Source organism: Pelecanus crispus, chromosome 6 (genome assembly GCF_030463565.1).
Source record: "Pelecanus crispus isolate bPelCri1 chromosome 6, bPelCri1.pri, whole genome shotgun sequence".
Classification (NCBI taxonomy): domain Eukaryota; kingdom Metazoa; phylum Chordata; class Aves; order Pelecaniformes; family Pelecanidae; genus Pelecanus; species Pelecanus crispus.
In genome coordinates, this window is record NC_134648.1 from 29,277,849 (window position 1) to 29,422,027 (window position 144,179).

The 144,179-nt window shown below is 42.3% G+C and overlaps 4 protein-coding genes across 46 annotated transcripts in view; 1 reads left to right on the forward strand and 3 right to left on the reverse strand.

The window, feature by feature from the left end:
- Positions 1-13,961: 13,961 nt before the first annotated feature.
- MADD (MAP kinase activating death domain) lies at positions 13,962-74,907 on the reverse strand. Of its 35 annotated transcripts, none has more exons than XM_075711979.1 (36): positions 74,846-74,907; positions 71,469-72,083; positions 68,485-68,788; positions 68,018-68,149; positions 66,606-66,719; positions 65,802-65,882; positions 63,010-63,188; positions 62,180-62,415; positions 61,651-61,807; positions 60,545-60,648; positions 59,461-59,654; positions 58,681-58,810; positions 57,730-57,870; positions 56,372-56,473; positions 54,398-54,457; positions 53,836-53,938; positions 52,601-52,787; positions 52,276-52,426; positions 49,643-49,849; positions 44,640-44,693; positions 41,434-41,531; positions 41,016-41,087; positions 37,849-38,007; positions 36,290-36,398; positions 35,677-35,739; positions 35,172-35,292; positions 33,927-34,032; positions 31,329-31,439; positions 30,258-30,365; positions 30,011-30,175; positions 28,635-28,707; positions 26,638-26,744; positions 21,516-21,524; positions 21,192-21,261; positions 16,245-16,291; positions 13,962-14,497 (listed from the first exon to the last, which is right to left on the reverse strand). In XM_075711979.1, the coding sequence occupies exons 1-36, from the start codon at positions 74,905-74,907 to the stop codon at positions 14,390-14,392; spliced, it is 4,839 nt and encodes a 1,612-aa protein (XP_075568094.1). In that variant the 3' UTR covers positions 13,962-14,389. The 35 variants fall into 35 exon arrangements, with proteins under 35 accessions (XP_075568094.1, XP_075568079.1, XP_009478252.1 ...); XM_075711964.1 differs by having other exon boundaries at positions 57,730-57,869; positions 58,530-58,810; XM_009479977.2 differs by having other exon boundaries at positions 41,004-41,087; positions 57,730-57,869; positions 58,530-58,810.
- A 16,694-nt stretch (positions 74,908-91,601) lies between these two features.
- On the reverse strand, positions 91,602-123,171 carry NR1H3 (nuclear receptor subfamily 1 group H member 3). 7 transcript variants are annotated; one of them, XM_075711939.1, is made up of 10 exons: positions 123,148-123,166; positions 108,308-108,420; positions 103,741-103,988; positions 100,679-100,945; positions 97,612-97,820; positions 97,187-97,366; positions 96,667-96,766; positions 94,946-95,059; positions 93,963-94,057; positions 91,602-93,561 (listed from the first exon to the last, which is right to left on the reverse strand). In XM_075711939.1, the coding sequence occupies exons 3-10, from the start codon at positions 103,856-103,858 to the stop codon at positions 93,415-93,417; spliced, it is 1,230 nt and encodes a 409-aa protein (XP_075568054.1). In that variant the 5' UTR covers positions 103,859-103,988; positions 108,308-108,420; positions 123,148-123,166; the 3' UTR covers positions 91,602-93,414. The 7 variants fall into 7 exon arrangements, with proteins under 7 accessions (XP_075568054.1, XP_075568052.1, XP_075568053.1 ...); XM_075711937.1 differs by lacking the exon at positions 123,148-123,166 and adding an exon at positions 122,661-122,989; XM_075711938.1 differs by lacking the exon at positions 123,148-123,166 and adding an exon at positions 120,424-120,440.
- Positions 123,172-123,738: 567 nt separating this feature from the next.
- On the forward strand, positions 123,739-133,256 carry ACP2 (acid phosphatase 2, lysosomal). Of its 2 annotated transcripts, XM_075711949.1 has the most exons (11): positions 123,739-123,849; positions 123,929-124,024; positions 124,104-124,190; positions 126,607-126,759; positions 127,110-127,208; positions 127,371-127,460; positions 129,756-129,888; positions 129,963-130,051; positions 130,672-130,778; positions 131,000-131,175; positions 131,258-133,256. In XM_075711949.1, the coding sequence occupies exons 1-11, from the start codon at positions 123,739-123,741 to the stop codon at positions 131,392-131,394; spliced, it is 1,278 nt and encodes a 425-aa protein (XP_075568064.1). In that variant the 3' UTR covers positions 131,395-133,256. The 2 variants fall into 2 exon arrangements, with proteins under 2 accessions (XP_075568064.1, XP_075568065.1); XM_075711950.1 differs by lacking the exons at positions 123,739-123,849; positions 123,929-124,024; positions 124,104-124,190; positions 127,110-127,208 and having other exon boundaries at positions 126,606-126,759.
- Positions 133,257-134,084: 828 nt separating this feature from the next.
- Positions 134,085-144,179, reverse strand: part of DDB2 (damage specific DNA binding protein 2) — a 14,119-nt gene continuing 4,024 nt past the window's right edge. The window contains exons 3-11 of one of the 2 annotated variants that reach the window (XM_075711947.1): positions 144,036-144,160; positions 142,764-142,955; positions 139,820-139,986; positions 138,608-138,707; positions 137,031-137,208; positions 136,199-136,344; positions 135,756-135,920; positions 135,399-135,444; positions 134,085-134,725 (exon numbers count right to left, since the gene is read on the reverse strand). In XM_075711947.1, the coding sequence (XP_075568062.1) occupies positions 134,478-134,725; positions 135,399-135,444; positions 135,756-135,920; positions 136,199-136,344; positions 137,031-137,208; positions 138,608-138,707; positions 139,820-139,986; positions 142,764-142,955; positions 144,036-144,160 (1,367 nt within the window). In that variant the 3' untranslated portion in view covers positions 134,085-134,477. Of the gene's footprint in view, positions 134,726-135,398; positions 135,445-135,755; positions 135,921-136,198; positions 136,345-137,030; positions 137,209-138,607; positions 138,708-139,819; positions 139,987-141,757; positions 141,904-142,763; positions 142,956-144,035; positions 144,161-144,179 lie in introns of both variants that reach the window. The other variant, XM_075711948.1, reaches the window with a different exon arrangement.

Here is a 144,179-nt window from a genome sequence, read left to right on the forward strand (position 1 = left end):
AGACACACTACTTTCAGTTTGATGGCTAACTCAAGTATTTCTGTTCAATGCTATACTGTACAGTGTAGACATGGCTCAAAGCTTAATATTATTACCTTCTGAAGGTTGTATTAGGAACATTAAATCTCCTTGGACTCGTCAGATAAAAGCAACTACTACAAGGCTTCCATATTTCACCTTCAGCACCAAGTCTTAATTTAAATTTAGCATCCTTTAATGTCTGATAATTTCTTAAATTTTCTTTTCATTCTCCAGCACCTCAGTAAAACTCTGAATCTCACTTCATCTGCAAGTCAAGGTATGAATCAGAGTAATTCAGCTGGATAAAGGAGCAATGGCTGTTTTGTTAGCTATAAGATTAAACAGTTGTTAGATATTCATGTTGGAGACTTTATGGAATTTGTATAACATTGGAGGGGGAGGTGTGTGTGCTTGTTTTGATTTCTGTTTGTTTTTTCAATAAGCATATTAAGGTCACATTCCTGCAAGGTAATTTATTTGGTTTATTTTAAAGTCAGTATTTCATGGGTCTCAGCCTTTAATATACTGTGCCAGTGTAAAAATCTGGAAGAATAATGGAATACTTTGTTGACTTTTTTCTTTAACTCACTACAAGTTCTCCCTCTAGGAGACCATTATTTATTAATATAGAGCTAACTCATATCAATAATCCATGTACATTACTTTAACCAAGCAAGCAGAGTTAAAATTACAATGCATCTAGAAGTGTAATGTACATTTTAGACTTTAAAAAAATGAAATAGCTATAATAAACAATGAGGCAATGTATTTGACAATAAATCCTTCTCCGCATTCTCTGTCTCAGTGTTGGAATGGAACTTGAAAAGAAGAAAATTGAAGAAATTAATGAAGGATAATTTCAGTTACATTTAAGAGTCCTGCTCATCTTCAAAGTCATTTAATATATGTGTACTAGGAGGCAGCAGTGTCTTGTAGTGTCCTGCTTACTCAGCATATTTTCAGACAATATTTCCTCTTTTCATACATCTGTTGTAGTTACATTGCCCCCATCTCCACGTGAAGAAATTCAGGGAAATCAAGATAAAACTTTCCCCCCCATTACATACATATGTCTGAAAAAAACCCAAATACTACAATTATGTGCAAACCCAGGCCATTTCTAATGCCTGAAATGAACATAAATTCCCCACTACTACAGTTCACTCCATTTTCTCTTCTCAGAATTCTGACATTCTTCATAAGAAACAAGTAGCTCAGAATACTGAAACACTAACAAATTATTTGTAATATGTAATCACATTTAATCACCTTTCATTATACTGATCTCTGCACAATAGGAAGTAACTTTTATTCCTACTGCTTTTACTGTCAGTGCTTGAAATACCCACTTCTGTGCTCTTGAGCAGATCTTTGCAGAACCACATCCGAAACACACCATTTGGGAATCTCTGGCTAGAGCTACTGTTCTGCTTTATATAGAAAATAGTTTCTTTTATAATTACTCACTATTGGTTTTCTAGCTTTTAAAAAGACACCGGCACTGAATTCCAGTTATTAGTTGTTTCTGCAACCAATCATAGACGTCATACAGAGACAATTTTGTACATCAGATAAACAGTGAAAGATGTAGCGAGGAAGATTATTTGCACTTAAATAAAAAATTTCAATACAAAAAGCTGATGATGAATGCCATAAACTGTCATCAAATATTACTGAAGGCTTTTGAAAGTCTATAAATGGTATGTATGTAGTTTTGCAGATAATTTTGTCTAATTAAATGACACAACAGCATTTCTGGCTTCTCACCTACTAGTTTGAATAGTATTTGGGGTGGGGTTTTTTTGGACCTGCAGTAGTTGTTCGTAGTTTCTGGCTGGAAAGTACTTTTTCATGATCACAGTACAGGAGAAGGTGGGAAGATGAAATTAATCCAGGAAGCATTGCCTTTTGGAAGAATCAACACAAAGGAACTGAAGTAATACTACTCCCCTGCCTCTACCATGCCAGTTGAGATGGGAAAGCGTGTCAGACACAGCATGTTAGTTGTACTAAACAAGCAAGTATGTCTTCATAATAAAAACACTGATGATAATGAGATATGCATTTTGATTATTTTATTATGGCATCAGAACAAAAAACGGTACTCCTCTAAAACCAAAGTCAGCTTCTCCAAGGCTAACATTTGTCTGTTGCACATTGTTATTATTCAACAACTAAATAAAAAATGATAGAAAATATGCAAACAAGTTCACATTGTTTTGTACTTTGTTTTCTGAGCAACGTTATTATTTAAAAAATAAGGCACATACACACGTAAAAGTCAGAGACCTTCTGTATTATAAAAAATCTACAAACAGAACGCAGTGGACTGAGAGGATTGTCCCAGCATCTGTGGGACAATGTCTATTGAAAAGCAGAGACTGAATTGCAAGAGCTTAGATTACAAAGGACAGTTTACGCTAAGGAGAGTTAGGTGCTATTCAAAATACATTCTATTATCAGAGAGGTGGTTCATGAAGAGAGTCAACTTTCATGCTGTAACAGGGTACAGTACTGAAAGAGTACAAAAATAAATCAAGAGTCACTAAGAAAATGGCATTTTCTGCTCAATTCTTAGCTATTCAACATGAGTACAATGTTTTTGGGAAGAGCAGTGCTTTCACAAGTGAACATTTATTTCACCTCTCAGCTGTGAAAAGCAGTATACCGCAAACTGATGCTTTCACTAGATGTTAGTAATTTTTTAATGAAATTTCATTGTTCAAATGGTCTTCAAGTATTAAATTCTACCATATATATATAAAATAATATATTTCCAGTGCTCATAAATTTATTTTCTACTGTTTTGAAGTCCTCAAACTAATGACAATCAAAGAAATGCCTCCTCAAAAAGCTGGCTGAGATACTACTTTTGGAAGTACTTCATGCAGGGTAGTGCCAAATAGTGAGAATCTAATTCTATAGGGCCTTCTAAGATAATGCTGTGCTTCTACATGAAAAACACAAATTAGTTTTAATTTCCAAAAACTTTCAATGACAAGGAGTGAACCAAATCCAAATCTGAACAGTTACAAAAAAGAAGCACACTCTAGTTAGGTTCTAAAAATTATTCCTAAAAATGTGAATTCTGAAAACTCAAAATGCTAACCACTCCTCCCACACTGAAAAGAGGAAAAGGCGGAAGGTGCACCTGCAAGATCTGAACTTTCTGTGATTAGTTCTAGAAGGGTCTTTAGAAAATTGTAGATCTTTATTGATGTTTTGCAAGCATATAGCATTGTCAATCTGTTCCATAGCTGATATTGATCCTGAATGTATAGTTCACTAATTTTCCATTAATTCTGTGTTGTTAATAAACAAATAAATTACTTTCATCCCAATCTGATTAAAACTACATAAACTGAAAAGTTTCTCCCAAACCTAGCTGGCTAAGAACAACAAAGTATCTCACAATTTTTCCCCCTTACACCTGAAACACTACTTGACAAAAGATGGTACTCTTTTGTCAGAAAGAAAAGTACTGCTAGAAAGAAAGTACTGCTAGAAAGAAGCGTGCAAAGTAAGATCAATAGTAAAAAAAAAATTATTAACATAGGCCATAAAGTTAAAAAATTCTTATCTACTAGCATTCTCTTTTAGCATATTAAGTACCTTTCATAGCTGACAGTAACTCCTATCAAAAACAACAGTCATACTGAAGTCCTTTCAGGAGTTTTCCCGAGACAAAAAACTCAGTTATTGCTCAAGTAAAAGATCCTTCCATGTGAAAAGTATATATAACTTAGACAAATATAACCTCTTCAGGCCTATTATTTCTATCCAGTTGGATGTGAAATTGACTTTAACTTTTGATGCCACTGCAATTTCAATTTAAAACCTATCAATTCAGTCTGCTTGCTGCCAGTTCAGTGTACATGCCTCTCCTTCAAAGAAACTACTACTAACTATATACCAGGAATAGAGATACTTAGATGCTTTGAATTAATATACATAAGACTTCACTGAAGTGCAGGGATGTTGCAGAGCATTACTAAAGACACAGTATCATACAGCACAGAAATAGTCAAGCTAGCCCAGTGCTTCACTTGAGCTAAGATACCACTTACAAGAAACATCATCTAACCCAAAAATATTAAGACAACAAATAACACTTCTGGTACTCCTACTAGCTCAGTTGTCTCAGTGTAGCATTGCCTGCTAGCCAAATAAACCCTCAGCTAACACTTTAGCCCAGGATAACACACATTTAACACCACAGCATCAATACTTTTGTGTTTCATCCTGTATTTCAGCACTGTTGTATAAATATTATAAATAATGTTTACCTGCTCCTAGCAATGGGAAGCTTCACTTAATACTCTTTATAGAAGCCACAAGATAAAATTAACCTGTCAAATGCAAGCAAACCTTACCAGAACTCCTTATTTCCTTTAGTTACTTGAGATTGCCTCAGTGTTCAAATCCCGACCATTATTCTATGAGCAAAAAATAATGGCAACATTAGTTAATGGTTGACCAACACTTCATAAAATAAAAGAAAAAAACAGCACATGAAACTCAGGAGAAAAAAGTTCAAAAGCCAAAGCATAATATACATTATGAAAACCATCTTTTTATTCAAATGTAATGATAAAATTGAGTAAACTTCTCAAAGATGAAAGATTGGCTCTTTCAAAGCTCTATCAACCTTTTTCTGACTTACTAATCTCATTTTAAAGTACTACCCAAGTCTTTTTCTGACTTACTAATCTCATTTTAAAGTACTACCCAAGTCTTACTTAAAAGGCACAAAATCGAGCTTCTCTTCAGGATGCTCACAGACTGAAACTTCAGAGCGCGGGGGGGGGCGGTTTTTTTGCCTTAAATGCCAACACCTGAATTTTGGGTAGTGGCTGTAGCAGGATTTGAGGAGGATTTAAAATCCACCCCCCTGCAGGGCCACAGGTAGGAGCCGGTTAGGATACCTCAGCACTACGGGCCAGCTGGCACAGTACCCTCACCTCGTGTGGCAGCCTCCCCGCTCCCGGGGCTGCCTGGTTCTGCCCGCCTCAGGGCCCAGGGAGGCGCAGCTAGAGGTGTAACGGAGGAGCCCGTGACAGGCCCCGGGCCCTGAGGCGCGGCGCAGGCGGCGGTGCGCGATGGCGGCTGCCGCGCGACGGCGCTTCCCGCCCGAGGGGGATGCGGCTGCCGCGCGACGGCGCTTCCCGCCCGAGGGGGATGCGGCTGCCGCGCGACGGCGCTTCCCGCCCGAGGGGGATGCGGCTGCCGCGCGACGGCGCTTCCCGCCCGAGGGGGATGCGGCTGCCGCGCGACGGCGCTTCCCGCCCGAGGGGGATGCGGCTGCCGCGCGACGGCGCTTCCCGCCCGAGGGGGATGCGGCTGCCGCGCGACGGCGCTTCCCGCCCGAGGGGGACGCGGCTGCCGCGCGACGGCGCTTCCCGCCCGAGGGGGACGCGGCTGCCGCGCGACGGCGCTTCCCGCCCGAGGGGGACGCGGCTGCCGCGCGACGGCGCTTCCCGCCCGAGGGGGACGCGGCGCCACGGCGCGAGCCGGCCGTTCGGAGCGCCCCAACGGCCGCGGGGCCGGCGCGCGGCAGCCGCATCCCCTCAGCACCCGGAGCTCTTGGTCTGAGAGGTTATTGCCCAGGTCTGTCAAGCCTGAAGCAAACCGCCTCAAATTGTGGTGCGAGCGTAGAGGATTAAGGTAAAGCGTGCTGGATTTCATCCCATTCCTCTTCCAGTTTTAACTCAGCGGGCTTGTAGAGAAGCTGTCAAAGGCTGTGTGTGAATTAACTGATGGCCCCCCATGGAGATAATTGAATTCTTCCTATTGGCAAATGAGAAGTGGATCAGTTGGGCTAGAGAAGAGAGTAAGATACATGTCCACACTGAAGTCATGACAGTGCCTGCATTTGGTGGAGGATAGAATCATAGAATGCTTTGGGTTAGAAGGGACCTTTAGAGGTCATCTAGCCCAGCACCCCCTGCAGTGAGCAGGGACAGCTTTAACTAGATCAGGTTGCTCAGAGCCCTGTCCAACCTGACCTGGAATATTTCTAGGGATGGGGCCTCCACTGCCTCTCTGGGCAACCCCATTCCAGTGCTTCACCACCCTCATTGTAAAAAATTTCTTCCTTATATCCAGTCTAAAACTATCTTCCTTTAGTTTAAAACCATTAGTCCTCGTCCTGTCACAACAGGCCTTGCCAAAAAGATTCTCCCCATCTTTCCTATAGGCCCCCTTTAAGTACTGAAAGGCCACAGTAAGGTCTCCCCGCAGCCTTCTCTTCTCCAGGCTGAACAACCCCAACTCTCTCAGCCTGTCCTCATAGGAGAGGTGCTCCAGCCCTCGGATCATTTTGGTGGCCCTCCTCTGGACCCGCTCCAACAGGCCCATGTCCTTCTTGTGCTGAGGGCTCCAGAGCTGGACACAGCTTCTCAGGTTGCAGCCTATTTTCATAGAATCATTTAGGTTGGAAAAGACCTTTAAGATCAAGTCCAACGCTGACCGTTGATTTTGTATTCTGCTATCATAAATACATGACTACAAGTTTAAAACTAGCAGGCATATCCATGGTAACAGCTGCAGAATAAACATGCTCAATGTTTCTTTCCTGAGCATTAGATTTCTGACTGGTTAATAAAAATGCATGCAGTATTTCATCCCCAAGCCACTGTAAATCCAGGTATATGCTTTAGTAGAAGAGCTATTCTTGTAGAAAGGGTGTCGACTACTAAATATGTTTTTATAATATCCTCAATGTAGGTCGATCCTTGTGTGACCAAGGAAGGATAACCTGCATAATAAGAAGCTATGTTTCCATCCATATGTGATGTACTTTATTTGTAGCGGAGGCTCCATCCCTAGAAACATTGAAGGTCAGGTTGGATGGGGCTCTGAGCAACCTGATCTAAAAATGTCCCTGTTCACTGCAGAGGGGTTGGGCTAGATGACCTCTAAAGGACCCTTCCAGCCCAAAGCATTCTATGATTCTATTTAGCTACTCAAATTAGGATTAACTACACCAATGAATACTCATTGTTGTAACTGAAGGTGCACTAGCATAGTTATGCTGATACAAGTATCCTAAAATGAGAAAGTCCTAAATTTTCACACATTCATGTTTGCTAATAAATCATTGCTTGGAAGATCATTCTAATGTTAGGCAGAAATCAAAGTAACACAAAGAAAACTACTTAAATTCAGTAACATGTTTAGAAAAATCTCGCTTTCCTTAGTAGCTTGTAAACTCTAAACATGGTCCTTGATGGATTATTTCAGTTAAGATGATCACTTCAGTCAACACATGACCTGATTTTAGCACAAGCTGATGATCTGTGTCCCTGCTTTGCTGCTTAAGTTACAATACTTAAGTGATACAGTGGGGTGAAATGCAAATTAAATACATTGAGCTCAAATTGTCCCGACAGAATGTTTAAAATGAAGTGCCTTACCTGTCATATCTTCCTGTTCCCTCTACAAGAGGGAAGTTATCTTCATTGACTTTTTCAGATTTGTCTAAGCTTATTATATAAAATTATATAAACATAAAAATTAGATTCTACTTGTTGAAAATTACAGTGGGAGGTCAAGAGGTTCCCATATATTATTGTAACAAAGCTTTTCAATACAGGGCAAGACAGATATTTAAGATGGCTTCAGCACACATCACCAGCAGGTTTCATTCCCTCTAAGAAAGGATTATTGTGCTATCTATTCCAAGGGAGATCTACAATTGAGTAGAATGAATAAAACCACAAGAAAATACTAGTTGATAGCATTTTTTCCTTAGTTTAATCATACAGTGTCCATTCAAATGAGAGCAGCAAGGGAAAAGACTTTTCTGGAAATGAGAAAAGTCATTTATGTTGCTTTTATTACAGAATTCTTTGAAATAAAATCTGTATATGTGTTCAGCAGAGATTTGCCACTAACATACTCTCTTGGAGCAGGTTTAGAAATACAAGCCATTCCTGTCTCCTTACGAATGAATTTTGTAAGAACAGTCCGCTGAGATTAAAAATAGCCCCACTGATACCTTTCAAGTGCTTCCCAACCACAGAACTCTATTTTAGGGAAACAAAAGCTGTCAGTGAGATATCCTGTACTTGTCTTTGGGCAGGGTTCACACAGCAGTCTGCATAAGCAACACATCTTAAAACAGGTTGAACTGGTGAAAGTTTAAAAGAAATAGATAAGAACAGCTTCATTTATTAAGTCCTGATATGGAAAAAATAGTCTAGCATCTGCTTTCTGTGCCAGACAGAAATGTTGACAATAAGCAGCCCTAAAACTACAGATAACTGTCATAGTTATGTACACGTTTCAGTCATAATTCTTATTAGCATAGCTTTACAGAAGACAATCCAAAAAAGTGACTAATCTAATATGTATAAAATATCAGTGGATATGAAAATGTATGGAAATCGATATAAGGTGGAAAAAATAAGTGGTAAGTGTGCCCCCTTTTTCTTTTCCACCATGCATAATCATCTGGACTTTATTTTATATTCATTATCATGGTTTATTTAACAAACATAAAGAATATCATATATAGTTTTCATTGTTTTACTTGGAAGTACAAACTGTGGGACCCAAATATATTAACTCAGGATGTAGATGAAAGTAATTTAACCTTCAGTAAGGGTATCTGTCACAATGCTAGTAATTGCCCCAGTAATCCAGATCTACTCCAGGAAAGTATGATCACAAAAAGGCTAATTACTAATATAACTCTCAAATACAATTCTGTTGTTTACTGTTGGTTTTCATACACCAAGAAAAAAATGGCTGAAAAATCCAAGCTTTTCTTCTGCTTTGTAGGTCAGTTCATGTATATGTTGCCTTAAAAAGAACCAAGTATAGTAGATTTTGATCATTGGAAAGTCCTCAAAAATTTCTACCTGGAAACAGGACTTGTTCTTCCTCACTGGTATAAGGGGGGCTAACAGCACTACATATTTACAAAGCATGGTATTTCCTCTTATGCTTTTTTGCTTCCTACAGCACTGAAAAACTTTAAAAATTTAGACAACTTATTAGGTTACAGGTCTGTTTGAGACAAATTTATTTTTAATATAAAATTAAATGGTTGAGCCATTTTTAACAAGGAGTGAATAGCTGCTGCTGGGAGCTATCACAGAACAGCAGAATAAGACTGGAAATCTTTTCCGTTCCCTCTGTAGCACTCTTCAGCAGTCCACCAACATGATTTAAACGCAAACGGAGTAAAAGTGGAATGAGGCTGAGGGATGAAAGAAGGTGACAGAGAGCTTGGTTAAGAATAGAAGAGAGGATGATGACTATGACTGGAAGCTGGAAGGGGGCAGAGACTGGTTGAGCAGGAGACCGGAGAAGAGCATAGGTCTGAACTGTTTAGGCAAAGAGGCTGGAAGATGATGATGATGGTCAGAGAGGCGAGAAGAATGTATGAAAAAACACTAAGGGAAAGAGATGGAGACATCTGATAAGAAATTGAGGTGCAGAACTGAGCTTGACTGGCTGAAGAGAGTGTAGGCCAAGAAACTGTGAGGAAACAGTGAGGAATCCAAGCGGGGAGACAGGTAAAAAGGGAAGAAGAGAGCACTTTGACACCTAGAGCACTGTGGATAGACTGGCACTCACTAGAGTTAATAAGAGAAACTGAAAAGGCAAAAAAGAGTGGAAGGAATGGAAATATAGAACTAGAGTTTTCATGTACTTGAAGGAAGCAACTGTTTAGAGTTTTACTGGTGTTTTTCCTGCCACCGTTTGTTCCTTTTTACGTATAGCTATTTTGGGAGAAGGGGATTTCTATTTCTACGTAGGTTCCTAAACCACGTTTATCACTATAGTAACTGTTGCAAATAGAAGCAGGACTGTTTGCCCTTGGTCGTTGTGTATATGATTCTTTGTTGGGCAGATGCTATAAAACAAAATTAGTCAATGCTAGAACTACTATGCCACGGAAGTTTCAGAACATTGTACAAAAATAAACAGAAAATTAACTTATAACTTACAATTATACTAAGCACATATAAACAGAAAATTAACTTAGGATTTTACTAGCCTTGGTATAAATGTTGAGCTGATTTTTATCATATCTGAGCACAGAATCTGCCTGAAAGAGGTCCTGTCTAAGTCTGGTTTGTATTCAGCTGCACTCAAACCTCATCTGCCACCAACATCAAGCTTTTAAACCTTCAGATACAGTGCTGGAAAGAAGGGTCGCATATCCACTGTTATTTAACGCGTGGTCACATTTCTACTATTTTAGTGAAATAGCCACACTGGGAATGGCTGTAGGAACTCAAAGCTGTTGCTCACACTGAACATCTTACAAGAGTGTTACAGGGTAGGGCTGTATGTGAAGCTATTGCTGCTAGCAGAAGCAAAGTAATACCACTCAGCTGTTTGGAAATGTCTTTCCCTCATGAGAAGCAGACACCTCTGGCTGAATTGCGACCTCTGGAAGAGCAAGAGGCTCTTTCACATTGCCTTTTGTCTAGCAAAGTTCTTTGCACAAAGGTTCTGCTGCTTGGTCCTACTTCCCACTTCTTCAGGAGCTGGGAGATGTCTTTCACCAGAACCTGGCTTGTCTAAGAGCAGTGACTTGGAGTTCCTAAATACCACTGGAGTCAGATTTGAGCAGAAGCCATTTTTCTCACAGAAGGAAGATCTCACCTCAGAGGCAACATCTGCTGACTTTCATCTGTTTGGCAACCAAGGGGAACCAGGATGTAAATACTGCTCTTTGTGAGAAGCTTAGCTTCTATTTTCTGTTTAGTTCTGAATTCAGTGGTAACAGGAGCCTATGCCTGACACGGGGGCAAGCGACTTGGTTTGTTCCCATTCTAGGCAACTGCTTCCTTACTAACAGCACGCTCAGGGGGAACCAAAAGCCCTCCTCTGGCATAAGCAGCACGATTCTAGAAATAGCTTCAATATCTTTGCAACATAAATGTTCCCAAGAAGGCTTAGACTCATAGCCACATTTTTTCCGTCCACTTTGATCACTAAGAACTTTAGTTGGAATAAAAATTCTTCATGATTTACATTTACTAGCGATTTAACTTTTGAATGCCCAGATGAACATTTTATCTTAGAAACTCTCCTACCCTGAAAGTGTCAAAGTAGGAGGGTAGGGATTATCTGAAGCTAGTAATCAGGGTGTAGGAAATTTTTACAATGATTTTCTTAACATAATGAACTCTTTCCTTCAACAGACATCTTCAGAGTTTTTTCCGAGATATATCTTTAATAAATATTGGTTAATAAGTACCATTGTTGTGACACTCACTAATTTTAAAACCTTTAACCTTTAAAATGTGGACCCACTCATATCAGAAACTGACACTGCATTCACAAACAAAACAAGGGCATTTTTTTTTCGGAACATCACAATGAAGATGTGCAATCCAGAAGACAGATAAATTAGTAACCTTGCTTATCCTTTGAAAAATGCCAGGAAGACTAGTCACAAACCCCAGTATTTGCAGAGAATGCTTACTGGTCATTTTGAAAACCAGCTTCCACAAAAAAGGAATTGTAGCAGAAAAAGAAATTTGTTCAGGCTAAGCAAATACCTTAAGTTTTAAGGCAAGTTCATGAATCTTCGTCACATTTGTGTAAGTGCGTGCCTTGGAAATATCTCAAGAGTTAAAATAAAAAGGTTGTCATCTTGAAATACTTAAAAACTAAGACACAGGCTCCTCCTAGTGGTAAAACCGGAAGGATTATTCATTTTGTTCTAAGAATCTTCTAGCACCGTTTATTATTACCAGTTATTCTGAGTTAGTCTTCCATTTGGTTCTGGAAGCTTTAGAAGCCTCTAAGTTCTTACTGCTGCTAAGGAAGTCTTACCTAAAGATCAGAGTAAGTGGGACACAACAAAACAAATGCAAATCACTGTTAATTATTTTTTTCCTCAAAAGTAAAGTTTACATACCTATCAATGCTTAGGAGTGATGAAGTGAGGGTGGAAAGGATAGAAGACTGCATTCTAAAAGACTTACGCTCTTGTACCAATTTTAAATCCAACTTCTAGGCCTGCATTTGGTATCCAGAGAATAGCACTGTGTGTTCAGTAGTGGAAACACTACATGGCATGCTTTTGTCTCAGATGAATATGCTACATTCCCACAGTTAGCAGAACACCTGCCAAGTCACCATCATCAAGTACAAGAAAGATTTTGTACATTTCAAAAATTTCTTCGATTTTGAAGTGGTCAAGTTGTTCTCATCTAAAGAGCAGAAGCCCAGTGTTTGGGTTGTTAACTGATTCTTCCTCGCTATTGAACATCAAGCACTGTGACTATTTAGCCACTTGCCACATCTGTTCATTAAAAAAAATTCTGTTCAAAGGGACAGAGGGCCGTTTTTATTATCAGGCCTTTTAAAAGTCTTATTCTGGACTGAAGTTTCACAGCAATCTAGAGTGTACAGCACTTTATGTAATTTATGATTTTAAGTCACAGAAAAATATACTTGCAAGTAGACCGATATACTTGCAAGTAGACCAAACTGATTTCAGTCTTAACTGTACTTTTAATATAGTAGTATCAAGAATACTACAATTGCTAAAAATTCAGATATTGCTATAAGAAAATTCACAGTCTCAGAACAAAAAAGAAAATAAATTTAAAAAACCAGGCTAATTTCAGGGTTTGCCAATTTCAGTTTTGCCTTTATATTAGGAAAGGATGAAAAACCCTCTACTTTTTGCTTCTAGTTGCATATGTGCAAAAAAAATTTCAGTATTTCAGATGTGTCTGTTCTCCCTATTCATGTTATTCAGATTTTTTTTTTAAAGAAATTACACGGATGTTATGATGGAAAAACAAAAACACATTTCAACTGCTTATGTGGAAAGAAAAGTAGATTTTCCATCTATAGTCTTCTTCATTATTTCATGTACGTGTATGATGTATTTTGTATATAGTTACATGAATTTCAGAATAAGTTGCATCAATAGAAAGGCACAGGAGGATGAAAACCAGTTGCTGGTTGAATGACATTTTATTTTCACATTCAGACAGCTGTACAGTTTCTATAAATAGATGTGGTACTATAATATTTACATAATTTCCTCACCCATTACTAGTGTATTCCATTCAAAACAGTAGACACCCTGACCAAGCCAAAACAGGGTTATTTCTGGGTGCGTTTACTCAGAATTCTATGTCAAAACATACAATACATCAGTTTACATCAGAGCATTTTTTCCAGGTATTTTACATGTAACATTATTTTCTCTAGACAGTCTCTCCTCCCAGCATCCTAAGAGCTTTCCAGACAAGTGCAGTACAGTTCAAGAACAAAAACAGGATGCAAAAAACATTCATATTTGGCCTACTTAAAATAAGGAATGTGATGGATAATTTTGACTGCAGGTGTTTCGTTATACATTAACACAGTATTTGCAAGAATCTTTGATATACAGGTACGGATTGGAAAAAAGCAATAGCTTAAAAAATTTGGAGACAGCATAATCCTTTCGGCTTCTGAACATGTTCTACAGATCGCTATAGAAATATCTTGTGTAGAGTATAGATACAAACCCAAAAACACATGGGTCTGCCATGTGCTTCTGCCAATGTTTCCAAGTTTTACATTTCCTTATTAATTTTCTAATCCCTGTGATTAACTGCTTTAGGTAGTACTTATATGCATGTGTTAACTCTACTGCTGGGATATCTACAAATGTTACCTAAACTCCCATTTGGAAATCCACACAGTCCATGAGGTGTCAGGGTTTTTCACAATATACTGCCTTCAAAGTTTCTCTCTCCGCTTCTTTTCCCACTTGAGAAGAAGTCATCTCCACAGATGGACCAATTTCATAGCCAAACTTCAGTTGTCACATGATATTTTAAGTCTATGGTAGCTAAATTGTTCATCTCTACCAAAAGGATCCGAAGAACTATTGTGACAAGAACTCCACGGGTCGGTAGGTGAAAATGAACAACGCAGAAGGAAAACAACAAAAACACTACATTTAAGCAACATGCAGGACCAGACTGCTTCCACTGTGCGCATACCAGAGAATCTGAAAGCAGAAGCCTGCAGTTGTCAAGTGATTAATCTGTAACAAGTACCACCAGAAACAAAAAAACAACTGAACTCAAGCTATTAGTCCTCTTAAGAAAAAGGAATTCCAAAGGAATGGCCAGAGTAGGTTACTCACAGCTGGATGCTGACGCTCAAAACTGTCTGATTAACAGCTCATATAAAAACTCCATTAAGGATGAATTCAGGAGGAGACTGAGCAGTGAAGTCTTAGGTTTTTCTATGGGGAAAGACTTTGCAGGGTCATACATGAATAATCAAGTTCTCATAAAAGACAGTAAAGTAAGCTCCAGTAACTGCAGTAAAAATGGGAGTACTGCACGTCAACGTGCCAAAGGGTAGGTATTTCCCAATACTGTGATCAACTGGAAACTGGTCGAGGTGGTTTGCTTTTGTTTTCTGCCTCTTTTCCACGGATGGCAGCCACATAAGAGAAGAGACACAGCACGGAGTAGCAGATCTCATGAGCCTTCAAGAATTTAGAAAAGGAGATAATGAAATTCAGATGATTTAGTCTTTTACAAAATCCACTGCACATTTTGTATTTTGCTGCATGTCTTCCTTCATGGAGCAACTACTCTGGCTACAGACAAAAATCAGGAAAAAGTGTCCCATACTACCTTATAACTGAGATGGGCAGAGAAGAAAAGCCGTATAATAAATAAAAAACCTCCTTTGGTATAAAAACATTAGTTGCTTGGTAGTATGATTCTAATCATTTTTAAGAACAGTATGCTAAGCTAGAAAGTTGGCCAGCTGGTTTTAGAAAAAACATCCTACATATTTACTTTCGGTCTGCTGTATGAAGTTACAAGAAACTTTCTGGGAGGGGTTGAAAGAGCTAACTAAAACCACTAGAACTAAACATCCAATACTGTACCTTGACTCATGAGATGGCGGGATTCTTCCTTATTCACACTATCTTTTTATGCTCAAAAGTACAAGGACTGATAATCCTTGTAATTTTTAACCAACGCTAGTGAATCCATGGATACGCCAAGCTTTTTTTTTTTTTTTTAATTAAAAAACCTCCACAACCCAACATTGCATGTTTCATATGAAGAATACCAAGCAATTTTGTCACTACCTTAAAGCAGAGGGTTTCACATAGCATTAGCAAGATTTACAATTACTGCTTTTAACTGATTAAGTGTGTTATTATTTAACAGGAAATCTGCTTTTATCATGCGACTGGCAGCACAATTCAGTGAAGGTAAGACTTAGACTTAGTTTATATCCTAGTTCTAATACTGGCTATTCTGGTGGTCTTAAACGTTCTTGTCCTGTAAATTGACATTTATAGTCTTTATAAAGGTAGTAAGTATAACATAGTGTTTTGCTGTATTATAGTACAAGCTGAAACACTTATGTAAAATATAATTTTCATTAAACTGGCTTTTCTTATTAAAAGATACAGCTATCTGCTTCTTAAATTACATATATTCTAAGCATTTTGTTTCTAAAACATTTCTAGCTTCTTCAAGTAATTTTTCTCTCTCTCCTCTTGAAGGACTGTGAGTTTCCATGCAATCACCAAATGTACACACTGCACTTCAGACATAAAGTAACTGAAGAAATTTCAGTTCTGATGACAATCATTGACTTCTATTTCTTCCTCATAAGTGCATATAAGCCTGATCATTGAACTATTATTTGTAAAAGTGCTAAGTATCATTATGAACTGCTGATGTTCAAAAAATGTTATAAAAACTGAACACTAAACCACAGCAGTAACTCACCTATATGGCACGAATCAATACTTACACTGTTCTCTTGCATCTCACTGCTCACTTTCATGAGGGAATGGGAATTTTTCACAAACTCAGTTAGCAATCATTTTATGCCCGGGAACTAGTCTCCCTTTCCATCTGTTCTGTGGATTAAGGATTGTGTTCTGCACTGTCTTAAATTTAACAGTTCCACTCGCTCGTATTGTGCTAAAGGTCATGCCAAACCAGCCACCCTGCATCCTTACTTGTCTTAACAAAAGAGACCACGCTTTCTGCACTACCTGTGAGTTCCTGTAGTTTCACAGAAACAACAATCACCAAGTTTTGTTGTCTTCCCTTAAGGAAAACTATCATTAAGAGCAGCTGATGTTTCACTGCAGTATTAGCATTGCAAATCCTGCAATTTCAATGTAATTTTTTTCACCACATGAAAATGTAAAGATATATCCTCTAAAGAACTACCGGAAGGCATCACAGTTGACTCACCATTGGCGTCTTGTACTTGTGGCTCACCACTTCTTTAGTTTCAGGAACTAAAACCGGACGGGCAAGAGACAAAACAAAAAGTTCAAAAAACGAGAGGAAAAGGGGAAAGAAATAGCACAATGTTCCCATAGGAAAGGGAAGGGATGCACACAGACAGCAGGTGCAGGTACAGGGCACCTCACTATCCCTCACTTCTAGATATTCTTCCTTCACATTACGTATGTCCTTGAAGATACTGGTAATGTCATAATAAATTACTCAGGTTGGCAAAAATCCTTCACTGCCTCTGTTTGGAAAACCATAGTAGATATTTGATGGTTCTTAGAGACTGTTTTTTCTCATACTACTTATTCCTGCTAGACAGCAAAATTAATGACAAAATATGCCTAATGTCTACTACGATAAAATATAAACTAACAATTCCATAGGAATTTGTCAGTATGAGATTCCCAAAGATTTTCTCCTTTAGATGTTTGAATCCTTCTCTGCTGAAAAACAGATCTCAAAATAACGGTTGGACACTCTGTAGTAAGTTAGTGAAATCCAGAAAAAAAAGGAGCTGAGGAAGAAAGTTTTCTAAACTGGAAGACCGTTTCCCAGTTCTATTTCAAGAGTTTCTCAAGACATTCTTTCTCCTGTCTAGGATGTGTGTGATGGTATTTACTTGAGATACTCACTGAAAACGTTCATTGCTTTTGAACAAGTTGCCTTAAAATAAAAAACTAATTTCAGTTACATGTATTCTTAGAATACCAGGCTTGCTGATTTCTACAAGACTTTTTATATAGAGAGGATTAGGGCACTGATGAAAAAAAATCTATTATCCAGAAAACGTCATCTTGCTCCCTTGCACTGCCTCAAACTAACAGAAAGGAAACAGGTATAATATAGCTAGAGAAAATTTGCCTTTTTTTCTCCTTGTTGAATGGATGAAAAAGCAAGCCGTAAGCATCGCATTACTGTGCACTGCATCTGAACTGTGACTTAGACCCTTACTTGGTCTACAAATATTGTTGTGAACAGATACCATGGGAAGTCACCAGGAGAGACCAAAGACCACACTAAGAACATACAAACAGTAAATTTAAAATGTTAAGATCAGTGGAATACCAAGAGCAACTTTGAATACTTCCCTTCCAGAACTGCTGAAATTTGCCATGGAATTTGTTTGTCACAACAAAAAAATTTTCAAGAAGCAATACAGAAATTATGCAAAACCAAATCATACCAGGTTCACAGAGGAAGGGTAAATGTTTTATTACACATAGTATTAGTGACAAGAAAAGAAACAGAGGCAGATGAGTTCGGTATGAATAACTAGGAAAAGTCCACAACAAAACCTATCCATGCAGATGTCATCTTTTCAACTATGGTATGACATAGCTAAACGCTGGAGAGGGAGACGGATCACACTCTAAGGGGCCTAAAGTAGGCAGTGCAGACTGGGTTTGAGAAAGTACTCTAAACCAGTGCCTACTCGTATGTCATGGTATTGTCATTCTTGAAAAAATCTAGTGAAAAGTACAGAATATGATTGTAAAAAGTAATGTAATATTTTTGTTTAATTTTTCAGTTCTCTCTTTTCTTGGAATTGGCAGTTACATTAAGGACTGAGAAACAGGGGAAGTGCACACCCAGGCTGCACTGCCCCAGTGATACCGGTGACTGGAGTTAGGGAGATAAGGAGGTGCACATCCAAGCTACCTTACCCGTTGGCACCAGATGTTCCAAATTAACTCCGTATCACCAGGGGATAAAGGTGGGAGTGAGGCTGGTGCACAGCCAAATAGGGTAGGATTTTTACAGCTGTGTCAGTCTCACTGTCTACTGGATAACATACAACCATTCATATACTCTTCAAAAAGCAGGAAAGGAAAGCTGTAAGGACCTTGTTCCACAAGGGAAGGAGAGAAGGGAAGCTGTAAAGTCCTGTATCATAATTGAGAATAGGAAGAGAAGGAACAGGAGAGCACCTAGGCAAGGTACTGTCTCCCCACTTCACAGTCAGTAAGTTGCCTTGTCTTTAAGTAAAGTACTCCTTCACAGTCCTTCCAATGGGGAAAATCCTGAGTTAGGAAGTGTAAAAAGAGTGGATTTGGATTCACACTCAGAGAAGTCAAAGCACTACCGCTGCAGAACACCAAGAAAAAAGAAGAAAAAACAACAAAAAAGAAAAAAAGACCCAAGCCTCAAATTAAGAGATTAGCAGAAGCACTTTTCTTCTAACAGTAAAAGTTATTCCTGATGCTGTTGAACTAAGTGGATGAAGGGAGTAAATTATTAAGCACCATCCTGGAGCCTGTGGTCCTGTGAATGAAAATATGGCGCTAGCATAGAATGAGTTTAGGGGACATCACTTTACCTGCTGGAGAATGAAGGTTTTCATAGCAGCGGCGGTGAAGGGACCACAAGAAAGTAAAGCACAAGTACACAGCAGTAACTCAAATTCCAGAGGGAAGAGCCTTACATTTCCTCACTTACTTAAATCTCCACTTCCATTTGTGGGCAACAACTCCTGAACTTCTGCTTGCATCCTGCTCTGAAATCACAATTCCAACTTTCACGCTGCCATCTAAACCCAGCATTAACACAAGCGGACCTTTAATTTCCTGCTGCGATATCACTAAACTTGGAGTACTCATGCTTGGCAAAATCAAATAAACAAATCTTGCATTGAAGTATTTCCCATTAGACTAGAGTATGCATGCTTACCCCCCCCCCCCCCCCCCCCCCCCTCAGAGGAGATAGTCTATCTCTCTAAGAGAAGATAGTACTTCAGTATACTCCTAGTATAATGAATCTGATTGCAAGGTTCACAATGTTTAACACAGCTAAATAGCGTCATTCTTAAGAAGTCCACACAAATTTTTAGTGACTGCTGTTAGTTTACTATTAACAAACTAACGTGTTAATTTCTCTTGAACAGGACAGACTGGCGTATCTTCTCATCTTTATAACAATTAAAAAAGCAGCTCTGAGGCAGTCTCTCATCTCTGCACAAGAAGAAAGGTTAGCTCCCCTGCAAAATGTCTTCCTTTCTTCTTTCTCTTTATTAGCTGGATAGGCAAATTGTAAATCTCATTTGGTACATTTAAATAGGTTCTTGTCTGTGACCTCTGTTTTGGGAGGAGGGTATTTTTAATTTAATTGGTTTAATTCCTCTGTTTTTGCTTGTAATGTCCAACTCCCACTTTATTTTTAATTACCTCTTAAAATTACCCTTTTATGACTGCCATATCACAATTCTAGCTTTTGCAATAGACCCTTCATTACAAAATTTTCTGTAAAAAAAGAAGTTACTTTTCTTACAGTTATTACAGTCATTACTTAGGGGCTAAATGCTGTATTATAGAGTCATCAGTAGAAGTTGAGTGGAAAGAACTAAGTCAAACACTTTCGTCTTGTGCAATATAAACAAACTATTAAAGAAATACTTTGAGTTAAAAGTACTCTCAAAAATGATCCAAAACTCATTTCTGATCCAAGTAATTTCTTATAAGTTAAAGATTTCAGAAGCTGAAGCCATTCTTTAAGCTAATTTTATGGCTTCTGAACTCTCATCTTTGTAAAACTCATCAATAATCTTTTACAGCCTTAAGCAATTTCTGTAAGGAGTAAAATGAATCATGCCCGTCAGGGTGAAAACACGGTATCAAAGGAATATGTAACCATGAAGTGCAGACAAACTTCTGCACATCTAAACTATTAGAAATTTTTCAGAGTTTAAATACTCTGATCTGATCATTTGAACCATGAACAACATTTTCAGAAAATGGGAAAAAACTGTTCACAAATTCAAATCCCAAACTTCTGGGAGATTAATTTATGGCAAACAACAAGCAAACTGCAACAGTCAGAAAGGCTTTATCATTTGAATACGTTGTAACTTTGTATCACCAAAAGGAGACAATACATTATTATGGACAAAGACATTATTTTCAGCAATCTCATATTAACTGTCTTTTATATTCTAAGAGTGAATCCCTCTGTTACTGCCATATGAGTACATTCTATTCACAGCACCAAAGAACAATGAGAGTCTTGGTAAAGGGAGATGCTGATTTAGATTTTTATTAACGGCCAAAGTATGGATGCTGATCTACTATGGAAAGAATGTTGTAAATTTTATCTTCTTTTTAGATGTTTCATACATACAATTAAGATCTAGACAAATGTCTCACAGATGGATGGAAGAATAAACCAATACAGGTTTGGGGACCACTTCAAGAGAAGTATGTGGATCACTCTTCTGGAGAGCTGCATCTTAAGTCACTCATTTTTTTCAGACACTAGTTAAGTATATTGTGACTGACACTAACACTAAATAGTAACCCAGAATTTTCCCCAAACTAGACTGTAGGCAGAGTATATGTGATAGCAATAACTGACCAAAATAGCATAAATTCTCTATTCTCCTTAACCTTTACTTTTCCACTCTTTACCAGTCATGCTCTGAAATAAAAACCATAGGATAAATAAAGTGCAGCCTGACAAAACATCTTCTGCTTCATACAACAAAAATGAAATTCCACATAGAGCAAAGAGGAAACTTTGCAATTAACAGTAATTCTTTGTAATGAAAGCATCGTATGTTGAGAACGATCAACTTCAAGTCCTGCTTAAAAATGTGGTTTCTCAGATGAAAAAGGAACATACCAAAGAAAATTCCTACATACATCCAAGTTTAACTGTTGTTTTGTTTGCTTCAGAAGACTCAGAACATCATCTTCGTCTATTAACAAAAAGCACCTAGGCCACAAATCTTAATATGATGAAAATTAATGTGTAAATTTTTATGTTAAGTCACCCATCACTCAGGCAACTTCTCACGTGCGATCTACATTTCTCTGTCATCTTTGAAACTGCACTGCAACTCTGAATCTGAAGACTGGAAATTTGAGTTACTGCCATGTGAGTACAGACCTAATATCAAAATAATGTAATTACCAAATTCCTCCAGGACAAAGACTCCTCGCACAGTATTGCACTTTTTAATGTGATTCAGCTCTATGAAAACCTACAAAAACAGGAGGAAAAGTAACATAAAATTAGTCAGGTTTGTTTTTTTTAAACTAAAAACCAAAATTAAACATAAACATCATCACAGCAGATAGAACCTGAATTGTTGTAGCATTCACTACCAGTTCATTTACAGTTTAATATATAAATAAAGGGTGAAATAAATATTCAAAAGACAAACTTGCCACAATGCTAGAAATCAACAAATAACTTAAAAGTGCTAAGAAGCGAAGACAGCAGAAGATGAAGTACCTTCCGCTCCTTGCAGGAGGAGAAAGCATGGAAGAGAAACGAAGGAGTTAGTAACTCTGACATATCCAACATTGCTACCCCTTCAGGCACTCAAATGAGTTATTGCAAAAAGAATACCAACACACCTGAAATACAACAGAAGAGGGGGACGAGAAAAAAGCTGGCTCCCAAATTTGCCACGATTTGTAGGCTCTAATCCATCCCAGTTAGTTTCTGCCCCTCCATGCATCCTCCTCCAGCACAGAGGGCAGGTAAGGGGCACTATACTTCCCACCCTGACACTGATCCTCCTATCCTATCCAGTAGTTGAATTTAATCCAGTGAGGAACCACTAATCTTCCTTCTCCCCGAGAGCCTTGCCATTTAAGATTTTACTACAGTTTATGATATATAATCTGCATACTTACTCTTGGAACTGTCTCCTTTAACAGTCAGTACCAGTTTTCTGCTTTAAGCAGGATGGCAGAGTTTGGACCCTTCTCTATTGTTTGCTCACTTCACATATGGCTGCTGCCAGCTGAGCAGTCACTTAGAAAACAAACCTGCTTTAAACTCATGTTTTACATATGTGAACCCCAAAAGACAAAACAGTTGAACTACATGACTAGGTTTTTCAGTCCAGAACCAAGATGCCAAGATTGCATGAATAAACAAGTTCTCTGAGCATAAGGAGTTTGTTCAATATCCAATCCATTTCAAGATACAAAACAGTCCCTTCTTATATGCACATCTCCAAAAGAGTCAGTACACAGACATAAGAATCTGTAGAAAGTGCTATAAGGAATCAATTCCATATTCCAGTTTCTAATATACTTGGTTTTTCAAGGCAAGAGAAACACTAAGAGTAACATTGCCCTAACATTCTGAGTAAGCCTATGTCCAATACCTTATAGAGACCCTTGCAAGACTGTATTACAATAGTGCCTATACACTTATGACACCATGATCTCTGGACCCTTTTTTAAAAATGTTACTAGAGAAACTTCATTGTCTTGGAAAGAAGGGAAATGAAATCTCTGCAACCCTTTTGAATCCAATACTAGCAACACCCATGTAATTATAGATAATATGCTACCCAAGAAAGGCAAAGGAAGTCAACACCAGAAATCATTGTGTTTTTTTAAGAAAGAAGCTTATCTGTATCAATAGAGATCAGTAAATGCACCACACATCTGAGAGAAGTCGGGCTGATTTTCAAGTTAAAGGGGCTTTATTATTTTTTTTATTAGCAGAGAACTAACAAACAGACCCAGGATATTTTTTGGTCAATATAAAAAACTAAACTTCCACTTAATCAGAAAATCTGAAGCTTGCTTTCTGCTTACATTAAAGCACACAGGGAAAGGACACTTAATCACATCTTTTTTGTTTGCCTGTTTTCACCCATGTTCTATGTCAGTTTAGTTGGTCAAAAACATTTTATTTTTTGAGGAACAGTTACAGAGTAAACAAGTCAGTAACAGAAACACTTTATTGCACTTAAGTTTCCTTTTTCTGTAGCATTTTCTGTGAAAAGCTTTTGCTAGTAGTCTAAAGTACAAAATTCACAAAGTCAGCAGAATGGCTCAGGTGAAACATTGGTTGTTTTATCTGATAACAGTAAAGCTGCCTAAAAGACTTGACTGCCCCAGGTGCTCATGATCTGAGTATAAAGTTAAGGAGTGCTGCATTTCCACAGAGTTCCAAGAGTTACGAGTGAGATGAGAATTTATTGAGTTTGTCACAATTACAGTAAGTTATCAGTTTTCAGAAGACATATGAGTTGATGGGCAATTTCTTGTTATATTGTTTAAGGGACAAAGATGCTCTCCTCTCACTCAATCAGAAAACAAGTGTAAAGGAAATAACCGTTACTTACCCTAGGGAAACTCTGGTTCTTCAAGACAGAGCATTCAGTGTGGATCCTACTGTAGATGGGCATGTGCCTGCTGCATTTTATTAAACTTCCATCTATTTTTGACACAGATGAATTCATAATGGGGACAGAGTTACTGAGGCCCCATATTATAACATAATTTGTAGATGTAAACTCAGAATAGTCTGCCAATGCCACAGGTACACTTGATTCCTCCCTGTTCCAAAGGATTTTCTCTGATCTGCTAAGCACAGATAGACTTGAACGTTTCTTCTTCTTAAACTTATGTGCGCTGCTGGCACGGTGAGACAATTTGTGAACACTAAAGACAACTATCATGTGTCAATAATAGGTTGGCCCACCATGCATCTAAGACATTTTCTGAGGAATTCACAAGGCGGTAAGAAAGTACACACACTGCAAATCAAGAGCCTTCAAAAACAGTTTCATGAAAGCAAGCACCATACTAACACTGAAGCAGTATGTTCAGTCTTCTCAGGTAGGACAGAATAGACTCCATTTATCTTTTTTTTTTTTAAAGTAGAAACCCCTCTTCCTATGTTCTAAATTAATTATTTCTATGACATCCAACCAAGCAGAGCAACAGAAATCCCTTCTTTTAGTAAGCTACATTGCTGAAGAGAGTGCTTGGAAAGAGGGCCAAGAACAGGGCCTATATATGGAGTAAGGAAAGGAAGATGAAGAGAAAGCTGTGCCTGATGAGGTCCTGTAGGCATTTGTTGGTCAGTATCCCCATACAAACTCAACAGAAACAGAAAAAGACATTTTCAACACAGAGAAACGGCTGTAGGATCCTGGGTTTAATCAAGCTCATATACATATTCTGAAATCAACTGCCTTAGGGAGCAATTAATATCATTTATATGAAAATTGGAAAGGAGAATTCATCTAGAACAGCAGACTTTTTATTAAGAAAGCAGTCTGGTTGATGAGTGTTAGAGTAAGAATGCAAACATCCTTTAGCTCCACAGATTATGAAACTGGAGGGGATTTTTTTTGTATGGTGCAACTAGTAGGAGGAGTCCTTTACATAACTGCTACAGTTGTCCATTTTACACAGACCCTCAAATGGCAGACTTTTGTTATCTGTCTAGACACTTTGTTTTGAGAAGGAAAACAAGGGTATGTCTTAGGTCCACGAAATGGTACTGAATGCCCTTGTCAGCTGGCATGTAAATCTAACAGACCAAGAATTAAATATACTGAATAAATGAAGTATATTTTCCAGAACTGTACTTGTTTCAATATCCATCTTAAATAATGGAAACTCATCTAGCTACAGCCTCATTGGAAAGGTGATGAAGAGGAAGAATAATCTTTCAGGTGGGGGAGACAGCTGGCCTACTTTCTGGGTCTGACCTGCACAGACTGTCTTCCAGAAAAGATGTAGTCATTTTCACCACAGAGAGCAAATTAGAACACTGTTCTCTGTAAGGAAGGGTATGATAAAGCTAGTACTGTAGGAGTGCTGGTGGTAGCACAGGACTCAGTATCTGTGGTACAAAATTGAACTGGTAATGGTCCTGACAGTCCTATAACAATCAGTACTAGGTTTCCCTAAGGTTTCTTTCAGAATGTCATTCCAGTCTTTCAGAAAAAAAAAAAAAAACCCCACAAAACAACCAGCTTTGAATTTAAGGACAAGGGTATGTTCTAGGATTTGGAGTTTTTCTTTTGGACAGATGCATGTGTGCTCACTGTGTGTTTAACACTGAGTCTTTGTCTCGTGAAGGTGCCTGTTACACTTAAGAAATCATGATGATGATGTGGCTACCTTCTTATATACCTTTTCTCACTGCAAATGCATATATGCCTGGGTGTTCATTTATGGAATAGAGTCATCTCCATAGACTGTTCAAGAGATGAGCAGTTTGACTTCTGGCAGAAGAAGAAAAAGAAGCAGTAAACAGAACATGTCCTTACCTTAGGACAAAGTAATTTCTATTACGTCCATCTATAATGATATCAAACTGTTGCTTTGAAAGCAGATTTAATTTTCAAAGGCTTTAGACCTACCATTTCCAGTAACTATGAAAATTCATTCTGTACTACCAATGAATTCCTCTTGCAGTTCTTCATATTTCAGCATATCCAATAAAAAGTTAAAACCTATAACTAAGTCATACAGGTAGACTGTTCCATCACAGAGTAGGTTTGAAATACTACAGCAGGTCAGCTGTAGTCCAGGTTCTACCCTGGTAATAGACAGGAAGAAAACTGAAGGAGGTTCACAACTCTCCACTCCTTATATTGGCACACATGAACTCAAAGAGGCACATGGTGCTACTGTGACCTTGGGAGAAGTATTGAAGATTCTGAGCATGTGTGTTTGAGATGCACATGCACTTCCAGTGGGATCTACACTGATGTATCCTCAAAGAAGAACAAAGCTTGTGTGGGGAGAAAAGTCTAGTCAGGAGGAAAGAAAAAAACACTCCACAGAGGACTGACAGAAGCCTCTCTCTCTCTCTCTCTCTCGCACACACTTTCTCTCCTCCCCCGCCCCCCCAAATTGATTCTACTGTCTAGCATAGCATGCATTTAATATCATATGCAAAACAAAAAAACACAAAGCAAAATAAAAAACAAGTATCAAAGGAAGCAACAGAAACAACATCCAGAGAAAGGAAGAAATTACAATTCTAGTTGTGTTTCCTCTACGCCCACAAGATCTGCTATTCAGAAGGAAAAAAGAATCAGTAATTTTTTTCTTATTTTTGTGAATTACAGCAAGAGCCACTTTCCCATTTTATTTTCATACCAAACTCTACAGATGATTTCTCAAATTTTAAAACAAGAGAGATTAAATATGATGCAGAAGGTTGCCCTCTGTACCTGCAATATTAAAACACTGTATCTTTAAGGTTGATTGCTTATGCCATCAAGATATATTCACAGTGTGATACATTATGGCAGTTTATGACTATTGATCGCTTTTCCTGTTGCTTAATATGCTGGCTACCATTTGTTTTGTGCTTAGACAATTCAGACCGCCAGAAACAAGAAGCTGAAACCTGTATCAACACTTTTCTTCAGTTAGTTTTCCTGAGGATATTTAATTTCAGTGTATTTTTACATACATATATATATATATTTATGTGTGTTTGTGTGTAAATATACATATGCTTTTTTACCCCCATCATGCTATCCCTTGTCCTTGTTGATAATCTGGGAAGAGGAAACACATTTACAGGCGTGCTGCAAAAAGCTTCATGCTCACAGTCTTCTCGCAGATTTCCCTCATACCTGACTGTGCATAAATTTCAGGTTAATTCCTTCCAGTGTGACCTGAAGAAGACCTCCTTCACCAGTTTTCATATCTTGCACGGGGAACTCGCCACCCAACTCAGGGCCTGTGATATGTTAATTTAAAAAAAAAAAAAAAAAATCAAAGAAAAAGAAACAAACAAAAATATCCAGAGAGAGAAAGAGAGAGAGAGAGAAAGAACAGAAAGCAGTCAGCCAAGTCACAATATGTGGAAGGGAAATATAAAACAATAAAAACTAACTTCCATTTGATGTGCATAGCAAGAGGACACTACCAAGAATAGCAGGCAGGATTTCAGTAGAGTCCACTCACTAATGACAGCCTTCTAGAACCACAAGACTTTTAAGTATAAAAAATTTCATCCTGGTTACATGAAGGGACATAGATGTCAGCTCAGTCAGTATTTATTATAGTTCATACTGGGGTTTTGTTTGTTTTACATGCCAAGTTTCATTTCTGCATGGTTAAGACTGCAATTATGTAACGCCACAGACAGCATAGTCTTAAGTACAGACACATACACAAGTACAAACTAGGCTTGCATTTGTGAGCTTGATGATTTTGTATGGCATTGTTTTATGCTTTCAGCAATGAAAAAGTCAATGTAGTTACAACAATGACAATTTAATAGAGGACATTATTAGATGACAGTCTAGGCATTATCATCTAGTTTCTTTTACATCATTCAGTTCAGCTACAAAACGCTTTCTTATAATGATTTTTTAAAAATTATCATTTGTGCAGAACTACTGAACTCTGGAGAATGGCTTTCAAACACGTTTTTAATACTACATTATTGCCCAATTCTTAAAATAGCTTTCAAAGACACTTTTGCCACCTCTACCCTGAATGAAAGTCCAGTCCTTCCTCCCCCTCCTGAAATTAAATTGGACCAACGGTAGGAGGAAGAAAATGGTGGCTCTTCCAAGCTCCAACAGCTAGTTGAGGGTTGAACACTTAGGATGCTAGATTTAAACACAAATAATTTTCTCAGTCATGCTGATGCCAGTTATGAGTAAAAAATGTTGATCCCTTAGATTTTGCATTAAGACACACCTAAAATAGGCTTGTACCTCAAAGCAAGGCTCCCAGAGTCCTAGCATCCACTTGAAAAAAAACAAATAGTTGCAACAAAAATCAAACTTGAAAACACGAAACCACAGTGATGTTACCCTGAACCTGCAAACAGACTCCAGCAAGGGAGAAACAACCATCTTATGAAGGTATAAAATAAGCCACCTTCATGTTTGTTACCCAGGTACATACAGCACCTGCTGCTCTCTGGGGACTAAGAAAAATGGAAAATTGCCTTCCCAAGAACTCGATCTCCCACAACTGCAAATCCACTTTTCTAGGTTTTTTGACTCAACAGGAAAAGGAAAGGGGTTTCACCAGTATCATTATATTATCCTGTCCCAGATGATGATGCTAAACTAAGAAGAATGTCTACACTGGAGAAGTTATACAGAGATAAGGACATTGGGTTAACTGCACCTTTTGGCTTGCACCAGTACAAGACTTTCCAGTATAGAAAAGGTTTGTGCATTGAAAGTCTGCAGAAAGCTGCAGACTGATCACTGTAGATTCACAAAGACAAGCAAGCATATTAGCTAGCCTCCATTCTCAACACAAAGTGGACAACATAGTTCTGTGTCTCAATCAGGAATATAAGGAGTAGCTAGCCAACCATGAAGAGAAAGTGAAACTGAAGTCTCATAGTCTTTTCTTAGTTATCATTTTACTGGCAGCTAGTCCTCCTTACATTAACTCTTCTTTATACAGGTGTTTTGGTTTTGTTTGTATTTAGAGTGAGGTATACAGGGGCAAGCTAATGATAACACTAAGTCTGCTACGTACACACAAATCCTTAGATTTCCAAGTAAAAGGAGATTATGTCCAAAGAAGTTATTAATAAAAAAAAATTTGTTGATTGCAGATCAAACAACAAATGTTCCCAACAAGCAAAATCTTGTACCTGGTTTAATGCTTTGCTGTCTTGCTGCTGCTCGCTCCATACTGTCTTTTACACAGTAGTATAATTCCCGACACTAACATACAAAACAAGAGTAATACAAGGTTATTTTTCCAAATTACAAAGGGAAAAGAACAGCAAGGTTCTAAGATTCTACAAAAAGAACAAGCCCCATGTGGTGCATAACGACAAAAAGCCTATAAAAGTTCAATCACAGCCAATTACTAGATAGTATTTATTTTTTGAGTTGACAGAGAAACTATTTCCTATCATTTCATAGCACAAGCTAGTGAAGAGTTCATGGGTAAGTACATGCTCATGAGCAATCTAACCAAGTTTACTCAGTTTCCTAGTGTAGAAAAAGCCTCAGAACAGTATAACAACCCCTCCCATTCTTTCGACTTCCAGCAATCAATGTTACTGGTCATGCTCATATGATCTGTCTTTTCATTATTCATATCAATTTCCTTATGCCATATTCTTCTATTCATCTTCCCACAACTCCCCTCTCTAACATCAAATAATGTTAAGCCATAATCTCAGAGTAAAATTTAAGAAAATTTTCTATCCGAAGCCCAAGATACATGCAATTAGTTTTCCAAGTAACTTCTATAGCATACTGCTTTTGTCCTCCTTCCCATTGTATTCACACCTGCATTATGATGACCTGGTCTATGTAAAATGAATTTTTGGAAACGGAAATCTAATCCCTTTATATATCTCAAAGATAATAACCTTTCAATATATTACTTGCATTTACAAATCTTTACATATTGTCTCCTGGTCATCATGTAGGAGTTACTGGAGTTCTAAGAGTTACTGGAGTTCTCCTAGTTTAAGCTATTTCTTTACATGTGCAATTAATCATAAGGAGAAGAAAAGGACTTTCATATTAGTGGAGAATGTAGGCATATATGAAATAAAAATCAAACATGGGCCCATGGAGAAAAATGTTTATCTATTTTGTCAGCTTGGGTTTGCCATTAAAAATGATACAATTACCTCAGTTACTAAGACATAGTTTTATTTAGCTTTTTCCCCATGAATCTACCACAATATTTTTACTACCTTTATAAGCCTGCAAGGTAATGCAATATTTAGTAATACTGATGCTTTCCTTCATCTAAGCAAAAAAACAAGTAAAAGCTACACACGTAATTTCTTAAATTACATCCTGCTGTACTACAGTCTTCAGGTAAGTAACAAGGCATAATGCCAGCTTCAGATCTCAGCACTGTTTAAACAGCCATTGCAGTTCAGTAACCAGTGCTGGAGAGAGAGTGCTATTTTTTGATTACACATGGAATATGACACACCAAGGATTTGTTTGTTCCATGCATTTTTCCCTCAGTATTGTGTGTATTAAACAAGATGTTTACCTTCTTTGTGTAGAACTTGTTCAGTTGTGTCTCCTGACCATTCCTCCGCCAGAGGCACAGCACTTTTGTTTTGGGACAGTAAGTCATGTTGATGAGTTTCTCATACCACCAACGTTCATACACAGTTCCAATGTTGCTTCTCAGCACAATGCAATCATCACATACCTGGGAGCACAAAATATTACATAGATTTCTAATATTATTTATTGAATGTTACTAGGGGCATTAATATTATTCTTGTCTCTACCTCCATGAAAAATATGTCTCCTGTTGTGTCTGTCCCAGCATGTACTACAAAAGTCTGCTTCTTGATGTGGCGGCTGCCGCTGGGTCTCACAGGGAGTTCCCGTCCATTCTAGAGAAAAAAAATATGCAATCGTCAATGAACTTTGAAACCAGCTTCTCCTGATCTACTGAAAAAAGTCCATTAGGTGACACTAGAAGCATTTTCAACAAATGAAAGAAAAAAAGAAAAAAAATTAACACAACTGATTGGAGGCAATTTTGGGCAAAGCCTTAAGCAAGATGCTCCACTACGTTTAGTTTCAACAACTGTGACAAGTTTAGTTTCAACAAGTGTGACTATGAGAGTTATCACAGCATACGACATTCACACTGGTACCATACTCAGTATGGGATAGTGAGGTGTCTGGGTTCCAGTAACATTGCAGTAAACTGGTCTGCTTTTTCCCCAATTAATGGTAAGATAATTTTGTGTCCTTTCTGTGCATAAAACTAAGTTCCAAATGTAAAAATGCTTGGAAAAATTAGCTTTCAAAGGGCCTAACTTGCATCCACCCTAGTGATGGCTGTGTTAAAAGCTGACTAGTTTTATTAACTTAAGTGTTAGCCTATATTCTTAATGAGCATTACAGGATGTAAGGATTATTCTGCATGGCAGCTGACAGTGGAAACAGTTTTGCATAGAAACCAGTTGCCACGAGTCTTATAATGACCTGGAAACCGATGGAAAACTAAACACTTGTTACAGTCATAGTAAGAATAAAGGATCCCGCCTACAAAAGTGATATTAAGAAAACATTAGGGCTGCACAGAACTGTGGTACTGAAGTGTCATGTTTATATATATTTGTATTGCAGTTCTAATTGATAACTGCATAACATTACAATATTATAAACAGGGTCATACAGTCAAAGTCTTTATTCTGTACATTTGAAGGCAGTGTTTAATAATTCAATTTAATTATTTTTAATATTTTAAAATTAGTGTTGCAGAGCATTTATAGAAGAACTTTCAGATAATTTTTTTCCTCCACTGTAGCTCCCACAGGTACATCACTCATCACTGTGTTACTTACCAGATTGGCAAGTTTGTCTAGAATATCATTTAGTTGCTGGCTGTGCACCAATCCAATATGCGATTTTCCCATTAGACGACGCACTTTTTTCCTAATATCATTCTTGTTCACCTAGAAAGTACATACAAAGACAGTTACACACTCTTCTCTATTCACAGGCAGCAACTCCTATCTCCCAAAATCAACATACCTTGGTTTCCATTGCTAAGACAGCAAAAGAACTAATCTCCAGCTCACTCATGCTAGGGCCTCTTTAGCCTAGCAGTACAAGCAGAAGTTGCACGTACACCACTTTTCCCAGCTACTGGGCAAGTGATACTGTGCACAACAGATTTCCTGCCTACTCTTTCACAACACAGCAGCAATTCCACTACCCTCCACTTCCAACTACTGACACCAAAAGCCTCAGTTCTCCATGTTTCCACTTATGTGATGGGTCTCATCTGCCCGGCTAGCTTCTCCACCTCTTCCTCTGCAAAGAGTTGGTTCAGTTAACTGTGGAGCCCGTAACACAAGAAATATTAACACAAAGGCATAATACCTTTCAGCATTGTCACTTTTTCATAATCTGTTTCCTGGTCACTAGGCCAGGGGTCTAACAAACATTTCCAGATAGTCCTCAAACAGCAGCAGATTCTTCCTGAAGATAAACTACAGGGAAGCTCTGAGGCAAAACATTTCTGCCCCAGGTGCCATTTCAAAAGGCTTATGAATGCCAGCCATTGATACTAAAGGCTTCAAGATGGTACACTCATGCTTGAGCGCTGACTTCAAGCTAGATCAGACAGTCTTTTTAATCATATTGTGATTATGACCCTAGTGCTATGGAGCATACAAAACAAACTCAACCCGCTTCCTTTCTTTGGCAAGAATTCTTTGCACTTGAAAGAAAGCATTGCATTTTTCAAGAATTTTTTAGGTAAAAACTACTAGGCTCTGCTATCCCAAAACAAGAAAACAATTAAAATACCAATGTGTTGGGTTTGGAGGATTATGCTTCCCTTGACAGCTCAGAAGAATTCACTTCTCCAGTAACAAAAAGCCTTCCAACTTTGCAGTTTCTACTAGAAACTGCCCTAACATGAGATACCTTGGTACAGTCTTTAGTCTCTTAAAGCCTTCACTCTAACTGCTTGAAAAAAATCCTATATACATATAATACATACCAAATTCTAGATCCACCATCTTTTATCCCAAAACTGATAATCAGGGGGAAAAAAAAGTAAGTCCAGTAATAATGAAAAAACCCCAACACCCTACAGCCCTTTTTTTGCCCAGTTCTTCATCCCATCCTCACTCTTGAGCATTTCTGAAGATGCACTGAAAGAAACAGTATTTTTATCACAACTCTCAGATCCCCTGTATTCTGTTTTTATCTATAACCCATAGGCCCAGAGTGATATCATTTTCAAAGGCATAATATCCTGTTTGCCTCCTTATCCCTTTCCCCCAAGAAACTCTTTTCTTGGGGATCCGATTATTTTCACCACACCAAAAGACACTCTTCCCCTCTGGGACTAACTCTGTCAACATCTGTCAAGAGATAGCCTTTCGAAACCAATATTATTTGCTCTCCTCTTTTGCATCCTGTGATGAAAGTAACTGCACTGGTTATTATTACTTCTACTTTAAGTATTGCAGCAATGCATGTCCTATTGGCCAAATCCCACAGTTGTCTTCTGAAATAAACTCATTCCAAATATACTCAAATCCCATCTTAAAACTTACCTTCACATTCCATTTATTTTAGGAAAAATCAATACCTTCCTTCTCTCTCACCACTCTCCCCCACCCCCCCCCCCCCAAAAAAAAATTACATACAATAACTTCTTCCACTGGTTGGGTATCAGACATGCTTTATCTATGGAATGAGGTCTCGCCTCTGCATTTAAACAGTGAAAGTTATCAAACTATCATCTGTGTACAGCTATTCTTAATGTCAAGCTGTTGCACTGGACAGCACAATGCATCAAATCTGTTACAGGTAAAACCATACACCTAAGCTGATTCTAAACATGACCAAAATTTTAGAAGATTGATTTTCCAATGACTTTGAGAGAGGATTTGGACTATCTAAGAAATTATTCAGACTAAAAGGAAGATATTGCTAGTAGCCACCTACAGCACTAAGGTGCATTTAGACAACCCACTGAATGAGGAAAAAAAGGGTTGCTTACTAGTAAAGGCAAATTTCTTGTTAAGTTATTGATATGCATATTCACAATCTGCCAATGTTTGGAATTTGCAGCTATAAGGAAATCAGATTAGAAGATGCCCTCTACTTAATTTGTAACCCATACTCTTAAAAATAAGAATGCCCTCTAAAGATCCTAGTAGAAATAATAAATATCTATTTTAAATGGCAATGCATATGCATACCCATGGCATAGAACTGCATAAACTCAGACAACATATCTCAAAGAATCTCTAGGTACTGAAGCAATTTTTTCATTAAGATTAGGAGATGTTTTATAACATTCTTTTATACTTCACTATTCTGAGATCTGTGAACAGAGATGTATGGTTTCAAGACAACACCTACAAAATATACTGCTTAAATCTGAGCAGTGATCTGTTAAAAAGAAAAAGAAAAGTCACCTTTATCATAAGCATATAAGCAATCATATTATGCAGCAGTGTAGCCAACAAGCGGTCCTCATCATCCTCCAAACGCTTTCGATCATGTTCTCCCAGGGAAAGATACCTGCAAGAAGAGCTAGATCTGAAGCAGACTCACAGGCATTCTTCATCCAATTCACTAAAGCACTGGCAGAGGACAGATCGCTATTTGTAAAGTGTATGGCAAATAAAACCTCCAAAACCACTAAGCCAAATGGACGTTTTCTTGTAGAACACTGGGATCACTAATTAAACATTTCCATTAATTATTAACTAGCTGAAGTAAATAAAATCTGCTCAGTGGGAAAGTTCTCAGTGGTCCGCTGGGCTTATCCATTTCCTCCTTTCTGCAGTCGCAGCTCCATGACAATTACAGCTGCTAGAAGAGGAACATAGAACTCAGTACAAGAGCTACCCGCCTTTAGAGCTTAAATGTAGCTGCAAGGCAGAAACTAAACTGATGAAGGAAGCGTGCAGGCACTCTCTTTTTCTAGTAAGGTATGTAGTCTGTGGAAAAAGAAAGAGTTTTCAAATAAGCACCTCACAAACTAGTTCTTATTTTGGCTACCCGACCCCATGTTACATGATAGCATGGGTGTAGGTGGTACAGCTGCAGGTGGTAGACAGAGAATGATCAGATATTAACAGAGCTGGGGGGGAAGCAAGCAGGTAGTGAAGACTGGCATCTTAGAAGCAGTCTAGCTTTAAGCAACCATGCAGATATTTCTAGAGAGTGGTTCCTTCGTGGGTTTTTTTTTCTTTTAACTACAAACTGTAAAGTAAAAACACCTATAAGTGACTTTGCATTTTGAGAAGGCTCAAAATGCAGTTTCTGAAAACATTTAACTCTTTCACCTTATGTCAACACACGGATATCTTCCTTTATTCCAGAATACAGTCATCTTGCCACAGAAATCTCTTGCTTTAGTATTGATCTAGTCTATTCCATCTATTCATACTGTGATTATGCTTACATTACCCATTTCTCTGGAAATATCACCTCTCCACAAGAGTTACAAAAAATAGGTCACAAATGAAGACAGTATTTCAGTATCAGGAGATACTGGCCAGCACAGAGACAAAAGGCTCACTTTGGAACAGCCAGGTATAGTAACAAGGTTTACAAAGTGACAATAGCATGTCCAGCAGAATTAAAATATTGTTTTTTACTATTTCAGCCACAGGTGAAACAATGAGGAGGAAGAGGTCTGCTAAAAACTTTACCTGTCAATCATTTCCTGAGGTCCCTGGTCCATCCCCATTCCTTCTCTCTCTAACATCACAGCATCCAAAAAAGCATCTTCCCAGAACTGCATCTGGTCCCACAAAGTTGAACGCTCTTTGCCTATGCAATGTATACAAAAATTGAGCATTTATTCCATTTACTCCAGTCAAATACTTTAAGATTAATTCCTGTTCCTTCCCATTCCTTGAAAATGCCATAAGCCAACACACAATTAATCCATATTAAAAAAAAAAAGGTTACTTTTAAACAACAAGCAACATCACAACTGAAGAAAAGGGTAAAAGAGAAGACAAGATGTATCTCTCATTCTAATTCATGGCATAATCTTTTCAAACCTTTACACAAAAGTACCTCTCATCTCTATTCTTTAAGGAGCATATCTTCTTACATATGCTGTTAACACTGCCCGAAAGAGACAGGAGTATCTCACACAAACACATATCATGGCAAACACACAGAGAAGTGGAAAGATAAGATTATTACTCATAGAGAAGGTTTCCATTGCAGCATCCTCTAACTGGTCCCAGACAGATCCTTTATCCCTACCTGCACAATTCCAAGCAGGTAGGAACGATAAATGGAAAGGATGAAAAACACAGGAAGAGAAAGCTCTTGATTAACAGCAAGTCCAGATGAAATACATTTCAAACAAATCAATATACTCCTAATTCAAGGACACATTCAATGGCCATTAGTATTCTGAGTTTAGTAGCCCTCTGCTCAATGACTTCAGCTGAAGGATCTTTTTTTCAAGATCAGTGACAGATTTTAGCCTTCCATGCACAGCTGAGTTCCTTCTCTTTTTCCAACAGTTTAAAGAATTCATATTCAAGAACAGCAAGAGACTTGGACAAACTACATTTTAGGCAAACTACACCACTCACACCCATATCCTCTTATTCTTATTCAATCTCCCCAGCAAATCTTTGGCTTTACTCTGAATGGTCTGATGCGCCCCCCTATTCTACCAGTACGGACAACCGTAAGTGATTAAAAACAGTCTCTGGGAATGTAAAAATTCCAGTATGCCCCAAACATGACTCCAGCTGAACTTCAGTCTAAAAGATCCCCTCCCCGCCAAAAAAAAATAGTTTACCTAAAAGTCCTTCATAGAGGTAGACACGTTGGTTCCCATCCTCTGGACCTCTCCCTGGAGTACTGCCCTTGCTATCCTTCACACTCTGCTTCAGGTTGTGAGACTTGGCCTGAAAGTAACACAAGAGGTGTCAGACAATTTGACTTTGCACCCTGCAGGGCTGTTTCTTGCAGTCCACTCTTGTACTTAACAGATACAGTTTGCAAGCTATACTTCAGAGATGCTTCTCCCACAAATGTTCACAAGACCAATAAATTACTCTGTTCAAAGAACATGGTAATACATGTAAAAGTCCAGAGTCAGACAAAGGAAAAACAAAGAGAGACAGATAGACAAATAAGATTACCTGAGCTCTATCTCACATTCAGACTTTACAGGTTTTTCTTTCATTTACCATTCATAAAGGTATGATGTTAAGCAACTGATTACATATCATCTGGTCTGAAGAGCTGTGTGCTGGGACTATCAGCCAGCAAAAACTGTGATAATAAAGCTGGCCCATCTATTTCTCTACCACTAGGTAAACTATGGTGCAATACCTGACATTCATCACACATCATGTACACCCATCATCTTTGTTCTAAATCTGTCACAAGGGTTCTTAAAATTCCATTTAGTTTCATTAATCAAGCAGAAAAATACAGACAACTGTTTAAAAAAAAAGTCTAACTCTTTCATAACTGAGAAGATCCCCTCTTGCAGCTAAATAAGCAGACATGGTTACATCGTTTTCATGCTTTTATAAGAAATCTGCAATGAAGCACAATGATTTTGTTTGTTGCTTAAAATTAGAAGCCCTGTAAAGGCTTTTACAATCTTATCAGGATTAAAAAATAATTAACACAGTGAGACCAATCTTAAAGCATTGCAAGTTGTTTTCATATCTGGCTGACAGCTTGATTTAGCCAAATTGAATACAGAATTATTTTTGTCATAAGATGTACATTAGAGGTAATACCCAATAATCAAGCACTTTAAAAACCAAAATGAACAAGTGCTCTCAGATCATTTGAATTTTACTGCATACAGATCTTCCAACCAGGAAAATATATTTAAAAGTTATGATTACACTTCAAATAGGATTAAAGTAATGTTTTAAAGAAACAGAACAGCTGCTAGATCTACCATGGGTCATCCCTTTTCCTGTATCAAACAGCTGTTCCTAGGAAACAGGGGAATCTGTTCCTCTTAGTTAGGTAAGGTCAAACAATGCCCATCAATGTTGTTTTGCCTCTGAAGGACAATTAAATGTCCATTTGGTTGAGAGAAATATTGAATGAGAGGGAATTAAATATTGCTAGAGCCTTTAACATGGTGCGAGATGTGAATCTACTATCCTCAAAGAACCATGTATTGCTCAGGAAATTAAGAAAGGTACGTGGATCCATACAAAATTACATCTTTAATATTTTAATATTGTAAGTCATTGCTGATTAACCTTTAGAACAGAATCAGAGATCCTCTCCCACACATGCACACACACTGAAACTATTACTGTACAAGATTTAATTAAAAAAAAAGAGAGAAAAATAAAAAAGGGAAGTCTGCAATGCCCTTACAAAGATAGAGCTAGTAGCAGAGTTTGTCTCAATTTCACTGTCTGACACAGTGCCTCTGGATCCTGTCAAATTGCCACCATTTTCCACACTTGGGCCATCACCAGCATTGCTACTCAAATCACTGTCTGCTCCTAATGTCTCTCCGGAACTGTTACTAACCTGTGGAGAAAAATAAGGCTGTTACCTTCAATAGACAAAGACGCTGTGGAGAGAAAAGTTGTAAAATGTTTCTTCTTAAGGCACAAAGTAAGAAGCAGTACAACTGAAGGCCACATTTGCCTTTTCTCCTTCAGTAACTTTTCATCAAAACCTATTCTGCAGAAAAAGGTGAAGAGATTCAAAAAGCCCTTCAGAAAAATCACAGAACTATTTAGGTTGGAAGGGAGCTGTTACGATCATCTACAGACAAGCCCCCTGCTCAAGCAGGGTCAGCTAGAGTATGTTGCTGAGAACCATGTCCAGTCAGGTTTTTAAAATCTCCACAAATGGAGAATCCACAACCTCTCTGGGCAAACTGCTCCAGTGTTTGACCACGCTCAAACTAAAAAAGTGTTTTCTTGTGTTCAGATGGAATTTCCTGTGCTTTAATTTTTGTGTTGACTGCCTCTTGTCCTGCCAGTGGGTACTACTGAGAAGAATCTGGCTCCCTTGCCTTCATTCCCTCCCATCAGGTATTTATACCAATTGGAAAGATCCCCCCGAGCCTTCTTTTCTCCAGGCTGAAGAGTCCCAGCTCTCTCAGTCTCTCCTCTCATGAAAGATGCTCCAGTCCCTTAATAGTCTTCATGGCCCTAAGCTGGACTCACTCCAGTAAGTCCTTATCCTTCTTGTACTGCGGAGCCCAGAATTGGACATAATACTCCAGATGCAGCCTCACTGGTGCTGAGTAAAGCAGAAGGATCACCTCCCTCGACCTGCTGACAATGCTCTTCCTAATACAGCCTAGAATACTGTTGGCCTTTTCCTGCCACGAGGGTGCATTGCTGGCTCACAGTCAGCTTGTTGTCCACCAGGATCCCACGGTCCTACCCAACAAAGCTGCTTTCCAGCCAGTCAGCCCCCAGAGTCTACTGGTGCCTGGGGTTATTCCTCTCCACATGCAGGACTTGGCATTTTCCCCTTGTTGGACTTCATAGATTCCTCTCTGCCCAGTTCTCCAGCCTGTTGAGGCCCCTCTGAATGGTGGCACAACCATCTGGTGTGTCGGTCACTCCTCCCAGTTTTGCATCCTCTGTGAACTTGCTCTGCACCATCATCCATGTCATCAATGAAGTGTTGAACAGTACTGGCCCCAGTACTGACCCCAGGAGTATGCCACTAGTGACTTGTCTCCAGCTGGACATTGTGCCACTGATCAGAACCCTCCAGGCCCAGTCATTCAGCCAGTTTTCAGTCCACCTCACTGTCCACTTACCTAACCCATACTTTGTCAGCTTGTCTATGTCACAGGAGACAGTGTCAAAAGCTTTACAGAAGTTGAGGTAAACAACATCTGCTGCTCTCTCCTCATCCACCAAGCTAGTCATCTCACTGTAGAAGGCTATCAGGTTGGTTAAGCATGGCTACCCCTTTGTAAATCCGTGATGACTAGTGCCATTCACCCTCTTGTACTTTCTTCATGTGTTTGAAAACATTTCCCAGGAAGATTTTCTCCATCACCTTTCCCAAGGACTGAGGTGAGGCTGGTCAGCCTGTAGTTCCCCAGATCTTCCTTCTTGCCCATCCTGAAGATAAGAGTGGTATTTGCTGTCTTCAGGAACCTCTCCTAATTACCATGACTGTTCAGAGACAATCAAGAGTGGCCTTGCAATGGCATCAGCCAGCTCCCTCAGCGCTTGTGGCTGCAACCCCTCAGGAACCATAGATTTACATACATCCAGTTTGTTGAACTGCTCCATAGCCTGGTCATCCTCCATCAAAGGGTAAGTCTTTCTTGTTCCAGACCTTTCCTCTGGTCTCAGGGGCCTGGGATTCCTGAAGGACAGTTTTACTGGTAAAAACTGATGCAAACAATGTCCCAAGTACCTCAGTCTTTTCCATCTGTCACTAGTTCTTCTGCCCCATTCAGCAGCAGGCCCACGTTTTCCCTAGGCCTTTCTCTTGCTGCTTATGTACTTGTAGAATCTTTCCCTGTTTCCATCCACAATCCACATTCAGATTCAACTCCGGGTCCATATGGGCTTTCCTAAGCCTACCCCTGCAAGATGAGACAGCAAATGTATACTCTTCCTGGGTCACCTGCCCCTGCTTCCACCTCTTGCATACTTCCTTTTTATGTCTGAGTTCAGTTAGGAGCTCTTTGCTCATCCATGCAGGCATCCTGCTGCCTTTGCTTGGTCTCCTACTTGTCGGGATGGACCTTTCTTGAGCTTGGAGGAGGACATACTTGAGTATCAACCAGCTCTTCTAGACCCCTCTTCTATCTGGGGCAGTATCCCATAGAATACAATTTCTGGGTCCATTAGACAAAGACAATCAGAGATTATTCTTGTTACAGGCTGGGAAAAGCCAGATATTCACAGGTATGCAGCAGTTTAGAGAGAACAAAAAACAACAACAACAACAACAAAAGGAAAGTTCCTTGGGTTTTGTCCCTGGAATATGCCATATCAGATAACATGTAGTAGGCAGAAGGCTCGTTCTTTTTTTACTGAATGCATTCCTTCTACCTTTTCCCTCTAGGCCCTGTAGTTGACTGGAAAGCAAGCAGACATACTTTGATATGATTCAAGTGCTTTAAGGTAATACATCAGAAAGTTCACTTTTGTTTTTAATGCATCAAATGATCTGCCTTTTTCGCTCTCAGGTTACATTTTTAAACTTCTATTCTTTATAGATGGTTTATACACAACTAAGGCATATTTATAAAATTACTGCAATCCACCAGTTCCATAAATACACCAATACGTAGGAATATGTTAAAGCAACGAGCACCATATACGAAGGATGCAATCTGCTAATAACGTGCTAGGTATGTTCTGTCAGACACATATGCTTGCCACCCACTCACAGGCTCTGGAGAGAGAACTCATAGACATATATTATGCATGTGTTACAGTACGCAGCCATACCACACAAAATGCAGGCACCAAATGCCCTCCCCCACTTTAGCAAGCAGTGAATCACATCAAGATTTCACTTTGGGCATATCCTACCACTGTGCTAACTTCAGAATCCTGGCTTGTGCTTCGGACCATAACTGCTGGTCCTCCGCTGGGAATAGAGTCAAAATCACTCTTCTGCAATCAAAACATATAAAGGACAGGAAGAAAAGTCACATTAGTTTTTATCATAAGGAGAGAACATCACTTCCCATTCCTTTGGAGTCTTGAATCACACACCTTACACTTCCTTGGTTTATTTAGCCAGCCAAATACAAACTACTGCCTGCATGTCAAAAAGATCATGGGGTCATACAATTGAGTAGTTCACAAAGATCAGTCCCCTACAGGAAGGGGGGAAGAAATTTTACTGAATGAGCCTTTCAAGAATGCTCAAATCCTAGAATTCTTCCCACAATTAAGTAGTGAATAGAAGAATCCTCTCTCTTACCACATAAATGAAGCAAGCATAGGAGCCACTAACCTGAGAACCTGAAGCCAAACTGAGGCCACTGTCTGCACTGATTTGGGATTTTTTCTCATCTGTTTCTCCCAAATCAAAGTGTTTCACACCTTCTGGCCCTGAACAAAGGAAAGAGTAAATCATTACTGTACCAAGAAAAAACAGTATGGCAGAAAGCAGATGACAGACTGAAAGCAGGAACAGTACCAAGAAAACAAATTTGCCTTCTCATTCCTTTGGTTTTTTTTATTCCTTGGTACTATAAACAACAAGGCCAGCAGGACACATCTGCCATTCTTCAAACATTAGTTTGAATTTCAAATACTCCAAAGGCATAGTCCAGGAGTGACTATCACTAAACAGTACCTTTATTAGCCATTCAAGAGAGAAAAGAAGACAGACAAAGGTCAAGTAGCTTCCAGTTACAATAACACATGCAGAGCAGTTGCCATTCAACTCTAGGAAGCCACTTCCTTTATTCTTGGCAAAATAAAGGATACCTATTTACTTAAAGTGAGAATGCTTTTTTGAACAGCTAATTTGCTCAAAGTCTTGGACTGAGTTTGTTAGGTTGCCTGCAGCAACTATCTAGGCAAAAATCAGGCAACACATGACAAGAACATAAACAGCGACAATTGGTGTTACACGACTAAGAATTACAAGGAAGAAGCTTGTATGATGCTGTACTTCACAACAGTCCCCAATTACATTAATAAATGGCTCTCCAGAGTTGGCAATCATATAGGTCAGTAGTGAGAGAAGGGATCAGCAAGCCTTAAGTCATGCATTCATTAACCCGCCGATCCAAAAAAAAAAAAGGGGAAAAAAACTATAGAGAACTTTATGTTCAATTTCCCATGCAGTTCTAGAATTGTATCATCTATTGTCCTCTAATGGGATGGCAGAAGGGAAAGAGAATGATGGAGAGGTAGAGCCTGAAAAGAAATTTGGATAAGCACTGAATGAGGTAAATAACGAGGCAAGAAAAGGTTGTGTTATAGACTGTACACAGAATGTCACTACTCTCAGAAAGGGGAAGAGACTGAATGCAACGCTTCTGCCACATCCATATCTGCCAACTATTCAGTAACAGGAAGACATGATCAGCAGCTGGAATATTTGTATTATATACCCATGACCATATCCAGTATCTCTAAGCAGACAATGCCACTATCTCTTATAACCACTGATCACAACAACCTGGGAATTATGAACATGTTTGTATTATATGTAATATTAGAGACGGTAAGACAGCGAAAAGGAAAGAAAAAAGGAAGGGAGGAGAGAGAGAGAGAAGGATAATATACAAAGATTTGTGGGAGTGAGTTTGAGATGGTATGTAAACTCATGAATAGCAAAGCCATAAGCGGGCTGTGCAGACCATACTAGCTTACTACTCAACCACCAATTCTCCATGTGACGTGTTTTACAGAAAGTGTTCTTCACTTGTTTTAGTATTCTGCCTCTAAATCCATATGCCTTAGTTACTGTAAATCAAATCATCGAAGATTCTAACAAAGAGAAACAAAAATTTATAAAATTTATATTTCATAAACAAAATTTACAAAAAAGAAAAGTAACTAAAAATATCCTTTCTAAGAATTTTGAATCTTATTTTTCACTGAAATATACACTGCTCACTTCTAGGGGTCTATTCCCACTCATTCCAATGGCCACCACTTCTAGTTCTGAGCAACAATGCAGCAAAAAGTTTTATATCTCATTATTACAGCAAGAATACTACACTTCAGCTGTGTGTTTTAAGCAATTTAAGAGTTCCCTGTCCCAACACATAATTCAGATATATTTCTGGCAATTTGATTTTTAAAGCAAGTGAAACTGCCTGAAGCAGTTCAGGTATTTGACATTGACAGAGAATACTGGTTACTGAGTTTAAGGAGCACAATAACCGCAATCGCATTGTTGTCACTATGAATTTACAGGCACTTACAAACTTCCCCTTCCTTTCTTTACGGAGTTGTATATCTAAAACATATAAACCACTAAAACCTCAATTTATCCCTCCCAATGTAGGCACCTACCTGAAAGGCCCAGTTTGGGAGAGCAGGTGTGTGCATGTGCTATGTGTCTGTCTCACACACACTCCTACCTCAGCAGAAAGCAATTCAGATCTTACATGTAGTAAGCTGTACTGCAGCGGTGCCCCATTTGCCCCATTCTCTCTGAACTAACTCCAAATGCTCGCTTATACTTAACTGAAGTATTTAACTGAGGAGCCTAAAACTAATGCAGCAAACCCAGGCCAAGTCAAAATGTCAGGACTTTTCACCCATTCATCTTAGCTATTAATCCTCCCCAACCTTCAGTCTGTAAAATGGGCAGCAGCTCTGCAAAGTAGAAACTACAGTTATGGTTAGGACACACCTATCACATCATGGTTATTATAAACTAGCTGTTGTCCTTATATCATATGTCTCTATTTACAACAGTGATAACCAAAAGAGCAAAACCTTGTACTACACCTGCAGATAATATATATTCAATATTTTATTCAATATCATGTATCAATAGATGTTAAGATTTGTGTAGATTTAGACTACTATTTAGACTCTGCATCAGCCTCAGACTATTTCACTCCTCCTCTAACATGGGATATAAAAAACAAAATCAGGTTGATTCCTTATTATGAGGCTATTCTCTAACAGCCATCACTAAATACAATTCTTCACATACACCTTCTCTCTCCCCCTCAAAAGTATTTCTTGTTGCAGACTGACTGTGGTCATAAACTGCTCATGGTTGATGCCAGGTAACAAAATTTGCCATCCCACAGCTTGAAAGAACAGAGAATTCTTCATTCCAGTAACATTCAAACAATGAATCAATATATTCGCGTCAAAGACTTGTTAAGCAAAATTGGTCTTTAACTTTTAAGAAAGGAGATGGAATATCTTAAAATCCTTCCATACATATCTGATATGGTGAGGATGCAGAATATCTGCCTCCCCTTCTTTGAAGAATGCAACATTCAGGGGAGGAAAAAAGAAAGGAAAAAAAAAATAAAAAGAAGAGACATTTGAACGCAATTTCCCCAAGGCAAACTGATCTGTTTGGTCTCTTCTATAATGCAGGTTTTCTTGATAGACCTTTGTTTTTGTGGGCATAAAAACTGTGTGCCATAGATGCAAGCTCACCCTGCACCTGGGGAGTTGGCAGTTATGGGGAGGCTGGAGGTGTCAGTTTTCTACATTTTTTAATTTCCTTACTCGTTTTTTCCAAAGATTTTTGCTTTTTCACTTCCTGGTGCTTGTTCCACAATTCTACCCAAGATGCATTGAAAGCAGGAGAGAAAGAGAAAGAGTCAGCAACCGGTCAGACAGGTGAAAATGGGGAAAAAAATTTGAAACAAAACCCCCACCCCTTCATCTCAAAAAAAAAAAAAAAAAAAAAAAAAGCAGAAATTTACAACAACTGAGTGAAGGGTTAATTAACACCATTTTACAAGAAATCAGTGTTAGGAATCAAGCACTGCATCATCTCTCATTTACAGAATTCAAATGTTAGAGATGACTTCATATGGTGAACCAACTAAGGAAAAACAGCTATTATGAACACATATAATGCAATTAATCACCCTTCCTGAGAAAGGCCTTTAAGATTGTCAGATACTTATTCTTCCAAAATGTAGGCATCACAGAAGCTCTAATGAACAGAAATATTTTCATGTCTCTAGTTTATATTATTGAAAGGAAAAGACAAAAAAACAGCAGCAGCAATTCCAAGAAAATTAAAACCGTAGGTTAACACAGTATTTAATCAATATTGTATCTTAAAAATTATCACAAAGTTTACAAGTACAAGTTATTTTTGACCTGACAGCATTCTCAATAAATGCTTGGCTCTGCCTATCAACCAGTCCTACATGCAAAAAGCTGCAACTTCTCTGCATCCACTTGTTCCTATCAGGGTATAAAGAATGGAAAATAGGGAAGAAGAAGAAAAATGAGCAAGATATCAGTCATGCTTAATGCCAACTTCCAGAATTCAAATTAGGTCACAGCACTCCAAGCCAAGGAATTCCGTAAGAGGATACAATGCAGAGAAAAGGAAAAAAGTCTGAAGTTTGCATGTACTCTTTTCATTTGAAGCTTAACCCTGAGAAGAAATAGTAATGAGGCACTTGCACTTTTCTATCACTCACATTCCTCGACCCTCTGAAATGCAGTCATCTTTTCTGCTCAGAAACATCAGATCATTCCAGGTGCCAGCATGTTGGCCAAAGGAAACATTACAAGCTGACATGTGGAACTGACTCTGAATGCTGGGCACTGTCCTCTCTCACTAGCATGGTTAAAGCTGGGAATGCTACAGAGGAAGATACTCTAAGAAAAGCGGCAAAGGGAAGGAAAAAGAAGTACAATGTTCTGCTGCTGCTCTTCAAGGAAACTTGCTGAGCAGCTAAAAGGCCACTTGAAGTGTGTCAGAAACCCATCCCACTCTGCAAATGGCAGAAATTAGGGCAAGACAGGTCCTAAAAAAGTTCTATTTAGCAAAATGTCTACTGAAAAAAAGAAAACAAAAAAAGGACAGTGTCATGATTGTGGAGGAAGGCTCCAAAGTACTATCATTAATTGTATCAGGAGCAAGGCAAATGTAGCAAGGGAGAAAAAGCTAGAAAGACAGCTCCTAGCCAACTGATTTCTATATCTGCTTCATGATTGATGGATGTTCCTTCAACTTTCATAACTACCCAGATGGATAGGATAAAATTGCTTATGGATCCAAACAGCATCCTATAGGCTTATCTAGCTGAGCACACACTGACACAGATACCAGTCTCTTTAAGATGTACTGAATTTATTTGTTAAAGGGCTTTGAAAATATCTGGCCTCTTAAGTGCTCAGTCTATATGGCTTTACTTTAAAAACCACCAGGCTGAAAGCTACAATACCTGCCATTAAATTACTTTTAGCTGACTTGCCTGTTAATTCAGGGTAGAGTATATAATGGCACATTAAAAACAGCCTAGATTTTACTCTCAAATGCTTTGTCAAAGAAGAAAAGGAAAACCTCAAATAAACTCAAGGGGCATAAAATACCATGCCTATGACTTTGTTACATGAGCCTGAACTAAACAGGACAGCAGGTCCAGAAAGGATTTGATGCAGACAAAGTAGGTAGCACAATCTTTTCAGTTTCAAAAAACTGTCAAAATAAAGTGATCTGCCAGCATTAAACAATTATTTAAAAAGTAGTAACAGAAACTTCAGTAAGTACTGACATTTTCATTAACAATTACTGCAAGTATGGAATAAAACCAAACTAACCACTAATGTAAAGGGGGAAACTATTAACTACCAACTTTAAAGCCACCAATATCCTAACAAAAAGGCCAACACTGCAGGTGATGACCATGCGCCCTAGAAGACAAGAACCCCAGAAGTAAGCAAATAATTAGTGGTCTTTTAGGAAACAAAGTATCAGAAGCATCATCATCACAGTGAATTTCCTAGCAAAACAATCAGGCATTAAAGCACAGCAAAGATCAATCCTCAACAGATAAAAATCCACCACTCTTCACCTCCGAAATAAGAATTTTGAATACCAACAGCCTCCCCTTTACAAGGGAGCATCCTACATACTTCAGAGGTACACAAGAAACCATAATCTTTCTGAAAAGTGAACAAGAAAAGGGGGTCAAGCAGGAACACATCCACCCTGAACTTTGGAAAACTCTGTCAACCTCCTGGCCGTTGTTCCTGTAGTACAAGAAAATTGCACACATTCAGCTACCATACCTCTAGATCTGAGAGATGCAGTTTAATCGCCATGCTAACATACACTTTATGTACAGCTATTACAAACAGTGCCGTGCATGATTTTACTCCATCATGCTGATGACTTACTTTTCATTCTAGTATTTTCTCTTGTAACTAGATCAAAAGGTTAGCAACCCAATTTGTATTTTGTCCATACAATACCAACAGATTCACTGAGAGTTTTATTTACGTATCTGCAACCTGAGGCTGTAAGCACCTTCCAAACTTCATAGAATCAAGGAACTGCTGAGGTTCAAAGGAACCTCTGGACATGATCTAGTCAAATCTCCCTGCTCAAAGCAGGGTCAACCAGAGCAGCCTGCCCCAGTCAGGTGTTCACTATCTCTACAGATGGAGAACCCACAACCTTTCCAGGCAACCTGTTCCAGTGTTGGATCATGTTCACATAAAAACATTTTTTCTCATGTTTAAATGGAATTACTTACAAATTTTTTGTTATTTCAGCAACATGTAAATGTTTACCAAATGCTTCTTCCCTAAAGAAATTAGTTGGAATGAGAAAGTCTGCAGTTCACTACAGAAGGAATTTCAGCCTAGCCATGACTAACTGGTCCTCTGTATCCAAAGTACTGTCTTATACGGAAGCTTCCATAACAGAAAATAAAGGAAGTATAATAGCCAAACAGCTTTAAATTATCTTCCTGCAACAAAAGACAAATTCCCTTTACTTCTAGATCTTGAGAGTCAGATGAACATGGACACTACATTGTTTTTACAGCAATTTCTTAAAGACTGACTTGCATACTACTTCATGGTTCTTGGTGACAGACAAAACCAGTTAGAAAAAAAGACCTCAGAAAAAACATTAAAGTCTTTCAAACTTTGATCAGTTTTGGTGAAACCATATCCTTCTTGTAACTTAGTTCCATAGAAGACAAGTGGAAATCATTAGAGCATTAGAACCGCCAGTAAGAATTTACCTGTTGCCTGTCCTTGAACATTGTGAATTGTTTAAGGCTAATATTCTGGCAACAGTAGTTAAAAAAACATACTAACTAGCACTTCTTTTGAAAAGCACTTATGATGCTTCACAAACATGGACATGTGATCTCTGTGATTTCCATTTCTATGAGGCTTTAATTTCATCTGAGGGAAAGGAGCAGTCTCAGCAATCCAATCAAAAGATCTCTCTTCATTCTTTAATAGAATACTGGCCTAGCGTCTGTTTCTATTTTTAGTTGTGTCAGAAGCATACTTTCCTTTTTCTCTTTTCTACACAAAAGAAATTAAGTACCCAGAGCAAACAAAACCACTAAGCTGAAATGCTGGAAATCTGAATCTCTTTCAGCTCCCTGACAGATTTTCAAATAGAGTGCAAGACTAGTTTCTGAGCAACTGCCTCCATAGATTAACTCTTGAAAGAAGAAAGCAAATCATGTCAGAGGGGTTCAGTAACAGTTCAGAAGGACTCAACACCACTCAGCCTGCAGCTATTATGTGGGTATAAGAATGAATGTCTGCACTCCTGCCACATAACTGCCCAATACACACATTCCCCTGTCTTACGCCACATACTGCAGGTACAGCCTCACAGTAGTATGCTACTTTCAGAAGATTAATCTTTCATACAATGATTCCATTTAAAAGTTATTTTAAACAGGCTATAAGAAGCAATAGCTAAAATTTAACATGACGTGTTTTTGGAGTTGACAAAGAATTTCTGTCATATGCTGATGGTACTTTTCTCTTGTTTACAATCCACAGCAGGTTGGATCCAACCAAAATCTTTTTTTCTTCCCCTCCCCATCCCCCCCCCTCCAAAATCTGTAAAGCCCTTTTTAGGTAAAACAGTTTAAAGCCTACCTCTAACTTTTTCCCAGACATAGGGAAAAGCTATACCAGCTAAGAAATTAGACTGGGAAAAATACAGTGACCAGCCTAGCAGATGCTGTTTAGAAGGACACACACTCTATTTGCTATTGCACTGAAGGAAGATCCATCAGTCCTGCTAACTGAAACTGTTAACACTACAACTAAAATCCTTTTGGCAGTTTTCATTATTAACAATCAGCAGATCCTGGGTCCCACTTCTATCAGGATGCAATCTAGATAATCCACAGGTAGCCAGCAATGATTAGAAAACTTTTGTTTCATGTAGTCCCTTCCACAGTTGCCCTTTCCAAAGTCCTGCTGGCCCTGTTTCCCTTTCACCATTTCCTGTTGCTTGAAAATATCAATCACAGAGCAAAGAATAAAGCTGTCTAATGAAATTCAGAAACAATTAAGGTTAGAAAGCTTCTGGAAAAAACTGCCCTGGATAGTTTATCCAAGAGTAGAATGAAAACTCGTATGATTGTTCCTTGTGATCCAAAGTGTAAATGAAGCATGTTACAGCAGCAATGCAGTGTGTCAAAATGGAGAGAATGCAAATAGAAACTAATGCCAATATAGAAGTCCCTCCTGCACTTCACATGCACCTCAATACACACCAATGGAAGCAATAAAATTTTCTTCCTTTAGACTCCTTGTGTCAAACTCCCTTGGCCCTTTGCCTGCAGGGCTTGCTGCCTTTGGCATCAGCTGAGGTACTGGCAGCTGCATCGCAGGTTTTGGCTCCACTCTTGGGGATGATGCAGGATCCTTGCCAACTGGAGTGACAGATCCATCTGTTGGACTTCGTTTTCTCTTTTCTGGTTCTTTAAAGAAAAAAACCAAAGTGTTGGGGGAAAAAAAAAGAAGAAAAAAACATAAGGAAAAAGGAAATGAGAGCAGAAAAAGGAAGATTAGACAGACAGTCTCACCTAAATCATTAAGCCTGGCACTGAAACAGCTCAGTCCCACATTTGTTCCCATAGGTCACCATGGCTTGCAGATAGTCTGACACACGGGTGTGGAAACAGTAGAGGAGAAAGCCAGAGTGCTGTTATCTCCTTCCTGTATATTTGAAACCTAGGAATCTTCTTTGACACAGCAACTGTAGCATCTTCTATGCTGAGCTGTGTAAAATTGAACAACTCTGCCTAAACTACCAAGAATATCACTTCTAGAATATAAGCAAGCTTCTCTCACAGTGAAAAGATGACAAATACAATCATACTTGATGGGTAACACTAAATGAAACTTATTAGGGGGAAAAAATCTCCAAAACCTATCAGCTATAGCTCTTCCATCATTCTCTGAGACTTCCTATATTCAGATGTCCCCAAAGGCAGTTTGGATTATTTCTCTGTACCAAAATCCAGTCTGAACTACAGCAAAACTTTCAGAATAGACTAATTAAAATTACGTCTTCCATAAAGAACCTCCTGCAATCTTGCACAAACTATTCCAATAGCTGCTGAGGCTAATAGTCAAAATTTCATATCCTCGTATCTAAATTTGTCATACCACTAGACCTAGTGATACCTTTGTCTAGCAGATTGAAGATATTGCTATCAGCAACACCTTTCCATTTAGATAATAATTGAAAACAATCAACACCTAACATTCAACAGACTGAACATCTCCATCTTTCAGAGCAAAAGTGTTTTCCCAATTCCTTGTAGGTCTTTTCAGAAACCTCCTAAATTTTTCAAGATGCGACGATCAGAACTGGAAGCACTACCTCAGCTGTGGGTCTTGTTAGTGGCATATCCAGAGACAATACAATAGCTGCACCCCAAATCTATATTCCCAGATTTACACAATGCCTCCCTCTCCAGTTTTTACAGACACAGTAAACAGTGGGAAGTTCAGACATAGCTGCCATTTTCAGACACTCTGCTTCCTAGGACACAGTTCCCAACTGTCCTTGTTCCTAAACACAAGTCCTTAGTTTGGCCATATTAAAATAAATTAATCACAACCATGCTTTATTAAGATTCCGCTTCCTCTAGACAAGTAACGTATATCCATCATGTCCTGTTCAAATAGTATCCATCATATACAAACTGAACAATTTTAGGATTACTAGATCACTACTGTGTGTTAAATAACATTAAGATAAGCACTAATCTCTATAAAACATTTCTAGGAATATCTAGATCAACTCATTGAAAACAGGTAAAACATACAAAACAGCTAAAATCTGACTATAAATCAAGACGTCATGCAATAATGAGAGAAGTCCTGCAAAGATGTATCAAGGCTTTAAAAGTTTGTATCAAATTTTGTCTACTGTGACCACAATTAATTTACTGGGTAAACTCTACCTATCCTCAAATTATGGTATCTAGCATTACATTAGCAAGACTTCACTCTAAAACCATTGAGCCACTCTATAATTTTGCTTAGGATCAGTGTCAGACTGGCTTATAGTTACCAAGATCAGCCTATTCCCCACACTCAGGACTGTTACACTAGCACAGCCTTCCTTACCTTCCTCAGCATTCTAACAACGATTGGAAATGAACACCTGTAACCCACAGGGCATCTAAGCCAATTCATAAAATCCCTGATGCAAGCCACCCAGAACACCAACTATGAAGTGTTTAGTAGATGCTACTCCTCTGCTACAATAAAATAAATAGCTTTTCATCATTTGAGATCACAGCTGAGGCAGTTATTAAGCAGAGAGGTAGCTTTTTGTCATCTTTTGCTCTTTTTCCTTAACATGCATTTTCTTATTTTGCATTAAGAATCAGATTTTAAGAAAAAGCTGAAAAATAAAGAAGTGTTTTGAGGTTTTCCTCTCCAAGAGTACTTAGTGATATAAGAATCATCGTGTAATGTAAGGTGGTTGGTGAGATATGTGTCTCGTATGGTTCCACATTAGAAATATCTCCCTCCCTATTCAGGTGGTCTGCAGTAACTTTCCAAGACTGTGGTTGGGACAGCGCTATCTGAAGGTCCCCACTCTCAGAATTTCCACTTCATCTGTAAAAGTCCCAGGTTTTGTATCTTGCTGCATAGTTTCTATTTTCAATCAAGTATCAGTATGACCATTATTTGCTTTGGTCAGGTTACATGTGTGCAAGAGAATGGTTTCAAGTTTAGTAACGTTTCAGTAACAGTGGCACAGTTCTCATCTATTTTGAAAGTGTTGTAAAACCCCTGAAATATCAGAAGCCACAAAACAGCTCCCTTCACAATAAGGATCTTGTTTGGTTCATAAACACTGTATTCTCATAAACACTTTTCTTACCTTTGTTGTAATAGTGAGTATGTGCTATCTCTAGCAGGCCAAAAACACTGGCCATGCCTCCCAGACCAGCGTTTGCATATGACTGCTCCAGGCTCAGCACAGTGCACTTCAGCAAGTCCAGCATGCCTTTATAAACCTTGCGGCTGATCTCCTGCAATGAAAATCCCGTTAGTGTCACTATTTCAGAAGTGAGAAAGTAATTCAAGCACATAAATTCCAAAACTGCTGTAACATCAGCTTTTAGCAGGCATTTTAACAAAAACTTTCTAAGAATTGAGCCTCAGCAGACACTAGGTATGAGGACCCTTCTGAGTTCAGCACTGACCACATCCTGTATGACATCTTGTCGAGCATCTTCTTCTGACTGGATCGCACGATTCAGCTTGCTTAGTACAAAGACACGGAGCTGCTCACTCTCCAGCAGACGTCGGACTCTCTTCATGTTCAGCCAGCCAACACCTTGCCCATCGAGAACATTGTGTACCACCTCCTTCAGGAACTGCTGGTTCTCACTGATGGATTTAAGAGGAAGCAGGCAAAAGTTAGCCCTCTGCTTACCTTGGCTTGCATGGGAAGGGAGATATGGCCAGGACACACACAGAAATGCATTTCCTATCAAAGCTAAGTTTACAAGAAAAGAAGTTCAAATCCAGCTCTGCCTGCCACTAACATAACTGCACACAGCCCAAGCTCTGTTCTATAGGTGTAGTATCAAATATTTTACTTTGTCCGTTATTTCCTAAAATAAGCTGTAGTCAGATTTTCCTCTAGTCCCTCTAGCTACCGCTATACTTCTCACCTTCACAGCACTCCTCAGAATCCATAGGAATCCTCTATGCCACAACCTTCTCCCACAGCCACCTTGTCTGACCTGTAGGCTTTTCTTGAAAGAGGAAGTGCAGCACTACTTACAGCACTACTGCAGCAGCCTTGGCATGTCTGCTGCTTCAGCTTGTTTTGCCACAGGGGTGGTAAGAAGAAGGGAACTCCTGTGCAGCCTGCTGCATTCCCCAGTCTGAACTGCAGCTGTTGTTCTTGCTTGTCTCCCAACCCTAGTAGCTCAAAGTAAATTTCACTCTACCCATGACTGCTACATAAGAAAGGGAGGAGAAAACACAGGCACAGGTCAGGTAATGTTTACTCGCACCATTCTGAGTTCCTTCCCAAAGCTGAGAAAAACGTTTCACATGAATTCATGGAATCAAAATGCTTCATATGACTCAGCTGATCCCCTGCATGGTGCATTAAAACTCCACTGGCTAGACTACCTTGTTCAGAACAGACTCAATTACAAAGAATAAATACTGAGTTAAAGTAGGTACCTAGAATTTTTTTAGGTCTCAGGCAGAAAGATAATACATTTTGGAGCACAATAAAAATACATATGTGTGCTATTAACTGTAAGACCATCCATACTGAACCTTCTCGGACAATAATATGTGCAAGCTTAGGACCACAGGAAAGTACTATTTAGTTTTCAACAGCTAGACTTCTGAGGAAACATTGGCCATGTATGAGAACTCTAACACTTTATACTCAAAAAGCAATGAAAAATATTACCTGGAATTGCTGGTTCGTCCCTGAGGCGATGGAGATTCTCTCTTCACTGTTGGGCTGTGCTTAATGACTGAAGACTTTTGATCCACAAGGGCTCGTCTGTTTCCTAAACATGAGAGGAAACAGGATGAGAGGAAGGGGTGGGAGGGAAACAGTCTGATCCCAGGACAGTAACAAGCAATGCTAAGGTTGGCTAACGCACCTATTCGGATTACAGGTAACAGACTTTAAACAAAATGGAAACTCCAAAAAAGCAGCAGCATATATCATATTCTAGCATCACACATCGGCAGAAAACAGTAATGGGAGTAATGCAGAGAGAAAAAGAGAAGATGGTAATGGGAGCAGGAGGTGAAAGGCAGGAAAAGTTTGGTTGCTCGGCATGCAGTTCCACAACATGAACCATCTTCAAATTAGTCACTATATGTAAAAGCATAATGCATTGGGGGTGACTAGTATAGATCATGTGGTACTGGTTACCCAGTGAGAAAGGTAGCCCAAAGTCAGGCATAGGGAATGCTGGAAATTGTTATATCATGCACAGCTCATGCTGTAGGGAACCCACCTTCATTGCTTACTGGGCCAGCTTCAGTAATAATCTCCATTATAGTATTTAACCCAAATACTGGGACACAAAATATACAATTAGTAGTGTACTACAATATCTACACTCCCCACCATCAGCATCAAAAGAATCCAACTACCAGCTTCTTCCCAGCCCTCCCTCAAAACAAAACCCAAATGATGCTAGAGCAGGAAGGATGCTTGGAAGCCCAAGACAACAAGGGCCAGCATAATTAATCTTAGAGATAGTGCTTGACTTGAAATTTGGCATCGTGGAACCAATGTCTTGCATCTTCAAGGACATTATTGCACATATGGTATTTCAAGGGCACTATCAAAAACATCTGCATCACTGAGGAAAAAATATCAATGGATGTGCATGAAATAAAAATTAAAAAGGAAGATGGAAAGTGGTCAAACAGCAGCAATGAGATGGAGTCCCAGCATCATTTCCCATTACAGTGAGAAACACAGGGTACCACACACACTTGGTAAGAACAAGTTAATGCAGCAATTTTATACCTGTACAACAGAGACAAAAACATTTAAAAACCAGTGAGGTGCCCAGTGGGAATCCCAGTGAGCCAGCATGCACACGTAAATGAACACAAACACACACACACTCTTGCACATGCATAAAACAGACTGAGCTACTCCACGGAAATCCCATCCTCATACCTGCATAGTAACATTAAAGGCCCTACAGGATTATAATAGTCAAGAAAAGAACACCAAAGTGCAGAAGATGAGGTGCAAAGCATGAACGTGGAATAGCAAACCCCATCACTGTTTTCTTCCAATGCATGGAATCAGTCATTAAGTTTACCCATGGGAAATAACCCTGACATGAAGCATGTTTCTTATCCAGTACAACTGGACATGAAAATGTAACCAACTGGTAAAAGGTTGTCAAAAACAGCTGTGCAGAGTCTCTGCTAGTGTTTTCACCATACCAGTCCTCTTCCTCCTCATTTTACACACAGGGAATGATTACTTGTCTCAAAAACAAAGTCCAAAGCAGAAACACAAAAACCAGCTTTTGGTCTTTGTTTCTACAAGGTCAAAGGTCAGCAAAACATCATACCAACCTTCATCCAAATCCCTTCCCACTTCCAGATTAAAGTAATCTTTACCGATGAAAATGATGAGGAGGAAAACATAAATGAAAAAAAATCAACATATTAAAACAAAAGCAGTAAGTTCTAACCAGATAGAATAACTCAAAAGGTAAAATAAAACCCTTCTCCAGTTTAGCATTGAAAAAGGTCTCAACACTAAAACACCAACATGTACTCAGTCACCCTTCTGTTTTTACATCTGGTACAAGAACGACCAGGCTGCCTAACTCCCTACAGTAAGAGGGTCGTTTCTCTAGTGCCCATTCAGACATGTTATCTAATGATACTGTGGACAAACAGGAGATGTTCCAATGAAAAGATTGTGGACATAAGTTAGGGATTGATCTTCACTCTGAATGAGCTGAAGTATGGTTATAATTTGCTTTTGACAAGAAAGTTTCTATTTAGTGAACTGAAAAGACTATAAACACTTTTGAAACCCACGTAAACTGCAGTCTCCATGGAAGGTTGGCGTTATCCCCACTTACAAATGCAGCATCATTGCTCTAACAAGTTAACTGATCATGAAGATAGTGGCAGTACAAAAGTAGGACCTACCTCTTAGTTCCCATTCTTTACACTAAGTACTTAAAAATAAAACAAAATAAAATACAAAACAAAAGTGTATCCATTAACACAGGCTAGACTAGCCAGTCTCCCATCCCAACACAGTCCAATTGTTGGGAAGAAGTCTGACTGAGAAATATCAAGACAATTTACTGTCTTGATACTTAAGACAGGTACTACCCAAACTACCAAAACGTGTCACCCCCAGAATTCCTGTTAGGGGTAAGACCTCAGACTGCCAAGTCACAAGAACTGTAAAGGCTGTAGAAGACAAAGGAAAAAATGGTTACCTTTCAGGCTGGGAAAGGGAGTATTCTTGTCTCTCCCAACTTTGGTTGGTAGGGCCAAGTTGGACAGACTGAAACTTGTGCTGTGGTTTCTGTACAGGCTGCCTATGACAGAAGAAGAAAACAATTAAATGCCTAATGCTCACTGCACACACCTGAACTTCCTAAACTTCCTGTAATTCACCTTCTTATTCCAGATCCTTAATGATGAAGTTCTTCTTTATTACCCAAAAGTCCACAAGCATAACATCATCTCATTTACATGGCAACCACATCTGTAATCAGATTATTCTAAATTGTACAAAACCCTAATTCTTAGCTTTCATGTTACAATCATTGCTGTTGTATCTTTGACTCTTAAATGTAACAGCAATATCCACCTGTCTTCCTGCACTTAAACAGGTAACCTCACATCAGCTGTGTCTTCTAGTTTGATTCTCTTTTTAGGAGCAAAATGAATGGTAGGGGCCACATGAGAAAACAGGATGATGGAAGATCTCCAAAATATGTAATTCTGAAGTGAGGATTGTGCACTGTGCCTTATGAAACACTGTAAATCTGCCACAGAAGCATGTTTTAAAATAGAAACTTCCCATTTACTAGGAGAAAACAAAAGTTCTTCCTAGTACAGACAGATCTTAAGAACACAATAATGCATCATCATCTGGTTAAGCCTGTAGACAGCCTGAAAGCATCTCATGTAGATCAATGAGCCGATTAACACTTCAAGATGTTAATTTAAAATGTCAGTGTACTATTTCAATTTGATTTTGTTCTTTTTTTTTTTTGCAGCCTTATTTTAGTAACAATCATTTTACCAGAAACATCCTCACTGCTGCAAACTTCTTGCACTGCTCCCCACCATAGTGCAAGACTCAACTGGCCGTATCTTCTTTCACTCATTAAAAAACTCTAGATTAGTTTTCTACACCTGTGGATTTTGTGATTCAAATATAATTGAAAGTAGGTGAGCACAGTCAAGAAATTGAATTTATCACCTAAACACACAACATGGCAGTATGGAAGGCATACTACTGCCAAGATTTTTGTATCAACTTCATAAAATTGCACAATTTTTTGTTTAAAAGAAACAGAAAGAATTTCTGATCTGTGCCCTAAAGTGCCATATAACTAAAGGGCCTAACCACATAACCAAAGGCCTTCTTAATGAAAAATACATAAAGCAGTAGTTATCAGCAGTGTAAGTTAAATAGGTCCTGTGGCTCCCAACATGACTTCTGGAGAGCTGGTAACAATTTGCCAACCAAGTCATTCTCTTGACCAGCTATCCCTCTATTCCACCTCTCTGTAAACTCTAATATAATAAATAAAACCAGCTTACTGAATGCATTATTACATACTTGCAAAAGACATGATGCCCCCAAAACCTTCACTGCTGTTGTTGGAGACAGTAGAGTTTGGGGAGCTGGCCCTGGAATCTGAATCTGCATCAGAATCATTGGCCAGTTTTAAACTGTTTGGACGGAGTAACTTCTGAGACCTTTAAAGAAATTAAGTACAACTGTTATTATCTTTCCTCCTTCCCACCCCAAATCAACACATTGTATGATTGTGGGAGATCAATGCTGCTCTCGTTCCTCATGAGTTTTCACCACACTACCCTTACCTTGTGGGAAAGGAAAAAAAAAGAAAAAGAAAAAAAACCGAGAGAATTGAAGCACCTTTTCATTTAGGCTTTTATTACCTTTCAGGGCATGCTAAAAGCTTGTCTGCAAAAGGGCATTGGTGGATTTTGGGGTGAAAGGGTTCTGCTTTGAGAGCAATAACAAGAAAACTCAGTGTCATCAATCACTATAGTATCTTTCCCCCAAAAGACAAAGCTTCACAAGGAAAAAAAAAAAAAAAAAAGGTGTCATTCAAAGGTTTCCAGACATCAGTAGGTGATACACTAGAATGCTTCTAGGAAGAACTGATAATTCTGTTAGCTCCTACTGCTTACATAAAAGCAAGAAACTGAGGGAACTGAGCAAGCGTCTTTACTCAAACCAGAAGGGTTTACAGAATTGCGATATTAAATGGAAGTGATCCACAATACATTTCAGGTGCAAAAGACATTTGAACGAATGAACGTTAAACTACATGAAGCAGATGGAAACCCCAACAGTGCTGTACAGAAGGGCAGGAGACAAGAAGGACTCACCTGCTTCCGTTGAGATTCTGGTTAAATCTTGGGGTGTAGCTCTCTTCCTGCTCATCATCTTCATCCTCCGTAGGAAAACCATACTGTGGTTCAAAGTATGGATTGTCATACTCTCGTTTCCTCACCACCCCTTCTGAGGAGCTCATGCTGCCAGCTGCACTGTCACTCTCACGACGATCCAAGCTTATCTTGGGAAAGCTTGGTTGCAGTGGCAAGGAAGGGAGATGGTTTGAAAATCCAGCAACCAACTTGTCTTCCATTTCTGCTGAATCTGCTGACTCCTGTGGACCAGTCAAATCATTGATCTGTTCGCTAATTTGCGTTACATACAACTGAAGGGCAGGACAAGAACAATTATTTCAAACTGGGAAGTCTGCAGGGTCCTTGCTGTTTTTACTGGGCCCCGACCCCATCCCCAGTATCCGTGGCTCTAATCTAGGATTTTATATACACTGCAATATTTGTGCGTTGTTCTAGGGACTTACTCCCCTGTAAAACAGATCTTACTAGTGTTAGCTGAGGATAAGGACTCTCTGTTACTCTGGTTTGTGGTTATGCAAGCAACTCCCATTCTTCCTAAATGACCACAGATTCACGAGTTTCCCCACCCACTCCCTGTTCCTCTAATGCATCAGGTCCTTCCAGACTCTGTAAAAGCAATTCCTGCAGTCACAACCTGGACCACTGCTCTCTGTTAATGCTGCTTTTTCCAATGCATGGGAGCTTTTATGTACAGGAATGCTCTATCCCAGCACAAGAGGGTACCAGTAAACTCCACCTTGCTCAGAAAGTCCAGAGAGCATGCAATTTAATCTGTGCGTGGTTTCACAGTCCTATCAGCTTTTGCCCTTCTCAGAAAGAACCACGTGCATTCTCCCATTCTTTACATCCTAATATGCTGATCTTGGGCTGAACTCATCTCAGTACACACATGATTCACTCCATGGATGACAGTGCTGGGACTGCTACTGGCTGTAGTACTGGAACTTGAACGAGGCTGGTTGTTCTCTTGGGAGTTTTCACTGTCCATGGCCTGTTCATCCAGATCCCCTGAATATTCTTGAAAATCATCAAATTCCACTTCACTAGCATCACCAAGGGCTGCGTGAGTCAGGGGGTCAACATCTGCAAACACATCATTTTGCATTAAAGAACACTGCCTTCCAAAGCCTTTTGCCCATGTACCTAAAGATCCCTGGCAGATGAGGACTGCTCAGTAGAATAAAGTTACATAAAAATTTAGGTTGTAGAGGGCTTTTGAAGGTCATCTATTCCAACTCGCTGCTCAAAGCAGGGGTAACTTCAAAGTTAAAGCAGGTTGCTCGGGGCCTTGTCCCCTGAGTTTTGAAAGTCTCCAAAGCTTGATATTCTACTGTGATCCTGGGAACCTGTTTAACTACACTAACCATTAAGATCTTTCCCTTATGTCCAAGCAGAATTTCTTCTGTTGCAACTTATGATTATTAACTCTTGTCCTTGGGACACAGGAAAGTCTGTTGGCATTCCTAGATTTAGTTTATTGAAGAAAGTGAGAGTTTCCCACTATCACAAGAACAGCTATTGCCGCAGCTCCACATAAGCCACAAAGAATGCATTTTCCTGTCCCCACTAGGATAGAGTGACTCATTAAAGCCAGCACTGAGAACCAATATGCGGGGGCAGGAGAAAGCTCTTATTCTGCTGCCCATGTTGCACAGTATCTACTGGCAGCAGCAGGTTGTTTCCAGATCTAGTGAGTCAGTTTTGTTCAGCAGCACCTTTTTGTGTTCTTCCTCCTCCCAGTGTTCTTTGGAGAGCATTGTTTATAAGCAGGAGAAATGTCTTTTTTCAGCCGACCCCTGGACATTGAAGAAGGAGTAAGTATAGAAGACACTTTTACCGCAGAGCAAGACTACAATGAAACAATACTTTGCTCTGATTCAGGGACTTAGGGGAGGCATTTTTCCCACAGTGCAGATGAATGGGGAAGAGGAACCTATGTGGACCTTGTGAAAGTACAGCTCAAAGTTACTCACTTGGGGTATCGCCATTAATGTCACATTTCATCATCTCACTGACAAAGTCACCGAGGGAGGAGTAGGAGGAACTTGAGTCGTCATAGTCGACACTGTCACTGCCACTGCCACAACAGGTGAGAAAGAGAGATGAATGGCAGCATAACAGCAACAGCAGGGCCTGATGTTTCAAAGATGTGAATCAGCACTGTTTTCATGGGCCTCTTAAAAATCTCATGATATTACAGTCTCTACAAACAAATTTCTGGCAAGAGCCAGAAGCCAGCTTCATGAAAGGTCAGAGCAAATGAGATAACTCTGAGGTACATCAAGAGACATACGGGAAGACATTTAAAGGCTCCCAGCAAAGTTAATGAGGTCAAGCATAAGTGAGCAGGGAGTAGCATATTAATTCTCTGTGTGTCTGTGTCTGTGTGTAGGATGACTTCAAGGGAACTGGAAATCACAAGTAAAAGCATTCCCTTTTTATACTAATGATAAATCCCACTCTGTCAGGACCACTGGTGCTGTGTAGAATGTAAAAGATGTGCAAGCCCAAGCCTGAAAGATCTCACAGGCTAGCGGAGAATGAAGAATAATAAAACTAGATGCAAAACTCTGGGAAATATGGCCAAAACTACCGTAACAAAATGTTTACTCTCATTTTACTGGACACACAAGGAGGTCTCAGGTAGTGGTTAGTACTAACAAGCTTCGCATAACTACGTGCACCAAGGAGAGATTTGAAAGAGTGGTAGGATGGGTGGGAGTACTTGTAGTACTGCAATAGAAATAACCAGAGAAAGAACAGCATGGAAGAAAAAAGCGTTAGGGTGGGAGGAAATACCAAATGTCAAGCGGCATACCGGTAGCAAAAGAAAACAGGAAAATACAAATAGAGAATCACATTAAATGAAGGCTTGAGAAGACACTAGCAAAAGGTTAGGAAGTTGCTGTGATGACAGAGCAGTGAGACAATTTACTTCAGTGTCAGTATTCTGCCCAGACAGAAGAAATGAAACAGCAACCTGACAGGCTAGAGAAAAAGGCTGCAAACGAGAAGTAGGAGAGGCCCAGTGAGCTGAAGTAACTATCATGTTATGGTTAGGGTTATGCTCCCCACTAACCTGTCATCAGTGGGATCAGAGTCTGTTTCTTTCTCTACTGGGACATTCAGTGCTTCAGCCAGCTGTGAATTACTGTCATAGACACGATAGTGGATGGGCTGCAGCTGGTGAGCATACCACTTCGGTTTGTCACCAATCAGTGCTGGGTCAAACATGTCTGCACAACAAAACAAGGAGAGAGTTAATTGAACTCATTTATTGGTGTCAAAGGCTTCACTCACAGTGAGGCTACCACCTACTAAGTCTTGCACAAAGGAAGGGACAGTCTATTCTAAGAAGCCTACAAGACTTCTCCATAACCAAACAAGACAAGAGGTAAAATTAATTGGAGGAGCAAGTGGCTAATAGCAGGGCCAGCTTGGTAAAAACACATGAGGACATACACAAAAATAGAAAAATGTTCCTTGATTTGGATTTCCCTCCCCAGCAGGAATAATATGGTGTATAACTAAGTCCTTCCCTACAATTTCTTTGCTTTTTAAGTTCCTGCATTACATCCAAGTGCAGGAAAGGCAAGACCAAAACTTACTGTTATGAATTCTTTGGAAAGCATAGTTAGTAGGGTTGAGTGACCATTCTCCAAAGTATTCTACTGCCTGTGTCCTGGAAAGCTTATCTGCAAAAGGTGTTTGCTTGGGCCTAGAGGCAAGAAAAGAATTTGCCTGGAAGGCCACCACTGGTCGTGGGAAGAGACGAAGAGTGCGAGTATGCATCTGGAAACCTTGCAAAACATTTGGTGAGTTGAAGAATCTCACCATAGCAACCCTAAAAAGAAACAGAGAACAATATATCAGACAAAAACACAAAACACAGCAGAAAAGAAGGCAGAGAGCCTTTAAAAGGCATGCAGTCGGCAATCTTTCAAACCTTTGAAAAATGGTAACCCAGTACGAAAAACTGTCATCTTAGAAAACAGTTGTCTTTAAAAAAAGAAAACGAAAAAAACCCAAGAAATCACTTTGTTTTAATTCACCACCTCAACACCAAGACCCACCCAATGAGGGACATTGTTCTCATATCCACTAGCTGAGGTGACAACTAAGTCCCCAGCTTTTTTTGTAGTTCAAGTGATTTAAGATGAGGATACAATATTAGACTGACAAGTCCAGGTAAAGTGGATGATCTATAGGAAAATGCAAGAAACAAAACACCCTCAAGATACATAGTCATGTTCATGCAGTTAATAGATCTGAGATAAACACTGTAATTTCTGCTCTTTTTTTTCCCCATGATGTAAAGTAGAACCTGCAGTAGAACCTGGAAGATACTGCTTCCACCACAGGACCTACAGAAGCATCTGTGCTGCCTTCAAGTGCAAACTTTATGAAGACTCAACACTAGCTTCCTGTTCAGCCTCACCTGGTAGCCACATCCACAGAGTCCACATCATTTCCATAAATCAGAGGGTTGAATTCTGTGGAAGGAGTAGACTGCAAATCATTCTGCGGTCTTCCCAGCAGCAGTGGCACCTCCTGCCCCTCGTGGAACTTCTCTAGATTAAGAATGGGCTGCGTATTCAGACTCATGCTGGCCAGTGCCTAACGACGACAACATTATGCACACATTCAGCAAGAAAAGTTATTCAAGGAACTAGAGAGAGATAAGAGCTACCATGCCCTCTAGGCAACTGCAACAATTGTGCATGCTCCATTAGTGTGTCTTAAACGGTCTCCTATGCTGAGTCAACAAGTATCTCCAGACCCTCCTTTATGTGGATTGTCAAAACGATCTCCTCAATGTTGAAACAGTCCTGGAGCCAGCCAAGGGGTAGCACAGAAGTCCACTTTGCTAGATCATTCATGATATGACATGAAAACAGATAGTCCAAATTGGACCACTAGTAGTATGGCACTGTGTACAACTTATTGCAGAGTTACACCCATGTGTAATTTGAATACATCGTGGGACGTAGAGGCCTTGAAACTTGCCTTGCAACTTGGCCATTGAACCAGTGAGTTTGATATCCCAGGACAATGTGGAGACACCTTTACACGGGCATCTGCCTGTATCCCTACAAACCTCCACTTCCCATCTGAATGAGGTCTTCATCTCTCCATAAAGCTACCATCCTCTTCAACCCTCATAACATCTTCAAGGATATGCACTGGAGCAGCACAAGTGGTAAATCAGTCCTGGACACCCAGAACAATTCTAAATCTTCCTCATTTCTCCCATTTGCCCACTGAGTCTCCATCTTTTATTTTTAAAATAAATAAATATATAAACCAAAACAAAAACCAAAACTCTAAAGGAAAAGGGTAAAATGGAAAATCGAGGGGAAAAGAATAAAATAAAGAACCTTGTTGTCAGGAGTGAGCAGCTGTTTCTGAGTGATTGCAGTCATGCTAACCAGACACTGGAGGCAAGATGGAAGATCATATGATAACACCAGCAGCCCATCAGAGCCAAGACGAACACATGACCACAGAGAAACAGATGGAAGGAAAAAAAAAAAAAATCTATTACTACCAAATATCGCAAATGAGAGGAAATAAAAAGGACCACAAAATAGGCACATCTTGGGGAAGAGGTCTAACTGCCCCACCCCCAAACATTCACATCTGGCCACTCTGGAAAGTGGAAAGGCTGCTGTCCTTATTGATGCAGCTAAGAACTTTCTACTGCAGTTTAAAAGCAGATATCCTGAATTTTGTTCATTGATACTAAGACCCAAAGGTACACAAAAGTGTTAACCTTAGTGATGTGGGCCACAATTTAGACTTCTCTACTTCATACAGCAACAAGTAGCGCTACTTCTCCTTTGCCAATGGTCAACTCTTAACGATAATGCCTACAGGAATACATAGGGATGTAACCTGAATTTGGGTGAACACTCCGAGAATTTTAAATATGTCTTCAAGGAAATTGCAATTTGTTCTTCTGATATCCAACTTTGTCCTAGCGAGAGAGTTTTGATGAATAGTGCCTGAAATTGCAAGGGGGTGAGGCAGAAGTGGGGGGAAGGTGCATCTAACAAAACTCCAAGCAACACATCACTTTAATCTGTGCTGACAGCAGGTACTGGGGTATCATAAAGGTTACACACTTTGCTCTCCTGGTCTCTGAGGAGAGAGAAAGAGCAGGACTCATCACATTAGTAACACACTTTACCTTTAGATACTGCATGCAGCGTGCATAAGGAAAACAGAAATAAAGAGATAAAACCTGCTTGACACAATCAGCCAGGATGACCCAAGCTGATTAATGGCTTAGCAGGACCTGAGAGGAGAGACTGAGACCTCATACACAGATCTGTGAATGGAGGGGAAACAAAGATGATCATAGCTTGATGGATCAGGTCAGAGTTTAAAGCCCACATAGCAAATGTAAAGGAGGAATCTGGAATTTGCTGCACCAACTCGAAACAAGGTAGCCCCAAACAACAGTAAAAACCAGAAACCCTCTGTTGCATCCAGGAGCATTTCAAATTACCCCACACCTGGCTAAGAAATTAACTGCAGTTATAAGCCTCAGTGACCACTCACTTTTCCAAATTAACTCTCTCCATTAAGATAGAAAAGCAGCAACTGGATACCTACCACAACATCTGTATCAACTGATATTGCTTTTCAAGCTCAAAATGCTGTTGTTTTCTAACATGGGGGATGTTCTAACAGGCCAACTATATGAAAGAGGCATTGTAAACAGGTTGACAGAAAATTTCTAGTCCCGTGCTTCCCCTACAAATGACAAAGGTGGAAGCAGCAGAGACAGCAAAAGATGAAACAGCTAACAAAAATAACAACGAAGTCCTCTGGAGAAACTACAGGAGATCTGAAACAAGATGGAAGTCTCAGATTTAGCTTAGTCAGGAGAAGACAATGTTAGCAAGTCATACAGCTCAGGGAGCTCAAAAGAAGATACCCCTATAACGTTGTTTAATCAGCCATCCTATTGATTAGCCCACCTCCACATTCCGAGAAGTAGATCTCTCCATGACTGACCAACGGGCACTTTCTTGAACAAGAGAATTCTAATAGTCGGATACATTTTCACATCCATCTGATGTGCCAGGATACACACCTGCTTTTAATACATTTTGCTTTACATTTGCTGACTTGCATTTTTGTCCAGTATAGCAGAAGACCTGTGCAAGACTACATCTGCTAAGTTCTACTGAATCCAAGTCCTTTCCCCGAAGTGCTTATTACCTGTTTCAGATGCTTTTTCAGCTCTGAAGCTTCTGGTTCTGGCAGTGCTGGCAAAGATTCTGCATTTGTGGGAACGATCACCTGGAATTAAGCACAGCAACAGACTAAAAATTCCCCACCTGCAGTCATTTCCAAAACAGAATCTCCTGAATCTCTACCACTCCAGAGATCAAGGAATAAAAGCCGTGAAGTAAAATAATTAATAAAAAAACCCCACAACACAACCCCCACAGACAGACACCTGCATCAATACTTTGATTTTCACTTCTTTACTGTTGTTATTGTTTACAATATCAAAAACAATGGAGGAGTTACTTTATCATTTACCACAAAAAAAAAAGAGAAGTTTGAATGAACCCACACTCATCCTTTGGAATTTCCATCAAGTAGAAGACCTTATACACATTTCCCTTGAAATAGCCTTGCTCACGCCCCAGTGAAAGCAGGAGACATGGTCCCATCTGAATCATGACAACCAATGTGGCTGGAAGGCTCTTATTAGATTGGGTTTCTTAGGTAGGGCTATAAGAGACAGGGTCACAAATACTCAAGACGACAGTTTTATCATTTGTTTGAGGATTTATCTTCTAATGATATAGCCAGATGGATTAACTGAAAAAGAAAGCCTTAGGAGCAAAAAAAATGGGGACCTCAAGAGACAACAAGGAACGGTAACCTAAAGTTTAAGACAGGAGTGGCAAAGGTGGACTGAGGCCAGGCATTCTTAAATTCTCAGTGGGTAAATTGATGAAAGTGCATAGTTCCCTGGAAACAAAGCCACAAGTCCTTATGGGCACCACTTACCCTATTGGTATCCAGGTCAATAAGCCATACATCATCAGGCATTTTAAAATCCAGTTTGTAAAGGAAGAAACTTGCTGGAACACCAATGATATAAGGTGTAGGGGCTAGAAGCAACTGAGAGAAAGAGAGACTTTAATAAGGACAAGATCTGCATTTGATATCACCATGTTCTTCGCAAATATTTATTAACTACAGTATGTTTATAACAGAGGAGACAACACATAACAACACATAAGGCATTGATAAATAAGTAATTAATTCCATACAATAGGAACATTTCCAAAAAAGAAAAAAAAAAAAAAAAAAAAAGAAGAAGAATAAAAGCTCCTGCTCAGAGTGCTTTGATTTTCATCTAGAAGAAAATAAATTCCCACCTCCCGTGCCCCGCCCCACCCCAGGGATGTAATTTATATGGCTGCATGGCTCTTTGGAAAAAACTTAGCTAATCTAACAGCTTGCCACATCTACCATGGACCAAGAAAAAAGATGAGCAGAGTAAGAGCCTAACTAGAGAAGCAGCAAGTCACAGATGAATACACCCTCAGCTAAAACTGAGTCTGTGCCATTGTAAATATGGCTTTATCCTTGCAAGGGCTTTACCCTTGTAATAGTAATTTGGTTTCAAAACAGTAACATCTCTAGGAAGCAGAAGAAATAGACACATATTTTCAAATGTACATGGAAAACTTAAGAGAAATTCAGGTTGTTTCTGATGAGGGAATCAGCAGAGGGAAAAGGTTTAAATCAGTAAGGCATGTAGCAGCTTGAGACCAGTGGCTTGGGAGGCTAATTTATTCTTTAATCTAGAACAGCTGGTCACCTCCAAGGGGCAGTATAAGAACAAACCTGCAGCATCAGTTGCAGGACAGCACTGAAGTAGTAAGATGGCCTGAATTCTATCTTTCCAAGCAAAATCATGAGCTCCTGCAGAGAGCCAACTATTGGTAAAACCCAGGCTCCCAGCTGAAGTAGCTCAACACTTCATATTTCTGAGGAGAACAAATTGCAGTCAATAGTTTCTAAGTTCTGAATCAGTAGCCCTCGAGCGTCCTTAAGTATTATGCTGGACACTCCCCAACAAACCTTAATACTCAGTTGCTGGGGGGGGGGAGGTAAATATCGTAATACTGTGGATCTATGGCCTTTCAGGCCATTGCTTGTGAACTACTGCCTTGAATCGTACTATTCACTAAGCATACCTTGAAGATATCCTAAATAAGTGGTGATTAAACAGTGATAAATAGTGATATGATTTAAATAGTTACTGGTGCTCAAAGAATGTTCTTTGCAAGGCAGACTTTGCTACAATCCCTGAGAAAACAGCAGGGAAGGAGACAAGGACTACTCCTATATAAGTTTCAGACATCACAGAAACATCCTTTGCAAAAGACCAATAAAGGAAAAATATGCACCTGTTCTGCAGAGGCCATGCAGGTGGGAAGCAGAGGGATCACTGGGAACATGTACTCTAATGGGTAGATCATAGCCACAAAGGCCATCACAGACATTGAGAGCGCATTATAATCTCGGGACTGCAATACAACCTGCAACCAAAGAAACTCATATTAGCACTGCAGCAGTCATTCACTTCTAATACTCCCCCAGGGGTACACAAAGATCACAGCCTGCAGGCCTCTGATTTGACAGCTGTGAACTGGATGACACCCCATTAATCTGTCTGAAAACAAGCTTCAGGTGCTTTTCTGAGTGAGAGCAAAACTTTCCAAAACAGGAACCTCAGGAGCTATTCCTTCCCCCTGCAGACAAATTGATTCCAGGCAGTGCAGGAGACAGCTGTTCTACACATCCAGTCTACCCTGGTTTTGAGGGAGGCAGAGTTTCCTATATACCTATCAAAGATCAACTATTCCCTTCTCACCTTGTGCTCCAGAAGGATGCAGGTCAGCACCTGCAGACAGGCATCCACGCCCAACAACTCCAAAGGCAGATGTAATGGAAAATCCACCAAGGTGAAGCGGGATGGATCAGGAAGAGCAAAGGTCAAAGCCGGCTGCAACTCATGTGGCAAGACTTCCACATCCACCCGTTTCTGACCAGCAATGGGCATCGGTGACCGAAGCAGCCGGTATATCCAGGCCTCAATCTCCCGCAAGTCATGTAGCAATGCACTAGACTTTTCCTCCACCAACAGGGAGCCTGTGAAAATCCGCCACATTGTATCCCTGTACAGGGAGAACAACAAGGTTAATATTCCAAGAATTTCACCTGACCGCCATTCCACAAGGCTCTTCCAGGGAAAGGGTAGATCCACTGAGAATTAAAAGATGCAGCTAACAAACATTCAATCACACAGAGGAATGGAAGGTAGGGATTTAAGCTTACTGAAACAACCACTGTGGGGAAGTATAAATCTTTCTGTGGCAGGAATCAATACAAGTATGTCACTGGCAAGAATCAACACAAGTACGCCACTTCCGTCTGAGAGTTCATTCGTTGCCCTGGTGCTTGAAATGCAGCATGCACATAGGATACTCTCATATCTTGTCCAGAATTGTGGCAGACTGATTGATTGCAAGATTCTGCTTCCAGCAGTCCTCCAAACCTTTGCAAGAATAGGAACTAAACCTGAGGTAATAAAAATATGCCACACCAAGATCTCCCAGATATTTCAGCATGATAAAATACTCTTTTTCATCCTATCCTAAATTGCATTGTATCATTCTTAAGAGCTGCACAACCCATGGCAGAAGTGGATGCATTACAGCTGAGAATATAAATTTCTGAAAGCTGTCTAGAAAGCATTTAGGCACCTTAGCAAAATAAGCAGCAATTTTTCCATGCCCTAAGCTAGGAATCTGCAAGCTTGTAGCTCACAGACGGGCTGGCCTAAACGCAAGTAACAGCATTGCTCAGGGCCTTCGGAGCTTCAAAACTAGAAACTGGGTCTGACAAGGGAAGCAAAGTGGCTTGTCCACTTCAGCCCTTAGTGTTGTAGCACAGTGAAGGCTGCAAACCTGTTGTAGCCATTCTGCAAAAAATTTCAGCCTGATAAGTATCTTCAGTTATTGTAATAGATACCTTAGAACGGTATGGGTTCAAATTAGAGGTTACAGTTCACAACTTAAAATTAAAGAAAAAGAAAAAAGATTATGACACTGGAGGCTTCAGGAAGGAACAAAAATTAGAGAAATCTGGAGGGGTCAAAAGAAGGGCAAGTTGAGATTATACTGATATGCCTGATATAAGTGATACGCCTCTCAGGAACTGTGATGTTTCTCATCCTCTACTCTTCCTTCAGCCTCCTGTAGTGCACAGGACATGAGGCTGTTAACAGGCACACTCAAATTTTTGCAAGCTGTAAGGACTCAGTTTCACCTTTATTCTGCCACCACTTCAAAACTATTCTACTTTTCCAGGTCACGGCTTGCAAACCACATGATAATTCAAACATGCTGCTTTACTTTTCCCAGAGAGGCATGCTCAGCATTCCTTCTCTTGCCCTTCTCATCTGTCACTCAGTTCTTCTCTTTAAGAATTATGTCCAACAAGAGCAAATTTTTGCAAATACTACATGCCATTCAAACACTGCAATACTTTAGCACCCCTTTCAAAAATCAAATGAGCTCAGAGTTGAGGAAAATCATGGAATTTAGCTTTTTTCTGCTGCAGTAGTTATCAGACTAAACCCAGTGACAAAATAAGCTCCCTTAACACATACTTCCATTGGGGGGGGGAAGTTGTGTTCTGACAGAATCATTTTTTCCCCAACAGTCAGTGGATTCAGGTGATAAATCTGCTAATGCAGGAATCAGTCATAAGCCCGGGACACTCTCCTAGAACTATTTCAGGGCAGTAACCCAAGAAGTAAGCTACTGCTCTGTGAACGGGACAGATTTCCCCTTTCATGCAAAATGTAAAGAGCTTATAAAGATGAAAATTATCGATGTCCTGTCATTTTTTGCTTTTGACAAGATTAATTTGGACTGTACCAAGCTACTTAACTCACATTATGAGCTATCTCACAGCCCCATCCCTCCTACTGTTGAGATAATCCCCTCCTCCTCCAGAGATTAATTTTATGTTTTTACTTTTCAGTTAGCATATTGGAAAGGAAAATATCATCCTGGAATGTAGGTGTCAGGCACAATAGCACAGATATACATCCATGACTGATATACATAAAGACATTGTTCCTCCTGTACACTACAGTGCAACAGCTTTTGCTACATACCCAACATTGTAACAGCAGATAGTAAGATTGCTACATTACAATAAAAATAGACCCAGTTCCTGTTAATTTGCTGTTACCAACCCCTATTCCCATATGCTTCCTAGACAACTCCTTTGTCTTCTACCTCTCCTCCCTCTCCCCTTCAAATACCGTACTTTGATCTCTTTCAGACGTTCCTGCTTCTCTAGTCTTTTCTCTCCCACCCTGAAGCTCAGATCATTTCACAAGCTCATTAAGCACACTTTCATCATTTCCCTCTTGCCCCAAGTGGAAATTCTCTCTGTTATTTCTTGCCTGTTTCTAATTTGCCAGAGAATCAGTCCTGATGTACACTGCCACGGAGCTTATATGCCAAAGCAACAATACCAGCATCAGTGCTCAGCTTCAGAAAAGATCACGCTCAGTCAGTTGTTAGCAAGATAGCGCCTCCTTAGGTGTACCAAAAATGAAAATCATACCAGGTTACAGAATCAGACAGAGAAGTTTTAAAGAAATCATCACAAAAATTTCCTTTTCCTACTGTGATCCTGGGTTAAAACAGCAAAAAGGTCAACCACGGGTGTTTGGCTGCTTCTGCAACCACACCTGTAGCCACAATTTGCCATGCAGACAATTGCAGCCCAGGACACAAACGGTGGGACGAAAAAGTTCTTTCTTCCCCCTCAACATACCTCTGCACCCCACGAGGAATCCCCAACTTCTTGCCCAACAGTCTCTCACTACAGCAGTCCACAAGTCTCTTGAGGGTGTATAGACACTCACGAAAGGTGGAAAAGAAGGGATAATGACTAAGGATGCACAGAGAAGTCAGAGTGCTGTTCCGAGAGCGATGGCTGCCTTTGGCCAGACGCTTGCTGCGCGGTGATCGATTCACATCTGGGGTAGACTCTGTACTGGGAGCCTGCAGTGAAGAACCACTCTCCAAACTCTCAGTGCCCACTTCCTCTTGGGGTGCAGATGCATCCCCAGATTTGGGGATTTTCTGTCCCTCCCGAGCTCGATGCCCCCCTGTGCCTTCTCCCTTCTCCTTGGGTACTCGCTTCTGGAAGGAGCGGTAGAAGTTGACACAGATTCCATAGCGAATGACTCCTGTATCCTTGTCTGTGAGTGTGAAGACAAAGGAAGTGTCATCACGGAAGCTCATGCGTTTTTGCCGTACGCTCAGGCATCCTTCTGGCTGGCAGAAGAATACAACATCAGGCGGTAGAGGAAAGTCCACATGGTCTTCTAGAGGGTAACGTCGCAGCAGTTCAGGAGTCTGAGCAACACTATCACTACTTGGCTGCCTACAAAAAAAGCAAACAAAAAAAACATACATAGTTGACTAATGCCAATAAAAGTCTTTGGTATCTCCCTACTAACATGTCAGGAGCCTGCGGGCTCAGCTTCATATTTGTTTCTTCTCTCCCCTACTATCCAGGGAAACTGCACCTTCTCAGTCACTAGCCATGATTGCAGAAAGGTTAAATAATGGTCTGTACCATCATTATCAAGGCCCAACAAGGAGCCTGTTCAAATTCGACCAAGAAAAGGAGTTTCAGGCGTATGTTGTTCCCAGGAGAACATTGTATTGTCATGTTTCCCTGACTTTGATTTCCAAAATGAATTTAACTGCACAAGTTTCTGGGCAACACTTGAGTAGGAAATACACTGTCCCTCTCCAAATATACAGTAAGATGAAAACCCCCTGGATTTCAGCCATTTTTGAACAAGATGAAAAATTAAATGAGAAAATCCAGTATCAATTCCTAACTGGGAAAAAGAAGAATTTCCTAGGAAAGAACTCAGACAAATGGTAGAACAATACAGACCTCATCTGTAAAATTTTCATTAAAAAGCTCTAGCAACCATAGATATACATATTTCTGTGTTTGATTTTCAAGTTGGATTTGAAGTGTAAGTTACTATAAAAGCTGGGTAGTAATACGCAGAACTATTTAACACTGTGGCTCACCAACCTTTGTACCACAAATCACTAATGGAACACAAAGACTGAAAGGCAATACTGTTTATTCCTAATTTTCCACCAGAAGAACAGATTCTTTCAAGGTATTAATTATTTTCCTACCACTACTTTTCCATGAAAGTTACTGAATAACTGCCAGAGGAATAGTATGAGATCCACAGAGTGAAGGAAGAAAAATATATCCTCAGAACAACCTCTCTTTGGTTTGACCCCTTAGCTATAAAGTCTGATCTCTCACCATTTTCCAAAGTAATTAGCATTTAGTATCATGTTTACTAAATGGGATGTAGGAGACCTGGCTCCACCATCACTCTCCTATGGGATCTCACACAAGACATTTTCTCACTTTGATACTTTAGATTTGCCCATTTCAAAATAAATACGACACTTGCTTTTCTCTTATCTGAGAGGTGAGAAAACCCAAACAAGTAGTAATAGAATGTTTGTAATTTACAAAAGAAAATCACTGGTGTAAATACCTCTGCTGACTAATACTCCCAAACTAATACTTTATTAAAGAAAAAGTAAAAATGTTTTAGTAATGAAGCATAAATTGGTAACAAAATTCATACTGCCTGTACAGTAAAGTACCAAAATACTGTACGAAAAGAAAAAAAGAAACCCTAAAAAGCTTTTATACATTAGTGGATACAACTAATGCACCATCTGCTGAAGAAGAAATATCAAATAATGCTGGTACTGTTTAGAGAGTCTATCTGGCAGTAAATGGTTAAAAAAAAATGTAATCAACAAAGTACCAGTGAATGTATCATCAGTTCATGCCTTTGCAGTAATATTAGCTACAAAGACAGAGTCTTCTCAGACATTTAGAAAATTTGCATCTAAAAAAAGGGAATACTTCCAAAAGGCATTGCTATTTGTGCACAGTGGATAACAAGATATAATGGTAAAGGCCACATGGAGCTCCTAAGGACTTTGCAGTAGAAGCTACTTCAGTCAGCTCCATCTCTTATCATAAGCATTTGTTGAAGTGCCTAATGAGACAACAGACCTCTGAACATCAGCAATCTAGCTACCGCTGCCCAGCAAAAAGCAAGAGAATTGTAGGAGTCCAGAAGTGATGCTAGTAAATTTCTAAATGAGAACATCAGACACTATAAGCATCACTGGAGGAGGCAGTTAACATTTCTTCCTCCTCCTTTTCCCAGTCGGTGACACACATATGGAAAACTTGGTTATTTTTCTACTGACAATAAGAAGTAATCAAACTATTAAATTATACTGTCCATAAAATACAATAATAATTACTTAGGATTATGTAATTTCCTCCACTTAGCCTATTTAAATATTGCACTCAAAGTATTCTGAAAAGAAAGTGGAAGGTAAAGCAATAGGCTGATGCACATAAACCACTGATATTTAGAAATGAAAGTAAAATAGACTTTGGAATACACACATTAAATAGACTGGCAGAAAGTTACTGCATAAACTTTGAATAAAGAAAAATGACATTTACTGAGCACCTGTGTATTTGACAAACAGCACACATATCAACCCCACATTTCATATATGCTTTCAGTAAATAACATTTTATCTACTGATAGTTAATAAAACTTTAAAAAAAGAAAGCATTCATATCATTCCTATGAGAATAAATTAGTATTAGAGGGAGAAACAGCCAAGTAAGGCAAGTTCCAAATTATTTTTTTAAACTGAGTTTACAGACTACACTTCAAAAGCTAGAAAAGTAACCCCAAACTAGTATTTTACTTGCATGTGGCTTTCAGTATTTTCAATTTGTGAATCCCTCTATCCTGATGCCAGTTGAAGCAAAGTTCAGACACACAGGCTACCAGAGAGTCATATATAAATTGGCTTTTCTTAGTCACCCTTTGCAGACCCTTGAAAAGGAGTCTAAAGACTGCAAGTTGAAAAACTTTGGCTGCACTACGATCTTCCAAAAAGTGCCCTAGCCCAAGCAGATGCTCCCATTATGGTATTCTGCATGCACTCCAGACAGCACTTCCTCAGCACCAAGCAAGGTTTCATCAATGGATGCTAGGCTATTTATCTCCACTCTACTGCCCAAGCAAAAGCAGTGCTGAGACTCTTTTACATTACCTGGCTCCAATGATCACAAGATAGTCGAGTAACCGAGGGCAGATTTTCTTTTTCTGCACCATTGTCCTTGACACCCCTCCCTATGTCATCTCAGTGAATTTCTGTTCATCGATCCAGTAGTCAGCTATCCAGTCAGCCGTGATCGACTGCCTTGAGGAACAGAATCTACTTGGAATTGTCTGGCAAGTCCAACCTACGATCAAGAAAAGCAAGAGTGTCAAAGGCACAATCAGGAATACCAAATACATATAAGCAACTTCATGACCTTAATTACATTCCCCAAAAGCCTCTCAGTGTTCTGTGCAGTCATGGCGATCCACAGATCTCTCTCTTCATGAGTATTAAACCACAACCACATGCCCACAAAAGCAGAGAGCGCTGAAAACCACACAAAACGTACAAGAGGATCTCAAGAAAGACCACAGACAAACAAAGAAGCATATCGCTGGCAAAGAGTTATTCATGAAATTATTTGAGGCAAAAGTAGTTTAGGCAAATCCCTGGGATTCCTCCAGTGCTTGGCAAAGGAGTTTTAATTGGCAATTCTGGATAGTTGAACATGACTGAAGAAAAAAACGCAACCTGAACTTTAGCTGTCTGATAAACAGAATAACTAAAGAAGGGTAATATCAAGAGAAGTCCAATTTGATATAATGCACCTCACCCTCCCAAACCTGGATGTGGCCTAGAGCAAGAATGATCTCAACAATCCCCAAAGACTGCGATCTCTAACGCTCTTCTGCAAAGATATAGAACTGCAGTTCTATAGAATTGCAGTTTGCAATAGCAAAAGTGCTTCTTGTAATCATACTGTTTCTTTCACCTACTTTATTCAATTCCATTTATCTTGTGTATCTTCACCATTTACTCTTGACACCCATGCCTCCTACAGCTACTTTCTCTGCCCTTTTTAGAATGGAAAAATCCTCTTGGCACAACTGGTATTTTACTACGTCATTACTGTTTGTCAATAACTATGCTTAATAGACATCCAGAATTCCATAAGCACTGTTCTTTCCAGTGCTTACTTCCAGTACTTACTTCCAACCAAAAAATTGTTCTTTCCAATCCCACCATTCATACTTCATTGAATTCATCGTGGGGGCGGGGGGAAGTAATCAAGTTCCATAATACAATGTTCCCTACCTACATTTTAAAACAATCTGAAAAGATAATTTTTCTGAAGGTTCTCAGAAACACTAAAATCAGAGATGCTCAAATTGTACTACAAGTTTACTGAGCATCCCAATGAAAGCATTAACAAAGTTATTTTCTATTAAAAAATTGAACTGATTGCCCTCTGGGGCACATTCAGAGTAAGGTTTCTATTTCAGTTCATGTTTACATCCTAAGGCTATCAGAGAATTCAAAGAATTATTATTAGTGTACTAAAATCTTTGTTCTGCAGCATAAAGTTTAGATTTTATTTGTATAAAAGTATAACAGATTTACTAACAACCTGTAAATCTCAGCAAAATTAGGTAATTTTCTTGATGTTTCACTCATTACTTCACAACCAGAAGTTAATTAAAGGCACTGTAACTGTCAGCATATCACAATCACTTTCAAGGTCTAGCAACATACTTGCTTTTTTCCCCAGCCCTTCACATTCCAGGTACAGAGTTGGGGAATTTTATTCATTAGCCCTTCAAATACCAGTAAGAACACTGTCCTGGTTTCGGCTGGGATTGAGTTAATTTTCTTCCTAGTAGCTGGAGTAGTGCTGTGTTTTGGATTTAGTATGAGAATAAGTTTGATAACACACTGATGGTTTAGTTGTTGCTAAGTACTGCTTATGCTAGTCAAGGACTTTTCAGGTTCCCATGCTCTGCCAGGTGCACAAGAAACTGGGAGGGGGCACAGCCAGAACAGTTGATCCAAACTGACCAAAGGGCTATTCCATACCATATGACATCATGCTCAGTATAAGCGCCACAGGGAGTTGGCTGGGGGGCAGCGATCGCTGCTCGGGGACTGGCTGGGCATCAGTCAGCAGCTGGTGAGCAATTCCACTGTGCATCACTTACTTTGTATATTATTATTGTTGTTTTTATTATATTGTTATTATTATATTGTTATTATTATAATTACTATTTTACTTCATTCTGTTTCAATTATTAAACTGTTCTTATCTCAATCCATCACTCTTACTCCTCCGATTCTCTCCCCCATCCCACCGGGGCAGGGGGAGCGAGCGAGTGGCTGCGTGGTGCTTAGTTGCTGGCTGGGGATAAATCACAATAAACACAAACACACGAAAAAAGTATGTATATGATTTATCAAAAAAGGAAAATCATATTAGTCAGTAAGTATTAATTATGGAATATAAACTGAAAAAACCCTTAACCCTCACATACACAAAACCCCACATTTTTTAAGACTTTGTGGTATGGTTTTAGTAGATTCTCAGTTACTGACGCTGTAGGTTCCTAAGTAACAGCACTATGAATTACCTTCTCTGAGCAGCAATACTTTTATAAATTACCTTCTCTGAACAACAGAGAAAATACAGACACAGGAAGCAAAGCTCCTGTTTCTTTATTTTAATGATATTATTGAAAACGTTGTAGAATCTGTCCTCCAACAGCTCTTGATCTGACATATTCTGCAAATATCTTGGCATAGATAAACTTGAGAGGAGCAAGATGAAGTTGGGATGATCAAGCGGATCTTTTTGCCTTCAGTTTGAAGAACTACTTTATCTGTTTTCTTTCCAAATAGCTTTACTCAGAACTCTTTAAGGAACTTACTGTTCAGTTACAGATATGGGCACAGGAATAAGTTACCCTGAGGTAACCTGTAAGTATGACTTTGAGGAACTTCCACTACTCAGTGGTAACCAAACATATGTTCTTCCTCTATAACAGAGACTATCCTAGCCCTCAGTGAAGGTAGAGAAAGTAAACTGCATTTATGATGGAGTAAAAATACATGCAGTAACTAAAGAGTAACTGAGAGGCTACAAGACCACGACCTTAGCTTACCTTTCAGTAACTTGTCCATACCCTGTGGTTTTTCTCCTATTCTCTAGCCTGGAGAACATCTGTTTTGACTGCAGTTCATTACACATCTTTCCCACAGTTCTGCAAAGGGGCTAGCACAGTATGCAATATGAAGACCTCCATCAAAACCATAAAATTTTCAAAAGAGTATCCAAGCAGACCAGTACAAGGAACATATGCAGGGCTTCCAATGTCCCTGGAATGGCTGAAGCTGCATCCTAGTGATGCGATACATCAAAGTTTCTGTCAGTCTTTTAAAAAAAGATCTGAGCACTTTGCGAGATTTCTGATTTCTACTGCAACACAGGGAGACCAGACCGATGCAGATATTCTGCAGGGGCTTCTACAGTCTCCTTTACTTGCTTACTTATTCTTAACAAGGCCATAGTTACAGTGAGATGGGAGGACAAAGGCTTTCTTTTGGAAGATGAAGTTTTGTTGGACTGGAGCAAGAGGTTAGAAGAATTAGAACCAAGTTCAGTTTTTTTGCCTTCCCCTATTCAATCTCTTGCTTCTTCAGAGATCTAATAATGGCTGATGACAGTTATTAAAGGGCATTAGATCAATATTTGCTGGAACTCACCTTCCTACTCCTGACTGGAATCAGACACCACAGTTCATGATCTGTATAAACCAACTCAAACAGGCATTACAGTCCTGCCTCTCTCTCTCTCTCTCTCTCTGCCAAAAGCTTGTTTTCAGGCCTGTGTCATTCCCTCCTCTGCACTGGTAGAAGTGATCGGGCAGTTACATGGTGAACCAGATTGTGGCACTGATATGGACTAAAACTAACACCCTCCCTTCTGCTCCATTGCCACTTTTGTTTTTACTAGGTTATTTCTAGGACTTGGTTCAGGCCGCACAAATGCTTGTGCAGGCACAAAGAAAAGGTAGGAGCAAGCAGCTAAGGGAATCTGGAAAATTTGATTGACTATAATATGATCACAGAACTACAAATGACAGCTTCTCTACAGGCAATAAAGAGATAAAGTAGTTTCTTTCTCAGAGATTGGCTTTCATCCTTCCTCTAGCTCCTAGATTTTACAGACTAAGTACATTAGAACAGAAAGAGATCAAACAACCGAGAGATACTTCCATTTCTCCTCTTTCATGTTGGCATTTGGACCTGAACTGAGAGATTATCTTAACTCTGAGATGGTGCAGGTTTTGACATTGATAGCCTCTTCTCTCTCTCAGGCTGCTTTAACTCTAGTTTGCTTTTTCTGAATAGGTCTTCTACAGTGTGGTTTCTCTTTGCAAACATCTTGGAACCAGCCCTTTGAAGGCTGAATCCTCAAGCAGCAGCGCTTGAGAAGAAACTTCCTATAACTTCAACTCAAGAAAAGGAGAAAAATAAAGAAATGAAGGCCACCACAGAAACAGACTGCATAAACATATCACATATCAGAGAACACCATAATTTAAATAATCACTCATATGGGTGGTGAACAGGTTGGTGAGAACTAACACTACCCACGTACTATAACAGCTGTCAGCAATACTCACGAACTAGTAGAAATTGGCACAGTAGCCTAGACATGAAGACAAAGGCCAGAGCCAGCACTAACCCACGGCCTACCAGTAACTGCAGACAAAAAAGTGTTCAAAACAACACTTATATTACTGGCACTACTCTACATTTCAAAATTCCCCAAACACCCACGTTTTAGCTTGTAGCACAACTTCTTAGAGGACAATCTGCATGGTATTCTGCAATTTAAAGTCCTCCCAGCAATAAAAGTCTATATAAACACACACACACTCATGAAAAGCAGCACACCACAGAACAGATATGGTAGCATGGAAGAACTGCAGCAGACTTTTTATCAGTTTAGAGCTATCTGTGTCAGACCGATACCCAGCATTAGTCCCAGGAGACATGAATTGCACAGCACCTGTCTCATCTACCCCTGCGGAGTCTCCGGTCTTTTTAAAAGTGTCTTTTCTTTCTAGACACAAAGCTGGATGAACAAAGCCATTTAGTCAAAGAATAACTTGAACACAACAAACTGTTAACACAACTTAGCTCACTTACAGTCATTTTCCTCACACAGACGCTTCGAGCTTTGATAGGCCACCCTTACACTCAACTGTATGATAGTCAGCAGGTATTTAAGTCATTGCTTGAAAAAATGATACGAAGACAGCAGATTATTTTCCAACAGGCAGATGTTAAGCCCTCCTTTCCTTGCAACTCTTCCACAGTTTAGGATGGTACCAGAAAGGCCTCTCCTTCCATTATCTCCAGCTTTTATCTGGTACAAGGTTCATACTGCACAGCTCACCAGTGCACAGATACCTAAAGGTATCTAAAGAACATAAATCAGGGTCATATAATTCAATTTACTAACTGACTGAGTCAAAAGCATACAGTGGGACATTAATTTCTACAAGAAAAAAGAGGAAGTTGTGAAGGAGACAGCAAAAATTACAGGACAGAAGCCACATGAATTCTGGTTCCCTGAAATCTCACCTTGCAAAAGACCAGATTTCCAGCCATGTCCAAAAGGAACTAAATTTTCAGTTCTAAAATGTCCTTGGAACATCATGAATTTCTATTTATTCTCAGCCAAGACAGTCTGTACTCAGTTCAGATCTACAGCCACTATGCCTGACGTTAGTGCATTGTTTACTGTGAACTCAAGATCCATACCAATCAGACTAAACTGAAAGCTGAAACAAACATAAACAGAGCCAGGAGTTTCAATGCCCACTTTTTGGTTGATTTATGTTTCCTTTTCTCACATTATACACCTTGAGTACACCAAGACAGCTATCTGCTAAGCTATGAGAAACAGGTGGAAGTACCTCAGGACCAGCCAACCTCACCTGTGTGGCCAGGAACCCACTTAACTCACTGCAGAACTGGAATCAACACAGTTTGAAGCACAACATGAACTATTCGTGGTAGCTTTGACCTGTCTTTAGATATTTTAATAATCTTTATAAAATCTTTACCACTGAAATTTTGGTTACGTCTTCTTCCAAGTCCGTTTCAAGCGATTCCAGCCATTATCTCTGGTATAGCACATACTATTTTTACGTGTACTAACCTTTTAAAGAAGCAGACAAGCAGTCTCCACTTCACATGAGCCATTTTACACTTTCTCTGCTTAACAGCTATATTAACATTAAACACTGCTAGTAGTTTTATACTTAAAAATACACAACATTCTAGGAAGCCCATTAACCCTACTATCCAGATAATACAGTGGTTCTACTAACACAAGAAACACAAATGACAGCGCAGATGAGTTGAGAACACCTCCCCTTCTCCAGAGCTTGACAGAACACGGAATAATTTCTAAAGTCAGACCTGGATGGACTTGCTATACTGGTGCAGCTGCTTTGTGTGTTACCATCCACCTTGGCAAGGCAGCAGCACATGCCAATGCTGTGACTCCTAAAAAGATACTAGCACTTTGGCACAAAAAAAAAAAAAAAAAAGGGGGGGGGGGAAGGCATTTTCAAAGCATTGCAAGCATGCCTGAAACAGACAACGGCATATTTATCTAGTATGGTTAGTCTGTAATATAGGTGTGGTTCTGCAAAATGCCTAGGGATAGTTCCAAGCATAAGAAATTACCCAGTAGAGAACAGGACTGCAGGCAGATTCTAAAAGCATCCTCCCTGGAGCACACCTATCACTTGAGTCAGCAAGAGTTCCTTACGGATAAAACAGCAGATGCATCCCAACTGTTTCCACTTTCCATCTATCCATAAAGGGAAAGGACAGAATAAATCAGATCAAAGAAAATTAGAGAATGAATTGTGAAAACAGTTTTTGGTAATACAAAAAGACATCCTTGGAAGCCCTTCTGAAGAATGCTAATAATGTAAAGATTTCTTCCTTTCCTAGTACAGAATGAAATTATCTCTTTGCCTTCTGAAAACAGTGCTGACACAGCCAAACATCTTTAGCCTCCACATCAGTTTTCCAGAACAAAATGGAGGTAGCATGGACAGAGATGCCAACAAATAGACTGAACTTGACCAGAATTAGTTCACAAACAGAACTACCGTGCCACACAGACAGGAACCTTTTTGCAGCACCACAGAGTGAAGCTGGACTGATTCAGGTTCTTGGTTGCTATAGTGACAGATTTCCCTGTCCTTGCCATATGCTGGCCCTTCAGCATTGCCTCCTCTCTCCCCCCTGCTTCAGCCAAATGCTTGGCTAAGGCAGCCTGCTGTACATGCAAAACCACGCAGTCGCCACACATGTACATGCTGTGAAAACAGACCCGCAGGTAATCTGATTCAGATCAATCTCCATAGCAACCCAATCTTTAGTCCCTAGATCTTAGCCTGTCGGGTCTATTTATAGAGCAGCTGCAGCGCTCCACCCCCTCCGCTCCACCGCCAAAGCTCCCAGCACTGCCCACACTACAAACAAGCTTCACCCAGGCACAAGGACCGCCTGGAGCCAACGCTGAAACATAGCCCTCCTGGCACCTGCGGGCCCTGAGCTAGACGACAGCGTAGCATCTGCAACACGTTAAATGCCTCCCAGTCGGTGCGGTTTTCCCATATCCATGAATACTACAAATATCAGACGTCGTTACTGCTCACGGAGGGCTGAGTACCAACAGCAGCTGACAAAATCCACTTATCCAGGTACACACAGGATGCTTCCACAGACATCCACTGCAGCTGCTGCTTTAGCCTTGCACACAAAGGACGTGCAAAGCGTGCCAACACAAATGTGCAATCCTAACAGGAACTTGCAGGCAGCAGCAAACACAAAGGAGTGGTCCCAGCAATACCTGCCCCACAGAAGCACAACTGTACCCACCAGCAGACATTTGAAAGCCATGCGGCTGGGACATTTATCTACTAATTGTTTTAAAAAAAAAAAAAAAAAAAAGAAAAACCAAGACCAAGGCCTTGAATGAGCCATGAGAGATAAGCATGTGAGAAAGAATGGTATGCGAATACTGTTATCCATTTTATTCTACCACACTTGGGGAAAACCATCAACAAAAAACTAATGCAGTAGAAGCACACACTTCTACAGTACTCTACTTGCTAACAGGAAGGAGATGACAGATTTTAGCCTCAGTCCCAGTTCATTTCGCACACTTCAATTTAGGTTAAAGACCTTATTCTCCTCTCTTTACTGCCTGAAATACCTCTCTCATGATCCTCCCTGCAGCTTCTCACTGCAGAGCACCACACACCATCATCATCTTCTCACAGAACATAAATTCCGGCATAAAAATGCTCTGTCAACCCAGCCAGTTCTCCTGCTCTACAATGGTCAAATTTAAATTCATCTTTTATTTAAAAATATTCTCCAGAGATCTGCATGGGAGAACAGTAACACAGGAGCTTTGGCCCCCTGCCCTTCACTTTTTTCAAGCCTGTCTTTTTTTTTCCCTCCTTGTGCAGCGTCACCATCACAAAATACAAGAGCCTTGTCATCTACTTCATCAGCTTTTCATCAATCCTCAGAATTCCAGCAGCAGCCGCTCATACGCTTTGCAAGGGGTGGGGGAGGCAACCCAAAACCTTAAAACCTACACAACGTCCCCAAACTGAATTAGCCTCACCTTCTGCAACCACTACGGCAGTACATTCTTTTGCAAACCAGAACTGCTTTCAGCTCAAATTTTGAGCTGAGAAACTTTCTCGCTGCTTTGGAGCGCAGCCTAGACCCCAGCACCCATGAGATGCTTCCACTCCCAGCCCTCTGCCCAGTTCCCATTTAAGAAGTAGGCCACAGTTCCCATAACACAGGCACCAGCAGGTTTTTTTTCCGAAAGCCAAACAGTGCAAATGTACACCCATAAAAAATTAACAAGAAAACAAGAAAGCATGTGACATTTAAATTGAGAGAACTGCTGGATGCAGCTGCAACTGCTAAATTATTCAGTGCTCTGCCTTGCCACGGCACCTCCGCCAGCCACGGGAAGCAGCTCCGAGGCAGGAGCTCAGAGAAGAGACACGGACAAGAGGACAGCAGGTAGAAAAGACACACCGCCGGCAAACAGCGAGGAGCACGCCAGTGACTAGTGGCTTCTCCTCTCACACAGGTTTCAAGCTATTCACCTACCCATTTAACAGGTGACATCACTCATGGCACCACCACCACCAAATACAGGCACATTCCACTCCCTTTTCTGGAGGCGGGCCACACAGGGACAAACGACAGGCTCGCCGGGATCCCGACAATAAATTCCAGCCATTTATAAGGCCGAAAAGGGGGATACTCACAACCAGTGTGGAATCACTGAAACTTTGCTCAGGAAGATGAGAACAGGAAAATAAAGAGAAGTATTTGAAATAATCCAGTTATTTGGCTGCTGTTAGCACCACAGAACTTGTACTCAGAGCCTCACATCTGTTTTGCCTCGTCTTAGGAACACTCAGCCTGTCTCCCTGCGTGTGCCACCTGCCTTGTTATTCCTTCCCTCTGCACACCTTCCCCTTCTCTTCACCCACACTGTGGAAGATCAGAAATTCCGACTCTCAAACCAATCCTACTATTAATTTCGGTGATAAATCATAGTACCAGATGGTCAAAACTGAAGGGAAAGCAAACAGAAAAGCCCGTTTTCTCTCTGCTAGAGCTCTGGGATGTGGGAATCACGTGTTTGGCAGGCTCACCCACACACAAACATTGGAAGAAGCAAGCTGAGAGCAAAGTAGGGATAGGAGCCGCCTCAAGCGACTGGTAGGGCCAGTGAGTGACAGAGCAAGGGGTCCCGAGAGGAGCTTCTAGACATCTGCAGTCACCACGGCAAAGGAGGGAGGGAAAACACAGCACCTGCTGGATGTGTCTGAAGACTAATGAGAGAAAGAAGGGAGAAACGAGGTGGCCTGGAGGAAAGAGCAAGCATGGCCAGCTCGTAGCTCCAGCAGAGCGCAGTTTAACCGCTATCGAGCGGAAACAGACACCGACACGGCAGCAGAGTGGCTGACTGCTCTTGGGTGAAGCAATTTTGGTGAATACCAGTTTCAATTCTTAATCATCTTTATCACAAAAAACACTCCTCCTGCTATCTGATGGAGAGGCAGAACTCCCCATCTCCTGCCGCAAGGGCCTTTCCAGAGCAAGTACAATATACCCAGGCAAGCAGATCCAGGGAAGCTGGTGTCAGAGCTACAGGTAAGAAGATGATCAAATATTTGATACTGACAATGGGAAATTCAGTTAGAATATAAAGGGAAGCAGGACATAACTATGGCACTGAACTCGCAGATGTGACAAAGAAAAGGAACAGATTAAGAAAAAAAAAAATGCTGCTCTGCTCATAAGACAACACACAGTTCCTGGAGGTCATCAGATAACATTACTGTCAATCTGGGTATCTTTGTCCCCTGTGTAAAAAAACAACGTTAATTTCCTGATTCTCAGAAATACAGCTTAGAACAACTGTTTAGAAATTAGTTACAAACAAAACAAAAAGGAGACATCTGACAAACATTACAAGAGACATCAAAGGCAACATGACGAGGAGCCCCTTTTTTGAGGGCTGCCACTGCTGTGAAATATTGAAGGCTGTGGAAGAAACAGAAAACCATGAAACTTTGTTCCTTGCTGCTACACTCATGCTTCTCACAGGGATCTGGAAACGCCACAGTCTCTCATTTAACTGCAACGCCTAGGAACACAGCACAGGAACTTCCTCAGCATATGTAATTTAGGCATATGCAAGCAGCACTTCTTACTTTTAAATCACTGCAAAGGTCCTGCTAGTAGCAGTGATTAAAAGTAAACACAACCTCTCACAATTCAGTGGTTTCTGGGCACCAAAAGGTACGGCCTCCCTAGTTGGGAGTTCTCCAGTAAGAAGACATTTTAGAGCTCCTGGCAGCATGTGGGTCATTTCTTCAGAGTTTTGCTGGGTTTGGGGTTTCAGCTGGTTATTCTAGTTCCAAGAGACAAATCAGGACCATGTTTCTCAATCATCAACAGTAATTTTAATGTGGTTGTGACAGGTGTAAAGGCCTCCAGTGACAGAGAATCTAATTGCTCTAAAATTATTTTCTAGCTCGGACAACAGAGCAAAGACCAGCTGAATTCACAGGCTCAGTTACAGAAAGTGAACAGTAGATCGTCGTAACAGTTTTTCATAGCTCTCAAGATGAAGAAGGAAAAGCAGCAAACCCTTCTGTCATCAAAAGAAATATCACAGTTATTCCACAGATTAACAGATTATCCCACTAAAAAACATTCCCTTCTAATTGATGCCTCATGCTGCTCATTTTTATTTCACTTTGTGTCTCCTTAGGTCACTGACGATGCTTTTCCTTCATGAAAATGTATACTTTGAGATAAATGGAGATCGTTTAAACTGGGGAAGTGATATAATCTTGCATATCAAGCTCTTCCATTCTTATTTCTAAATCCTTTCCCCATAGCTGCAAATCCCCAATCAGTAGCTGCATTCTGTATTTTCTACTAGTGCGTTGAATAACTACGTCAAAGCCTTTCTGCTAAGGGGCTGCCCGGAAATTTAATGCAGTATATCTTAAATGCAGGCACAATAGGGCCAAAGGACATTTGCAGGAATTAATCTGGGTTGCAACATATGCATTGCCTGTCTCTGATTCCTTCCTAATGGAAAGTAAGTGAAATATTCAACTCTGTACTTGGTTTTAACAAAAAAGTATTAATTTCCATCTTGTGGTCATGATGGCACTACCCACCTAGTTAAAAAACTACAGTGTGAAATGACAGCCAAGTCACTAAATTTTACATCATTTGTTAGCCACTCTCGTGCACATTAACAGTATTTTTTCCCCCAAAAAAGAGAGTCATTTCTCTAATAAACGTATCTGGGAAGAAGTATCAGAGAAAATCTATTAGCTCAAGTGCTGTAAATTAAAAACTGTGAAGAGATTCATTCTCTTAGAATTCAGCAGTAACTCTGACTTGCTAATTTAATACCAGAGATCTTCATAAATACTTGGTTTTTCAACTGACTTATTGCAAAAGATATTAAATAGACCAGACTGAACATCTTTCCAGAGGTATGTCTAGTACATCCCACCTACACATAACTTGAGTATTTGATATGGCTTGAGGTGAGAGGGAAAAAGCTATAAATAATGAGCCTCTGTGCCCATCACCCCAAGCCAGACAAAATCAAAGCCAACATTAATTTAATTTAGGAAGAGCATATGAACAAGCACTTTAGTAAGACTTGAGATGGACTGATGCCTCTACCATTTCTACTGAATCATCAATGCTGATACTCTAAAAACTAAAAAGCTACTTTGGCTAGGTGGGCAAGGCTTACTGTTAAAAATCATAGAAACTTTTACTTGTCTCTCTCCAAAATCCTTCTGAAACAGACTGAAGTCGGACTTCATTACATACACACCCTGTCTGCTTTCAGAAGAGTTACAGAATGGTATCAAGGTTGAAGAAGAGGTTTGCCCTCTAGAATATTGCCTTTATGTTTTTCTATGAAAACTTGAAACTAGAAGACCTATTTTTTTGCCACTTGCTACACAGCCTTTGGTTCACCACCATTCATGGCTTTGGTACATAACACATACATCATAAAAAAGTATCTCGGCCATATTATGCATTTTGTATGGAAAACATTCTTTCAGTGCATTTTCCTTTTTGCCCATCCAGTAAAACCAGAACTGTCTTAAAAGTAGTAATGGTATGGAAAGCAATACAGTAGGACTCTGAAGCTTACAGCTTGAAAGTTGCTAATTTGGTAAAAACACAAAAGTCCAAACTTGCGATACAACTGCAGCCCCACTGGATACACATGTACAAGATCTTTTAGAGTGGACAAGGCTATATTATTATTCAAACAAAAGTGTTTTAGAGACTTGCTGATGATTTTGCATTTTATTAAACACACAGTGAGATGCTTAATGAGTGTATAATTAATTCCATGGTATATTAAATTGGGTCCAAGAGCTACATATTTTGTAACAATACAACAGTAAAGCAAAAGAACTATTTTATAGCTGGAATGATCGATCAGTTCAGTATTACATAACATGCTATGAGGGGATGGCAAGATCAGATCCTGCAAAAACTGCATTTTAGCTATGTTAGATGTCTCAGGTGCTCTCTCTGATATGTCAGGACTGCAGATTTTCATTAGCGCTGAAAACTGAAGCAAGTACTTCTTGTGCCCATCCAAAACAATTCCCAACGTTCAAGCAGTATAAAGTCCAAAAATGTATATACACTTTCCAAATAACCTATATTTGGATGACTGCGGTTTGGTTACGTGACCCTCAGGACACAACGATACATCTTCCCTCCCCTTGCTTCTGTCTACCAGTAACATCCTTTTTGCAGATAAGTGATGCTGCAAAGAGCACAGCAAGGACACTTGAGAGCATACCAACAGAAATGCTGACCCAGAGTTGCACTGAATGTAGAGAAAATGGCTGGCTTGCCTACGGAAAGCACAACGTGTTGCCAGATTCACAGTTCCACCCCATCACTGCGCGGCTGTCAATTTATAATGTATGTTACTCTGTGTACGTCAGAAAAGAGTGTGGTATATGGGTGAGTACAGGGAAAAAAGGGAGAGAAGCAAGCCAAGCAACAAATCAGTTTTCTCCAAGGCTTATCATTTCTCTAAGCACCTCTTTATCGTGACTGCACACAAACAATAACGCAGACCAAGCTTTCTTCCCCTCCTCCACCTGAAAATAAAAGTGAGCAACACAGCGAGGTGATGACACTCTTTCCTAAGGGGAGAATGCTCTTGATTTATAGGTTACTTCGTAAGAAATTGCCTAGTATCAAGTGGATTTCCTATTCTATTGTCCTAGGGAGTAACAGGATGTGCTGTTTGCAAACCAAGAAGCAAAAGCACCCTTCCAGCCACATTACTGCAGCAGTCCCTTCACAAAGCTGCACACCTAACCTCTTCCAAGGGGATCAGTCCGTCCTGCGTCTCCCTTGACCTGCCCCAACTGTCCCGCCCGCCTCCTCCGGCAGGGAGCGAGGAAAAGCCGGGGGGAGGCCGGGGCCCGGCCCTGCCCGCCGGGCGCCCCGCTCTGCGGGAGGGCGGCGGGCCCCGCGCCCTCGCACCCGCCGCCGCTCGCGCCCCCTCCCCGGCCGCCATTTCCAGGGCCGGCCAGCCCCGGCGCCCCGCGCTCCCCCGCTGGGCTGGAAAGCGGCAAGCCACCCCCCCCCCCCCCCCCCAGGGGCCGCTGCCTGTTCCCGCCGGGGGACCGCTCCGCCACCGGCCGGCTGCCGGCAGAGCCCCGCGGCGACAGCCTGGAGCGGGGCCAGCGAGGGGTTCCGGCGAGGCGAGCGGCCCCGCGCACCCCCGCAGCCAGAGAGCCCCGGCGAGGCTGGAGCAGCGCTCGGCCGGCCCCGCTCCCCGGAGCGGCGGGCCACCGCCTCTGCCCCCTCCCGCAGCGACCTTGCGGAAGGGCTCGCCGTCCCGAGCATCACCACGGCGCCCAGCCGGGCGGCTGCGGCAAAGCGCGGGGCGGGGGGGGGGGGGGAAGGCGGCCCTGCCGCCAGCTGTCCGGGTGCGGATCACCGCAGGCAGCGCCGGCCGGGCTCCGCGCTCCCCTGCCCGAGCCACGGGCAGCGGCGCTGGGGCAGGCTCCCCGCTTTTGACATGTGCGTGCACGCACAGGCACCCCGCCGCCCGCACGGGCGCCCGCCCCGGCTCACCTGCGCCGCCGCCGCCGCCGCCGCCCCCTGGCCGCTCTGCGCCGCCCGGCCAGTTCCGCATCGAGCGCCAGGAGCGGAACGCGCCACCACCACCCGCAGGGAGGAGCGGAGCGAACCACTCGCACCGACGGCGGGGGGGAGCCACCTCACCGCCGGCCTCCCGCGGCGGCGGGGCGGGCGGGGGGGGGGGCGGCGCTGCAGCTGGCTCGCGCCGCCTGGGCCCGGGCAGCGGGGGGCGAAGCCTCACGGCCGAGCCCGGCTCCGGGCAAGCGAGGCCAGCGAGAGCCCCGCGGGGACGGAAGCGCTGCCTTACAGCGAGGAGATCCAGCGCCGGGTACTTTCAGCCGGTGCGTATCAGGCCACTTGCTGCTTTGCGACTGGCTTCACAAGGCTACAAAAGAATTTGGTTATTATTAAAAGCTTGAGAGCTGCAGCTCTCTTAATTCCTTCCAAGCTCCTATAAACCAGTACACCGTGCAACCAAATCCGCTTATTAGCAAAACCAGAATTACTAAAATAATCCCAAAATGCAACCAAAACTACCACAACTATCCCAACGGGTTTAAAAAAAAAAAAAAAAAGAAATACACAATAAGGTACAAAATGGTGAAACACTCGATTTGATATTCCACATCTGCACTCTGCCCATCGTAGGGGAACTGGGATTTGCAGAAATACACCCATCTTTTCTTCCTCCCCCTATTGATCCGAATAGATCGTGAGCAAACACGGCTCTTGCGGAAGGCTAGAGCCGACAGGGAACACCTCCTGAGATTATCGTTCAAGCACGATTTCTCCAGTGGCCAAGTTAGCAAAACTAATTTGAAACAGATAGGATACAGAGACTTAGAGCGCCAGGACTGAGGCTCAAGCCTAGGTAGCATTTTGCAAATATAAAAGTACAAAAGGGCCACTGGTCTCCGAGAAGGTTCTTCCCCACACCTGCCTACTTGAGCTCGCTGGGCTAACCTGGGAAGCTGCTATGAAAAGAAAAACTAATTCCGTACCCATCTGCACTTTTTTTTTTTGGAAAAAAAAAAAAAAAAAGAACATGAATGTGTAAACAAGGAGCTTGTATTTGATTACATGATAATGAAAAGGGATGGAGAAGCAAGAGCCAAAGAAAATCACCATTTTCACCACTGCCATCAACAGCAACATTATGGGTTGTAGCTTGAAAATACCTCAAATTTACAGGCAGTTTTTCTCTTCAAATGAATAAAAATGAGATACAGCTCAAAATGAAGAAAACAAAGCTAAAAATGAAGCTACAGCTTCATTGCCCCTGCCTCTTCTCGCTGTTGACAGCCTTGTTGTTCAGCAAATCCTTGGAGTAGGGCCCAGCCACCCTCTAATCCACCCAGGGCTGGCTTGAGCTCTCGAGCTCTGCTCATTACTCCCCACCTCATACCCCGCTAGTCTCCTATAAGCCTGTTCCTATTGCTGCTTCCTCTGGTTTAGTAGTTTCTAATTTAAATTTTATACTCTGAAGTAATGCAGAGGCTTCAGCAGAACAGCCTGTGCTATAGAGCCTTGCTGACTTGACAATTGCTTTCCTTTCGCAGCGTGGCAGGGGATCAAGTGCTTAGGAAGCGACTAATGCTGGACAGCTCTCCGCTTCCCCAGTTCTACCAGTCCCTTCGAGGTAATGCACGTGAACAGCTATTCCTGTTGCTTCTCCTATGCTGATCATTTCTGATGTATTCATAGCAGACATCAGTGAGGATCCTGCTGAAATCCACTCGACAGCCAGGGGCACACTGGACTCCTATTTCAATTTTGCTGAGCCACGATATGCAGAAAATGCAGTATGGCACATCGAATAAAAGGGTTAAATTCTGAAAGTAGCTGTACAAATCAAGGTGAAGTATATATGGACAATTTGTGGTCTTCACGACATGCACTTAATCCATTTCACCTATTTGCCAGCTCTGGCATGCAGCAAGGTGCATAGCAAGCTAAAAATCTCCTAGTAGAAGCCCAAAGAAACTGCCTGGGGTTGCACTGCTATTTCTTTTTCACCGCTTCTTGCTTCTCCCTAACCTATATACTCACTTTTGTATCAGCTTTGAGCTTGTTACATCAAGAACTTATTCCACCCTCCTCCAGTCTAATGACAGCACATCAGAGAATGTCAAAATCCTGTATTAGGCTTTATTCTTTTATATAAACATTAACATTTCTCAAACAGATTAGTTAAAAATACAGATTTAAACAAGAATTTTTGCAATTGCAATGAGTTATAAAAAACAACAGATTATTTTACAGATTGTTACAAGTGCTTTACAAAGGTGCAGAGTGAAGGCCAGTGGCAGGGGACCAACCTCAAGTGCAAAATGGACACAATACCCTCACCACGGGCATAGCGCTCAGATACACAGCCAAAAAAAAAAAAAAAACCAAAAAAAAAACCAAAAAAAAAAAAAAAAACGAGCCATGTGAACCTAGGCTCTTGGGATGCTCACCGGGCAAGCAAACATAGACCCCTATGACAGAGAAGACTCATGAGACCAAGCTACCAGGATACTTAAGGTTACATCTCCGAGATCAGCCATAAGATGTTGTTTCTTGTAAAATAAGGAACATGTTTTACGACAGTATATTTCTCTTCTGTCAGACAAAATATTGCTGTAAATCCTAGAATACTTATGGATGTGGATAGTTAAGAACTTGGGGCATAAATCCAGGGTGGATCTCACAGTGCCCAAAGTGAAGAAAGGATACAAGACCCAAGTGTCCTTCTAAAGCACTTGGCACTCCTCATACAGGAGGGACCTCCATATCCCAGGACCATCACTAAAACCTTGAGCAAGTACCTTGGAAAGACTTTGGCAAAAGGAAGAAGACGCAAGTGGATCAGGTTACACCCAATATTCCTGCAGCCCATGATCTGAGAGTTGTGCAGCCCACAGTTTACGCAATGCCCACATATTTCACTAAATGCAGTGTGTCCCCTCTCCTTGGCCAATACATCTTCACACCCACCTTGGAACACATACCACATGCTCCAAATTCTTGGAAGTTTTTGAGATCCTTCCGCCACACCTACCTTGCCTAGGTACCAGTCCTTCCCACCTATCCTTCTTCTATTCCACCCCTAAAGATAAAAATCTATGCCCTGATTTGTTTTGAACTAAAGTTTTCCAGCTGTTAGCAAATCAAAGGTAAAGTGAACTGGCTGAGAACCACCATGAGATAAAACTGCGATGTATTACATTAAAAAAAAATCCACTACTTTATGCCTGACATCTTTCCGATGTACAAATGTTCCCTACCCAGAGGACCTCCCTGTTAGACAAAGGGCACTACATATTAGAGGAATCCTTTTTCCAAAGGAGGGCCAGAATGAAAGGGCAGCTCTAGAGATGAAGTCTCATAATAAAGAAATAACAGTTACTTCTCTTGGAATCGTTGTAAAGGGCAGCACATACAGAGATTTTATTTATAGGAAACCCAGTGAAACCCCTAGAACATCCACATTGACTTCCCTGAGCTCCTCAGATCCAGGTACACTGGGGACCCTGCAGAAGCCTTTTGAGCTGGGTTACTCTCAATAGAGAGGGTTTGGCAAGTTCCTGCAAATTCATTTTCATAATCAACAAGAGAGGAGAGGATCAATGGGCAAGCCCTTGGGACATGCTTAGAGAAGAGAAAGACTCTGAAGAAAGAGGTGTATGTGTGTGTGGGGAAGATCTTAATTTCTACCATTTTCAGATGTTTCACGTTATTCCTTTGGGGTATGGGCACTACATCAAAACCAACCCCCCCATCTGATCTACCCCAGCCGCCTCCTGCATAGTCTCATGACAACATTGAAACCCCAGGCTCATCGCTCCCTGCACTGCCTAGCCCAGAGTTCAGTGCTTTGGAGAGGGGAGGCTGGCTTCTCGTTAGCAAAGGCTGGGAGATGGCATTATGTCGGCATGTCAGTGCCCAGGAGCATGCAGTCACTCATGCACATCCCAGATTTCTGAAAGCAGGGGAGGGAGTTTCTTGTCCTGCAGCCGAAGGGCAAACACCTGTTCAGAGTGGACACTACTTAGTGTCCGAAGACTGACCAACTTCATTAACATCCGTGGAAACATCAGGCGGTCCTGCAGAGTCAGACAAATAGACAGCTCTTAGTAAATTCACACCAAAACTTTGTTTAAAAAAAAAAAATCCACAGCAGATGATACATTGTAACCACAATCCCGACTTCCTCTAAACCCAGCATTCTCCAGGAGGTGGCAGTGTGGAGGAACACAAATACTACCCATGTCCCAAAACTCCAGACTTTCCACACTGGCTAAACCATGGAACATGGTACAGGACAACAGGCTGTGACAGCTCACAAATCCTGCATTTACAGCTGCTACCAAACACCCAAAGAAGGGAAAAGCATGACAGCAGAGGCAGCAAGAGACCTGTTACAGACAGTACTGCCGGAACTATGCCTGCATAAGCACAAAATCAGGTTGCATCATCATTGGAGATGTTCCAGTCAGGCACTTACATTTGGTCTGTTGATGCAAATGTAAGAATGAAGGGCTTCCACATAGGTGTGCTGCAGCCTCTCCACCAGGGACTGGTCCTGCACATTCGGTCGGTCTGCCAAAAAGCAGGTTAGAAGTAAGCAGATTGCCACAGGCAGCTTCGCTGGACTTGACATCCCTGCCTAACCCCAGTCCCTCTGTATGGTCTCTTCCCAAAATCTCATGTAGCATTCACCTATCACAGCTGGGAGAGTCATCCATGACTGCAGCAGCTATGTCAGCTTTCTGTAATTGTTCTTTCTCAATGATGTCTATTGCACATGGGGAGTTTGATCTGACTCCTACAGAGGTGGAAGGTTAGAGAGACCAAACAGCACTATACCAAAACAGCACTATACCAAAACAGCACTATGTAAGTGTGTTTGGTTTCACATTCCTGTCCCAGTGAAGATGAGAAGCTGCCCATTCAGGAGCGAATGGGAAAGTCTCTCCAGCAGCTGAGCCAGTTAGAAATCAGGAACGAAGGGGGGGGTGGGGGGGGTGGGGGGGTGGAATCCTCTTTCAGGTCACAAGACAAAACAGAAGTAAAGAGTAGAGGTGTCTTCTGTGCAAAGCCCTGTCCTGGCCCAGAGCCATACTGGGCTCACATCCAGAGCATCGCTACTTGACCACTAGGTGTCACTCACGCCGCGTGACCTGCGTCACACCAGAGACGTGCCAAGTACATTAAGGGGACAGTAAAATAGCAATTTCTAAATGAGGAAGATAAATATTGGCTGAGTTTTCTATATGCTTTTCCAGCAGTGGGGAATCTGATTTCCTCTGGAGGTAGCACCATAAAATTCAGAATATAATGAATACCATAAGTAGAAGTAGTAACACGCTCCCTTTGTCACTAGACCCTACGCACCCTCTATTACTCCTCGTCAGCTTGTGACCTTCCTTAACTCTCTTTGCCCTCTGACTCACTGCTGCAGCTCTCCAGATCTCACTGACTTTTTACCTGCAGAGAAAATGTTGATGGCGATTAAAAGTGCATATTCAGCATCGTTGAGCTGTAGTTCATTCATTCCTTTTGAGAACTCAAAGATGGGGTTAATGAACTCAAACTGCAGACCTGCAACAGAAGAGAACAAGGTGAGGCAACAATAATCATCTCATCTCTCTCTCATGGAATAGACTGCCAGAAACCCCCCCACAGTATACCAGGGAGTGGGGAGGACAGGCAGGCAGGGAAAAACGTTTAGATTGTGTTCCAAGCATGGCTGAAACCTCCCTTTACATCCCACCACTACTGGTGAGCACCAACAACAGTGGCTGAGGAGTCAGGCTCTAACTGTAAAATGATGCTACTTCCATGTTTTCTTAGAGCCTTAAATGTCCCATGGCATATTACTAGGCAACAGCTAAAGGAACATGACATCAACTATCAGGTAAGTCCGTCAAAAAGTCGGAAGCCCAGAAGTACAACATCTACACGTTCCACTCTCACACAATCACCTCCTTCAAACCCAGCAGCCCTCTTGCTTTCAAAGAAACTTTTAATCTGATGTTCCAGATTCATCTGAAGTCCACCCGAGCTGAAAATATATAGTTCCAAGAAGTCTGAACTATGCCATTTCCTTCAGCTCAAAGAGCTGGGAGAGCTGAGGCAGAGCCTGACATAGGCTTCCAATCACCTCCTTTGATAAATGCAGTAAGGCAGAAATGCATTGGTATTTATTGTCATAACAGAGAGGCCACTGTCAGATCAGGTCTCTTTCTGCTACGTGCTATACAATCATGCTGAAAACTTTAGATCTTTTCCCCCAAAACAGTATCTAAGTTTCTAATTTCCTGCAGTACAACTGCATCAGAGAAGGATGAAAAATAGGAAGAGAATCTTTCTGGCTGCCTGCTTTTTGCCTTCCTAATCATCTGAAGAAAAGCCTACCAGGAAAAGCATCAAAGACAAAAGTCGTACATAAAAGCCACCTCAAGCATAAATAGTTAAATAGCTACCCAAGGACTCAAAAAAAACCCCAACCAACCAAACAAAAAACCCCAAACCAAAAACCACCACACACATGAAGGGCAGCCAAAGTCTCATTTTTAGAAATGCTGAAGATACAAACTTCCTGTTACTTCATCTGAAATTACAGACACTCATTGCTCCTGGAAAAAACAGACTTCAGAAATCACATCACCACAGACCATCATACACTGAGCTGATGACATGTCTAAAGCACTCTGTGGGGATCTTCAGTGCACAGTATAGACTTCATATCAACTGAAAATGTAATCACACTAATGTCATCACTCAAAGCATGCATCTAGATTATCAAGTGATATACTAGAAAAGGAGAAAAGACTGGGTTTTGATTTGTTGTGATCTGATACGGCTCTAAGACCACATGTCCACGTCGGATCTCTACCAGCAAGGAAGTTCACACCAGCTGCTAGCCCTAGGTACACTTTTACAAGCAAGATTTTCATGCTGTAAAAGCCCAAGTTTTCCAAAGCAAGTTCACACCTAAAAAAAAAAAAGACACGAACTGAGCTAGTATCACATGTTAAAAGCAAACAAAAAGGTTTGTGGGGCTCTTGGTCTAATCCTGTTCTAAATCTCTCACCTGACTTCAGCTTTAAGGCCCCGCATACTATTTCCAGCAGCCCACATTTAAAAGGAAAAGATGAAAGAGCACAAGACACGGGGAAGGAAGAAACACCTGTCTAATGCACCACCTGCTTTGGCGAAGTCATCCCGATTATAGCTCAGGTCCTTAAGAAAGGTGATGCTCTCAATCTCTGGATTGTAGCGCCGAGATGTCTCCAACAACATCACCTGGAACCAGAAATAGATATACTTTATTTGAAAACAGGAAAGAATGTTACAACATCAGTAATTTGCTGAGTGTTAGAGCATCTCGGGGAGCTTGGGGAGGGAAACACCACACCCAAACAAAATCCCTCCAAGCAGTTTCTTTCAGAGTGCTTAAAAATTCCAAGGTAAATTCCGCTGCATCCTTTGCAGTGTCTGCTTCTGGGAAGGGGGAAATACCTGCTTACCACTACCAAGGCTCTTGCCTCATTCTCCTCCATGGCCCTTTGCCAGTATAGCCTGGCACTGCAGTAATGAATGGTCCAACAGCTGAGGTCCTTCAGCCTGCCATCCCAAAATAAGGGATGGAACCAGCTCTCCAGGTGAGTACGCCAAATTCTTTCATCTCTGCTACTATGTATTGTGGTGGAGCCAAACTCTCACCTCTATGGTAGATGTCTTCAATAAAGCGATCTGATCTTCCCTGGTGAGCTCCAGGAAGCCAGGTAGTTGCTTGGCAAAGTCCACAATCTCTTGCACAGAGATAATTGCAAGTTCTGTAAAGTGAGCAAAACGCTGCTGCCTTGCTTCACGGTTATTAGGGTCAGGAACCTGTGGCCACGGCTGTGGGAATGGGAAAAGACAGCATATATATGTGAAAGATGGGGCCAGGGCAGAAAGATGAGAAGATTAAACAAACAGAGAAAGAAAATGAGACACACTGGAACATCATCCTTTGCTATAATTTACAGAACTTTAGCCCACAGATGCAATGCCTAAAGTATCTCTGTTCTCCCAAATAATTTACCCACAACCCCAACTCCCCAAACTTCACTTTTTCTTATTTTGGGTACGAGTAGAATTTTTACCGTCACTTTGAGCCTGTCTGTGAAGGAGCGCTGGTTGCACTGCTGCTGAGCGGCCACAAGCTTTTTTATCATGCTCAACTGTTCAGGCGTCAGTTTGTGGGAAGGACTTGGCGGATTTGGAGGGTTTGGACGCACCACAACTGTCCGAGCCTGATCATCTTCCTGCTTCTTCAGTTTCTTCAGTCGGATCTGTTCTTCAGACAGAACATCTAAAGCAGGAATAGCCAGAGATCAGTCATGACATATGAGCACACTGGAAACCACACTAAACACAGGGTAACATGCTGTGGATGGAGAGGCAGAGATCACAGCTGCCTGTGTCTGGTATACCCGAGTGTACACAACACAGACAGCAGACAGTGATGCTTATCATTTGTTTCTCTCTCTTTTCCCCACTAAGTTTTTCCATTGCCTTTCTTTTAATCATACTATCATGCAAAGTATTCACAAAGGACAGAAGCTCCTTCATGATGCCCTACAGATAGATCTCAGAAAGACAACAGGAACTTTCCCCATTGAGCAATTCCTCAAAATGTCATGTTATAACAGATTCCAACAGGTGCTCTCTTCACATGCCATGGTGTGTCCACTGTATTTTATATTATCCTGCAGTTGTGTCTTTTTCTGATATTGCTAAATTAACAGCTTGTGTCACTTCACCTTACTCTTGAGAAGTCAGAGTCAGTACTGGATGGAGTTTGAGAGCGAAAGGACAATTTTCTACATAGCCCATCTGCAGCAGACTGTAGAGCAGTAACATACCCCAAGATAAATAATGAAAGAATAGCTTTGCATAAAATGTACTGAGGACCCCAAGTCCTTCAGGAGTAGAGCTAGAAGTCTTCGTCAGTCTTGAAGTCAAAGGATATGCCACTTAGATATAACATCGTAAGGAATAAAACAACTCAGAGGCATGTGTTCTGAAGAATCTTATTGGACCAACTGCTCAATAGCTAATTTAAATACAAAAACCTGTTAACAGCCTGTAACTAAGTTAACTGAAGAATTCACTGATTTGAATGTAGAGGAGGTTTGTTATTTCTTAAAGTCAAAGCTGCAAAGACTATCTGCAAGCTGCATCCAAAAAAAAAGGAAACTACAAGACATACCTGGATTCAAGGATTACCTTCAAGAGAATCATCCTGTGAGTTAGTGACAAACAAATAAAAAGCAGGAAAAAGGGACTGATTGGAAAAAAAAGTATCTTCAGGAGCAAAGATTAAAAAATAAAGCTTGACCTTGCAAACAAGATTTAAAAAGTGCTGAAAGATTCTTTGGCCTTTTTTCATGTACAGGTAACAAGGAAACATGGCTGCTACACAGGAAGGCAGGCCCCAAAACTGAACAAGTATATACTTGTACTTCCCAAAAGAATCGTGTTAAACATGAAGACAAGAAATTAAGAACTACTGTGAGAGAACATTCCAAAATGGACAGTCCATGGGTCTGGAGGGAAAGACAAAGAACAGAGCACATTCAAGCTGAGAGTAACCTTTATCCCTGACTTCCAACAGGGAGGATGCGTGCATAGGTACACACAGGCACAAAAATTACAATTCTAACAGCAAAGACATTCAATACAAGTAACAAATTAAGGGGGATCTGTAAGATTAGAGAACGCTAGTCACAGTGTTAGTTTAAGAAGTAATTGATCCAACCTATTTAGACACCCTCATCTTGGGACTCAGATGCACAAAGAATTTGTAGCCAAGTAACAAGTTACCAGATATTACTGAATCTTGAAAACTGCCTATGTGCAAGCTCCTACACCATGCTAAATTCAAAGCAATCTAAGTTACTTGGTTTTCCATGAAGGAACTATTTAACCTCATGGTTCACACTGGCTTAAGAACAATAAACTGGCCGTGAATAACTTCAGTCCGGGAATTAGAAGAATGTTTCCAACAGCTTGTAGAGGGAAGTTCTGGAATGACCTTCCAAGTGAAACAGCTGGAGGAAAAAGCCTTCAGTTTCTGTCAAGATTAACAAGGTGAATTTGCAGTGGGGATTACAGTGTCGACAAGAATTGCCAAAGACTTGATAATAACAACCCAAAGATTCCTTTTGGCCTAATTTTCCTGAGCTGTCTTCAATATAAGACAATGAGTAAATACAGAAACACTTTGAGGCTCTCTAGTATCTACCTGCAACAAAAGAGCAGCAAGGTGGACAGGTAGCCTTGCTACATAGCTTTTGAAATACATCTGTTTTGTAGCTCTCAGGAGCAGGGGGAAATGGGGCAAAGACAGCATACATAGTGCTGATACAAACCAGTGTGACAAAGATACTGATTACATATGCTAGGTGTGCTGTGTTTCATGTTGAAAAAGCTGAACAGCATGCTTCCTTGGTGCAGCTCAGTGGGACTTACTTTTTGCAGAAGTATTTTTATAAGATGTTTCCAAAATACCCTCTGTTTCTCACTGTTCTGGGTGCTGGATGTCAGAAAAGGAGACTTCACACAGATTTATCATTAGCCAAACATCCATTCAGTCAGTCTTGGCCAGCAAAGAGATTCAGAAACAGCAGCCTTATGGCTCATGTGAGAAAAATTGTAGAGTTCACTAAAGGGAGCAACAAGATCGGGTGTGCACAAACACAGCTGCAATACTGTGGTGCTGCCCTTGACCTCTGTCACAAGCTCGCAGTACAAGGCAAAGGAAAGTGGCTGTTGTTCAAGGAGCACAGTGACCAACCTTGCAGTTCTGATCACAAGACAGACAGAAGCCCAAGTTTACCAATACAGTTGACAGCATACTGAAGAACATGTAAGTCTTAGTTACGAGTCTTTCCTCTGATGTCATATTCCACGAGTTCTTACTCGAGGAATACAGGAAGGCTGGGGCTCAGCACACTGGTGGTGTTCCACTAACAGCCTCACCTCTCCACATAACCCCTGCTAAGCTCTCAGTGACTTCCCACACACATTCCAACGTGCGGCTCACATGTGACCCCCAAACACTCACACTGCCCCCCTTCCTTACAACCCATCAGCCCCCAGACCGGCCCCACACACCTCCTGTCCCAGCACCACAGTGCTCCTGCCAGCACTATTTCCTGCACTTACACTGCTCCCGCATGCCCGCCTCCTGGCACTTGCGCAGCCGGCACTCCTGACACTTGCGACGCATGTACATGTCCATCTCACACTTGCCGCCGTTCTTGCAGACGTACTGTGCACCCTTGATGACGCTGCGGCGAAAGAAGCCCTTGCAGCCTTCACAGCTCAGCACGTTGTAGTGGAAGCCAGAGGCCTTGTCCCCACACACGCTGCACACTTCATTTCCCAGCATCTTAGGGGCTGGGCCCTTCTTCCGCTTCAGGGGGGGATTTTCTACCGAAACAAATAGTACCGAGGAAAAGGAAAAAAGAGAAGAAAACCCACACACATGAGGGAGGCATGGTGTTTGCAGCTGACTGCCCCACTCCTTACAATAACCGATAGCCTCACTCAAACCCACTATCTCCCAAACACACAGATGAAAAAATCAAGTCTCCCATTTCACAGACTCCCCTTCTGGGCAAGCACATCTTCTGCAACAAACCAACTATTGAGGTAATCCAAACAGTTTCACCTCAACTATATAAGAAGATATAGCTTCATGCTTGTTATCCTCCAAAATAGGGTGGAAGAGCTAAAACACGCTCATGCCAGATGTTCTTCTGCACTTTCCATCAGCAGGAATGACAGTTAAGTTACCAATGTGAGAAAGAGCTGCAAAAAAGTTGAGCTGAAATCCAAGAAGTAATTTTCTTCAGAATTCACCTTCAGTTCTCTTACTTCTATTCTCTGCCATACTCACACACAAGGATAAGCAAAAATGGTTCAGCCGACAAATAGTGACAGAAAACCAGTGCTGAAACTGTGAACCTACAAAAAGCAGACTGGGTTGGCAATCCCTGTAACTGGAACACTTGGGGAAACTGTCAAGACAGCAACTTCGTGGAGTTAGGGGCAATAAGCAGGCAAGCAGCACACTGCACAAGCACTGTGAACCTTTGGAACCCTGAAGCCATCATTTCTTCTTCAAGAAGAGTGCTCCCCACTCCTAAAATTGAAGGACTCTCATACCAACAATTCATTTACTAAACCTTGTTATTCCATCTGAAACACAGGGCCTTCACTACTCCCTCACATTTCAGATAGTCTTGTGCAGCAGCTCCCAGTTCTTCCTATGTCATTCTGAGAGATCTTAATCTTGTCACTGGCTGTGTGTTCTGAAAACATCTTTGGTCTACTCCAACACATCCCACCTTAAGCATTCCAGACAAATGCTTGCTGATGTTATTTGTGTATGCCCTCCCTATTACCCATCTCCCTTTTCATTCCGTTTAATTCTAGCCACGTTGACATCTGACATGTCCTTCTGCACAGCTCATAGTGCAAGTATCTTTCTGTATATCAGATATTATAGATTATTCTATGGCAGCTGTTCATAAAGATTACAAACAGCATGTTGTTAAGTCTCCAGATTATGTTTAGATATGCCTGGAAAGCCTTCACATTGGAGTTAATTCATAGGAATTGGTTTGCAACACAAGGCTGCTGCACTTCCTGCTCAGCATCAGGGTTACAATGGCATGTCTCATTTTCGTACGTATGGTTCTAATACTTTACTAATAATACTAATCTTTACTCTCAGTTACACTTCCTATTCTGCTCAAGTTCCTGAAATGGTAAACAGTTTTAGGTCAGTCTCAGAAATTATTATTAGTGTTCTTCACTACATATTGTTTTTCACAGTCTTAAGTTTCTTGGTGTTGATCTGCAGTCCCATTGACTTTACAGAGGTCTGGAAGTCACTCATTTTGGCCTGCACTTCTCATTGCAGACTGGACAGCAGGAAAATGTCATCAGAAAGGTTAAGCCTCTGGCATTCCCCTCTCTTGTTCTACTATATTTCTCTTCACAATATCTATTACAAAGAGGAAATTATGCAATACCTACAGTTATTTCAAATTACTTAGTCTGCCATTGCAAATATATATTAACTGGTATAATAACTTTGCAGAAGCCTCAAATGATGTTCATATGTTTCTAAGGGAGAGCAGAGTAATCCAATGGCTTCTTTAAGACATTACATAAATGGCTGATTACCATTCTTATGACTGTTATATTGAGACAGATAGGCTTATTCTTTGATCAATGCAAATCATTTTCCATCTCTGAACACTAACCATTTTAGTTCTATAACTTATTATTGTCATTTTCTGTAGTCAAAGATGACACAGAAATAATTTGAGATGTATCAAGCATGAATGCCATCTCTGCACCTGTAGCTCTCATTAGGGTCCTCCTTTGGGAGATGCCCTATTTAAATTTTTTTTTCCACATTTTGTGGCTTTTTTCTTGCATTTTTGTAATGTATTTATCAATTGTTTTCTTTTCCTGTCCTCAAATTGGTTTTAAGGCCTTTTATTGGATAATATCTCTTCACCTTTCAACTACTGTCTTTGTTTCTACTCTACCAATGAGTCCTCATTCAATGTTCAGATCACCTCTTCTTTTTACATCAGGGATTGCCCATTGCCTCACTGTTCAAATACATTTATTTGTCATATTTTCATTAAGTTGCTGATACTATGCCGGACACCTCACCTGTGCTTTCCTTTTTTTCCTGTTACCCATCCAGAGATGTTATACTATGTCTTCTTACAAGTTTGAAAGTGTAGTATTGTGTGTGTCAGCTGTAATTGTAACTGCAAAATCTCAATTCTATTTCCTGATACTCTTTTACCTCAGTTAGCCTCAGAAATGTGTAGAGGAAACTTCTGTCTTTCCATTATATGAATCTGCAAGAACCTATTATTTCTTTGCATCACTAATCCTTGTTGATTGTCACCTGTAGTAAAGCTTTATTGTTCAGCAGCTCTTGATAAGGCTAACCAATACAAATTCATTTTACTACCATGGACCTAGTCTCTAGAAGGTCAAATAAGCAAAATATTCAACACATTTATCACCTGGATAAACCCAGTCATCTTCAAATACAAATAACTGATTCTATTCTTAGACATTCTGAGTGCCTCAAGCACACCCTAAAATTTTACCTCAGTATCAATCCTGCTTGCAGCTGAAAGAATAGATAGCCTTTAGCTTGAATGGATTTAGTAAGGATTTTTCCATACCTGCATGCTCAGGGGGGTTCTCTGAGCCAGGGAAGAGCGAAAGCCCTTCCTCCTCCATCTCAAATACACTTGCCACCCTCTTCCCATGATCCTGTGTGCTGAGTTGAGTGGGACCCATGGAGGCCACACAGGAAGGGCTCACTATAATCTCATCGCTGCAGCATTGCTACTGCTGAGCAAGGGGGCACAGGCGTCTTTCTTCAAGGTCTTTAGTTTCTCTCTGCTACTGAAAGTCAGAAAGGAAGTACCTGTGGAAAAAAACACACCGCAGATGCAAGAGAGGCAAGAGTTCAACTACTGAGGCTATTGACTCCCAAAATCTATTACAAGCTGCATCACAAGCAAGTTTCAAGATTTTGTTTCCTTATTTATTAAAAGAGACAATTAACTTTATTTTATCAGTGTTTACGCTCTTGAAACACGGTATTTTAACAAACTGTGGTAAAAGGTACAAGCTTAGCACACCCAGACACAGAACATCTTTTTATTGCCAAAATAATTATCAAAGCACGACAAGTCTTCATTACTGCTAACACCACCAGGGGACTTCAGCCCTGACCTCTCCAAGTGTGTAAGAGGGAAATTCCAGACTTTACAACCAGTGGCCTTTGTTAAAGCTTCCAGTAACAAATAGCTCATTGCTTCCAGCTGCCCTGGATTTTGTGGCACGTACTGCAGAGCACACAGAAAATTGTAAAAGACAGTTTTGGTACAATTATTTAGCAAAGACTACAAAACACTGAATTTCCCTATTAATAGCAGTAGCCAAAGGCTGTACCAAAGATCAATGATGCATCAAAGATGAGGATGACAAACCCTCCCCTCACATACAGCAAGAAAGCCAGCAACATACCTACAGGAAATGACCATTACACCACCCTCAGGAAATAGAGTCACCACCAAACTTCTGAGGATACCCTTTTCTGGAACCTGGAAACCATACTGAAAAGCATCTTTATTATACAGCACTAAACTCCACTACAGAACCTGAACCTAGGAAGCAAATCGAATCACTTTTTGCAAAAAGCCCCACCTGCACAGAAAAAGGCCTTACTGGTTTGACTGCGCAGACCTAGGGAAACTGATGCAAACTGCTAGTGTAAACACCCGTAATCTGATTGAACATACATTTCATCAGTTGATCTTCACTCAGTGATTTACCAATGCAAGCTAAAGGGATTAACTGATTTAAAAAGCAAACTACATTAAAGGCCTGTACCAGTTTAACTTGAGTGACCGAGTTCAGGACTGGAAGACTGCCATTCTCTGAAAGACAGAAGGTGTCAGAAAGCTGTGTGGCAGCCCAGATACAAAAGCATCAGGTAAGCAGGGGCATGCCTCACATACTGCAGTGCTGACTGGGAAGAGGTAGAGTACCACAGTCCCAAGTCCCTTCTTCCCTCCTGGGTATTTGGACCAGACCATGCAACTTTTTTAGAATGCCAAAGGCAAAGACGATAGCAATACTTCCACAAACCACCCTGCTCCCTGTACTCTGAAACAGTCATCAAGTATAAAAGCAGTCATACTGTCAAGCCTGCTGAGCTGCTGCCATCTCCCATCACACTGTGGCAGTGCAGGTGTTAAAAACCACAGGGCATATTAATTCACATAACCTTTGTAAATACACCCTCAGACTGCATAAGGAATTCAGAGCTCCCTCCCCTTTGGTGCATGCAGCCACTGAATCACTGGAGAAACCAACTATCTAGGATGAAAGCAGTGACTGCAAATATGAAACTCAAAGCCATAGAAAGGAAGAAGTCCTGCTGTGTGAGACTACAACCTAACTGATGTGATTTCCAACCAATTCAAAGAGACTCACAGTCCTCAAAGGAACAATGTGGATATCACAATCAACTTTTCTAAAAAAAAAAAAAGGTCTCCACAATAAATCCTGCAGCAACTCCAAACCTTGTGGAAAGGCACAGAGCATCAGATAGAGGTAGGAACTTCACTGAAACAAACCCAAACCCAATTTGTAGTCCTAGTCCCATGTAGGCTCCTCACCGAAGCCGCTATCAGGTGTCTCTGCACATGTTTGGGCATAGAACAAGACAGCTAAGTGTACTGCCTTGGTGCATCTCCACATTCCTTTAAACCATGCAAAAGACTCACTCAAACATTAATTATTGTGCAGAATTAATCACCAGCAGCAGTACTGCGCTAATTTTTCAAATGAAGAGTTTGATCCCCCAGCTGAGGGACTGAGTGACAGTGCTCAGGCCCCACTGCCTTCAGTTCAGTGACCCAGTCTTGCTGCATCCTGGCCACAACTGCAATGTATTCTGGAAAGCAAAAGAGGAGGGTACAGCCTGATGGGATTTCAAAACTTTGTCATCCGCACAACCATGACTGACATCGCAAGAGCAAAACCTGCTGTCAGCAGGACACCTGGAGCCCAAAGGGGAGTTTCTAAGAGACTGCAGACCTCCTGGCAACATCCGAGAAGTTGCAGCTACCAACAGGGAGGGGAGTATAAATGCATGTGCACACCCAGGGCACAGCAAGGGGTAAAGCCTATCAGCCACCATCTTCATGCTGTAAAACCAATTCAGACGCCCCTACTTCGTGCACCAGCCTCTGGGCCACATAGGAGAGGCCTCTTGTCTTCTCTGCTCCTAAGACACAGCATTTTTTAGTTTTGTAGATGCAGTAACAGTTGCAGGCTGTGGAAAACTAACCTAACTACAGACAGCAGCACTCTGGTGCTAGGTAAAGAAACCTAAACTAGCATTTTCTCCACAGGCACACACGTGAGAGGCTGTATGACTAGGCCAGGGAGTTAGTTTTCACAGAAATACATGATGATTGTTTTCAAATGACTAAAAATCTTGTTGAGTTTTTTACTAATAATCATGTTCTCAGAGGTTGACATCTTCCAATTTGCACCACCACTTCAACTAAAAACATAGAAGGGTGATGCAAGCCATAACTGCAGGAGGGAACACTGTCTTCTTGACATAATCTGCTGTGCTGCCTCCCACTGTCTGTCTCAACTCTGTCAGTTTTAGAAACCAGGACTGGCCAAGTGACAAAAGATGAAGCAATCACTTCTCTCTAACACAGCGTCTAGAACAGAGGAACTTGATGAGCAGACATACTCCAGTGAGGAAGGACATACAGATGAAAGGCTAAGGGAAACAATTTTCTGCCAGCCCTTGCCACCCATGTCTCAAGTAAGACACTAAACACTTCTGAAATGTTTCACCACCAGCTACACCCTACTCCATTTCTTCCCTCTCCCTTTCTTTTCTGAGACAACAGAACAACTCAGATACCGATGGTCTCAAGATCAGTGCTCTTGCAACAGAAAGTACCGTTAACAGAGACTAGAGGTGGCCACCCTGGCTCTTGCACCTCATGCTAAGTGCCAGAAACTTTCATCGCTTCCTCCAGCAAGAGTCTCGTCTCATCTCATCTCATTCCCTCAGCTGAGTCCTCTTCCAAGCCCAGCTGAAGCACTTATGCACTCTTCTGGAAATCTTTGACCTGACCTGTCATCAACAGACACAGCGCTACAAAATATGCCTAATTTCTGTCCCACATTCATTGAGGACAAGTAAAGGCGATAGCACTGGGTAGCACAGCACATAAAGAAATTAAATGAGCCAGATGCGGTTACTGCAACACTTCTGCTAAACAGGTCTGTCCTTTCCCTGGTATTCCTTGTTTGGTGCTTTCTGTGAGAAGTTTAAGGATCAGGAACCAGACCAGATGCAAGCACATCTCTGAAGAAACGGTACTGTGGAGTGCAGGAATAATCAGAGGAATAGCATAACAAGCCCTTTACCTCCAAATACTGGATGCTTAGAAGAAACAGTAGCTTTTTAGGAAGTTTGCACAAGTTTCTGGGATCTTTCTAAACAGGATTTACTGGTCAGAGTTCTGGTCCTGTAAATTACAAAATCCTACAGCCTTCTGCCAAGGGAAAATATATGGTTATGTTTCAGTTCTGTAATGAATCACAAGCATGCACTCTGCAGCACGTCAGCATCAGCAGAAGAGACCTTAAATTTGTATACATATGTTAACATGACTGTGCTCACATGTCACACGGCTGTGTGTCTACAGGACTGTGCCTTCGTGCAGAGGCCTAACAGGCTGTTGGTGAACAAATGCATCTGATAGGACGGGCTATCTTTCAGAGGTACGTAAAGCAGTGATATAATTTGGCATTTTGGCTTCTAAATGTGTTCTGACATGCCATACAAGTGCCAGCACCCAATCTGAATCTACATCTGAAAGCTGGGCTCACAACACTGCATAAAGGTCTCTGCTGAAATCTAAATGCACAACTCACACAGTGGTGATGCTACCTCGGGTATCAAAAGCTGGCTGCAGATCTAAATGCCCAAGAAAAAAAAAAAAAAAAAAAAACTGTTCGACTGAGATTTCACAGGACCCTAACAGCACCAGCAGAGAACTAAGCCCCTTAGGAGACACCACTGTTCCAATCCTTTCATAAGGAGTAACCGGTATTTTGTGACCTAGTGCTCTTCCTATATCATCTCTTGTGTATCAGCCAGAGTATTTTCACAAACCTTCCCAAGGAACTTGATACTACCTTGTAGCTGTCTCAGAGGAAAAAAAGGTTATTCCCAGCTCACGTTGGCTCATTCGTCTTCCTTCCCTCTGCATCATCGCATTTCTCAAGAAATGCTGGAGCAGCTTGTAGGTCTGTAAACGGGGCAAAAGTACACATATAACAGGTTTCAATTAGGAAAAAGTTGAAAGAGACACTTGTATCTTTCAGGGCAGAAGAAGAATCCTATGCAAATTTGTCACTCTGAAAATGAAGTAATATTACACATGAAAACTGTTAAAACTCATCAGGAAAAATAATCAACTTCAGATTGCCAATGGGAGGGACAAACCATGAAAATGCAAGGTGTGCAAAGCAGTGCAACAGTATAGCATAAAGAATGATTTTGAATAGTATGTTTACAAAGAGTGGAAATAGCAGTTCTGTAACTCTCAGGGAACAGAGACTAGCTCTGTGCCCCCACCATAAATCCCTCTCTACAGAGAACTGCAAGGACACGGTTTGAAATTGCATTATCCATTTTGATCTCTAAGAAGCAAAAAGACAGCCACAAACTGAAAGGAGTTTGCAAGCCACCATCAGTCCCAAGCTGATAAAAAAAAAAAAAGCTACAGCCTCCTGATTGCTTTCATTTGCTGTTGAGCTAAGCTTCAGCTGACCATGAGAAGCTGCCCAAGTGTGCAGCACTGGCTTGTGAGCCTTGCAAGTTGTTGCCACCTCTGCCAACTATGCAAAAGAGTCCTACCAGTCACTCCTGGCTGCACAGCCTGCTCCTCAGGGATAGGCAGCTGATTCTCATCTCTTGCCCCCAAGTTAAGGGTCTTATTCCCACCTGTTGTGTCCAGAGAAGGGCAATGAAGCTGGTGAAGGGTCTAGAGAGCAAGTCTTATAAGGCACGGCTGAGGGAATTGGGATTGTTTAGCCTGGAGAAGAGGAGGCTGAGGGGAGACCTTATTGCTCTCTACAACTACCTGAAAGGAGGTTGTAGCGAGGTGGGTGTTGGTCTCTTCTCCCAGGTAGTTAGCGATAGGACAAGAGGAAATGGGCTCAAGCTGCGTCAGGGGAGGTTTAGATTGGATATTAGGAAAAATTTCTTCACTGAAAGGGTTATCAAGCATTGGAACAGGCTGCCCAGGGAAGGGGTTGAGTCACCATCCCTGGAAGTGTTCAAAAAATGGGTAGATGTGGCACTCTGGGACATGGTTTAGTGGGCATGGTGGTGTTAGGTTGATGGTTGGACTGATCATCTTAGAGATCCCTTCCAACCTTAATGATTCCTAGTTTTTACTTTCATTAAAAAATAATCCAGCCACCAAGCCAGAAAACATGAAATTATTATTCTACTCTTAATTGGTTTAGTGGTGGACTTGGTAGTGTTAGGTTAATGATTGGACTGGATGATCTTAAAGGTCTTTTCCAACCTAAACGATTCTATGATTCTATGATTCTCTGCCTCTCTAGCTCTGAGTTTTAGAGCTTCCCCCCCCCGCCTTTTACTTTGGCTTTTACTTCTGCTGCTGACCAACTCCTTTATTATCCATGACTTGCTAACTGCTGGCGTGGCCTTTGCCCATGCATTTGTCTCTTCCTTTGAGCTAGTGCATCCCTGAGCTTGATCGGGTTCTCACTGCAGCACCCAGCTCTCATTGTGAAGACTTCCTTTGGCTTTAGTTTGGTCTCAACACACAGCATGCCGTCTCCTCCCAGACCAGGTATGGGATGCCACGGCAGAGTTCAGAGAACAACAGCAGAAGTGACAAACAACTGAAGTGATTAAAATAAACAAACGTATGTCACTTGGTTGAAAGAGTACTGGGAAGAGAAGCAGGAAGGTGCAACAATGGTGTACAGCAGGATGAAAGACATTATTCTGAAAGATGGTATGCCTAAAATGAACAGAAGGAAACCGAGGAAGGAGAAGTCAGGCTACTACAGGAAAACACCCTAAAGGTGAGTTCTGGGAGACTGGAGGGCAGTCTCCATAGTTTTCCTTCCAAAATTAGACCTTGTATTACAACCAAAATGCAAAGAGGTCTACAGACATTTCTGTATCTGAACCTAATACAACATAGATGCTCCTGACCCACAGAATATGCTATTATAAACAAACAAAGGCAGCAACAGGAGTTCCAAGCCAGTTCCACCCTACCTCAGGTAAGAAGGAATATAGGACTGAAACAAAAAAGAAGCCTCTCTCCATTGAACAAATTGGTTAGCAAAGTGAATTAGGATCATAAGGCACAACTGTACTACCACCAGAATACAATAATTCAGAGCAGGATCAGCCCAAAGTACCTTTGCTTTGCTTCACATAAAAAAAACAACCAACCAGACTCACTCCTTGTCTATGATCTTCAGAGCACAGGATTTATGCCTTTCCTACACAGCCTGTGGATCCCTCTGTTTTGGGAACAGGGCTTCCCAAATTGTACATCAGACGAAGACAGAATGCACTGACTCCAGTCCTACGCAAGAACCTACAAGCTCTGCAAAGGAACTCCTCACCCCAACAGCAATTGTTTTGCAAAAAGTCAGCTCTCCTGTTCACATGCCTCATGCATCAAAAGATGCTCCCTGCCCTCTCACCTGCCTCTCATTATTCCTTGCCTGTCAAAGGCTGAGGTTTTGGGTTTGCCCTTGTCTTCACCTCTTGGTTGCTGCCTGATCAAAGAGTGCCATGTCAACACAAGGAGCAAGAGGAAAAAGGAGTATACGTGTGACTGCTTTCAGGGTGGGCAAGATCCTGAAATGGGCTATGCCTTTCTGTTTCCTCCTTCCCTCTCTCCCGACTGCCAGATGCCCTTGGTCCTGCAACTGAAAGAGGGAGAAAGGAGATGAGGTTACTGGAGTTCATTCACACTGTGCACAGGGCTGCTCCCGCCTCTCTTCCTGTTTGCATGGAAGTACCAGTCCCTCTGACAAAGGGAAAGAGAAAGAGGCAGAGAGGGGGAAAGAGAGGAGGTGATGGCAAGAGACGATAGACTCTTCCCTAGTTAACGAACTGGAAATGAATAACAAGTGATATCAGGAGTGATGTGGCCACCTTGCTCCCATGAAATTCCTTTAAAGGCCATTGACACAAGTTCCCTCGTACTCTGGAAAACGGTACAAGCCAGGTCTGGCTTGTAGAAACTGTCAAGTTTCAGTCCCTACCGTCACTTCAGCTTTCAAGCTTCTGGCTAATCTAGAGTACAACCACCTCAGGAACCGCAAAAACTACGGCATGCACTGGGTTATAGCAAGGAAGATGCTACAGTAGCAGCATCCCCCCACCTTCCCTTCCCCTCCAAGCCGTCTTGTAAAATGACAAATCATCCTTTCTCAGCTCTGTCTGGCCAGACGGGCAGCGAAGCCAGCGTCCTGACATGGGGAGCAGACAGAGCAAAGCCACTTTGGAGCGACAACAACTTCAGCAGCGCAGGGAAGAATGCAAGCAGAACCTGCCGTTTGTAGCTGAACTGCAATAATCCCCCGTGTCTGACTGAAAATCCACCTCATCAACAGCTCAACACTGCTATCAGCTCCGACCTTCAGATGGCAGGAAACACAACTGAGGCTTTGACAGGGGCTTCCAACAGGAAAAATCCCATCTGTGCTCCTCCCAGGAGGATGAAACACACAAAGCAGAGCAGCTGCCCCCTCTTGTTAGCAGAGGAGCAAAGGGCAGCTCTCTGACATCCCTTGGGAAGAAAGGGAAGGGAGGGGATTCAACCTGGAGCCTTGTATGCAGAATATGTTTGTCAGCATCAGCTATAATAGCAAACTCTCCCTATGGAAACTCACTTTAAAATGGCAACAGCATTCTTTTGCCAGTACCACTCACAATTTCCCCAAGCAAATTAAGCTGTCCTACCAGTAAGTCTTTTTTTCCCTTGCACATCTAAATGTATCTATGCAAAGGTGGTTTTGGTTTGCATATTTGTTTTTCTTCCTAGCACTAATAGTGTAATTCTTTCACACTTCTAACCACACCACCATACACACACACAAAAAAACCCAGAGTAAAATCAAACATGAAGAGTGTTCAAGCAACCTAGAAAACTTCATACTACAAAATAACCTGCTAACTAGCAAGACCCTGCTTTGGAAAATTAAAGTGGAAATGTTAGCAGCTCATCATTCCTGCTGCTGACTGTCTCTTACACATCTTATGTGCAGTGACAGCTCATCATGTCCTACTTGAAAATGAGATCTGACCCCACCACCTTAGTTTCCTTATAAATGCCACTGCATGGCACCATGTAAAACATGCCTACAGACTCTGTTTCTTTCTGGATTCCTTCTCTAGCTTTACTCAGCCATCAATACCTTGTTCTACATAATTACACATAGCTATCCAAAACATAACAGACAGCCATTCTTTGAAGCAACAGTTTTAAGACCCAGAGCTAGAGTTACTTAGTCTTCTCGGAGAACAGGGTTTAAAAGAGACAGGAAATACATGGTGTCATCCAGATCAGAGGTAATGGCAATAACCAGCTAGGTTCAAAAAGCTGGCGGTTTTTTGTTTGTTTGTTTTTAAAATGGGGCTTGCATGGAAGTGAAAAAAAAAAAAAAAAAGAAAAAAAGTTAGAGAAGCCTCTCTCTTCAATCATTGCAGACATCCACAGGGGTGCCACATTACATAATAAAAGAAAACTCTACCTTGGAGCCTACATTCCTCCTTTATGACCCTCAGTCCCACAGATGTTACAGCCCTGCTTCAGGGAACACAAGTCTGACTCATGGTGGATTTAAGATGTTATCCCAATGCCATCTCCAAACTGAAGTGAAAGATTGGAACTAAAAAAAAAAGGGGGGGGGGGGGGAAGAATGAATACCCAAAATAACATCCTGATAGCAGAGGTGCCAGGTAAAAGGGTTAAACCTAGTCTGTAAGCAGTAAGAGAACCAACTAGATTACGCCTAGAAAAGAGCACTGCAGGCCTTTTTTCTGCAAGTAGAAAATGATAATGATAAATAATCACACAACATGCCATCTACCTGATTGTTTCCTTAAGAATAAATTTCATCTCCACTAAACTATGCTGTAAGGGAATAACATTTCATGACCCATGCCTATTCTAGCCAAGTATCTTTACCAGCTAGCATCATGAAAGCATCATCTGCTCAGCTCCCCAGATTGTCTCGGCCCATCTCTTCAACATCAATATCCCAAACTGCCCCCCATTGATCCCTCTGAGCAGGAACATGACCCAATCCACTGTCAGCACTGAACTACTACTAAAACAGATAAAAGCAGCAAGAAGCAGCTGCAATATTTTACCAGGAAGACAAGACGACAAAGGACATGTAAAGCTGTAGGAGGTATCACAGCAAAGCCAGAAAGAGAACTTAGAAGAGCTCAACTCCTAGCCCTTGTCCAGACCACCTTCCCTCTCAAACTGGTCTTTGCCATCCTCTAGCAGCTATGAAATAAAAGAAGATGAAGAATAGAGGCAAAAGAGGCAAGAACAGAATAAAGGGGAGGGCTGTTTACAGTACAATTGTTTGTTCATTTTTCCGATTTCCTCCTTTCCTCCCACCTCAAGAGTACTTTCATCAGAATGCTGCATATCACCATATCTGAAACAAGGTTGTTTCTGGGAAACAGCCTTTTTATAATGTATCTATATAGCAACTAAGTATCCAAGCACCATCCCGCCTAAAAGCATCAATCAAAACAAGTACTACTGTTCACAGGCAAAACAGAAATACAGCAGCACTGAATTGCAAAATGGGCAGGAAACTCATTAAGATTCCCTTAAGGGCAGTAGGGGAAAAGTACTGATTCCCATTCATAAAAATATCATCCCTAGATGCAGCACAGAGGTCAGGAAGAAATGACAGTACTACAGAAATACGCATATAAAGAACACATTGGAGGGATACTGGAATGGAGTTTTAAATTGCTTCAAAGTAAGCTTGACTGTTAGCATATTCCCCACTCACCCATTACTGGGAATATATTTTGGCAGGTTTTGCTAACACTGCTCTTAGAAGAATGGGAGAAGAGAGGCAGTGGTTCCCACCCTGCAGCAGATGTACGAATCCAAACCTAGTCGGCCAGAAGACTGCAGTAGAGCAAGAAGAGAGATCAGAAGAGCTGCCAAGAAACACAGTGAAGACTGACATAGGGGTACAGGTCAGAATAAAGAACTATTAAAAGCTCTGTTGCGAAGTAAGTTTGCCCTGCTTTTGACTTTACTATTCTGGATCCTGGCCTGTATGGGGAGTCATTGCAACTAAGTACTTACAAGGTACAGTAACAGCAAAATAAGGAGAAAGGATTTTTTTGGTTTTTATAAACCCACAGGGTGGAACCTAGGAGGGAAGGGTTAAAGGTCTGAAAATGAGAGAAAAAGGATCTGTGTGACAGGAAGGGAACATGTGAGAGGGCGTGTGACAGGCTGTGTAACAGAATGTGTGTGTAGATCTCATTCCCTCCAAGGCTCTTGGCCAAATGTGGAGCTGAACTTTCTGCAGACTTTGTCCTGCCAAGTCATGTTCCCTTCTCACACTGCCTGACATCACCACAAATACTCAGCTGGAAAACAGTCCGGGGACGGACAGAGTCCGCTGCTCAAACACCAGCCAGTGAAATGGCTGCACTCACGGCACACCCACCAGCTGGGAAACCAGAGCCACCGACTCCCCTTGCAGGTTATCTCCAAGCGCCCAGGAGACTTCACCCTCATCCATCCAAAAAGAGCCCAAACAAGGCACAAAGAGATCGGAGGTGCTAACAGACAAATGCTCTTCTATTGACCAAATAACATAGCCCAGAACAGATCAAAAGTCTGCACAAAGGCTCTAATAGAAAAAATGCAAAAGAACGTAACCATCAGATTGTCATGGTTTGTCACAAGCAATGTGCTGCAAGGAGCCCACTCTGTTCCCAACTCAGGTGCAACCCTGCCATGAGGAGAAGGAAGCCATCATACACTACCCACAGACGAACCAGAAGCCAGTGGTTCTGCATTACTGGTGCTCCACCAGGGTCTGCATGAAGCAAGCAAACATTATACTGTCAGAGAGCTCGTATCACCTGACTTCTCAGAAATAACTGCAAACCCAAGATCAGTGCTAGAAAATGTGAGCATATATTCGAGCATGTGGGAGCAGGCAATGAGGCTAAGCCAACAGGTGGCTGGATTTCTTATTTTGATCCTTGTATCAAGGGAGAAGGGTGGGGATGGCCTGCCAATTCTGGGACACTGCTAAAGGCACCACCCAGAGCAAGTATCAGGGAGTAGCAGTTGAAGATGATACTGAAACAAGGGGAGGACAAAGTTTGCTGTCTCTTCTTGGTTTTTGCTGAGCCTTCACCCCCAGCCTGCCGCATAAAAGCAGCACGATAAAAAATGCCCCTCAAAGTACAGGTGATAGGGAAAAAAATCGTGTTGTCTTCAGGCAAAGGTTTCCACTGTCTCCACTCCTATTTCTAGGAAAATAAACAGCAACTTGGGAGCTTTCTAGAGACCAAGGGAAAATTTTTTCTTAGTCTTATATAATGCAGAAGGTTAAGTCCCCTCTTCTCAGACATGCCTAAATAACAGAAGCTACCTTTTATGTTCTACGCTTATGAGTATTTTACATTTTAAAACGCTCCTCGCAACAGAAGTTCCCTCTTCCTTTGCTAAGGGAGTCTGACACCTTCCTTAAAGGTCTAGCAGTGCAACCTTGCCTGTCCACATGCTATATGGAGCTTAAATCATATCCTTATGGCTTCCTGCCCAGACCAGCCGATGCCTGAGAATCTGTCCCCCTCACCAGTTATAAACACAGAAGCTATCTTTTGAACTTCTTCCTGGCCCTTTCACAGAAACCAGAATATTATTCCCTTCCTACAGACAACAGCCAAAGGTGGGAAGCAGTCAATCAGAAGACCAGAATCACAAAGTTGGTATTTGAAGGCAAGGTGACAGCTTCTCCTTCTACTCTCAGAGCACACAGCTGGGTGAGCTGCCCTGCCTTGGCAGCAGTATTCATGCAAGCTGAAGCAAGCTGCCGAGGAGGGCTGACCACAGGACTCTCTGTGTGTGCATGCATGTCAAGGCAAGCGCCATCAGAACAAGTCTCGAAGGCTGTTCCAGCACAACTTCATGTGCCTACAAACATTTGCACATGGGTTTCTGCTGGTAGATGCACAAGAAGCATGTGCATATCTGACAGCCTGACTGTGTAAAATCCTCCAGGAAAATTCACTGGCATGGCATGTGGAATCCTTCGGGGGCTGGCACATTTCTGCATGTATGTCCCTGGCAGCCAAGATACACTATGGACCTGTTGCAGAAGCCTACGCCTTTGCCCTCATTTCATAAGGGCCCTAGATAGACTATTTAAATTCCAAACATTTTCCTTTAAATGGATTTTACACACATTTTTCAAGATTACACTCACTAAGTTTATTTTCTAAGTTAATGACAGTTTATGATAAAGCCATTTAGACAAACAGATTTGTCATTTAGACAAACGCATGCCCTATCCAAACAGCACATGGTTGCTGGAGAATGTTTAAAAGAGCGTAACTCCTAAACTCTAGAAAGTCGCTAAGTCTGCAGAACCAGAATCCCCTGAAGTACCAAACAAATCTTTCTTAAAAAGGGCAGAAAGATTAGTTTCTTCAATTCACTTATTAAATTAGTTCAGTTCACTCAAATGTGGGGGAGGCAGCATAACACAGGGGGGAGCTGCTTCTCTTTTCCAATCTCTGAATAAAAACAAGACAAGGGAGGATGAGTTACGCTCATTCTAAGATCAGGAAGGACACAATGACCAAAAACAACCAGTTAATTTTGCTAAGTACGGATAACACTACCCTGTTAAAATAAGTCAGTTTTAACAGCACACACTCCAGCAAACACATTTTCTCTTATGTATCCAGTGCATGATTATAGTCTAATTATTAAAAAAAATGCATATTTTTTTATTCAAATGCTGTTTTGAGCAAGTCACAAGGAAAGAAGTTACTCACTTAGTAAACACAAATGACCATTTTGTAATGTAAACATTTACTGTCATATAATAGCATAAATGAGTATATATAGATACACTATATCATCCTGTTTAGCAAGAAGTAGTAATAGATTAGCCTAACCAATTAGAATAAACCTTCCTTTTAAGAAAGTATCAAATACAAAACAAAGCTTAAATGAACTAAATTTAAATCACCAACTTTAATCATTATTTAAATCAGCAAGTGGGAAGCCTTGATGTAAACCCATTAACTCTGTTTCAGAGCTGTGCTAGGACCAGTGGGCCAAGATTGCCCCTCTCCCTGGAGGAAGAGAGAATACAACTTCCATGCCCAGTTCGTTTCAAGAAATTTTATAAGTATAATTGCCTTTTTTTTTTTTTTTTTAAACCTTAAAACAAACTGGAAAGCCTTACATGCCAGGAGACACCTACTCTCTTGTCAGTCATCTGCTTTAGCAATCAGTCTGATACTCACCCAACATCTTTTATTTACATCCCAGAGAGGTTTCTACGTGTACAGAATACAACCTGGCTCTGCAGCATGGCTTTTAAGTTGCTTCAATCCTCACATCCCACAAGATAGTTCTCCTACTTAATCCTACAGACACTAGTTTTGGTCTGTTCAAAACAAGAATTAGATTTCTCCTTCTCTAACATTGTTCACTTAATTTCTTCAGCAACTTCCCACTAAATAAACATTTATCTTTTCTCTTCCCTTAAACATACTGGATGGTCTGCAGTGCTCTGCTCTCCTCTGTGCGCTACCCTAATTAGCCTTTGCCCTCCCCAAATAAGATGCTTAAAAGCTTGAGAGTGTATACTTCAAAGCGATTTATGAAATCATACTGAAATGGAGTATATCACCTTAATGGTTTTTTTGACACTCAATAAAGCAAGTAATTTTGCTTTACAGGAAATCTGCTTTTGAGATCTCTACATCTAAAAGTGCAAGCTACACTGGCTCCAGGGGTGTCTCCTTTTTAGTGAGGACACAAGAAAGGAATTTGTCTATGCTCCAAAAATGGAAAAAAGGTACTCTGTCCCAAGCAGGAAGTCACAGAACAAAAACCACACAGGAGTGCTCAAGTAACCCCATCATACCACTTCTAATAGAGAAATTTTTAACATCTCCCAGAACATGGACAGCCTCATCTAATTTAAAAATATTATACACACCTCTCAAACCCAAACTGACTACAGTACAGCTTCTAGCTGCAGTAACCACAATGAAAATGCCAAGTCAAATATTGTACTTGTATATTAGCAGACATATGATCTAATGACCAAGTTCAACCTGTTTGCAGCCTAAATGCAGACCTGTACCTGTCAGCAGGAAGCATTCCCGTGAATTCCCTCCTAAGATGAAGTTCCCTCCCACTGAGACAGTTTCTGCAGCCAAGAGAACGTGATTCTGCCTTCCTAAATTATTAGGCTGTGAGGAAAACAAGGTAACATATCCTACTGCAGACCAGCAGAACAGTTTTCCCCAATGAAACAAAGTATCTTTGTACAGAATCACAGAATGGTTTGGGTTGGAATGGATCTTAAAAATCACCTAGTTCCAACCCCCCTGCCATGGGCAGGGATACCTATGACAGGTTTCACCTCAGTTCTGAAACACTGTTTTTTCTCCAAGATTGTCAGGTCTGTGAATCTTATGACTTTGGCAGGGTGGGGGGGTGGCATACAATCTGATAAGCTCTTCTATTCAACATGCAAAGACCCACACATCTGCAACAATGAGACTTTCACAGCAGCTGCTTCCAGAGCAGAAAGCAGGATCACCCTTCAACACATTCAAGACAAAGCACATTATAGTCTATATTCTTCCTTGGGCAGATGGGAACACAATTTCTGAAAAACAGCAACAGTTAAAGACCTTAAATTCAAAACTTAAAAATTTTTAAACTGTCAATCTTGACAGCCATACAATGACAGACCAGATCTAATTACAAGAGACATGACTTTTGAGGTCTGACACCATCACCACTGCATCGAACATTTAACAACAGCAAGAAATTCATCCTTCTGTTTACCACAGAACAAGCACGCTGAATTGTGACGACTAATCCTAGAAAAAGCACCTTTCTTGGAAAAACAAAGAGTCATAGCAATCAAATGCACTTTAACACACTGGGAACATGACTCTTCCTGCAGGTGTGAGATCAGAGGAAGGCAGCAAACTCACGCTATGTACTTGTACGGCTATATGCCTGTTCTCCTGCACACCCTCTGCCTGCCCCCTCGCTGCACAGCCAGCTGGTAAAGGAAACATGCTGACAAGGTGCAGAGAGCTGCCGCAGCAGTAACTGGAAACAACTGACAATGGTAACCCAAGGCACACAGCCAGGACACACTAATTCTGTGATAAAGTTTCCCATTTCTTATTTTCTTTAGATTAGGCAATTTATATATATAGTCCCTGCTACAGTACTTCTCCTTGCATCCCTTCACAATACAAGTAGCTGCAGGTTTCCTCTGGCAGCTACAGAACTCCCGAGCAGCTCTGTGACAGCCCATGTTCTGTCCTACCTGACACTGGTTTGGGTTTATTCCCCCCACCCCCCACCTTTTTTTGGGTTGTTTTTTTTTTTTTTTTTGGGGGGGGGGGGCAGCTGTTAATTATTTTCACCCCTGCTTTCCTCCTGCAAAATCAGGCCTTCCCATATGAAGAAGGATGCACATATGAGAAAGAAGTACCACTGAACTCAGTGCTAGATTTCAAAAAGGGGTCAGTACTAGATTTCAAAAAGGGGTTACACCAGGCAGCCACATAGTCAGCCTGCCCTCACAAGTCTTGCAGCAGTAGTGATCTGGCAAACGTGCCACAGGTGTCCTAGCAGAGAAGCACGGTAAGGCCAAACTCCATCCAGTCCTGACACAATGTGTACCACATCCAATGCCCTCTTTCCACAGCCCAAAGGAAAGAAGGGCTGAGCCCAGCAACACTTGGCTGAAATTTTCAAACCACATTTTTGCTTCCCTAACTAGAAGCTAAGACATTTTTTTCTGTTTCTACCTCAGCATGGGGGTTATGTCTTGATTAAGACCCACTTAATCCACAAACCAAGCCCACCACTCATTAAAGGAAGTAAAAAAGAGCTTTTCCTTTTTATTCTGCCTGTCCTCAGGTACAGCCTTCTCCCTGACACCTGGGGAACAGCAGATACTCCACATACCTTGGAACAAGCAGCAGAGCTGAGAGAACTCTTCCCTACAGACAAACATAACCTGCAGTCATAGCCAGAAACTGGCTGACACACAGTGATCCAAACGGTTAGTCAGAACGGTGACTCAGTGTTGGAGACTCCCTCAAAAAAGCCTTGCAGTGAAGGACCCAGCTGTGCCTTTAGGAAAAAGAAAAGGGGGGTGGGAAGGAAATTTCAGGAGATAAAGTATTTCCCTTTCACCGGTGATCCAAGATTTGCTTCTGGCCCAAAACAAAATAACTGCCTTGACAGATCTGTGGACCTTAGCACATAGCTGCGGTGAAAAGGCACAGTTAAGAGTCATCACCAGAGTGAGCAGAGCTACCTTTTAACAGCACCATGCAAACTGACAGCTGCGCACACAAGTTTGTGTCCTAGAAAACTCGCGATCTGGGTTGGCAGGATGCAACAGGCGAATGAGACAGAGGAACGCAGAGCTGAGCGGAGAAGACAAGGGAAGAGGAGAGCTAAGAAGTTACCGCAAAGCAAGTAAACATCTCCATGCTGCACCTGACAGCATCTCCGAAAACAGCTAACAGAGATCCAGGCTCTCTGGATGCACGTAACAGCCGCGAGTAACTGATATCCCCTCCGTAAAGGCCCGCTCTGACTTGCTAGGTCCATCCACCTGCTGCCGCTGCCCACCCTCCGACCTCTTTAGCGGGGGGACCCTCTCCGACGGCGCGACTGCGCAGCCACCGCCAGCCCGGGAGGGCAGGCCCCGCCGCGGCCCGCAGCACAAACCGCGCCCGGCCGCCGGCGCTCGGCTCCGCGCTCACGCCAGGAAAGCGACTCCCGCCCGCGGGTCTCGCGGAGCCGCCACGAGAAAGGCGCCGCTCGGGGCCGCCGCCAGCCCGGCCCGCACCCCCGCCAGGGCCCGGGCAGCTCGGCGGGGCGGGCCGCCGCCGTCCCCCGTCCTTCTTCCAGCGCCGCCCGGCCCGGCCGGCAGCACCGCTCGGGCGGGCGGCACCGGGCCGCCGGCACCGGGTCCCAGGAAGCGCTGCCGCGGCTCAGGCCGGTGCAGGCCGCGGGGCCGCAAAGCCGCGGGGCAGGAGAGCGCGTCCGCGTCCCTGTCCCCTGCCGTGAGTCACGGACACGCGGAGCGGCCGGGCCGGCCCCGTGGGCGGCGAGGAGGAGGAGGAGGAGGTAGATGAGGCGGCGGCGCCCGGCCCGCCGCCCCCACAGCCAGAGCCGAGGAGAAAAGTTACCGGCGCGGCCCGCGGCTCCTCGGCTATGTGCGGCGGCGGCGACCACCACTGCCGCCGCCGTCCCCCGTGGCGCAGGTGCCCGAGCCGCCGGCGGGAGGGACGGGGAAGGGCGGCCCGGCCCGGCGCTGTTCCCGGCGCGGCGCCGAAGCTGGAGCTGAGGTGATGTCACGCGCGGCGCGGCCCGGGTCACGTGCAGGCCCCGTCCGCCCCGGCCCCGCCCCCCGCCGGCGGCCCCGCCCCCGGCGAGTCCGTGGAGCCGGCGCGCAGCCGCGGCCGGCCGTGAAGCGCGGGTGACCGGAACCGCGGCGGCACTCGGGCCCTCGCCCCACGCTCCTCCGTGCTCCGCGGGCGCTGACGGCTGCACCTCACGGCGGAGCCGCTGCCCCGCTCCGCGCCCGCGCCTCAGCTCGGCGGGGAGGAGCGAAACCGGCAGCAGAACAACAAAACCGCAGGTGCCCGCAGGAACAACGCACAGCCTCCCGTTGCAAATAACCTTTTCTTCCTCCCCCCCCCCCCCCAAGAACCCAACGGTACGGTATCAGCAAAAAATAACGCAACTCAACGCTCTTCTCGAGGTACGAAACGGCATCCAATTTAAATTTCACTGAGCGTTCAAGCACGAGCAAATTGAACGTTATTCCATCCAGCTGAACTCCGTGTGCTACACCAAGCCTGCACGGACATAACCCCTCTGCTTCACGTGAAATTCAGCGCCCTAAGACGTTACACGCATAACTTCCTAATGCTGCAAAGCACATAAAGTTTCAAGCAAATAAACACGCACAAACGAGGTGATTTTTGAGCCGTTGGGCTGCACGCCTCCAAGATTCCTTTGCAAATACAAGCACCGCATTTCCTTCTTTTCTTAAAAAAGAAGCAAAAGCCGAGCGCCCCATGTAACCACCTGTCTCTACGCGCTAGTAGGCGGAGACAAGCGCTAAACAGCACAAAATTCCTTCAACCGCCGATGATTTTTCCCTCTATTTAAATGGCACCTACCGGATACACGGCCAACGCGTCGGCAGATGCGTGCCCGCTAGCAGAAGCCGGGTTTCCTCACACACTCACACACGTAATTCCACAGAGGTAAGTAAGGAACGACCAAACCTGGGCAAAGCCAGCCAACGACGGCCTCTTTGCCAACAGAGTCGGGAGCAGCGGCAGATTCCTATTTCCACGCAGGGATCCCGAGGCTGACTCGAGGGATGAGACGATTGATGGCCCGCGAAGCCAGGGCAGCCGGGCTGTGCGCACCAGCGCATCCTCCTGCCTTCTCTCCGTTAGGACTTCACCCCGGAGATCGCAGACGACGCCAGAACACTGGGAACGGGTTTTCTGTTTTAAAAAGAAGCCGCCGGATGACCGCGGGTCTGAGGCAGGCACCGAGGGGAACGCTCCACCCGCGGGGAGCCGCAACGCGTCGCACGCCGTGACACGACGAAAGCCTCCCATCCCCACCCGTTCCTGCCCACCCCCGGGCACCTACGCGGTGCAGGCCCGCGGGGACGCCTCCGCAGAGCTGCCGAGCGCAGGCCGGCCGGCGGCGGGCTCGGCCCGGCCGTACGCGGCTCCTCAACGGGCCCAGGCGCCCCCGCAGCAGGCCGGCGGGCTGAGCGGGCCGCCCCGCCGCCGGGCTCCGCCTCCGCCCCTCAGGAGGCGGGAGCAGCCCCGGGGGCCCGCCTGAGGCCCGGCCCCCTCCCCGCGCCGGCTCGGCGAGGCCGCCCCACGCCACCCGGCGCATCCGAGGCGCGTCCGTCCCCGCGGGGGGAGGGGGCGCATCCCGTGAAGGCCCCGGGGCCGCCCCGAGGGCCGCCCGCCCCGCCCCGCCCCTCACAGCCCCGCCCCCTCACGCCCCGCCCCTCACAGCCCCGCCCCGGCCGCGCACGCGCACTGCGCGCGGGGCCTGTGAGGCGGGAACGCAGGCCCGCGGGGGCGGGGCGTCCCCAGCCCCCGCCGGCAGCGGCGACCGGCCGGGCCCGGCCGCGGTGCTTCCGGCGTGCGCTGAAAAACTGTGTCCGTGCGGGCCCGTGGTCGGCGGCGGCTCGGTTCCGCGCTGCGGCGGCTCGGGGGAAGCGCCATGGCGGCCGATCCGGCGGGGTGCGGCTGGGGAGGCGCCGTCCTGCTCCTCCTGGCGCTCTGCCTGCAGCCGCCGCTCGCCCGGCCCCGCAGCCTCCGCTTCGTAATGCTGGTGAGGGGGAAAGGGGTCGGCGGGAGGGGGCCGGGCCGGGGCTCGGGGCCGGGCCGGTGTGACGCGGTGCCGCCCGCAGGTGTACCGGCACGGAGACCGCTCGCCCATGAAGGCCTACCCGCGGGACCCCTTCCAGGAGGGCGCCTGGCCCCAGGGCTTCGGGCAGCTCACGCAGGTGCGTGCGCGGCCGCGGCGGGCGGCGGGCGGGGGCTGCTCAGGGCCGGCGGCGTCGGTAACGCCCGGTGCCGTTGCAGGTGGGGATGCGGCAGCAGTGGGAGCTGGGCCAGGCCCTGCGGCGGCGCTACCGCGGCTTCCTCAGCGACACGTACCGGCGGCAGGAGGTCAGTGCCGCCGGCCGCCGCGCCGGGACCGGGGCTCGGGGGGCGGAACGGCGCGCTCTGCCGCCCGGGGGCCCGGGAAGCGCCGCGCTCGCCGCGGGTGGCTCCGCCACACGGAGGGGGAACGCTGGCGCCGGGTCCCAAAGTATTTTTGTTTCTAGCCCGTTCCCACCGCCGTCTGCCGAGCTGGAGGAGCGGGGGCCGAGCGCAGGCTCGGTTCTGAGCCAGGCCGCGGCGGGGGGGGCCGGGCAGCGCCCCAGCTGTGTGGTAACTGGTACTTGTTTCTTACCTGAGAGGTGAGCTTTTTTTTTTTTTTTTTCCTTTTGTCACACCAGCTGACAAGAATGCAGCCCGTGTTTGCCCAGCCCCTCCCCAGTGCACTTCAGGTACAATCCCATGGGAGTCTGTACACATAAGCTGTAGTTACTAACCAGAAGCGACCCTCTCATTTGTTTCCACCTGCAAAGTATCGACAGCTTCAGTCCCCCAGAGCTATTAATTTCGCTCTCGCCTTCCAGGATGTTGCCACACTTTATAACAGTTTTTGAGAAACTGGTAGGTTTCTTTTATAAAAAGTTAGGGAGCCCTTGTGGAACCATGTGCTAAGCACAGGGAAAAATTTGAAAGGCCAAAAAAAAGTAAGGAAATAGAAAATCCCCCCTAAATACCCCTGCTGGTTGATCAAAGAGGTGTGAGTCAACTGGAACATGAGCAAGCGTCACAATGAGAGGCATGCTGTTGCGTGGTTCAGATGGAAGGTGGGCAGACAAGACCCCCTTGTTCCACTGTTGGCTCTGCATCGATTCAGTTATTTTATCTGAGCACACTTTGGGTGATCGATCAAATCATGATGGGGCAAACTGAGAATCCCCATACAATTTTCTGTCTTTGTTTCCCCCCCTTCTTGGGCTCCCCAGTAAATACCCAGCTTGCCACAGTTCAGATTACATCCCTTCTTTGACATTTGCTTCATCAACAAAATTTCCAGCATCAGCTCAAACACAGATCCTTTAACCTTCCTCAGTAGTTCCTTTCCAAACATGCTTCACCCTTATAAGACTTTTACCGGCTGAAACTGTTTTCCTTCTCTTGCTTGAGAAGCAAAAACAAACCAAGGCATATGCAAACAACAGCTGTTCTGCTAACCAAGCCTGAACCCCTGCTCGAGTTGAGCAACCTCCCTTGTATAAGAAGCGTCGCCTCTGGGTGACACCATATGACCGTCTGTCACCTGACTCAGCGACAAGCTGGAGCCCTGGCAAAAGGTGCTGAAGAAAACATGTACACTCAGGGCTTAATTGGTTTTTACTACACTTCTGGAATTAGATGCTTATCTTTTAAAATATTTCCTTTCTATTTCTTCAGAGCTTACTGAGGATGAAAGCAATCCTGTCTAATGAGTACAGGGTCAGTTGTTTTCAAGCCACGGTTAAGAGGTAAAAGTGGGTAGAAATTGTCAGAGAAAAGACAACTATTTTTTTTTCCTCATGACTGTTAAGTTTTGAGATACACTTCATGTGGAAGATGCTATACACTGTAAGCACATGTATTTTTTTCTTATGTTTCTCCTCATTTAACATGTTAAATGTTAACATTTTTTTAAAAAATCCCAATCTTGACATTGTATTTCATCTTTCTGGCTTTTTATTCTTCTTGTTTCAGATTCAGTATGCTGTTTTCATTATTTCCTATGTGTTCCTCTTGGTTTACCACTGGTTTCCCTCCAATCTGCCCCTAAGTGTTTTCAGTACAGAGATACCAGAATACCAAAGTTTTGCCATTTTGACCTTCTGAACTTTTCTGTATGTTTCTCGTTTCTCTTTTTTCTGGCTCAGATAGCTCTCTCTGAGCTCTGGAATGATAAGTCTTGGCCCGTTGTTCCCAAGAGCCCACAATAATCAAATAAAATCCCAGTTCTCCCTTTTCTTCCTCTCCTGTTAGTCAGATCATTCTTGTCTTTGTTTCTCAGATGGAAAAACTGAGGCTTGGAGAAGCCAGTTTTTTTTCATGAGCACAGCAGGTCATTCCTAGAACTGAATGCAGGTGTTTGCCCCAGTCCTGCTCTGTCAATATAGTGCGTTTCCTATCTGTGCCCATCATTATCTGCATCTCTGTCTTGCTCTTCTCTGACTCTTCCTCATATTCAGACTCCTTTCTGTCTGTAACCTCTGGCTATCCCACTTATCCAGAACAGACTGCTCCTATGTTACACAACAAATTGTCTCTGTGTCTGTCCTTGCAGTTTTGTCCAGGTTGACATCAGCAGGCTCGGTCACTTCAACTCCTGTTACCCTGTTGTCCATGAGCAGCTGCAGGGCACTTGGCAATGTTCCTCAGCGAGTGCATCGTCCTGTGCCCTCGCATCACTGCTTACAGTAGCATTACTAATGGTGCGCTGTCCCTGTCCCTGTCCCGGCAGATCTTCGTCCGCAGCACGGACTGTGATCGGACGCTGATGAGTGCAGAGGCCAATCTGGCAGGCCTGTATCCCCCAGACGGACAACAGGTGTTCAACCCTAACATCTCCTGGCAGCCTATCCCTGTGCACACAGTGCCTGAGTCTGAGGAAAGGGTAAGTTAGTCTCAAGGATATGTATGGACTCAAATGGCCTGTTATGCTTCTCCAAAAGTCTTTGCTTCAGTCTCGATTCAGATTGTTTTGAACTTTTCCTGGGACCTAACTTGCAAAGGTTCTTCTGCTCTTGGAACAAGATGAGAATTCAGGGGCTGTGTTCACTCATCATGTTAGCTGCCATACCTCAGCAGACCACACGTGATCTGGAGTACGTTAGAAGGCAGTACTTGAGGCTCTTTATAGATGCATCCCACTTGTCAGGGTTTCATTATAGTTGCACGTGTTGACTGCAAATTCTGTACTTCAGTGTTCTTGGTGACCTAGCTGCTCTTGTTGTCTCTGCCCAGCTACTGAAGTTTCCTTTGACCCCCTGTCCACGGTATGAACAGCTACAGAATGAAACACGGCACTCAGCAGAATACATAAATAAGACCAAAGAGAATTGGGTAAGTGATTGTTTGCATGAGATAAGGTGGTCTTAGGCTTGTAGTTAAAGTATTATCACCTCTATATAATCAGAGCTCTGAGAAAAGGGTAGGAATACCTGTGCATGTAATACAGTATGAGATTAGAAAATTGAAGGCCTTTCTCATTTCTCATACCTACAGCGGTTCCTGCAGATGGTGGCAAATGAGACTGGGATGCAGGATGTCACTCTTGAGTCTGTTTGGAGTGTATATGACACGCTGTTCTGCGAAGTAAGTTTGGCCATCATCTCACAGCCACGGGAATTTGGTCTTTAGGGCTCACTGGATTTGGTAGAAAATGATTTTGCAAAATCCCGTAAAACAACTTTTCATCATTCCCACCCTATGGTTAGAAGTAACGTTCTAATTTCAGAATAACAACAGTTCCTACTCACTAGAGGCATGTGCCAAGAATTACTTACTTTTGCACTCTGTAACCTCCCACTTCGTAGCTTAGATACATGTCGTGCCAGAGCCAGAAAATGTCCCACCTGCATAACAAGTATCTCTTCTGAGTGTCACTAGAAAATGACTGCAATCTGAAATCTTCAGATCTCTGTGGATGAGTCTGAGTTAAGTAAGGTAGAAATGAGATCTCTGAAACTGAAGGAGCATTAACTTCATGATTTAAATTGGGAGCTTAAATTAGGACTATTCCTGGTTCTACCTCTACCTCTCTGTTACTTTAGATCAGTCACTTTTCTTCCTGTGCTTCTCTTCATGCCATCTCTAAAAGAAAATAATACCCTTCTAGGTTTAAGTGGGGTTCACCTACACCTGGTTTTTGACCTGTTACAAGGTCCTTTGCCAGAAAAAGACTCGAGACAAAGGTTACCCTTTTACCGCCTGGGGTGGGGCACCAAACTCTGTGTTCATGTGGAGTTCTGTTGAAAGCACATTTCATGAAGGCTCAAACAAAATCAAAAATCAGGTTAGCTGTGCTGTGATAATGCTAAAGTAAAGGTTACATATCCAGGAGACTTACAGTTGTTGCACACAAGTTTATTTGTGTATAACTATACAGCATGATGAAGTAAACTATAGAGGTCTTTCATGTCAAACTAGCTAGCTGTGGAAGAAGCAGTAAGCCCAAGCATTTTGACACTGTGTCATGCTAATTCTATGGAGCTGCAAGGCTACTTAGCTTGCTGGCAGTGGTATACAGTGGTAGGTGCTATTTTGGGGATGTACAAGGTAAATCTACATGGAACTGCACTTTGCTATGTAAAGTAGCAGCTCGAGTTGCTGCAAGCTGAGAGTATTCCAGTCCAGAGCTGCGTTGCACTATGTAAATTTGCCCTTTGTATCACAAACCCGAGCTCCTGTCTTGTAACGATCACAGTGAAGCCAACTTCTGTTGGTAACAAAAAATCCTTTGGTCAGAGAGATCAAGAATTTCGAATCTTCTTCAAGACTCACTTAATGAGCTTGCAGATTGGGCCCAGAAGGCCAGCTGACAACCAATATAATCCCCAAGAACTCGGAGGATAGCTCAGTGTCCCAAAATGAAACCAGAACGTTTTGAGGGAGTTTTACCCTCAAAACTATACCCTCAGGCTGATCAGTCTCTTCAGCTGCTTTGGCCTTCCTCCTTTTTTCTCACTAATAGTGCCCTGAAGAGAAGGAGTGTTTTTCCTCACCTGAATCAGTAGATTCATTCTACTATCTGGATGGAGAAAATAAAAAAAGTCCAAGAAAAGCTGAACTTAGCAGCTGTTCTCTTTGTAAATCAATGAAAAACTAACTATCTATCTAAGTTGCTGATAGGAATTTCTGCAAACCACTCAGATGAAATGGGCCCTTAAGGACATTCATCCTCATGTTCTGGCAGTTTAATGGGGTGCGGCATAGAAAATTTGCTCCGAGTAATGCCAGGGAACCACAACTGCTGTTTGCCTGCCAGCGTAACTAATCCTTTCTTGCAATGGGTTGGCTGCAAAGCAAATTCTTCTCTGGTTCCCAGTTCTGTGTATTCTGGGTTTGAGTGCTGGGCTTTGTCAATGGTGCATCCCAGTATTACATCTGCAGAGTGCTTGCTAACTTTCTCCAGTATCGTTCAGTGGCCCTCAGAACCTCCAGGGAAATTGTGCTGTAGGTACACCAGAAACCTTGAGACTGAGTTTGAGTTTGTGCTCTCTTGCTTATCCTTTTTTTTTTTTTTTTTTTTTTGACTGCATGCCAGCTGCAGGGCTGAATCAGCCACATGTAACGTAAATGCCGTAAGATTATTGTATTGGTATTACAACGTAACCCTGCACTCCAGTTGCGCTTTCACAGAAATGTAGCTTCTAGATTTTAATCTTTATGCTGCTTATTATTAGTTTCTGAAACAACACTAAAACCCATATATATTATTTGTATGCAGCACAGCAGTGTGAGGACAGGAGCATAAATAGAAAAGGGGCATATTTAAAATAATGTAGGGAATCAGTAGTAGTATGGGAAGAACTCCAGACACCCTGACTCCCATTCTCCAATTAATCTGCGATCCACACCTGCAGATGAGTATTCTGTTTCTCTTTCTAGCAAGCACACAAAATGGATTTGCCTGTATGGGTGACACCAGATGTCCTGAATCAATTGAAGCAACTAAAAGACTTTGGGTTTGAATTTCTGTTTGGGATCCACAATCGGGTAGAAAAAGCTCGTCTGCAAGGCGGTGAGTGTGCTGGGGAGGAAGCTTCACGCTGCTCTGTTTAGTTTTGCCTCTTACCAGCTGTTCCCTTTCCTCAGGGGTCCTGCTGGATCACATAAGGAAAAACCTAATCAAAGCAACAAATGTTTCTGCCCACCAGAACCTGAAACTACTGGCCTATTCAGCGGTAAGTCAGAGCTTGGGGGCTAGCTTTTATCCATCTCCTCCTCCTCACAGGGGATTGGGGCTTGGTGATAGTTTTAACCCTTTCTGGCTTCTCTGCAGCCCAATGCAGTGATCAGGACACGCATCCTTGCCTGTGACTGGGTGGGATGTGCATGATCTGGCATCATTCCTCTGCGGCCCCTGAGGAAAATTCCCATCCTGCGCTTTGTTCCTGTTAGCTCAGGCTTGTGGATGAGACTGGCAGACTTTGGGGAGCGACTGCTGAATTTGTTTGGTAGATGGGTTGATGCGACTCAGATGTGATGTTTCAGCAGTGTAGATACAGAGTCATCTCCCCTTTCCGGCAGCCTACTGACTAGAAAGTCAAGCATCTCTCCCAAATTGCTCCCTAGAGATTAATTCTTAAAGAACAATGCAGGGTATATATGGCTGTGTTTCACTTCCTCCCCTTCTCTGGCACCATCACAGATCACTGTTCTAGCAGTACAGTGCCTCTCCTTTCTTCCAGATGGAAGTTACAAAGGTGATGACCCCTCAGCACTGCCCTGTTACTGGTATGGTCTGAGCTGCCCTGCCACATCCATAAGGGTGACTGATTTGGTTTTTTTCCCTCTTTCTCAGCATGACACCACACTTGTGGCACTGCAGATGGCTCTAGATGTCTACAACAAGATTCAAGCACCATACGCCTCATGTCATTTATTTGAGCTCTACCAAGAGGATGATGGGTGAGGGCTGCAGTAAAGACATCTGCTGTGATTTCACCTCAAGGGTTAGATACCTAGGCTAGGCTCCACCCTAGGGGGATACAATCTTGCTCCTAGTGGCAGACTCTTAGGAGGAAAACTACCACCAGACTAGAGGAAAGGGTGTGCACACTGAGTTTTTGGGAATGGATGACTTTAGCTGGATGGAAAAAAAAAAACATCTAGCTGTGTTTTGTTTTCAGTAACTTCTCTGTGGAGATGTTTTTCCGGAACGAGAGTGGAAAGGAACCTTTCCCACTGACACTCCCTGGCTGTCAGCATAAATGCTCACTGCAGAGATTCTTGGAACTCACAGATCCTGCTGTTCCCCAGGACTGGGAGCAAGAATGCCGGGTACCAAGCAGTGTGCACGACACAGGTGAGCCCAGGCTGGACCAGAGTGTGGCAGAAGGGGAAAGCTTGGACGATACCATGTTGACCACTTGTTTTCTCCCTTGCAGAACTGTTTGTGGGTCTGGCTGTGTGTGGATCCATTCTCCTTCTCCTTATAATCCTCCTCTTGACTGTACTCTTTCGCATACAGTCTCAGCCTCCCGGCTACCGGCATGTTTCCAATGACGGAGAAGAGCAGGCCTGACAGTTGCTTCAACTCCTTCCCAGGCAGTAGGAAGGAGCAGTCTTGCCCCTAAGGATGATTGGGCACCTTCAGTTACTGAGCATTCTTCTGCTTTGGCCGTTGCTTCCCAGAATGGAGCTGGACTTGATTTTTGGATGCTTTCTAAAGGTGACATCCCAGAGAGAGAGGACTGAGCTACTCTAATGGAAATGACACTTTATTTCTGAAGCCAGTATACTGTGTGGTGCCCCCAGTCCTCATACAGCTTACCTAGTCTGGGATTCCCAACATGGCAAATTGGAGCTGGTCAAGAGATTTCCTCCTTTCAGTGATTGTGAATGTTACCACTCACCATGACTGTGGCAGAGGGGCTTGGACCTCCAGCAGCCACCACATCCAGTGCAGTCAGGAGTTGCATCTCTCTTCAGGGTCAACCTGCTTTGAGTGCTTTTCTCTCAAGCCATTGGGCTGATGATGATGGGAAGGCTGGGCTTGGAGCAGAGGGCCCAGCTCACCAACAATGCACCGAGACTCATCTACTGTCCATGCAGAGGGAACTGCTGCAGATGACGGCAGACAGTGAAAAGCATTTCTTGAGGTTGCTGCTGAGTAGTTGCTGCTGGCAACATTTTTTCCCTCCTCACATTGTGGTTCAAGAGAGAACTGGCCTGGAATCAGGACGAGATTGAAAACCTGGCAGTAGTTTCTAGGATTCAACTCAGAGTAGATTACATATGATCCAAAGAAGCTCTAAGAGCTTCATCAAAGAGATGAATTCCTGTGACCACAGCAAACCTGCACCCAATTTCTTGTGCAGTGTTGGCGCTAGAAAGGAGAGTCCCCGTGGATAAGAAACTTAGGCCCTGTCTAAAGATTCAGCCTCTGAATTTGACTTCCCCACCTCTGAACTTTAAGTACCTATTGCAGGGACTATCTAGTACTGCAGGCAGTCCAGATTTCAGCTACGAGCCCAAGGAATATGTTTTTCTAGCAGTATGTTTTTATGCTATAATTAAAGAGATGTAACAGAGCTGTTTACCTAAGGCTAGATTAAATGCCAAGTTCTGTAGGTTTTTTTCCTATCTTCCCTACTGGATGGACAACAAACAAACCAACCCCATTAAGTATCAGAGTTTGCAGGTGACTGTGGATCCCTCTATTTGCCATGCTTTGGCATTTTGTCCAAAGTGTGACTCCTTCTCCAGCCTGGCCTCTCTGTGCACACTGGAGCTGCTGCACGGAACTTCACGCCAAGTGCTCACTACCTGCCTTGTAGCTTTTGGCAGAAAATGGGAGACTGCAGCAGGCACCAGAAGTACAGGCTCTTCACATGGTGATGCTGCACATTCACTTCCCACTTTTACTTCCCTTTCTGGTACAGTTCCCTTCCCCTCTTGGCAGCAGAAGCCAGTTCTTAGGTTACAGGCATTTCCTTTTCTTCCCCGATGGAGTACCATGGGGACTTTTCCCTATACCATAATCGGCATCTGCCAGTATGGGAACTCTAAATCAGCAGAAGCAGCTTGCTGTTCTCAGCATCTTCCTCACCTTTTTGTCCTCTGAAGCTACAATCTAGGTCTCCTGCACAACAAGACAGTCATAAAGAAAAAGCTGCTGCCTGTGAGAACAGGCACAAGAAAGAGGTACTAGAAAGTGCATTTAAGAGGACCAGACCTGTTATTTTTAAAGGCAGCAAATTTTGCACACACAGAGCAAAGGTTTCTATGATGATTTAGACATTTTGACTGTGAATGACTTTCTGTAATTGTTCCAGTACATTTCCTTTTCATTATTAAAATCAAATTCGCACTGAACTCTACTCCTCTTCTTCTCCAAGAGTTCACAGGGCTAGCACCAGTGTGCTTGGTGTTGGAAAACAGGCAGAGCTTACTGCAGTATACCCCCCTCCTAAAGTAAATCCCTGGTTTACAATCCCACTTACAGCAGAGTGAGAATTGAGATAAACTGTTTTTGACTGCCACAACCACGCACAGATACAGCTTATAATGCAACCCTTCCAACTTGTAGACACAGTACTATGACTGCTATTTCCACCACTGTTCTAGGTGTCTCAGCCCTCGTGCAGGAAGGTCAATAATTTCTTCCCCATACAAAAGCAGTTCAGCAGAATGCTCAAAAGCAGCCACTCCCTGTATCAAAGCAGAGTTTCAGTTTAGTACAAAACTTTATTAATATCAATACTGCAAAACTATAAAAGTGAACATAGAGACTCTTGAGCAGGCTTGGAGCCTGTCCCATTCATCAACCTCTGGGACAGCAGCAAGGCCCCAGGCAGCCTTGTAAACAAACTAGAAAAAGCAAAACTTTCAGTTTAACAGCAGTCTTGGGATTTGGCTCTGAGCAGGGGCGTTCAGAAGAAATTCCTCATTTCTGCTTTACAACACTTATCCAACATTCTGAAGCACATAGGCATGGGTGAAAAAAATTACATCAGTGGAAAGAAAAAGCCTAGAGCTCTGAAAATGGAAACTACAGAATCAGTAGGTTGCCAGCTCCATACTGCCTTTGCATCCCATGAGGCAGGTAAAGAGCTCTGGCATCATCATGTTCTTCATGGTCTAGTTAAATAGCTGCAAGCACAGAATAGGCTAAGCCTGAGGTCTTGACAGATGCACATTTTCCAAGAAGCTTGCATATGGGAGAGGCTGGTGTTCCCTAGGCTACCCAAGCTACCCATCGCCTTACCCCGTGAACATTCTACTTTTCAGGACGTTAACCTTGTTAGCAAAGGGTTTCTCAGCTCAATTTGGCTAGAACAGGCTGAGGACCCTGTCATGAGCTGCTCCACAGCAGACTACAGGACATGGTAGCCTCTGACAAGTGATGACAAGCAGATGTGGCAGGCTGGAAGCAGTAACTTCAGCAGGATCTGAGAACATCTTTGAAGTTTTCCTAGTGCCACTTGGAGGAGGAACAGAGTACTGACACAACTTTCTAAAAGGGGAAGCAAAGGGAATCAGGGAAGCAAGATCAGATCCAGGGAGGAAGGACAAAGTAAAAGTCTAATGCCCTGCACGGCTTATACTGCCCATTGCCAACACTTAATTTGTGCCCTGTGATCCAGAAAGGATCAAAATACTAAATCAGTTCTCTAGATCCTTCCCTTTTCGCTTCCTTCCCTGTGATTTAGAATTGGTTTTTGTTCTCATCTCCTCCTGCTCCCAAGACAGTAAGTTAGCTTTGAGTTTGCTTGTCCCAGGGTTTGCCTGCCTCTGCCCTCTGCGTCTGGACAAACTCCAGCTTCCAATCCCCTGTTCTGTCATGGCTTTCAAAAGATGTTCTTGCTTCTTGGCCACCATCTCTGCCCGGCTCCAGATCAGAATAATAAAGCCTGAGAAGAAAAATTAAACACTGTGCCTCAGAAACTCTACATCAAATATAATACCTTAGGCTATGTCACTCAAATGCCAGAAATTCCAAATGCTTTGTCTTCTAAGATATTTCCAAGGTACAGAAGATGCAAAGATATTTAATGCAGATACCATCTCCACACGGCCATGGAAATTTGATCTAATTAAGAAACATCACGAAGTAATTCCTAATTTCATCTGTCACAGGTCTAAGACGTAAATCCATAGCTAGCTCCCTTAATGCCATACAGCCTGCGAACAACTGGGTAATCTTGGCTCTGCAGCCTAGGAAATTAGGTAAATTAAACAAAGGGAGAGGATACAGCCTAGCAGGAAAAGGCTTCCCCCCCCAGTCCTTTTCTGCTACTGTTTGATGGCCAGCAGACGGCAGCAGCTCCCTGCTGCGGGGAGGCTTCTCACTCCTCCAGACTTCATGCTCTCAGGAATGTTGCACAGGAGACGACTAGCAACCTGTTTTCTAACTGCAAAGGTGAAAGACTGAAAGGAAGGTCTTGATCTCTCTTACAGATGTAGGAAATTATGGAGGACTACTAGCAAGTGGGATTTGGGAAACTTTAGTCTGGAGAAACAAGCCTGCCCTTTTTTGGGACTGGAACCCATCCGTGCTTAGTGCCCCAGGTTCCCTTTACTTACCCATGCCAGAAGCTAGTGTGTCTCCCATAGGGTTAAATTTGTTGAGCTGAAAATGGAAACACAGAGTTCATAAGAGCATCACTGCTTATATAACAGAGTCATAAGAGCACCACGGCTTATGTAACAGCAACAAACCATCTGGAAAACCCAATGTTCCCTAAAGAGTGTCACAGAGAGCCCACAGATGACCACGGACCAGCCTTGCTCGAGTCAGCAGCTTTAGCCGGCAGCCATACCCCCACGAGAGCGTGAGTCTGTCACAAGTAGAGGATACTCCTATTGTTCCAGCCCCTAACCCACATCTCTTGGCTGCAGTTCAGTACACAGTGGTCCTTTTAGCTGCAGTGCTCAACTCACCGAGATGATACCAGAAGCATTTGGATCATGGAGTTGACAAACCATCTCCCCAGTGTTTCCATCGAATACATCAACAGTCCGTAGCTCATTCACCGTGTACCCTGGGAACTTAGGGTCTGGGTAGCGACCTGCTACAATGAGGTCATACCGAGGATGCCATGTTGCCTAGTCATAGAGCAGAGTGATGGGGAGTTAAGAGAAAGGAACATGAGCTCATACTGACACATACCAGCCAACTGCAGTGTGAGCAACAGTTTGTACATCCCACCCACAGCCTCAGGAACATGGGTATCCTCACAACAGTGCTCTGCTGGGAGGTGCAGCAGTGTGAACATCCGCCCATCAGTGTAGTATCCTGACCAGAAATCAGACCATTTCTGATGTACAGCCGGCTGCTAGCACCAAGCACGATACTCCTTTCAGACTGCACTGGCTTAACTCACCTTAATAGGTGTGAGGTGCTGAAACTGCCGATGTGGATGTGGGATCAGATGCTGTGGCTTGGTCCAGTCTGAAGATGAGTAAACCCTGATTTCATTGCGCTGGTCTGTGCTCAGGAGCTTGGCACCATCTGTTGGGCTGAAGTAAGCTAGGAGAGGGGGACAGTAAGGCAAACAAAAGATCACAGTGCTGTGATTGACAAGAAACATAAAAGTCACATTTCTCTGATTGGAAACCCACTGCTATTTCTTTAATAGGGGTGTGAATATGGCCATGTGTCCCAATGGACAAGACTTTACCTGTCTCAAAAAAACTCAAAGCTCTTAAAATCAGTGAGCTGAAACCTACAGCGCTGGGTTGCATAGAAAGAATCATTACTCTCATTTTAGAATCACAGAAAGAGACATTGCAAAGAAAGGAACTTGTTTGTTCAAATGGAAAGTTTGTGGAAATGCTGGAGACAGACACCTGCCGTTTGGACTTCTTTGAACTGGTAAAACTGCACCCAAGAAACAGAGGTTTGAGTCCCATGCTCTGCTTTTGTCAAAGGAACTGCCCCAATAAATTCAGTTTTCTAATCTCAGCCACTGCTGATGCTTCCACACTCACCTCTCAAGGCACAGTGCCACAGTTTGTATGGCAAGTCTAAGACTGTGCTGCAGCTGCCCTGTCCACCTCCCTGCCTCTGGCCACACATTCCCAATCCCTTCCTTACTTTAACACTAGCTACTGTGCAACTTCGAATCTAAGCAAAAGCTAACACTGCCACAACAATAAAAGCTCAGCTGAGTGGACTCTCTGCAGATGTCTTATGCAATGAAATCCTTAACTCACCTGCATTGACAGGTTTGCCATGAGGAAGCACATGAAGACAATTTGTTTTGTTTTTGATGTTTCTGAGGTCCCAGATTTTGACTGTCTGATCCACAGATGCTGTGGCCAACAACCACTCACATCGGGAGTTAAATTCCACATGAGTGACTTTCTTCCTGTGCAATTTCAGCTTCCAAATCTGCAGCAGAGGAAACAGAAAATCACAGAGAAAAAAATAATCAAGGTCTGGAGTAAAGTGATAGAATAATAATCTACTAGGGCTGAGTAAAGAGGTCATGCATTTACATAGTAACAAAGCTTCTAAACCAAGAGTTTATCCACTGGAAACAAGAATGGAGAAGAGTGACCTTGGGAATTAACTATTTAATTCTAGGAGAACTCTGATCCACCAATTTATTACAGCTACGAGAAAGGAAAACACAATCCCTGGTTCATGGAGGGAAGTATTACTGCCACTGTACAAAGCAAGATCATATCTGGAATACTTTATGCAGTTCCAGTCTTCCACCTGCAGAAAGATTAAACCAAACTGGAACAGGTACAGAAAATGTGCTGCTGAGATAATAAGGAAGGGCCTGCTTTGTGGGAGACAACTAAAGAGCTTGCTTTGTTTATCTTAGTAAAAAAGGTGAGAGGAGATATAATTGGCTTCTAGAAATACATCAGCAAAGAAACATGAGGGTAGGAGAAATATTTCAATTAACAAGAACAAATGAGTATAAACTGGCCATGAATAAATTTACATCCAAAGCTGGAATATTATTTCTAATCAAAATGGTGAAGCTGGCCCACCCTCCCTACAATAATGGGTATCTCCCAAGTGCAGAAAAGACTGTCACATTCTTTCAGGAGAAAAAAAAAAAAGGAAAGGAAGCAACTAACCTTGAGTAAGCACAAATAATTTTGAGCACTCCTGACTCTGCCCGCTAATTTATACAGCTGCCTCTGACCACAGCTCATTGGGTGGCAGGCTCTTACAGATGTTACCCTTACAGGCAGGAAAAACGGTAATTCCGGTGTGACGGTACAGCAGGCTCTTGAAAGCAGGGCCCACTCCAACTATTCTCTAGTGTTTCTGTACTACTTCAGACTTGAAGGCGCAGTCTGCCTCTGCCTGCCCTCTCATGTCTAATCGCAGTAGTGCAATTTCTATCCCAACATTCGCTGAATTACTGTTGTGTACCTATGCCAAGGTCATGGAAGGGTATACATCAAAGCAGTATCTCCTAAATGACTCCCATCAGTGCACTAAGTTTCTGGAATTGTGAAAGTCGTTGGCAGAGGGTGCTTACATCTTCAGGTTACCCTACAATTACTCTGGCCAGTAGCAAATACCCTTAAGGAAGGGGTAGCACATGACACAGTCCCTGTTTGGGAATTGTTACCATTACGCTCAACAACATGAAAATGTCTAATGAATGGCAGAAGTGGAGGGATTCTCACCACCTAGACAACAGGTGAACTCATCTCCTGAGCTGCAAGGTACTTGCTCCTCTTTTCAGGGTCCCTCTAGTATAGGAAAGCACACGAGCCATGAAGATTCCTATAGAGGAGACACTGCATGGAGCCATACAAACCTCTTCACCGGAAGTGCTGAGCAGGACCACGTTGCCCACATTATCACCTGTCACCACTGCACGGCAGCTTGCAGAAACATCAACACTGCAGTACCAGCAACTAGAGGGAAAAACACAAAATCAGTGCTGCCTCCCACAGGCAAGTGAAGGCAGTGGAACTCTGGTTCACATCTCGTCCCTGACAAGGGAGACTGCAATAGATTGTAACTGCAATCTGCTGCCTGATGGTGTGGGCCTGAGCATCACGAAGGGGGAGGATGGCTTATCAGCAATGCTTCCTGTTGGTGACTGAATATGAAATAACTTCCTAATCATTTGTAAAGTGCTCATTCGATGGGGTGTGACACATTGGGACAGTGGAACATAATAGAGGCTGAAAAGCCACTTGGTGCCTGCACACGGACACACCTTGGGAAAGATCAGAACACCCTTGTGACATTGACAAATGTACAGAAACAGCTTTAAAATAATGTTTTCCACAAAACACTGAAGCAGCAGTAAAGAAAAGACAAAAGCTTTGGACTGGAAAGTTGCACATCAAACTGTCTCAACTTCATGCTCTAGGAAACAAAACTGAATGGAAACTTATGTGATGAAGACATACGTTTTAACCCCAGCTGTGCTGGGAGGGGAAGGGCAGCAAGAATAAGGTCGGGGTCCTTTGGGAACTTGTTGGGAAAGCTTCACTTGCGAAGTTAAATTATTCTAGAATTCAAGGTCATGGAAACGAGCATGGCGAGCCTGAAGCCTCCAGAAGGGCAGCAGGGTAAACTCAATAACCTGAAATTCAGATTGTGCAAGAATGTTTTGTGCCTTTCCTACGCTAGCTGAGCTGCTACAGACAAAATACACAGAACACTGATGACAAGAGGAGGAAGTTATCCTGCTCTTCTCACCTCACACATTATGAAGTGAAAAGCTGTCAGTATCTGCAAGGCAGGAGATGGCATCACCAGAAAGCAACACCAGAAGATGCAGGCAGCACGCTCAGCTACTGTAAAAGCATAAGTGCCCTGTGGCTGCCTAGCTTGTCACCCATCCTGCAGTGCTAGGGTCGCAAGCAGGAGCCTGTCTCCAAGCTCCCTCACAGGACCAATACATACCAAGAGTCTCCTAACACTGGCAAACATGAAGATGTTAAGAGAGCACAAGAAGCAGTGCAGCATTAAGCCCAAGGAACAGAGAATCAACCTTGCGCTGCTCCCTTCTCACCAAACATTATGGTACTCGTGGCCACAGTCCGGGACACAGGAGATCACCTGCACCGCTCTGCCCTCAAGGTCGTGCAGACTTAGGGTGCCATCCCCGGATGCCACATAAAGCTTCACTGCCTCATAAGGACTGAACTTTATGTCTCCAAGAGAATCTCCTGGCCCCTTCTGGAACACACACAAAGCCAAGAGGCATCAAGGTTAGAGTGGAAGACAAAAATCTTAATACAACACTCATCTCCTGGAACACACTGCCAGTTTCCCTAGGTACGCTGCACTGCTTTCTGACAGGGCACGTGCACAAGAATTCTTTTTTTCCAATCTGTTTCCAATCTAAGCATATACATTCTAAGCCTGTAAGTTCAACCCCACCACTCTGGGCTGCAAACCTCATTAGCAGCATTGCTGCTTCTGCTATGGGCATAGGGCTAATCCGCAGTGAACCACCTGGCCCAGACCAGGCTTAGGAGATCACAAGCAAAACCAGCACCATTCTGTGCAGAAACCACATAAAATCTCATGACAGCCCTGCACCAAGTTTTTCTTAGAGAGACTTCATTCACCAGTTCCCTACAGGCTGCTTCCAGTGCTGTATCTGGTCTTTCTCAAGGTACCAGCAGGCAGGATGAGAGCGGTGCAAGGAGAAATCCTACTGCTAACCCCGTGGCACAGGAATCTTACATTCTCTATTATGTTATATTGTTACGTTGTTTTGTTATGTCATTTTCCCCCAATCTGTCTACGGACGAAATATGGAAACCCTACACAAAGACAGAAAAGAAGGATGCTAGCTGGGAGTCCCCGAACTCTTCGATACTCAAGTGCACTCCATCTGCTGCTCACAGAGCAGCTACTTAATAAAGTCTCACTGTAAATACCAGATTTCAAGAAGCCAGTGAAGATAAAAAAAGGCCTATCCATAGAGCTTGCCTGTCCTCACAGCAGTAGGAGGAGGATGGCATGCCCTTTCAAATCCAGGCACCATTGGTGTGACAGGCATCGCACTGGGATATGAGATCCTCATGTCCCAAGACCCAGTCTATCTCTCCTTGCTCACCTGTCCAGTCATCCCAGCACGACTTGGGTTCACCTTCTGCCCTATTACAAGGTTGCCGCTGAAACAGGCAATTTAGAAACCAACCAAAGTTGGCACCAAGAAAGAATCAAGTGGGGAAAAGTAAAGAGGAGGCTAACCGAAATTCCCTCACTTACCTTTAAGCACTGAACTTAAGTAACTAATTGAAGAGCTCAGGCTTCCTCATGAGTCCACAGAAAAAGCAACAGTCTGAGAGGGTGATTCTAAGCACAGGCAGACAGAGTAGCCTCTAGCAATTCATATCCTCCTTCCACTCATTACTGAAGGAGCCCAGACTCTTAATTTTGGTATTTTAGATAAGCACCAGAAGTTAGGTGGGATGAATTGGGGTGATCCTTATGACACACACCATTTGAAGTCAGTGGCATTTGTGGATAAGCACTGAGGGGACTATAAATTGTCCTGTAAATCCATCTGACAACAAGCAGCACTGCTAACAGGTGAAGAGGTTAGAAGGTCCCCAGGGCACAGAGCTATGGGAGGTTTAAGAACAGACAGCTGAGGAAATCCACTGGCAGCCCCACGCTCTCCCAGGTACAACAGGAAGTAAGCAACATCAAAGAGTCCCTCCCCTTCATGAAGAAAAACTCTCTCCTACCCACCACCCCATTTCAGGGAAAAATAAAAAGGGAGAGTGAGCCTCCCTGGAAGAGAGAGGATTCCTGAAATTTAGAGGATAAAGGACATGTATGTGGAGAAGAGGAAGCCCAGCTCCCACATGTTAGAGACAAACACATCTCTCTCTCTCTCTCTCTCTCTCTCTCTCTCTCTCTCTCTCTCTCTCTCTGTGTAGCGCTCCTGCCAGCAGGACACAGAGGCCCAAAGCATTGCTGTATTTCTTACTCCCAGTCCTCGGTGCTGGTGAAGACCCGGACAGTATTGCCATTAAAATCCTGCAGGGTGGTAGTGCCGGCAACTGACGAAGTGTACAGCTGACTAGGGTTAAAAGGGTTAAACTTCATTCCTGTGATGGCCCCTCCAGCTCCCATCTACAAGGAAGGGGATGAACAAAAGAAAAATCCACTGAGTGATGGGGCAGGAGAAAAGTGTGTTCTGTAAGTCTGCATTCACTGCTATGTCCTTAACAGCAACAGTGAAACACACCACAGCCCTTCAAGGAGGCAAAGACAACCACGTCTTCCCACATGATGGCTGTCCAGGCAGCTGCCCTCCTGGAGGGCAAAACTGCAACTCCTTCAGTCCCCAGGCAACGTATTCCCTGGCTGGCTGGCACCACACTATTTATGAAAAGAGAAAGATGACCCTGGAATTTCAGGAGAATGGACCTCCTCCCAGTGTATACCTATGTTAATTTAGAAAGGGGACAAAAGATACAGAGTCTTTGAGCCCCTGTCGGAATGGGAATGGCTGAATACAGCAACGAGGGGGCATGCCAGCTATATACACCATTCATTCTACCTTAAGTTTCTCACTTCAGATAAAGGGACTTTGCTTCTCCCCACTCAAAGATGCTTCCTCATCTGACACAGAATAAAAGGCGAGCAGAGAAGGATCAAGACCTAAAACAGACAAACCCTCTCTGCCTACTTGTTTCTGGCATCCCTTTAAGATAACTGTTTTGCCAGTTGCTGAATTACTTTTCCACTGAGCACACACCAAGTACTGCTTCATTATGAACTTAATCAATACGCCTCAGTCCTCCCCAGTGCTAGAACAGTCTGGGACTTAGGAACAGACCTGCTGTTGCATCTCAGTCCGGCCCCACAGCTGACTACTCTGCAAGCTGAGACCCTTATGTGCTTCTCACAACAGACCTCAGTTTTGATCTGCAGTATTTGGTGGTATTCCAATTTTCCCTCCCACCCATTCTGCACACCCAGAGACTTACCCCTTTTATGAAGCAGGTTTTAGTAAGTACTTCATAGTCCCAAAGGATGATATCTCCACCTTTGGAACCAACAGCTACAGTACTGGGGTGTGTCGGATGCCATTCCAGGCATGTCACTCTCCTGTCAAAGGGACTTGCTGTTCGAAAGAGGCGGTATGAGGCGAGAGAACGCAGAAAGGGCAGCTGTAGACGCTGTTGAAAAGATAAAGAGCATTATGACTTTTGCAGGGATCCACAAGATTCTTTGCATGAGGAGTGCTAACAATTTCTAATTGCCATCAGTGTTAGTACATTCACACAAAATTCTAAGCCTCTCTGTAGAATGAAGAGAACATGTTGTCCCCAAGGGAAACAGCCTGTGACCACACAAATCCACATCAGCCACAGCACTCAGAAAACAACAGAAAACTGGGAGATACCATACTTTGCATGATGTACAGGGAGTTAAGCCTCGCGGGCTGAGCTAAAAAGGCAGGATAATTGACATTAACAAGGAAGGAGAACACACCTCCACACCAGTAAAAGGCACTTATGACTATCTGTGTCTTTCCTGAGCATCCTAAAATGTTACACATCATCCACACATACAATATTATGGTCCTCCATCCAAATTCCTGCAGCTCAACTACACAGCGTAAGAGTGAACAGAACTCTCAAAACAGTGAATGAGAAACCATGACATGATTGTATTGTTATTCAGCTGAGGAATAGGTGCTGCTTGGATGAGCCTGGCGATTTCTTTATCGTTTGGATACTTCAAACAGATAGATCATATGGAAGATAAAGCTAGCCCAGGTGCTTCCCACCAATGGATGTTACAGAAAAAGTTAATTTTCAATGAAAGAAGGAATATGGCTCTGAAAACATTACGGACTTGATGGAATATGTCTGTGAAGAGGAAAAATCAACACTAAACCTGACATGATTAGCAAAGTAAAGTGCATACAAAAATAGTATGACAAAACAGTCAGATTAGTGTGCCAAAGTAGCACTATGCAGCAACTCAAACAGTAGAGTGGGTAAGTTTAAATATGATTCAAGGAAGCACAGAATTAACAGAGGGATAAAATGTAAAGTGACAGGGCCAGGTCAACTGAAAGGGAAAGCCATCTCAGCTCTTGCATTTTACAGGATTAAGAAACATAAGGGCGCGCCAGACTCAGAGCCACAAACTGTGTATGTGAGGAACTTTAAGCCCTTTTATAAAGTTTTCCTGCGTGTGTTCATGACAAGCTGAGATGTCCAACAGGTCATGAGGGAGAAACACCTCACCTGCCTGAGCTGTGCCCGAATGGAGCCTCCCAGCATGTTCTGGTAGACATAATGAACAATGCTGCACTGCCGCTCCAGCTGATGGACTCTCTTGTTTCTCACCACAGACCCACCTCCACTCCAACCTGCCAGAGAGGAAAGAGT

Coding starts and splice junctions, on each gene's coding strand:
- MADD (XM_009479977.2), bottom strand. CDS start 74,907: ATGGTGCAGAAAAAGAAAATCTGCCCTCGGTTACTCGACTATCTTGTG. Junction 62,416..63,009: donor TCTGTGGATGTGGCTACCAG/GTGAGGCTGAAC, acceptor GTTTCTTTTTAG/GGTTGCTATGGTGAGATTCT. Junction 59,655..60,544: donor CATTAATGGCGATACCCCAA/GTGAGTAACTTT, acceptor ATGTGTTTGCAG/ATGTTGACCCCCTGACTCAC.
- NR1H3 (XM_075711941.1), bottom strand. CDS start 103,858: ATGGGTCCCACTCAACTCAGCACACAGGATCATGGGAAGAGGGTGGCA. Junction 95,060..96,666: donor GGATGACTTCGCCAAAGCAG/GTGGTGCATTAG, acceptor CTTCTGTTGCAG/GTCTGCAGTTTGAGTTCATT. Junction 93,562..93,962: donor TTTGCATCAACAGACCAAAT/GTAAGTGCCTGA, acceptor CTGACTCTGCAG/GACCGCCTGATGTTTCCACG.
- ACP2 (XM_075711949.1), top strand. CDS start 123,739: ATGGCGGCCGATCCGGCGGGGTGCGGCTGGGGAGGCGCCGTCCTGCTC. Junction 127,209..127,370: donor ATAAGACCAAAGAGAATTGG/GTAAGTGATTGT, acceptor TCATACCTACAG/CGGTTCCTGCAGATGGTGGC. Junction 129,889..129,962: donor AAAAGCTCGTCTGCAAGGCG/GTGAGTGTGCTG, acceptor CCCTTTCCTCAG/GGGTCCTGCTGGATCACATA.